The following is a 121896-nucleotide window of genomic DNA, read 5'->3' as shown; positions in this document are numbered from 1 at the left end:
CCGAAATTTAGAGGTTCACGTTCACAAACGAACCTTGGTAGGTTCTGCACTGTGAACCTTTTTCATATATTACAATTTTCACTTCATTATAACATCTTTAGTTGAAATTTATTGCATGTCAACTGCGAGCCACTCTATGCGTGGCGCTGGCAGCATAAAAACAAATCAACACTGAACGACCATGCACCTTGAATATCTCAAATATTCTACATGCTTAGTTACAAATGTCTGCTCGAAATATCCAGCTTTACGTTTGTGAATATTTAGTGACTCTCTGATGTGAGCTTGACCCGCAATCACACAAGATCAAGAGGGAAATACGCTACACGTAGGTACTCAACTTAGCCAGGGATATCCCTGACTTAGCGAATGATGCTTATTCCGCCAATCAATGACACTGATATCGTTGTCTGGTAATAAAAATCTAGCTGCCGTACGGGGTCAATCTTGATTTCATGTGTTTATTGTATCACAAAAAACAAATCCTCGCGATTGCATGGGGTGTTGGCTACTGCTATATAACTTTTTAATGGGGCAATATCGGTAGCAAGTATGGAAACCCGTTTTACGCTCTGCGCAATATCAACGTAGCAATACTCAGACGCCGAATGCATTGTCTGGTCTGGCCTGGACCGTTAAGTCGTAAGCTTATATTCCCTTGCAAGTCCTCGTCTAAATTGTTGGCAAAGCGACGGAAGATATTGATTTTATTGGATTATTATATGATTTTATTGCCCCAGTTGACACACTTGACGACGTTTGTCGACGTTCACATTGTTATAGGCTACCACATCACTGAAATGTAAGTTTGGAATTAACAACATGACGTCACGTGACGTCATGAGGTTCACGTTCGTGTTCACACAGAACCTTTCAAAAAGGTTCGCGTTCACGCGAACCTGAACCTTTCTGGGGTTCACACCATCCCTAGTATTGACTATACGGGTTTTAGAGCGATATGTCGAGGTAAATTGGACCGTGACTGACGACCGTATTTGAAGAGCTTTAAACCCATAAGCATAGCATCTGGTTACCACGCCGTTATACTCTCCTTAGAAGAACGCAAAATTGAACCAAGTACGTCGTCTGTGCTACCCAACATCACAGACTATTGACTATACGCGTCCTACATAATAACCGCGCGCTCGTTACAAGCGAGTCGATATTCTGACACCCCCGAGACTCGTGCAAAGTCAAACTGTGTATTGCCCACGACGAACACAGAAATGGCGCATGACCAATGAAGCAAAATGTTATCGATTGCAACGAAAGTCCGGTCGTACCAAACAAACAAACTCCAACAAACCCTTACAACAGAGAAAAGATACGTCCTACCTCGCCCAGACATTGCTTCATTGATCATTTGCTACCATCGTTCAATTTTTCTTCAATTTTATATTTTTAACTATCGTAACATTTTTTACAGCCAGACTGTTTAGAGTCGAGTGTACCTGTTTGATGCTGGTTTGATCAGATTAGATGACCTTCACGGTCTTATCGATCATTCCTATCTAATACCGAATACTGTGCAATGTGCATGAGTATTTTCTGTATCACCATCACTGCTGTTTGTTGGATGAAAATAAAGACTCCCTCTCTCTCTCTCACGTCGCGCTCTCCGCGCCATTTTCGAAGCATCGTTTTCATCGGCAGCGTCATTTTAGCAGACTATAACGCGTAATGCATTTCCGACTTCAATCAAGCCTGGCAGGTCTTCCATGTCGATAATGGCATTGCCAAGATTTCGTGGTGATACTGCATTATGTATGAAATCGGCACTATATCATCACACAAGATACATGGCTTTTCATAATGTTACCGCACGGAACTACACCCCGGGTCGCCATCGAGATAGCGTATATTTTCGGTGCAATCGTATCGTCTGTTTTGGTTCTCGCATCCGCGGAGTCCTAGCAATTGCGAAACAGTCATTGCGGAGATGAAATGTGATTTATTCAGACTTTCAATTGGAGTTGTACGTAAAAGCGAAATGGTAATGCAAGAACTGTGAAGTCATTGCAATCTATCCGGCTACGACGGGCAATTTGATATGCAGAGTCAGAAAAATACCAGCTAACATCGTAGTAAGGTTTCACATTTCGGTGGAATTAAATCCAAAATCCGGATCCAGTCCGGTTACGTTAAAAACTCTTGAAATCCTGCTCTGGCTCCTGTACAGGATCGTAATCGTCTCTGCTGTCAATACAGCTTATGACGTGTATACTGTATATACTGTATATCCAGCTGGCGTACGAAATCGACCAATTCCAACCCAACGTGTTGAGGGTTGTCGCGCAAGCCACAGTATTTCTCACGCGCAGAACACCGACGGTGATAAGCAACGCAAGACACCAAGACACTGCACCCTTCTGATTCCAGCATTGACGCACAGCACGCCAAATGTCATAACGGCGCCCCTAAGCAACGCAGCATTCCAGGCGCGGTTTACACGAAGCAAGTCTTCTTGGCCTCGCTTAAAATTCGCAGACGCGGACCGAGGGGTATACCGATGCTCTTCAGTCTCTCCTCGTCCATGTAAGCCAGTTCCACCATTCCTATGCTTTCGGCGGTGAAGTTTTTCACGTATTTCTGCAAAGGAATACAGAGCAAGATGAGAATGGCTGTATGGTAGTCGGTGGAGAGAAATCGCTACTATATAACTGGTATGTTCGAAAGTTGGCGAAATAGCCAATGATACAAGCCAAAACTAGGGATATTGTCAAAATTTCCGCCCGATTACGAGTAGAAAAACAAAACGGAAAAGCTGGAGGGAACAGTCCATCCTGAAATGGGTCTCCAGGCTAGCGGAGAGTGAGTGAGTGAGTCGCTTATAAGTGCAATTCACACATGTTCTGTTAGAACGATGCACAGTCTATATGTAGGAGCCATTATATCTTAGATATATACAGACACAGTAAATACATGGATGATAAACATTTGCAATTGTGCATTGACCAGATATCAATTGCGAGGTGTGTAAGTACATGGGTCGTATAGAGGTCTTTTTACCGTATATCCGTATGGTTAAGGTATGCCTTCTTGGTATCGAATTATGCTTTCTCAACTATTCCAATTGCCGAAAACGAGTCAATTACACCAATTCTTACGGAGACGTACAGTCCGTTAACATATGAGCATTGAGCATGTCACACTTGACCATATGGGGTAAAGTTAGGCTTAGTGTTGGGGTTAGGGTGTTTCAGGAGCAACATCGCATACTCAAGTGTCCCATGCTGAACCGTCGTTTTTCAATGTGTCGCATGCTCCAATGGCGGGTAAAGGGGTGTGTTGGGTTGTTCTATTTTCGTGTAGGCCTACCGCCCCGAAAATCGCAAAACGGTGGTACACTAAACGTAACCCACTACATCCGGGGAAAGCTCCAAATAACAGCTGTGAAACGGGACTGCGGTAATTTGATGTTTTCAACCGAATTTCAAGTCCACTCAACTACCGCAAACCATCCCCGCGCGCGGGCGGAATCCGATTAACTAATTGTGGTAGATTTTAGGAATAGAGCTTCATTCGAAAGACATATTACACCTCGCGAGGCAAAATCAATCAATCAATATTTTCACAGCGGGCAAGTATTGAACGAACTCAGATAAACCATTGCCGTATCTATTTCCCAACGGATAAGGCATTAGTGATGCTCCGATTGTTTGAAACAGGAATGAATACGCCCGAGAGTCGATTTCTCCAAAGACAGTAGCGCGTACCTGTCCTTGATCATCTTATGTTTTAGATAGGTATGGTCGATGTCGAAACCCGCCCACATGACATTTAATCACGCGTCTTTCAAGGTATACTAAAGGTCTACAACAAAATACCAGCAAAGAACAAGCAATGATGATTTTTCGATACTGTAAATAAATTATACGTGTAAAAATAGGTTTATTAAACAGATTTCCACGTTAGCGCGGGTGCGAATCATTCCACCGGTACAGTCGTTAGCAAATTTGCTTTTACACGCATTCGAATGGTTGAAAAGAGTAATATACACCAATCCATATCGAGATTCATTCCAGGGGTTTAGTGGGTCCTGTTAATGAGTGTTACACATTTCTTGAAACGAAAACAGTAGCAAATCCTCCCTTGGATATTTATCCATTTGTGTATTTTACTCATTTACACTCATGGGAATGGGCGTTGAAGTCACTTTTTGTGCAAGAAAATGCCGGTTACCAGATTGTCACCACACGCTATGACTAGGGTTGCCATAAATGCAATTCACACATGTTCTCTTACAGCGAAGCACGGCCTATAGAACATTGGTTCCCAATCTTTTCGACTCATCGCCCCCTTATCAAGCTCGACACAAATTTTCGCCCCCTGTATATTTACGGATCCAAAAAAGAAGGCACCCAAACGGGAAATTTTTACATCTAACTCTGATCGTCGGGGAATTGAATGAAAAAGGGTAATTTTTTCGAGTAGGTGCTGGGAAAACCGGTTTCCGCGTCTACTTTTCGTTGAGTTGTGCTTTTTACCGCGTCATATGCAGAACAAGCCGTCTTCACGTGCACTTGGCAGCGTTGTAACTTTATGTGCCAGAAAATGCCGGTTACCAGATTTGCACCACACGCTATGTCTACGGTTGCCATATTTTCAGATCCGAAGAAAGGGAACACTTTTTTAGTCGTTACGCACTTTCGTCCAAGGGACCGCGTAGTGAGTTGGTGCGTGCGCGCAGACTCGTGAAGAATTAGAGGGAAAATTGGAGAGTGGATATTTTTTCGTGAGCTCTTGCAGCAATGCTCCCCCACCCCAACATAAAAATAGTTTTCTACGGATAGTTTTGTGTCGGGTTGCTCTTTCATAGTCCTCACTGTCCAATTGCCTCAAACTCAAAGCAAAAAAGGATGGCATGCGAAAAAGAGGACATTTGGGCGTCCTCGGAGGACCATATACTTTTATTGAAAAAAGATGACATATGGTATACCTAGCTTTGGTGGAATACATGGTTTTCGTCTACAGTGTATTGGCCACTTTCGGATCAACGTTCATCTGATTCAATTATGAAAATAACCGATTCGACCCGAAATTCCTTTTTCGACTCGAATGGTATCAAAATTCTTTCGACTAAATTCCAAGACTATTCTTCGTACCGCCCTTGCGGCGTCAAATAGGTGTCATTCTTTGACCCCGCGTTACTGACTCCGCCGAGTAGTAGAAAGGGGGATATTTCCTGCACTATCGAACATACAGTGAAAACATACCTCGTAACCCATTCGCGCCAAGAAAAGGCTTAAGATCGGCGGCTTTTCCCCGAAAAACTTGGTGAGCTTCGACACTCTTTTCGGCTGAGATTTCAGTATCGCCGCTTTTTTCGAGTTTTCCGCTTTCGCGGTGCTGGAAGTCGACGATTTCCGGGCGGAAGAAGATTTCTGCCGGCGCAACTGAAACAACAAAACTCGAAAATTGGCACCTCACGCATCGCAATCCATTATTGATAGGCGGATAAAGGCGGCGATTAAAGGGCGCGGAATTTACAAAATGCGACAGCGACAGGACAAAGCGTTAACGAGATATCGATTGTAGCAGGTGCCACACAACCGATGGAATCCTCTCACAAATCACGTAACCCTAGTCTAGTTATCAGAAACGCTCTATTATTTATGGCAGAGAGGCGCAACCTTTTTGACAAGCCGGCGGGATATAAATAACGCGCTGAAACCGCATGGCGTGAGTTGGGTTTCCATAGTTGCAAAGAATTGGTAACGGTGACGGAGAGGTTAATCAAAAATTCGATAATACACGAACGTAACAATTAATAATGCGTGTGGGTAAAATAAGGCTATTGAATAAATTTAGTCGAACAAATTCATGAACAAAGCCATCACATGCATATTTTATTGACTTCAGCTATTAGTCCATTTGAGCGTAGCTTAAACGTCCCAGGCTGTGAGGTAGATGCGAAAATCATTTCACAGGCAGCACAAATTTTCTGAGGCTTGCTGATTTAGGGCAGGTCGATGCGGTCAACTCGACGTATGCAATGAATATCTTAATGCACGATCGTAGGTAGGTATATACTTGACTTGTGTTCGCGGTACCAGACCGCACATTGACAAGTACTGTATATAAATAAAGGACCAATAGTAAACCAAAACTTTTGAAAATATACCACCGGCTAACCTAAGCATCTGTAGCCACAAGAGAACATGTACCGCAAGACGATATATAGAAGTACTTGTAAGTGTGCAACTGTACAATGTACATGCATAGGATCATATAATGAAATAAGGGTATGCGGACAAGTATGCTTCCGTGAATGTAGTTTGGAACATAAGGTGCGATGGATTTTATTTCGTGATTATTTGTGCGCTGGGGGAATGTGGTAGAAATAATTTATCACGATCACATCTTTCGATTCTCGACCTGCAATTTATCAGGGGCTATAAGCGCTATCGATGTATATTTAGGGTTGAATTTAAAACAAATGATGTTTTAAAAAGATTATGATTTTAAAAAGAGCAATTTTTTTTCAAATCTTGTATAATTATGCCATAATTTCGAAAAAGCATGTAGTATTAGCTTACGGACTTTTTACATCCGACATAGTTGACGTATACGATGAATATGGTTGGATCCATCGAAATCGTCGTCGGTTCAACAGTTATAGCACATAAATATATATCATTGGTATGGAATTGATGTTCTGATAATGATGACCGCCGACCGTAAAATGCTGCATAAAGATGTATCTTGGTCAAATATATTTCTCGATGCGTTCAAGGCCAGGGCCGGAAGCTTTATTCGTCAAGGTGCCACATTTACCCTATATTTTGAATTTGTCAATTTCAACCAACTGCGAGGTGACAATTGTAGATTCGTGACTTCGTGACTAAAAAAAACACACAAAAACAAACAAACAAGGGACATGATTTAAACATGTTTGTTTTAAATTGATGTTTTGTTTTAAATGCAAGCCTATTTATATTGTACAAACACGGTATTCAAAAGACCGAGAATACCGTGACACAATCATTTCACATCGCAACAACGGGTCCTTAGTAGCAAGTTCTAAAACAAATAACTGAGGTAAAATATATCTCAAAAAATTCCGGAATTTAACATGTAACGTTGAAAACGCACACTGCGTCGCGGCTTGAAAGAATATTCAATCAGATGCCTAGGATATATGATTTCATCTTCGATATTGTCTCGCACACATCTTTAATAATACATCGAACACATGTTTCTGGCACAAGTATCGATCTACACGAATCTAACCCAGCCATTAGCGCGTAGGCGTATAATCTCAAGTTCATCCAGCACAAGAGACCACAATATATAATCCACGTAATATACGGGCGGATAGTTTTGTATATTGCCGCGTTTGCGCGGGCTGCACTTTTCGCATCGTGTCATTAATTCATCTCGAATTCCCAATGCATTGATGCCATGCGATGGTTGGCTTACCTCTTCGATCTCTGCTCTTAGATTTTCCAGCTCGTGCGACACGTTGATCTCTTGGTGCATGTCAGAAGATAGCTGCGCCACGGTCCGTGCCAACATCACGACGTGGGCCTCTAGTCTTGTAAAGCGTTTGTTGACCGCCCTGGAATGACACGAAAGCGTTAGGATTTCGTGGGTGCACGAAAATCGTATCATTCGCCAATTTCTGCCGTAGCGTAGAATGTAAATTAGAGAAACGTCACTCTCTGGTAAAAAATGTTGGTTTCACGTCCATTACAATGGGCGAAGACGAGTGAAAAATGCATATTATTATGTAGATGTGTCCAGGAATGGGTCCCAGATTACCGCCTTTTGCGTATTGTGGGAATGGTACAAGAGAATACAATTCAATACACCCTGGGATATATCTCCATCAGGTTTGGTGTATCGAATCGTTTTCACCTATTGGAATGGGCCGATCGGTACCAAAAAGCGACGATGGCATAATTTTCATCCTTGCACCATGGTGGAAACCTGATAAACACACTTCCCACGCATGGATTTCTAGAGTGGCATACTGAGATGTTGAGCAATGGCGGGGAAGCTCTAGTTTCCGAATTTTGTGTCAAAAACGATCGACTATTGCTAGCGACATTTTATTATATAAAAGTGCGGGTGCTTTCAGAAACCGCGACAGGTTCTCGGCGAGCTATAAGATCTGCCGGCCGATTCGTAGGCGCACACACAGCATTCGATATGTTTCGGAACGTGTGACCTTATACACATTACACTCCCCAGGGGCCGAGCCGTACCTTGAACATATACGCTTTTCGCGGGGATGCGATATGAAATATGCATGCCGCGGACTGGTACCGCGCGGGAAGGCCCCGTCAGCTCTGTCATCTGTGTTTTACACTATATACAGGAAAATGCGGTCCTCGTCACAAAACGGGAACGTTACGAAATATGGTGATGTACATGAGCATTTGAAACAATAGCATGCGACGCTTGAGCATGTGGATTAAAGTTGGGGTTATGAATAAATTTAGGGTTAGAGTAAGGATCAATTTTATGGTTGGGATTACTTTTGGAGATATGAAGATATACATGCTCCAGTGTTGCATGGTCTACTATCCCTTGCTCCACCTTAGTCTTTTCATTGTCGTATGATCAGATGTCGGGCAACCACGGAACATATCGCGGTAAATTAAGAAACAGCAAATATATATTTCGTTCATCCTTTTTACATGCGTAGGGACGAAAAGATTACTGGATTTGGCATCCCATAATTCTAATCCGGAATCGCGACATGGCGTATCCGACCCGAACCTTCAAAGCTAGTTTGTAAAGTCCGAATAATCTTGGCGCGATGGCAGGGCATACGTTCTCGCCCCTAACGGTTTCGTCACGACGTCGCATTAGCTATTTCACTACCAAAGTTTTATGCTGTATACTCTTAGCGAAAACTGTGACTATTGACACAAAAGGTGGCACACGTGAACATGACCTATAGCTACGAGTTCAGAAATTCTAAGTTTATCGATCAAATCTTTCACAGGACTTGTAAGCGACAGAACGGCAATCCCTTATTAGTTGTGTGTTTCAATTTAATTTGTGCACGGTTTAGGCCTATCAACATTATCAATCGCCGATTTTCGTTCTCTGTAGATATCCAGCCGTTAGCGTATAGTTCGGTTACTTTGCGGAAGACACGGTTCTGTCTGATTCGCAAAGCATTGTTCGAAATCCTATACTTGTATAGGTTCCTATTCGTATACTCCTTTGTGCTTATTCTAATTGGTCAAGCATCATTGGGGTTGACAGTTGGGTTTTATGTATACAGCGGTATAATTCTGAGGTATAGGCTATCTATATATATAGGTCATGTTTTCATGGGTTTGAGTTCACATATTTTCGTCAAAAGTTTGGACACTGTGGACTCCCAGGTACGATGTTTATCGCTGGTTTTCAGGCCGGGGTCAAGAGCACGGGCCGAAAAGCAGCGACCGGATCCCGTTGGCAAATTAACGCCCGCAAAATCCCTCCTGAGCTCGAATCAGAGCATTAACGTCGGTTCGAATTACGCGTTCGTGTTTGCGCAAACCTTCAACGGCCGGCTCCCGGCGCGGTCTATATTTAGTCGCCCAATAAAACGTCAAGTCATCGGCCAGCTCTTTCATGAATAATTGACTCCGTCACGTGCTCATAAATATTACAGCGCCCTCATCAGCGAGTTGTATAAACTCAAATTGTCGCTCGACGATTAGTAATCTATTCTGCGGCCGATCGGCACCGCGGTAGCGCGCATTAGCGGATACTGCGATGGGATGGTTTCGACATAAACATCCGAGAGGTTTGTCGATATCTGCCGGGCGGAGTTGAGGAAAATTAATCGCAACTGCGATATATATGGTTATTGGCGCTGTGCCGGTGGAATCTACACGTAGTGTTAGCTCTCGTGTGTAAGATGCGTTTTCGATTCGACAGCACAGTCCGAACACTCGAACTCGAATTTGCTGGCTGAAAATTTGGCTGATTTTGATCCCTCCCCAACATGAACTTGTTCAAGATGTGAATGCCGTATCGGCGCATCTGATTAGGTAGAGTCCGAATCCGAATATTCGAACGCTACTGTGATAACGGAAATTTCAGCTGGTTTCGAGCCCTTTACCCCATAAATAGTTGTTTTTGGATGCGAATTCCGCACATGTGCATTCGAGTTGGTAGTGCCCCAATCCGAATAATCGAATCTAAATCTGGTAGCTGAAACGTCAGCCGATATATCGCCCTTTCCCAGGACTTGTTTCAGACGAAATTAAATGATCGCGCTATTTCTGCTTGATTCTGTACGGGACAGTGGGCATTACGGAGTATTCTGGGACACGACGCAGCTCGTAATGCCCAAGTCCGATTGCGACCAAGTCACCAGCATAGTGAGGAAATCCTCTTGGTTGATACGCGACCCCGAACGCAAATATAATGACGACGTCACAGCGACAAATCTATGCATTCTCGTCAAACTGCTATATTGACAACGCATCCGAGATCGTGTCTGATATATGACAGGCCTAATCTGACAGTAATCGATAACGCGGTCTCGAGGTGAAGAAAAAAACGACATTATCCAACCGCTATCGCACTTTGCAACCGAAAATATATTAGACGCTTGTCAATGAATGTACGTATATCACACATGTCTGAACGTACCGACTGGTTTGATGGGCGCCGTGCATAGAGATAACCTTGGATTTTGATTTCAAAAGACGGATTTTGATTTGACATGAATCTCGATTTAGACTTAGACTTTGATTCGACGTTCAACTGAAGCTCATACAACATGTTTGTGTAAAGTATTTCACAGTTATGGCATAATTATACAACTTATAAAAACGCAATTTTTATTAAAAAGGCCTTTGTTCAAAACACTGTTTAAACATGTTTCAAACAAAGTGTTTCAAACAACTATTTGTTTTAAATGCAAACGTACCCCCAAACTATTTTCAATTTTTCAAAATTAAGACCGTAAAAGGTAAGTAAATTTTGGCTAAAACATTCTTTAGTAGAAGCGGAAGCCGTCGCAAAACAGTCGCTCGAGTGAGAGATGTGCGACCGGGCGAGACGTACCACGAAAAAGTAGCAGTACCTCGTCACTGACCACCTATGATCTCAACTCGGGAAATAGCAGTGATTGTCAGAAACTAAGTACTTCGACTCTACAGAAGTAGCCAAGTGGGTTCTCTTCTTTGCATTACTTAAAAAGTCATGATTGTAGACTACGGTACTTTTACTTCAGTTCACAATTTTCAATTTTAAGCAAACATAAGCCTAAAATACTTACTCTTCGATTTGTTTGGAAATTACCACTTCTGTTTGTACTGGAGTATAAATTTACTGTGCTACTTCTCGAGTACCACGGATGACTACTTTGACCATCTCAAGTTGGCATACGTAATGGGACTTGTTCATGAACGCTCGAAGGATAGCACATTATGTGGAATCTAGTCTGTCCAGCGCACTATGTCTGGATTTGACTTGATAGTAACCAACATGACTTGGATTTAAAATGTTAACCCTTATACCTGACTTCCTTCGCGTAAGCTTTGTCGATGGCCGCTATCTGTCGCTGACGTCGGCGGTGTCTCCTGCCGTGTTTTCGTATCCCACTGCTGGCGGCCGAGGCGCTGGTAAAGGACTTTACGCTGGACGTGTCGGCCATGTCTCCCACTTTAGCGCCGTCTTCCTCGGGCCTGTAAAATCCGAGGTGGTTAAATCCGTCAAGGTTGGTAGGCCGCTGTAAAAGTCAGGATACCAGGAATCCTACTTATGAGTATCAGCTTACTATAAAAAGATCAATCAACTCGAGAAGACCGTGGATATCATAACAATATCTACATTTAGTTTCGGTACACAAACATGAGTAACGCATCATTACTCAATTGCAAGCGTAGGTGGCCGTTACCGAGACAAGTCAAAAGTAGATTACCTAGAAATTGAAAATGAGGGCATTGCAAATACCCGGGAAATTAGTTTCAAGCTTAGGTGGTCGAAGTATGGTCCCCGTCGGTACTCAAGTAGAAATAGAAGTAGCAATTGACAAGTAAATAAGTTGTCAGTATTCTGGTCCAAGTTTAGAAGTTAATCAGAGTGTGCTACTTCGGAAACAAAAAAATCTATCTTATCCCCAACATTGACTGACCGATGAGACGATGACACTACAAATAGAATTTAAATTTTCCGAAATATGTAGTTACCTATTTTGCCTCATCTCTGGTGTTCGCTGACGTTCGAGTGTATTTTACTAGAATCTGGGTGATTCGCTAGATACGCGGGGACTTAGGCTTGACCAGACAACGGCAAATCGATTCGAACTGCAGGCTACGCGATTGACAGACGAAACGCACGGAAAATTAATGTCCAATTCGCAATGCAGCGAGACTGCAGCGTTGGATTGAAACGCCAATTAAATTAAGACCGTAGCGGTTAAGCCGGCTTGGTACGTAAATTACGCGGGGCCTTGTGCTTGACCAGGCCACCGAAAATCGATTCGAGCAGGAGGTTGCGTGATTGATAACGGAACAGGCGGAATCATTGGATTAGCATATGCTGCGTGCGACGCGTCGTTGCTGGGCTATTTTATGGCTATATGTACGCTAGGAGTCCTCATAAAGCGAGAGATGGATAGACATAGATACAGAGAGATGGAGAGATGGAGAGATGGAGAGATACAGCGATAGAGAGATAGAGAGAGAGACAGAGATATAGATATATATATACAGAGAAAGAGACAGAGACAGAGAGATTGAGAGACAGAGACAGAGAGAGTGAGTGAGAGAGAGAGGGGACAGAGAGAGAGAGAGAGAGAGAGAGAGGGGGGGACAGAGAGATGGATGCAAGGCAAAGGTGGTCAGGTACTTTCATACTTTGCATCTTGAAAATTCATACTTTACATCTGCTACTACTTGAGCAGCAACTCTTACTACTTTCTGACTACTTTCCCCACTTCTGGTGAAAAGCGAGTCTTTATCGCAGATATAGCAACGCCAATTTAGAATAAACAGAAAGTCATATATTGGTCGATCTGTTGGGTTCAACATGCATACATCGTGATGGCATGGTCATGCCGATTGAATACACGATCAGATTATATATTACCTTCAGTGCGACGCAAGTTGACATCTTACCTGTAAAACACTGGGTACCTTCCAAGCGTTTTGCTCGACTGTGTCGCGTCTTCGATGTCGTAAAAGGTGTATTCTTCAGCGCCTTTTTGACGCCTCTTGTGCGCGCCTTTTTGCTTGCCCGCCCGCTTGCCGACCCGGTGCCTGCCGTAGCCGACGGCCGCGCGGCGCTCGTCGCAAGATGAGGCCCGAGAGCTGGTCCGCGAGTTGCGCCGTTTCGTCACGTGACTCGAGGGAATCTGAGGAGACAAGATGCCGCAATCGGAGATGAACGCACGCTACGGGGATCGAGAGGTGGTTACCAACAGAACTTGGACAACTAGATAATTATTATTGTCTAATTTGACTAAGTAGAGCGAAATGCCGGTAATGTAATTATGATCTAACCTGTGATGTTTCTATGCTGTAATTTTAATTCTAGTTTGATCTCTAGTTTTCCTGAAAAAGCTACTGAAGAACTGCGTGGCGCGAAACGACCCAAGTTTGATGTACAGCATACATCTGTCTTGTTTTTGCTTATGGGAATAAGTTCACATTTCACATGAACTAACTTGATTATTGTTGCATTTCTTTGTGATTCAGAATTAGAAACGTAATGTAATGTATTAGAAAAAAAATGAGAAGCTATTATTGTATTTCTAACCTAAGCTTGAAAAACTGCTCCGTTCCCAGAGTGTGGATCGTAACCATCGACTATGAGGTTAATATACATTTTAGTAGTGAAACGAGATCGTGATTGTCAGGTGGGTCATTTTAATGAGGAAAATATTGCGGACTGAGCATTGGACACATGGGGGTTCCCACCATAGGTGATAAACAGCACCTGGGCTCGAATTGTATCGAAATAAAACGAATATCAATTGCAGGGATCTCTCAAATTTATGATCTCTATAGTTGGCAACACACACGAGTTTTCTGGGGTCTCTATGTGAGTTCTAGGAAATAGATTAAGATATCATACCTGTCTGAAGTTCCTTGTGCCGTTAGGCTCTTCTACCTGGTCACAGGACTCGGCTATCGCGCTTTCAGTGGGCGACAATTCTGGGATGTCGTGGCTGTCGTACTTTGTATATTTCGTGGTTTCGATTGCTGGAATATAAATTCAAGAATGCCTCAGTTTATTTACAACCAGATATTTCATGTCAGAAATAGTCTGAGCATAAGTATATTTGTATAATCTTGAGGACTCCGTACGTACTCTGATTCCATTTAACAGTGAGAGCATTTTCCCATTTAACTATCAAGAAAAGAGGGCATTAGCATTTTTCAATATTTATTCCACGCTAGTCAAACATATGCATCATGTAATTTTGGAGGTAGTCCAGCGTGACTACCTATTCGAACAGTCTTGGCATGCCTTGCAAATCACAACTCCTATTGTACTCGAGTGCTTCTGCGTGTACTCGGGAAGCATCAAAGATTCAAAGGCTACACTGTGCACTTTTGTTAACTACCATATCGAAAATTCGAAATTCGTGCGACACAGGTTCCGTACAGTGCGAGCATAGAAAACTGACTAGCTGATGCTAGTTCACAGATTTGGCCTATAGCGTGGAAAGAAGCAAGGAAACACAAGCGAAACTAAACCAACACGTTTAAGCGTATGTTCCGTCATCGCTATAATGAATAGTAGCTATTATCACACACTTATTAGGCCTAAGTGTGCGCACCGAAACGCTTACCGACCATTACGTCAGTCATCTTACCGTGCCGTTCCATTCTGGCCAAATCAGCCGCCTTTTTCCTCACCAAGCTATCGTAACTGGGAAGGCATGCGACAGGGTTCAAAGCCCCAGGCGATGCACGGGCCGCGTCTCTGTTAGAAGCGCTACGGTCGACAACAGGAGAGTTGATTCTTGGCGTTTCGGCCTCAGAGTCGTACGGAGATAACTGCGGTAAAATCGGAGTGCTGGACCGCGACCAAACGCGTTCTCTCATATCAGCGTTCTCGTTTTTGCTCGGCGTCTGTGATTGGCTGGGTTGTTGTGACGTTTCTATTTCGGAATCGCTCAGTACGGAAGAGTCAAAATCAAACACAGACGCTTCTGCGTCTAATATAGCACCGCTATCTCTATCTTCACTTTTACACGAATCAGGATCATCATCGTTATGCGAATTTTGATTTTGCGGTGAATTTACAACCTTGTCACGTTGCTGCTTGTCAGTGATAATCTTATCCCCGGTCCTTTTAGCGGGGACAGGCGGGGCTGATATCGTGGTTGAAGGACCTGGATTGGTCGCGGGGGGCTTCGTGACCTTTACCTCTTCTTGGGGGTATTTGCAAGACCTTGGTACAGTCGATATCATTCGAATTCCGGCTGGAGATGGCGGTTCTACGTATTGAATAGGTCTTGGACGTCGTTCGACTGGACAGCCCTGTCGCGATAATGGACTCTGCGACATGGAACTAGCCACGCGTAGCAAGTGTCCGTTAACGGGGGTTGCCGGTAAATTCGCGGGGCTGCCTGTACGAAAAACAAATTTCGAAGGCGCATTTTTATCCCTTCCCGAAGTGGGTAAGGTTGTCGGGGAGTATTCCAATGTTCGGCAGCTGCTGCTGCATTCGTTGGGGCGCGAGTTGGATTCAAAATGACCTCGCGTGGTCGACCATACGGGATTCGAGGCGGTTTGCCTGAGGCTGGGGGAGTTGTGTGGTAATGTCATTACTCGGCTGGGACTTGGCGGTGGCCTCTGGTCCCATATGGCGAGGTTATATGCCCCCGTCGGTGTTCTTCTTCCTAAGGCGGATGGCGTCAGTGGGGGTGTACCCGGACACGTGGCTGATTGCTCTAATCTTTCTCTCTGAAATCGAAAAATGCTACTTCGATGCCAAATCATTCTTGGCTTATTACGATTACTAGATACCACAGAAGGTAAAATTGTCATCTATGATACTCAGGTAGACGTAGAGGTAATGTCGGAAATTTTTACTGCGAATTACACAAGTCGAAGTAGTGATTTCTAAGTAAGTTAAAAAGTCAGTATTCTAGGCCTAGTTTTGCCAAAATATCTGAAAACTGGCCAGTGAAATTGGGACTAGTTCTGAATCATAGCATCTGGAATAAATAATACAAGTCGGTACAGCCAACTTGGGTACTACGAAAGAGTAGAAGTGCTTCGTTGCTAATCACCGCCTCTGCCAATTACTAAGAATTCGCTAGTTCGGTTCGTGTTCGGTTCGTGAACCACGATAAGTCAAAGGTTCGCTTTTGTGAACATACTTTGGTAGGTTATACGCTGCGAACGTTTTTGTGTATTAAAATCATTGTCCAGTAACAACTGTGATTATGACTGCGTCAATTTCAGCTTAATATTAATCGACGCATTTGGATTGTAGCAGGAAACGGCTTACAACAGAAAACAATGTTGACCCATCAATCGTCGAAATCAGATTGATTCTGGGCTTGTGATATTCCGATATCACAGACCACGGTTGCATGAATTGACTAGTTCAACCATTACAAAGGGCCTGGGCCCGAAACGGCGTGATAGGGGAAGATCAGCGTGAGAGATAGCTATACCCGGGAATGCTGAGATAACCGCGAGTAATATTTGAGTCCAGAGCCGAAAAATTGTTTCAGGATTCGAACGTATCTTTGAGAAACGCAACGGTACTGGATGTGAATTAGGGACTTCTACGGACCGAAATCCACCAACGATCTATTGGAATACATAGTGAACGTGTGAAGTCACGTGATCCTTAATACATAATGGTCAGCTTTATAGAACTGTCTCGCGAGATGTTGTGAGATTAGCGACCCAGTTAGCATACTAGCCCATCCTCAAGATGACCGGACCACGGCTGACCTATCGATCTCGCCTTCCATGACATGCCACCTCATTGCTTGTTTCTTGCTTTTTTCTATGCTATCTTCTTTACTTTTCATTCAGTGTGCATGCCTCCTCTTTACATCGCCTAGGCCAATGTGGGTGTCTGATTCCATAGCCTACTCCAAGTCGCTTCGACACCTTCCTATCGTTTCATTGTATCGCATTTTTGTGGTGTATTGAACTGATAAAAATTGGTAATAAACCAATGATGATGATCATGATCACCGATTGCTATCAATAACTTTCTGTAACGGAACCAAATAACAAAATATTTGAATCTGATCATTGTAAATATATTACACATCGATTGTGAAAACACCTATAGTATACACTTACGGTTGCTGTCGGAGACTCGGGTACCACGTTCCAATTTTCATCTCCAAACGAAGACGGAACCGCGCTGACACATCGTCTTAGTTGTGACTTGTCTGTGTTTGTCTGCGTCCCGCACACTGAAGAAGGCGGGGAGTATGTCCCGCTGGAAACACTCTGTAAAAGATGTCGGAAGCGTTTAGGGTCCAAGACAGTTAACAAAAATGTTTCTCACAGACACTATCAGAGGTGTTCAAGTCGTCGGCTTTGCTACTAAAGTACCAGTAATGCCTTAAATTCCTATTCAATTACAAGTAGAAGCGACAATATACATGGTATGCCAGAACTATTTCAAGTAGCAGTAGAAAAAAAGATATGGAATGTAATCAAGTTGGTGCTTCAAAATTTATATTGGTCCATAGGTTGCATAGTTTTATCAGTCAAACGGGGGTGGCCGCTCTCGAAATTGTAATAGGGTGCATCTTAGCGAATAAAGCAGTGGTTTCACATCTATATTTTCAACTTTCCCGTGCTGTCAAGCATTGAGTCGCTTTTATATCAATATAATTGAGTGAAAGTTTTAACATTTCACCCCACAATCGATATATTTCTTTTCCCGCGCCCTTCATTCTCAAAATCCTCTCCAGGGTGGGCGATATCGCCCCCTTTGAGAACCACTGGACGCGCGCAAAATAACCAACATCACCACAGAATGGTGCAATTTTCGAAAACATATCGGTTTTCATGATGCAGGGGCTCGGTCGTCCTGACAATTTCACCATAAAAGCGTAGTCCAAGAACTACTTCCTACATGACATAATCCAAATACCGGTAGTAACAAATGCGTGGTTGTGCATAACAAATCTAAGTAGAATTACTGTAGTCTATCAGAATAACCACTTCAGAATGAAGTACGAAAAACATCTTTGAGTACTGGGGAAAAAGTATATAAGTACTTGGATCAAGTTGACACGTATAAATAATTATGTGAAGAGGAACTATAGACACTTAGACACTATAGTTTTGTATGTAGAGCTCTCAGTAATTTGTCAAGGACAAATAGGCTTGGTAGCTATCCTATGAAATTTTGTTTGTACAAGAAATCACGAGCACACCCAAGTCTCAAAGGTTTCATAAACTTGTAAAGCTTTTGAAAACGAAACACACAACACATCGTAAACGAAAATGGTGTATTTCACCGACCATAGCGTAGGGTGAAAATCAGGAAAACGGCACTTTTTGTATTAAATCGTGTTCCTCATATATTGAAATGGGTTAAAACGAGTTACATACACCAATTATTGCGGAAATATATCACAGGGGTTGGTGGAGTTTTCGTGTTACAATCCAGGAGCCACAAAAATGCGGGGTACTCAAAAAACCTATACTATACATCTCCGAGATATATCCCTTATTATTGGTGTATATGCAATTCGTTTCCATCCATTGGTATAAGTGTGAAATCTCAAGTCGGTATCAGAACGGGCCATAGTCTGATCTGCATCATACGCTATATGATGAAAATCTGGTATAAAAACCTATTATCCAGTCATGTATTTATAGTACACTATGACCATAGCATTGGAAGTAAACAGAACCTTACTCGGGGAAGTAATTTCAGCCGCATCAACTCTCACCCAAGCAATTTCACACAAAACCATAAACTTTATTATTGCTTTCAGGACTTCATTCGTTGTAGTAGCCTGGTATATTAACTCGAAGACTTTTCGTGTGCCCCTTATCAAGAGTTAACGGCACAATAAGAAACATATAGAAAGAGATTCTATGAAAACCAAATTGGCAAAGCATGACGTAACAACGTAATAATAAAAGACAAACGAGAAAAAAATCCAACGATACGCGGGAGATATTGGGCAGACAAAAAATATCATTAATATAACAAATTATAATACAATGAATGTAGTCAGTCGAGAAAGCGATATCCAAGTGCTGTACCTTCAGCCACATATTCAAAACCATAAACCATGACTTGTAAGACGACACATCCCACATTAATCACAGAAAACCAGGTGAAGTTCAACTCAAGTTCACACCAGACTTACCACCCGAAGAGGCGCGTCTTTCAAAATATTTTCCGATGACAGCGATCTCGTACGCTGATAGAGGCGTTGCGGGCTGATGTCGACCGCGGGTTTCGGGTCGCCGCACGCAGGCCGGTTCAGTCTTTCGGCTCGCATCTTCGATTCCGCTAAACGAGGCGAGTACGATCCGTGACAGCCTTTGCTCGCTAACTCGAACGTGGGCGGTTTATCGAATGTTACTTTCTGGAAAGGATGCGGTATCGACTTGTTATATTGCGACATGTCCAGAATAAAAGAGCGAGGATTTACATTTGGATTTGAAAAACTCGGATGCAACATCTCGGCCAGATTAAGATTTACCGTTTCGTTGAAATCGGATGAACTGGCTTGGAATCTCTGGCAATTTACGAGTTTCATGCGAGTTTTGAAAAAAACCTGTCATGACCGGATTTGAACTTGGCCTGGGACACGATACCAAATGAATTCTGGATTAGGACCGGAATTTGAATCACAATTCGTCCCATCTCTGATATGAAGGCAGGAGAATATAATCAAATAAAGAAATCAAATGTGAATAAGCGCAGAGTTAAATGAGAGAAGAGACCTGAACTTACTTCGACTGCACAGTTACTGCTGCCACCTCAAAATAATGACCCATGAATTATCATGAGTGAGACTGAATGGTGTATAAATGACAATTCGGCATGTTGTGAACAACAATTCAAATACAAAGAAACTGGATTTCAACAAAATAGAGGGTAAGTCGAAATGTATCGATCAGGAAAGGTTCAGGAGCGCGAATTTAAATTCTCGCCTAAATATTACCGTGCCGGAAATGACGGTGATATGATCACATCTAATGAGCTGCGGTGTACTGACATTAACGCTAAACATATATGATCCGATGTAAGTTATGTGCATAAAATTCAGCATCGATTCCGAAAATTCGCATGGCTGTGCGTGCTATATGAAATCGCGGTTTGGGATCAGATTATACCTGTGATATCCTACTTTTATAACGTATGAACCATAATCACCCATTAGGCACGTTCGCTTGGTTACCAATTAGCCACCATCATCATTGGTTTATTAGCAATTTTATCAGTTCAATACACCACAAAAAATGCGATACAATGAATAGACAGGAAGATGTCGGTAGCATGGTAGCATGGTAGCAAACATCCCATCATGCATGTAGACCAATTGAAGTTCATGTGAGAGAATCGTGAGCCGCAATATTATTTATATAATTTGATGTTATAGGAATCCCGAAATTGCATCGTTCAAATATATGATTAAACCCCATTATCACGCATTTCCCCAAACAATCGACCAATTAAATATCTTTTATCGCGCCAGCCATGCCGATTTACACCCGTATAACACGGCGTGGAATCTCGACGTCTATTTCTCCTTACTTTACCGAAAGTGGATATACACCTCCTCGTTTGCACAATATTTATATGTTGAATATTTATATAAATATGTTGGGTAGTCACGGATTCATCTTCACAATATAGATAGCCGAATTTATTGGGCAGTTCACAGCGGTTATTATGAATGGCGTTTCACTTATAGAAATAGAACGCATATGACACTAATCCAATCAATTAATTCCTCATCGTCAGTATTGACATAGCATGACAAACTGATTGAACCTAACCACAACGTAACCTAGTAATTCCACGCTTTCTATAACTACAACGGACACATCATATTCAAGTCTATTCAGCAAGTTTACAAATCATACTATGCCATGCGATGGAATATGGTATAACTGTCTCTATGCTTGGAAATCTTAAATATAGGAGTACAAGTCCACAAACGTTATACGCACTGTTTAATCGCCGATATACACTATCTTGGATTCCAATCGACTAACTATTGTCAGTAAATAGCGATAAAACCTGAGTATTGAACCGATTTCGACCATCTCGCTAGTTTATCAGCTACATAGGGATTCGACACGCCGCCAAAGCTATCCTGCTTGTACAACGCAAGACCGCAACTGAAGCCGGAAAATCTTACACGAAGCAATTGTCGCGAAATCATACAATTACACACTAATTTGAAGAGCGGAATCGTTGAATCATCCAATCCGACACGGGACTTTTCACGGTCGCGAGTGGATAATTACCGCCGAGACGCGTTTGCATCGAATTGTGTCGCCGAACCCGCACAATGGAAGTTATTGAATGGCGTAGATCATAATTCGCGAGAGCATAAAGGGCTTTCGAGTCACGTCGATCACATAGGCGCGAGATTTCGTGTTATGCGATAGCCTTTCTGCCTTGAGATATTATTCGTTCTATCATAAGCGCGCCAATTATAGCAATTAGGTGATCGCCACCCAAGACAAGTAAAAAAACATATCCAATTATAACATTCTCATACACAGTGATATCATCGGGCTTGGACATTTTTTTATTAAAGATTAGCATGGCCTTGGAGTTTAAAAACACGTTTGACTATGTTGCCATGATGGATTGGTAATGGAATATGCAATATATTCCAATTTGCATTCGACTTTCGACTAACTGTTGAGAAATGTAATAGTGGGGCAGTGTGAATTATTTCAATGATGCGAATAGATATGTAGCAATACCAGGATTTCATTTGCACCCGATATTAACCCCGAGCTTACGTAGCAAATCGTCACGTCACGGATGAATTAATCTGTTTAATCCATCGGTTCCGGTTTTTGAACAAAAATATCCGACGAATCTTGCTTTGTCGCTATCGCGGTTTTATCGTAAGATGTCACGTCTTGACATTTGACATTTGACATTATTTGGACCATGTCCACGTGGGACGTCCTTGTCCAACCCACCGAATTTTAACCAGGACATTTTGATGTCATATTTCTTGTAGTATTGTTACCAAGTAACCTAATGGATCGCGAAATATTTTGATTCATCGTGACTGTGACCTTTTCATAACTCAAATATTAATGAACTAGTGCAGGGGTTTTCGTAAGGTGGGTCACAATGCACAGGTATCTCCAGGTACACCGCACAGCAATATGTGTTGCAGTGGATGAAACGGGCGATGTTAAAAAGATTAGTGTCAAATACACCTTAAACTGACAGCATTACAATTATAATGTGGACTGCTTGGGTGGGAGTTTCGCGTTTATACAGTTTTTCTTCTTCTTGTCAGCAGACACGTGTGTTTGGCATAATCATGGTGGAGCGGTGTTTTAGCTTTCATTCAACTGTGTTAGTAGACCATGGTGAGATCTGCATCGAAAAAGTAGTCGCACTTCTGCAAATAGTGAGGACCCCTGCCTATTGTAAAAGTCCGATATATCTATAAAACGGTGTTAGGATTTTTGTAATCCCTAACTTTTATACTCAGCCTACCATACGACGTAAATATATCGGTGGAAAATAGGTGTATTTATCAGATAATCACCATAGCGCAGAAAGCGAATCAGGCCATCGGCACTTTCTGGAACCAAATCTTGCTTTCAGACGCATTCCAATGGATGAAAAAAAGTCAATTACCGTAGTCCCTGTGGATATATATTCCAGGAATTTATCTGAATATGTTTACGCGTACCACCTTTTTGCATCTTCTTATGGGGTGATACACGAGAACGGAATTTACTCCCCCCTAGCATACATCTTGATATATTCAGCCAATACTCGACAGATATGGTATCGAGCTTAAGTCATGTTCCCAAAATTTGAGAGCTGATATTAGAACAGCTACACAGCCATAGCTATGAGTGGACATGAAGTAAACTATAGAAAGGCTGCAGTTGAACACCTGCTGACTGTATGAAATATATCAATATTCGAAATTATATCAGTCGCAGATTACAATTCTCTGACTTTCTGCTATTTTGTGAGAGCCCAGAAACTTTTCAACAGTTTTTGACGTCTAATGGTCGTTCATAGCTTGACATCGACTCAATACAATCGACGGACCGATAATTAAATCGGGCATAATCTATTCAAAGTGGTTGCCAGTGATTTCAGGGTTCAGCACTGAGAAAACTTGGCATTGGAAATGTAATAACTATATTTTTTATGAAATAAATGCTTAATACCATATTAATAAATTCGGAAATTAATATTTCACTAAACATGAGCGTGAATTGTGGTATACGGCACTTGATAAATTCGGTAGTTGGCACTTGATATGTATGTATGTTTTCGGGTTATGGTTTAGGGTTAGGTTAAGTTTAAAATTAGAGGTTATGGTAGAAATAAGGGTCACCAAGTCTCGTATTCACTGGAAACCGTCCAAATGCTAACAACGACGCATCGCGCATACCCACGCAATTTGACGGATATGTCCCGCTACATGAAAGAATGAAAATTGTGCATTCTCGATAAAGCAACATCACGTTGTCAAGCCGCTGGCAACCATCGCATCCCGTAATCACATAACGTTCCGAGTCTCCAAACTACAAGGCGGAAATCGCTGCTACGTCTCTGCAAATTAAAGCCGCGAAAGAGGCACAGTACAGGCACAAAAATCTGTCTTAATTGCCGGGTGCCGAAATGCCAGTTTCAACGCCGCGATTAGCCGCGAAATTACGAATGAAAATTACCGTGCCGTTACACTGAGTCTCGGCTTCGTCGGTGTCTCCGTTGAGCAAGCTTCGGAGCCTGTCTTCGACGGTCGGCGCGCTTTTCGCCTGGAAAGAGACAAACAGGAAATTGCATTGCACGGTATTTCCGGCGGTGTCAGGCGCTAAATGATCACGGAATGTAACGCGGGGATCGCGCCTGCAAACACTTTGTATGTGCTTGAGAAATTTCAGATCTCCATTGTTTCGGGACCGGTAATGAATGTCGCTATTTCATTGTGTGAACGTTGTCGACTTCTGCAATAAGTATAGCGCTGAGCACAATGATTCGAGTCCTCGAACCTGAATCGAGTATTAATTCTAATGTTCTGAGTAGGATAGTTATAGAGGATTTTTCAAGTACTGAAATTATACGCTTCCTTCAATCAAGAGTTAAATTAGCAACGAGAATTATAGTTTCAATACAATCTTCCACTGTGGAAGCCTTGAAACCTCAATCGTATCGCAGCGGATGAAACATATAGTACAAAGCTATTTGCGTGTAATTGGAAACATGACCGACTTAAACCGTTTTAAATTGGCCATGGAGGAAATGATATATCGGTGAATTGACCGACCCATAGCGTTGTAACAAAGTGCACTAAAATTTAGTTGTGGTCGAAAAAATACCACGTCATCTTTCATGTGATGTGGAACGGCATTATAATCGCGTGGAAGATACATATTTGAAATTTTCCACATCATTCATACTGTTATGATATCATTACGTGTGATACTAGAATCATTGAATAGTGGCCTAAAACTCGATTCAGAACCGAATCAATCAGGTCCTCGATATTGCCCAGCTCTAGCAGCAAGCGTTTAAGGTCGTGGATACTCAGATACTCCGATAACGGAAAATAAACTTTAAAATATGAGAGAAAGGATATGGTACAATATCAAAAATTCGCCGGGAGCAGAGGCTATTAGTCTAGTTCACCAGAACAAAATGAATAAATTAGAATTCAATAGAATGCCGGTACCACAATTAGCGACTTGTTGACCTTGAATTTTATTTCCTTGTTTTACTGTTAGAGTTACTAATTTTATTTCAGTATTTGCGCAATGGTTATTCCTACCAAAAGAAGGATACATGATGAAAGTCATCTTAAGCTGGGCTTTATACATATTCGCGACAAAGGAGTTGTGCAAGCTACAATGTGTTTCGTGTTCAACAGTGCGGAGTAATGAGTCAATGAAACCATCAATGAGAATACAGCCTAAGTTTTGCAAAACGTTGGGAAAATAGGGGTGGGGGTATTGGTTTTCAAAATTTTGATAAGGGGCCAAGGTGTAAAAAGGGATGGGAAGGCCTGGTATAGAACAGTGGTTCTCGACCAATTTGTGGCTTGGGACATGGGCTAAATTTTAAAACAAATTGAGGACAAAATATTTATTGGGAACTTCAATTTAACGAGAAATTCGCTATAGCCTTTTTGACATGACACGTGTAGTAAGTGGTTCTATCGTAGTTTCTGCATCACGAAGTTGCGTTAAAAACGGTGACTTGATTCCAACTTTTTCCGACTTTGCTGTTTGCTAGATACTGCCAAATGAGGTCAAATTGTACTGTCCAAATATAACAATTTTTTAAAAAGTATTATTCGCGTTCACATATAAACTGGTCTTGAACGATTGTTAGGAGACCCTCTTGAATAGTTTATCACAACACTTGCAGCATTGGTAACCGCTGGTATGGAGTATATAATTATGTATATCACTCAACAAAGCGAAAAAGTGGACTCAACTGACCAGTGACCAATGACCATATTATATGGGGGTATCGGACCACCAACGATTATTGTATAAATGTAATTAATTTTGCCAGGGCATTCACAAATTCGACGGAAATACAAAACTGTAAACTCCACAACCACTTGTTCCCCTATTGACAGTCACCCGCCATAACAAAGACCAGAGTATCAATTAGAATTTAGTTTGATGCCCTTCGAAGATGCAAACGAGGTGTAGCCACTTAACGATTTGTTTATCCAGGGAGACATTTCAATCATAGTCCCACTCAGGATCGAATTTCTCTCCTGGTAACATATCCATTTTTCACGCACTACCATATAGCGAATCGTGATCTAAGCACGTTTCGGCTCTCCGTATTGCGGAATACGAAAATATCCTTACGTTTCGTTTGTCGCTAAAAAAGGTGAATAAGCGTAGCTTTCGAGATTTGACATCTTTCGTCTTCATTATTCAAAATTAGGTTTTAGTAAATTAAAAAGATACATACAAACTAATTACTGTCTGCGATTGATGAAAAGCAAAAATTAAGGTTAGTTGAACTGCACCTCAAAACGCCTCGCGTGTATACGTATTTCCAATAGTCCAGGCCAATTGTCGAAAGTGATAAAGAACATACTATCTATCTATACGGCTTATAATAAAACAGGCGGTGGCGTTAGTAACACAACATCAATTAAATACGAGAAGTAATGAGATCAAATCTCTGAGATTAACGGTGACGTATTCTGAATTTGATATTACGCTTCGAATCAATACTTTCACGGCGTACATGACATTCAGCGAGTCCATATTCTGTGGATGTTGTAATGAAATAATCGCTATCCCGTTAATAAGCACTGTCCCACACCAAATTTGATGTTATTACAGTGTTTTCAAAGCTTTAACGTTCGGTCTTGAGGAACGATCTTAATTATATTTTCGGATAATATTATTTTTTCCGAGAACCTGTCTGCGTACGCGCTTACCTTACACCTACAGCCTCAAATTTCGCTCGCTTCTACAGATCAAAAACACTTTTACAGAGGAAAACAACTAGTCAAAAATTACGTTCTCTCCCCGGCAAGTAAAACACTGTCTTTCACTGAGCAGTGATTATTACATGCATTCCGTATCAAGTAGGCCTAACGAGACGTAACACAAGACGCACCACAATCTGACAATCTTCCAGCAGGCTGAAGTTACGGCTTCTGAGACTTAATCTCTTGATGTGGCTCAGACGGGTACAACCTGGGACGAGATACCCCTGTCCGGTTACGGGGTAAAATCCGACGTAACAGAACCGGCGGTTGCCGCGGTTCATAGGCAGTAAGTTATCTGCGGCTAATTGAGTTTACTTTCTCCCCAGCCGTGATGTTGGGGTCGGCCGGGAAATATTTGGCGAGAAGGCGAAAACGATACCACGACACATCAGTGTTATGGTATTTTTGCGATTGGAATTAAAAAACCAGGTGATGGCCAGTCACGTATTTGCGAACTCGTCAATACTCGGGGCGTAATCTCTTATCTTTCGAAACAGACTATATTTCGAATTTACATCGGGATGCAATTGCGCAGCCTACACGCAGTTGGCTCCTAAATCTTATTTTCGGCGACGCTATGAAGACTGTATCATAATATATGATTGTGATATACGGCATCACTATAGCCTTCCTCTTGGTTACCCCAGGGGTAAGGATAGTTACTGGCCTGCTCATAACCAACAAATATTTCAATATTCATAAATTTATACTCGTACATAATAAATTCACGTAGAGCGATGATGACATATTCGTACTGCATCTGAAATCCCCTGTGCTATTCCATACCCCGCATTCCACTACAAATCATCTTTAACATTGATATCCTGTATAATCATTGTGTCATTGAGTTTTATTTTAAATGCTGGAAACAGACACGGAACTAGCATAATCCCGTGAATATAATACGAGATCGTATATAATTTGAATATAGCACACCAATGACCATGTGTATCTTAAGGAATTATTAATATTAAATACCACATAAAACTATACCATACCATTACCACATACTGCTTCAGTTGATAACAGAATATTTGATTCGTTTTTTTACGCTTGACTGGGTCTGATTCGCTAGTAAATAATACACCACTGGATTATTTAGCGGAGGATGGTCAATAGTCGTCTCTACCAAGTATAAAAAAAGCTGCCTTCCATATGGAAACCCGCTGAGAAAATTGTCATCACTTAATATTAAAATTACCTAAATCCCTGTCTTCGCAACTGTCTAACCAAGGGTACTCGATCGCTAGAATAGGTTTATGAAATGTCGCGATCTCATGACAGAAAAACGTTTTCAAACAGCATCACTCGAGTGCTACTGTAGTGCAGCGGTTCTGGCGTATGGTATAAGAAAAGTGATCTGATTAAGCACACCTATAAGTCAATCTACGCTAATTATCACTTAACCTCTGAATAGCACTTGGCTGTAGGCTCAACATGCTCGCGTAACCGCCGCGGCCTTTCATGGGCGTGAAGCAGCGCAATGAATGGCGGTGCGACCATCCTAATTATCGCTCCTAAGTGAAAGCAATGTATCTTAACCACTTCACGTCAAATTAAGAACTCTCGATTGCCGGTTTTGCAGAGGAAAAAAATTTGAGAAGTCGCGCGCTTTAGTCTGCTCGACACGGCCGGTTTATGTTACATGACTGATGTCAAAGTACAATTGTACTGTGATAAATATTAGCATCCATGTATAGCACACATCTTGTGGAGTCGGAGAGCAAAATCAATATCCGCAAAATCAGTGTCCGGCGAGACGTAGCATCCGTGCAGGGATTATTTAAAATATGGTTTTCATACAGCAATTGCGTTGCGTTGGTTCATAATTTAATAATATTATTAAATTATGAACAAGGAACAAATTCATCAACTTCAAAAATACCTATTCTCTATACAAGATTGTTGGTTTATTATTTATTCGTATAATTTCAAAACACCAAAAAATTCTAATACAACGAAAAGTGAGCAACGAGTCGAAACGACTTCGAATATTCCTTCACTTAATTACGCACCTTGCCCTACAGATAAAAGAAGAAAGAAAATGACTTTGATTTGATTGCAGACATATAATGACTAATAGCCATGCACGTATAGGTAATTTTGTACAGCATTAAAACAATCATTGGTATCACGCATGTTTATTAACATCATGCCATCATTGCCAATGAATGCATCGTAGCCGTGTTATCGTATAGCGAAGAACAATATTTCTTCCTGACATTTGATGGTGAAGCCTTATCCCAGCAATTACTGATCTCGTCATTAATATCATGCTAGCGATTCCTACTTCCATAAAAGATGAAAAACGTCCCTGTCTGGTTAAAGATTGATGCCTCGAAACCGCCATATATTCACGACAGTTCCGCTACTATCTCTATCTCCTGAACTATTTACTGACTCCAATATATCATGAGCAGATCTGCGTATCGTTTGCTATTATCCAGTACAAGACCCGCGACGCGAGTTGTATCGAGTCACTCTCCCTTATGACGAATCTCGGCGATTACACCGTATGATAAATAGATTACCAAAATTGTTCGATGTCCATGTCAATGATTTGAAATGATCACCGCCGCCCGCTAATGCGCTAATAGCAGAAAATTAACCGCTCTCTCTATTATCCCACGAGTGCGATGCTTTACGAATTCAATAAAAGATTTGTCGTCATCAGACCGCCGCGGTTTTCAACACGATTTATCATCACAGCGACATCCAATCCATTACACGTCCGCCAACAAATTACGAAGGAATAATTCATTGATGATGAATTAAAGGGGTCGTATGCTACTTGGAAACGTGGGATTTTGTCGTAGCAACTTGGGATGATTTTAAAGGATCTGATATACAGTTACTGACGGTTCAGTTTGGTAAGACGAGACGGATTAGGTCGCATGTAGAGAACACGGATATTTGGGGTGCGACAAAATTAAATTAATCAGTAATGTCACGGATCCCATTGCCCGACATTTGAGCATGCGACTTTTAAACCCTAAACTAACCCTAGAGCTAATCCTAACCCTAACCCTAAGTTTAACCCACATGCTTAAGTGGTACATGGTACATCAGTAATGAAGCATTTCTACTTTTCAAGGTACTTTTGCCGACTTGTACTACTTCATCCAGTGGTTATGATTTTAGACCAACCACATCTACTTCTATACTTGACTTTTCAGTTTTTTAGACCAAACCAGGCATGAATACTTACTTTTTATCAACTACTTCTACTTTTACTTCAGTAGAAATTGACCGCACTACTTCTACTTCTGAGTACTGGAGATGACCCCTTTGACCACACCTGCCTATTGTCGCATGCTCATATGTCCATGGACCCGCCGACATATCATGACACAGCTGTCATAATGACGTGGCAATTAAGACGCCCAACTCCATTTGGGGGGCTTTTAGACGTAATGGGACATGATTGAACCAGCTATTCTGTCCACGAGGATAGAAATTTACGCTATGGGAATGGTGTCACGGATATATTGCAATATCGCCGTCACTATGGCGGCACAACGAGTATGAAATAAAAAGTTTGGGATCTCAATTTGTAACAACCATTCCCGACTGATCAGCGATAAGCAGGCCGTGTTATTTTTGGCATTTCAGGAGCCAGATGCCAAAACTGCCAAAAATAAAAATTTGAAAATGCCAAAAATAAGCAATTTTTGGCATATGCCAAAAATAACACGGCCTGCCAAATAGTGTATTTTGTTCGTGGTGTTGTGTTAACAGGACCGCGTTACAAGCGAGAAGAGCGTTTGTGAAAGGCAGGTTTCTTAATCTGGGTCCAGCCCACCCAATAGGGGTGAAAGCATGGTGTCCTAAATGGTGTGGGCACAGCGTGATTGAACGGCTGACTGCATTTGGTTTACGTCATACTTTCCATTTGTCCAAAGGCAATTTTACGATCATTTTTGACCGGCTTGTCGAGCACTAAATTTGATTAAACGGGTATCAATGAGAAGCTGCCGCAATACTGATTATTAAAATATAAATTATATTCTGCTGATGGAGCTGGAACCCACAAAATCAATTTTTGCATTGTGATCGAGTTGAACATTGTGACGCAACAAACTGTCTGGCTATTTCTGAGCCGTATAGTCTCGTTTTGCCAGACAGTCTTGTTGCGTCAATGTTCTTAAACAAGCTAACCTTCCCAGGACTCTTCCATGCGAGTTGGTAATATTAAAGCCACCTGAAGTGACAAAAGTCCTCCGAAAATATATCGGTAGACTGAAGGAGAAATGATAGTCGGGCTACTAAATAGAATATGTTGAGAGACAACACAGGAAACTCCTGGAAAAGGATCGGGAAGAAAATTCTTTCCGCGATGAGATCGATGGCACTGGCGAAGTGATCTCTTTTCATGATGCATGGAAGCCGGTTCGGCCCTCCCAAGATTTTGAAGCTCTGAAAACCTTTTGTGGATGACTGGCAACATTCTTTCCCTTAACGGCTACTGTTAAAGCCGATATTTCCCAGATTCGCTGGGCGAGAAATGAATTTAGGAGAAACTTAGCTGACCTGAGTTTGAAAGCACTGTTACAGTGCAAACGATTTAAGTCTATTCAACAGCTGTAACAATCAGCTGTTGAGCGTGTTTGTTAGGCTTTTATTTCTTTTTTTTGTTTTTGCTTTTTGGCACCGAGTCCGATGGCTACTGCACATTTTGTGGTTTCGTTTGATATTATTAACCTATGAAATCGTTAGGTTTTTTCTTCTTATTATTTGTTGGCACTGGTTATACGTGGATGTTGCATATTTTGTAGTGTCTTTTGACAAACTAGCCCAAATAAAGCGTTTTTGTGACTAATTCGAGGCTGAAACTATCTATTTAGAGGACGATGCCAAAACTGCCAAAAATAAAAATCGAAAAATGCCAAAAATAAGTTATTTTTGGCAGTTTTGGCATATGCCAAAAATAACACGGCCTGGCGATAAGGAATGGAACGAGAAATATTAGAGATGCCGATACCGCACTATGCGGCAGGACTATGAGTTATTGAATGGCCTGCTTTCGTTGTACAGAGATATCGGTAATGTAATCTCTATGAAGTCATTTCATGATACGGCAGTGGGTGACATCGCAAAATTTTCCTACAATCAAACTATATAGACAACTAGGGTTGCATTTAAAACAAAAATCAATTTAAAACAAACATGTTTAATATATGGCCCTTCTTTGAAACCTGTTCTAATTACTTTTTCAATTCATATAACGGTCTGGTAGTCCGGAACGTATGTGTTCCTCAGCGAAATATTTCCGAAACGAAAATGATTGAAAGTTTAATTCGCCATAGAGACAGACCATCACCGTTCATATTGTATACATTATTATATTTGATGTCTGCGGATAGGGCACATAATTACGCATAGAATGGATTTACATGTTATCAGGAAAAGCGATCGCGACCCCGTGAAACGATTACGGCATTCAACAGCAGAAGCGTCATCTTTTTATGCGTGATGTCATAAAGACAGATTTTCTTTATCGATAATTTAGTGACAAATAAGTCGATTATAGCGAAATTTGCCTCGAATGCGCGTTTTGTTTGTTTTGATAGTACAATTTCAAAAGGGATATTTTATGAATTATCCGCCATTAAAATATGAGGTTGAATTCGACCTTTTGCGGAAAGAGCAACCATTTTTCGGACATGCTTCGGCATCGAATTGCATTAATTCAAATTTACAGAGATATGACATGGCGATGATACGTTATAAATGCCGATTGCAGACGCATGTCCTTGTCCACTGTCGTTCCACTACGAATCCTGTTAAACGCGTTCGAAATTAAAATACGATATTACAGTGGCACGATGAACTGTCAGGTGTGTTTATACTATTGTATACGTAGTGTTGCATTTAAAAAAAGAGGCGTTTTGAAGCACTTTGTTTAAAACATGTTTTAAGCAGTGTTTAAAATGCCATTTGAAAAAAATTGTTTTTTCCAAAAATTTGTAATTATGTCATAATTGTGTAAATACTTTCGAAAAAACATGTAGTATGACCCTTCGGACATCTTGCACAAGTCATAGTCTACATAAACGATATGTAATGGTTGAAACCTTCGAAATCGTCGTCGATTCAACTGTTATTGCACGTAGTTATATATAACTGGAATGGAGTGGACGCACCGATGTCTGATGAGAACGACCGCGGTCCGCAAAAAGGCTGCGTGACTACATAGTCCTGGACATTGTGGACAAAGATATTTATTGGTTCGTCTAAGACGGTTCGGAAACCTTATTCGTCAATGGAGCCATATTGACCCTATATTTTCGAATGTAATTCGTCAGGAGCCATTTATCAATGTCAAACCACTGTGTGGTCACAATTGAAAATTTCGGGCGTAATGGCTGAAAAAAAAACAATGACAAAAACATGTTTTAAACAAAGGCATGTTTGTTTTAAATAGATTTTTGTTAGAACGGATTTCATTTTATTAACGGCTTTTGCCAGTACAACCCACGGGAATAAAGGGAAAACTTCGATAAAAAAAAGTTTTATACCTAAAAATCCATAACATCACCAATATCTCCTTAACGACTCTGGTCACAACTACGCTAACACGTGCGTTTGATGGAACTCAGGGAGTTATACAACGTGATACCAGAGACTATCATATAATCCATAGCAACATAGTGAAAAGAAAACATCGGTACAAAATGTCTTGTACCCGAAATACCATATATATCATGAAGATATCTTACATTGCAAGATTTATCTTCGCGACTCACGCAAAATGAGTAATGAGTAGGGCAAGTTTTTGTTGCACTAAAATCGCGGGAAAGGTGCACTTAATTTTGACAAAATTTGCAGTAAAAAGTTGCATTTAAAACTTTGTTGATATTAGTTGGGTATGAGATACTCGAAAGGCTCCGTTGTACAACCGAGTTCCTGCAGAGCGGTCAAATTTGTTACTTTGCTATTTCACGGGGATTCAGTCGAGACCGCCAAAAATTATATATTTTCCCGATACACATCAAGAACATTACGCAATGTGGGAATAATTTTTCCAAAAAAAGCCAAACAGCATAGCGATAACCCCCTCCCCCGAAAACAGGTCAAATAACACATCCCAAATAACCTAGGTCTGCAAACTGACACAGGGCGTTGAAGAAAATTTACTCTTGGCGACTTTAACAAAATCAATATCCTGAATAAGGTGACCCAGTGAAAATGTAATTTTCGGCGGTCTCGCCTAGCCGTTCGTGAAATGGGAAACTATCTCAAATTTAGACGACAGAATTAATAGAGCAATCTATTTCCATATTGTTCAGACACGGCAGTGCTTGTCAGGGGTAGCTGAACTTCTTGCTTGCAAGCCATTGTGTCACAGATAACACGGTGAGATGCAGCTAAGCCATCATATAGCTCTTTGTTATGCAAATCAAAGAGAATAGAACCATGCTGGAAACAGTTTATTGCTTGTTGTTAAATCACCGCTTTACATTTTGATGCAATATTTGATGAAAGTTGCATTAAAAATTGGTATGAAAAATAGAGAAAAGTTGCAAGAAGTTGCATTATAAAATCCCTTCAGACAGCCTAAAACATCATTGTACATAGATTCCGAGTATCTAGGAAGCTGCCGGAAGCTGTAAAAAAGTAGCAAAAGTTGCAAAAACTTGCCCTAGTAATGAGATATATTTACCGTAATACGGGGACTATTTCACGCGGTTTTCGTCACGATTTCGCTCATAAAGGTGCTGCAAACTCACCCCAAAACTAGTGTAGCCTATACTTTTCAAAAGCAAAATTGTTGGAAAGTTAGTAGTTTGGCCTGAAAACTGTCCACGTAGTCAAAAAACCACTTGAGCAAGTTGTAGAAGTATGCAAGACTACTTGAGTACTCCGAAAAAGTGGAAGTACTTCGTTACTTAACACCTCTTCCTGGCACCTCACATGTTGCGCTTGTGGGGACCTTGCAACATACATTCAATGTAACAAAGTTCGTCGACGGTTATGTATCTGATTAACGCACGTGTCGACATATATAGTACGGCCACTGGGGCAGTGTTGGATCGTTGGCCAGGCAGTATCCAGCCGTACGCAGTAAATCCAAGTTCATGTGATGTAAACCGAATGTTAGAATTTGAAATGTGACCTGTCACCAGACCTATATAGTATGACTGTCATATAACTTCACCATATATATACGTTACGTTGAACCGTAATCAATAATTCTGTCCCCAGAGACCGGTCTCAATCCAACCCAGATAACTAGGCACAAATAAAATGAACAATATCTCCAGTTATTGCCCCGTTAGCGCTGATATCGTCTGTCATTCGCAACCATGAATACCGCAAGTCTACACTAAACAACGCGTATTACTTACGGATTAGCAGAATCTATTTTAAGCTCGGCCGCTTCAAGAAATTGGGCTATAATTTGATAGCAGGAAAGCTAATAACGTTTGCTTTTAGGAATTAGAAAATAATAGTGTTAAAGCAAGCGACGAATAAGTGGAACGGGGGATATTTGCAACGTCCAAAAACTTTACAAACCGCACATTGATCTTTAAACACGGGATTACCTCGACGTTTTCGGGAGTGATGATGAGTTTTGGCAAGCATAGACGTCACCAACCTACGGCTCATTGGAAATACATACCAGGCGCATTTGCAATGCAAATCTGTTACAAACAGCAGCGGGTTGAAAATAATGCAGTGAATTTCAAACCATCAATTTTAACAAACAATTTGAACACACATCCCGCATTAAATTTATAATTCCGTCCTATCATAGTACAGAGAGAATCAGGACTGTCGTTCAGTGCCCCGGTGACACATTCTTATCTGGAGTATAGCAGCACACATATTCGTATCTGTGGGATATTAGGTATATTACGGTACCCTTGTGTGCATGTTATGTCAGGGTAACGATGCATTGCTGTGCCATTAACAATGTTAGGCGTGAACATGTCAATGCAGTGCGGTTATCTCATTCCGTTTAGGCACTTTTATCGAAGTCAAAGAGAGGTATCCACGAAGAAATATCAACGACAATTATCCGGAGAGGAGTAATAGTATAGAAATAGAAATGAGAATGGTCAAAATGTGCACTGGTTTCTAGTTACCGGTATCGAACAGAACCACCGGCTGCAAGGACGGACAATATCTCACTACATAACCATAGTAATTAGTAACAATGACTTTACGTTTACAATGGAAACGGGAATACCCAATTTGCCTGAAATCTATTTAAATTGCTCTTTCCAGACAGGCGTCTGGGAAACACGAAAGCTAAGAAACATTGCGTGCTACGACAGTACAAAAAATCGTTTTCAACCAAGTTTTTCGTCGTGATTCAAGAACTAATGAGCAACGATTTACAAATTTCTTCAATCGTCGAAAAATTTAGTACACTTTAGCAACTGCTACTATCTGGCGACTTCATAACAACTGTTCTTCTAGTAACCATACCAACCGGACCCAAGCTCGCAAATATTCAATTCATCATCGGCACGCGCAGACCGATTCGTAATTGAATATGATGTATTCCTATATACACCCAGAAAACCCGAAGTTACCCACATAGCAATGTGTTGTTACAGCACGCTGTGGATATACTAACATGTCGTTTTCATAGCAGATCAACAATGTTGAATTCATCTCCATTACAAACCAGAACAAATAAGGCTGATACTCAGCGGTAGTCTCCGTTAGGGGTAAGTTAATACATCACCGAAGTGGTGGCGGGCAAAATACTGCGTGTGGTCCTAATGCTGACACTTGCGTCGATAGCTTGATACCATGATGGTTATCGTATTCCAAATTGGCCTAATCCGTCACGTCCTAATAATTGTATACATTGGTTGTTATGTCACTGCTCGCTACCCGAAAGGAATAATATTTAATCGCTTACAACAGGGGTCGGCAACCTTTTGCTAGTCACGGGCCAAATTCCGACTGCACAACTTTTTGGCGGGCCGGAATTTTTCTTGATACTATATTTGCCGCTCACGTCGGTTTAGTACCCTACATTGCTGCAATCTCAATCACACGAATCACAAAAAGGGCAAAACACATGTATTTACACTTCAACGACGCAGAATAAATGTGACACTTGGCGCAGCATGCTTTGTGAAAGGTTTTCAACTTCTAATAACAAGTCAGATGAAGCAACAATCAAACCATATTCTAAATGTGCATTAGAATACGTGATCTTAGCTTGCTCTTCGTCAATTCCATTGTTGAAAGCTATTTTTCACATGCGTACGTGCTATCAAAAGTCGTTGCCACTTCTTTTGCATTGTTGGTCAAGCTGGGATAAAGACCCATTTCAAGAACGTACTCTTTGTCAAAGTCATGCAGCGATATGCTCTTCGTATGAAATTTGTCATTCATTTCAACTGCATCGCATTTCAAAAGGGCCCATTTGACATTTACAGGCAATGGTATTGGCGCTCACATTAAACGGAGTACTGAGTAGTCAGAATTTATTTTGTACAGAACGAATGTCGGAAAAGCGGGTGGAAATTCAGTAATTAAATATCGTATCACAGTTACAAATGCTGGTACAAGTGCTGGTACTAGGTGTACTCTCCTCCAGTATAGGAAAGTGAGCAGAATTTTCCTTTTACTGTTGACATTCCCAGAGTCGCAGTTTTGTTTCGAATGCGCCTCAACATCTCATGTATTCAGTTATTTCCTCCTGCAGTTGCAAATCCAATTTGTTTAGATGTGACCTTAAATGTACTACGAAAGCAAGATTAGATACCTATTTTCGATGACAAGATTATGAGTCGGCTATGTTTGTATTTTCAAGGAAAGTTGCTATTTCGTTTCTCAGTTCATACACTCGTGCAAGCATAGCTGCTCGACTTAATGCGCGAACATGGCAGATATACAGGACATCGCCGTATTGATTCTCTGCTTCTATAGTAATATATGGGGAAGGCTAACTGTCGGCGATTAAGTTTGTAAGACAAAATCAGCTTTCCCCACTGTGTCCAAAACACTATTCAGGTTTGTTGTCTTGGCGTACAATGTCTTCTGGTGAATTAAACTGCAGATGACTAACCTACGGAGGCTAGTTATCTAAAATGAAACGGAAAGTTTGAGATTTTGTCATTGCGTCTGAGATGTTCCAAGCGTTTTTAAGCAAAGGAACCGCACCTTTATTGTCGCACCCTATCAGAGTGGAAACCCCTTAAAAAGTATGGTATATTTTTGGTTGCGCGGTACACCCACTTGATAAGCTCTGGTCTAGTCTACTCTACATACATTCTCCATCTCCTACTTTTAGTAGTACGAGATAGGCTACTAATCAACAGCCTTCGCACCAGTTTTATGGCGTAACAATAGACTTATACGACGTAGGATACTTATATCGTAGCAATGCCACATTCTTTCCTAGCATTACGAAACGGCGGGCCGTATTCGTGTGATAACTAATTATTTCGTCGCGGGCCGGACGATTTCGCTAGGCGGGCCGGATCCGGCCCGCGGGCCGTAGGTTGCCGACCCTTGGCTTACAATATGGATTGCTAGATTTGTAAGTCAATGATGTTGATAAATTTAGATCGCCAAAAGCAAATTCAGCTTGAGCTATTTTATAAAATACAATGTCAAGTGCGTCACGCTAAATTACTTCTGCCAGTGATTACTTTGATAGCCTATATGGCAGGGGACTCAAACTCAAATGTGCTCGCGGGCCAGTTTTCCAGTTTTGACGACGCCGCGGGCCGCAGCATTTATAGGGGTATTCTATGTCGTTCCATGTAGGCCTTATTTGGCGGGAATGAATTGTCCTATTGAAAGTGAGCCGATCCAGCAGACTGACAGTAAACACACATCGTCAAAATGTGATTTACTCTTGTATCAATTTTGGCCTGGCACGAAAAGAATCATCACATTTATACCTATTTGAATAGAATTGTTGTTGTACTTGATATATATTAATTATAAGATATAGACACCATATGGGTGGACAAATGTATGATGCCATCATAAAAGCTATCGGGTTATAATTTTGCGGCTATTGAACTATGAATATTTTGAATTTAACAGATTGATAGCAGAGACTGATCTGCTATCTAAACATTTTTAGGTTGGGCATTGTAATTCCAATCCAGGATTCGGATATACTTCTGATAAGTAGGCTATTAATCTCATGGTCAAATATCTTCCAATATAGGAGCAGAAAAAATATCGATATAATATAAGTATATTAATGAATGTGTCCTAGTGATGGAAATGTCGGAACGCCGAACGGCCCATTGTTGTTACATCGTTGGAGCGTACCACTACGGTGCTCGGTACCTTCCAGTGGCCTTAATAACATGGTGTAGCGACCAAACATCTATAACTAACAGATTACCAATGGTTGCCATAACTACTTGCTTAGTTAGCGAAATACCAAGCTGCGACCTTCTGATCTATTACTGTTCCCCTGATACGCGATTAGTTTGTTGCCTCCATGGTTCTAACAAATTCACGGCATTCCGAGTCCACTCGAGTCATTTTCATTTTGCCATCGAGTTATCTCGAGTCTGAGTAATTCTAAAAAAGGTCGCGTCCAAGTCCAACTCACAAATTTCAGTCACGAATCGTCTTAGGGTCAGGTTTTGTCAACATGAATTGGAAATGTGACGAAATAGTGAATCTTCCACTGCATGGGAGCATTTGCATTTGATGTGATAGTGAAGTTTGATTAATAGTTTCAGGCTTTCGGGGCAATTTATGAGGGAATTTTCATTTTATAACCTGAAAAGATATAAGTGACACTTGGATATTGTCAAATTATTAAAAATCTAAAATGTCGTCGCGGGCCGCGCAAAATGCTCTGGCGGGCCGCATGCGGCCCGCGGGCCGCGTGTTTGAGACCTCTGCTATATGGGATGCATACTGACTCGCAAGTAACATTTTCACATCCGCCAACTACGCATGATCGCCAACAACGCCTACGCTTGCACCGTTAAGAATTTCTAAAACGTATTCATAGCTGCATCACACGCTATCTAGGAGGACAGGCGTGATCCGTACAAGACAATAGCAACATTGAAGTCTGTAAATTGCGCTAATTCTCTTATCTATGGCATAAGTGTCAGAATAGACTCAATCCAGTGGATATTTTTACAAACTACATTCCCTTCTACTTATATTTTTTGAAGGGAAACTACTTTTGCACTTTGAATTTTGTGAAGTTCTGTGCCTCCGAGAAGCTTTTAAAATATCCTACTAAATTCAAATCTCACCCTGTGTATTGCAGACTCTCTTCTTTGCGGCCGCGCGCGCTGTCTGCTGCCGTAATGTATTTCGCTGGTCGGTGACGTAGATTGATGTGCATGTCTGCGTATGGCTTGAGATAAACCAAGGAGCTGTCTGCGTCCGTCTGCGTCGAATTGCGACATGTTGGTCTGTCGATTCTCGCGGATCTGCAACGTTGGATGACACAGTTACGATGATATCGGCCATAAACACGCGTTACGGATTCACGCCGAACATATTCCAGAGTGTATTGAATGCGATGGTGTGACTACACGAGCACGAATATGCACATTGAAGCATAAGGGTTCACGCTGAAAAGTTTATAAATTCGATACGCGATGTCGCCGTGAGAAGTGGCAAGTAACGTTGCATTTCTATTACCTTAGAATTGACAAATGTACTCCATATACTTAGATTTATGTTACCATCTCAAATGACCCAATCGTGTTTAAATTCAAGGCATGCAGCAGTCCATCTTTATTAGTCAAGGCGGTATATTTATAAAAATGGGTTTCAGCTCAAAACTGACAATGATATTCCAGTATGACGCTCGATTACTGCCTCAGTACTTTCCAATGCCGACCTTTCCAGCTTAAACTGTAGTAAACATGATTTATTCTATTCACAATCATCGCTACTTTTTGGGTTTTAGAGTAATATCGCCGACTTTGACATACTCTACGCCATTCTTTCACGATCGAACTATGACGACGGTAAGGACTGATGGCTTCAGATGTCAAAAACACACAGCGAAACCACACATAATACCACATGAAGGAAATTGGTTTGGAATACCACGGTGTAAACATTGGTCACTAAAATATATGCCAACGTCATATTTTCATTGCTGTAGACTTTTATTGGTTCCGATTGCGTGACCATGAAATAAATCGTTCTAAATATACACGACTGAGTAGGAAGAAATGAAGTTTCAACTGACCACATTTCGCTATGAACAGAATCATTAAATCCACATTGCACAAAATGCACAAATTGCACCTGCAAACTGCACACAGCGATGTCAAATAAGTCGATTCTTCAAGTAAATACAGCTGTGCACCAGGATCGGTAGCGACCCCTTGCGATTAAACAATCGTTACGTCCAACGATACTAGGTGAAGTGTCTGTTATGGTTAAAATAGCCTATTACTGCGTTTCCATGCACGGCCGATGGGCCCATTTTCGAGAGATTCGGCCAACGAACGAGAGAATTTTGTTGCGCATGCACAGATTGCACACCCACGTCGGCCGACTCGTCGGCCATCGAGTGAATCCTTCGGCTTAGCCTTTCGGCCATGCTTGCGCTGTGTCTTGGATTAGCGAATTGGTGTTAGCTACTTACAATACACTTTCCGTAACAAATTAACGATGGCTGCACTCCGGACGGATCTTGGACGCCTTGAAAAACCCGGAATTTAATTATGATTGCAATGAATTTAGTAGTACCGGTACTGCTACGAATTACCCGTAGGCTACCGAAATCTTCGCGATCTGATCATATACGCTGCTGCCACAATTCGAGGGTTTGTGTTCTGGTGCATGGGTACAATACAAACTATACCGCTTGACCACAAACTAGTTGAAATTATTCACATTCCCCTTGTAAGCAAATCATCAACAGGACACTTGAAGTTCATGTCTGAATCATGACGACGAAACAGTAGTACCGGTAGACTACTGGGCAAGTTACTACTCTGCGTTCGAAATTATTGGACCACGATATCCCATATCTATATCCCCCACATACTAAGATATGCCACCAATTTTCATCTTTTTTCCATTTCATTTTATCTTCTGTTAGTTTTAAGCAATTGGTTCATCATGACCATTTTACATGTTGGATGGATTTAGGCCTACGTGTTCAAGGTCAAAGCGTGTTGTTAGACTGAATGACCGCTACAAGTCATCTCGGCTCATTCCTACCGAGTCATTTAACGCAATCTTGTGATTAATATGAAATTATTACATAAAGTAAGCCAAAAACGTCATTGCGATCGCTTCGCCCACCTAGTTCGGCCAAGTCACGGTCTGATTACACCTGGTCATGGAAACACGGCCGACATGTACAACGCATGCGTCATGGCCTTTCGGCCGACCGTCGGCCTAGCATGGAAACGAGGTAATTGATGGTACTAAAGAGGCGGTATAGAGGTTACACTATCAGATTCTACTTAAGAACCAGTAGTAGAACCAGTATTTTAGGGGAAACATTCGAGAATAAGTAGAAAGTGCCATAAAAGTAGAATGACTACGTCTTCGACGATAGAGGTAAACTACATCGCTAGAATCAGACGCAACGACATAAGATTTTGAATTGGGGATCATCATATATGGTTAATACCATCAACAATATCTAGGCTATAAACACTAGTGACGTAATAGAATTTTATCTCGTATAATGACAATTGAGAAAATAGCCTATTTGATGAGATCCTTGGAGGTAGAAAACTTTATCATACAATCGAATAATATATTCATATGGAAACAAACCATGATAATTTCGCCTGACACTGGTATGCAGTAATCTACAAAAGCATATGGATACAATGTTCTTCCTAATTCTCTAGCTCCACTAGTTGCTGACGATTACCCCTGACGAGTGTCACTCGATAAAATTCGGGTTTACTTCAATATGAATATATCATTCAACATACATCATATATCATTCAATTGTTTATTGAAGTTCTGTATCCCAAGGAGCTCTTCAAAAGCATAATTGCTAAGTTCTTTTCAAATCTCTACTAGGTTCTGACGATTACCCCTGACGAGTGTCAGCCGAAAAGTTCATTTCAATACGAATATATTATTGAATTGTAAACTGAGAAAGTATGGAAATATATCAAATAAGGTATCGAAACTTGTAAGTATCACATGGAATGAGTAGGTCTCAAGTCAAGTGAAGAATATGGAAATTAACATTTCCATACCCTACCATACTATGCCCTGACAAAAAGGATATAGCTTCTCACATTCTATTCCTATGTACACGACTCGACTACACGGCGACTGAATATGTGATTATTCAAGACATCTCCATCCAAAGACAAGTTTTAGTCATATAATATAGCTTTATATCTATCATACCTTGTTCCTCTTTCTAAAGTTTATCACTTCCTCAACTCCTGAATAAGATCTTCACCACTATTCAATAAGATTTGAGCCCGATTGGAGAATTAAGCGTGAAATTACCGACACCCGCAAATGGATATGGAAATTTCACGGTTTGGAATCGTTTGGGTGTATACGATGAAAGACACACGCAATTCTTGAACGCCAAATCCAGGAAAACTTTATACAGCCTTACCTCATTCATAACTTGATCGAGCAACGTCGGGTAAATTTTGATTGACGCTATAGTAGCGTCGCAAACATATGTAAGACGCCAAATTTAAATTTGTTGTTTGCACAGTTGCGCGAGATTACAGGGCCACGGAAGGTCGAATTTCGAGAAATGTAGAGATAGCATCTCCGTTGCTCTTTTGTGCGAAGCGGATCGAGAATTACAGGAGAATGGGGTGCTTCAATACATCATTAAAAATTTTGGCGCAATTGTCAAAATATTTCTAATCCTCACTATATGTATACAGTTCGAGAAGTTCATATCGAACACTGAATATTACCCTCTCGGAGTGTGTCACCTGGTACAAATTGTGTTGGATCGTAAATTTATTGGATTAGATTATGACATCGATATAGTCATACTTACTTCATGATATAATTACTTACTACACTCCTACTCCTTACCAAGCACTATCCACGCGCTGTCCTAGCCCCTAATCTCATGATACAACCTTTTCAAAATTATAAACTAACCAAACCACACCCTTACCCAGCCTAAACCAACCTTACCTATCCCGTGACAATGGTACATCAAAACATCGCACACGTATATCATTACATCGACAGCATCGTCAAAGTAAATGCTGACATCGCTAAATTATATTCAGTCGGCATAGGGATCATTCGGTTGGGGTATTTAAACGTTCAATGAATCGCTGCCCCCGATACGCATCCAAGCTATTCATCCAGCATTTTATTCATTCTTTATTTATTAAATCAATGCAGACTAATTGGTAAAAGACGCAAATGTCTTACCGCGGCGTCGTTTCTGCGAGGGGTTGGAATCGGAGTGGCAGACACCATGCTATCCATTCAAGATTCTCACAGCAAGAAGATAAATCCCTTGGTATTGTCTCCGCAGATATGTTATTCTATAGCAATTTATTGTAATCGTTTATTTGTACTTCCATTAAACTGAAATTATGTTGGGAATATTGAAATCGCAGTAATAGGTTCAATGTCCGTTAGAAAGACACAAATATTAGAAGCTAAACAACTGCCATAGCGATAATTTCTAAGCAAATTACAAACATTACCATAGATGGTCGTAATTACGTAGATTCAAAGATATTAATAACGCCAAATATCTCAGAGCATTATACTTTGGATTCGCCAGGATCCATCAATCCATTTGTTGTCACTCTGCTGGTACTGATTTGCAATACGATACATGTCACTGTGCCAATATGAAATATACACAATCTATAGATGATACGATGGTTGATATACAATGTTCTTTCTAATTCTCTACTAGTTGCTTACGACCCCCTGACCAGTGTCAACCGAAATTATATACGAATATACTATTCAAATCTATAAGTAATGTTTCATTAATGAGATATAATTTTCCGATTTTCATTACTGGTGTTCGCCTCTACTGTTTATCTACGTACTCGAACAGCGAATATCACAGTGAAATGTCCTGTGTTGCTTTTACGTTGGATGGCTAATGGCGCCACGCAGCGTATTCGCACATTTAAGAAATATTGTCCGACCATGAAGCAACATAAATAAAGTTTCCATTTCCACTGTATTCAGAAAGGTGTGCACTGTGCATACCAAAGTGAAATTTTAGACTCGTAATTAATACAAGTGTCTTGTCATCCACCGATCCCTTACTTACCATAACTTCAACAATTCCAGGTGATGCAAACGTACGCTATGGCGTGAAAGGCATACATCATACAAATCATAAGCTTAGGACCACCTTACTGCATTGCAAAGCTGAAAATTCCACATTCATCCAACTTATTCTATCTACCCGCCCATTTATCACCCTTTTTCGCACACTGAGTATATTACCCATTCACTTAGTTAGTTCATAATATGCCGATATACGTACAATTTCTACAAGATAAAATCCTCTTGATTGACCACTAAAGTCTAATTAGCAAGCGTCATTAACAGAGGCTTTAATATAATGCCACAACTAAGAGAGCTGTCACTATATCCCAAGTAGTCAGGTCATTTTATCACATTCAGCATCGCCGTATTCACGCTACAAAATATTTCACATTACATATTCGTTAGGCCACACGCGAATAAACAAACCTACAGTTTTTTACTTTGATGGTAATTGCGTCACCCCTTTCCTTCCACACGTCATGCGCGCGCAAGCCAATATTGAACAATTATGACTAATCTTTCCAAGACGTACAATAATATAGTTTTACAATCTTTTGCTCAAACTTAGGCTATCATGAGTCACGAATCGTTAGTTCAAACCATACTGTTGTATTTATTTGACGGATATGTCGAGTTATATTTCATTGAACATTAGAGTTAAATAACCCCACATAGCGAGTCATACGCGGTAACAAGGACGCTTATGTCGATACTAGCCCGGACTAGACGTAGGTTTTATATGGAACAAATAAGGCGACCCGCTGTCATCTCAAGCGGTGAGGCAAACACACGGAAAAGTTTGTTTTGATTGGTTTCTTACTAGAAGTAATTTGAACTCGTGTGAGATATTTGCTTTCTTAAAACAGGATAAATATACATCTGGTTTCGGCGGCGAATATGGGGCCGCATACTTAATGTATCGATAGTCACTTTTATAACGATTCAATCATGTTACCGTGTATCGTAGTAGGATTTCAGGCATTGCGTTGTTTTGTTAACAGGATCAGCAATAATTTTAGGTATAATTTCATTAATTGACAAGATCACATACAGTTCACTAAATTCAGCAGACGGTATTTGATACAGAGTGCTCGGTATTTAAAGATGTGATAGTGTAGCCGCGAAGGTACAATAAACAATGAATATATAGAGCTAGGCGCCGCCAGAAAGAAAATTTGTGAGGGGCTGATAAAATTGAAGGGATGGGGCGAGCATTTTCTTTTAAAAATGTTATGATAAATAAAGTCTCCGCGTATTGTGACTTAGGAATCTGCAATAACCTCAAAGTGCATCAGAATGATGGGAACGTAGGTGACTCTCGCACCTAGCTATGCCAAGCCCATATACACAATTTATCCAACGTCGAATTTGAGGAATTACTTCAATTAAGGATTTTTCATCGGGCTCCAAGAGCACGAATATACTGCTCTGTTACATGTCATTTAACACACTGCATCAGCAACGTTTATATCTATAGAAAATAAGTCAGCATTAGAACTTTGATCGCCTGGTGCCTGCAACCTGATCCTCGGCAAAGTAACCCAATGTGCAGGAAATGCCGCATATTGCGTATTTCTAAAGGAACACTTCCCCGATTTGCACAAATCACACGATTTAAAAATCCGCAACTAACTAACTAAATCACAACTGACTGATAACTGATAACACGAATTCTTGTAACGCAAGTGAGGTAAGAAATATTGGAGATGGAATCGGCATTTCAAAAGGACGGGGTTTCGAGTTTGAAATGGGAGGCGTCTCGACTCCCAAAACCCACCCGTTGCTACGCCGCTGAGAGTATAGTACAGACTTTGTGCTATAACAATGCCCGAGCGAACGTCACACAACAGATCACTAGCGTGTCGATGAACGCGAAACGAGGAAACATGTCTTTTTTGATGCACTGCACAGCCATTACTGAACATATAGAATTGCTCATTTTTCCAAGTCCGCAATTAGAAATATAACTAGAGCAACTAATGAAAACAGTATTTAGTAGACGGGAACTAACTAGATGTGAAGCCAATACAAGTCTGACTCCCAAAATAGTTATATTCACCGCGATAGAAATTTAGTAGAATATACCTCGTGTGCCAGTGTATACGCAGATACGACACAAAGGTTGAGAAAGGCTGTCGTGGCCGTGACCTTCACTGATCTGCGATTGCCAGGTGGAATGACCAACTTCTGGAATAACTTACTGTATCTATGAAGTACACACGGTTGCACGCAGCGCGACTTGTCAACAAACACCAATACTATCGCGTCCACTGGATTTTCATTACAAGTAACAATGCCGAAGCAATCTCGATTAGCTGACGCGCTAAAGTCCTTGACTCGGCTGAACTATCTCCGAACGTACGCCATTGTTTCATTCATCAAGGACCAGAAACGTAGCTAGTACTCTTTACTCAAACATTTCGTCGAAATAGATCTTTAGCCTTGATCGTTGAACGTTTTGTATCCTCGTCTTGTCGGCCTATAAAGCTTTATGTAAACTAATCTCTGTAGCCGCGCGCGACAATGGGCCTCAACAATTGAAGAGTGGGCAAACGAAAGTGATTTGCAGCGTATCAGTAAACAGAATCCTACTCGAAAAGTGACCGATCGATATCGAAATAAGTTAGCAGCGACGAACAAAATGAAGGTGCGCTATTAATATTAAGCCACGCGCCGTTACAGTCACATCAAAGCACCACGGCTTTTGTTGGGCAAAGCTAGCAATAATTCCTGACATTGTAGCAAAACAGAGTCGAATTTCGAGGTACAAATATGAAGCTTATCTCAAAGTGCCAAAGGTTGATTCATCACATATCGAGGCTACGTTTTGAGAACAAATCTACCGGTAATTGTTAGAGCACTAAACACCGGATAATATCTGGTATCGATTGACATCGATATCTAGCTCTGTCCGAAGCAGTCTGACATATGCCAGCTTGGATGGGACTAATATGCAACTGCGATATGCGATGAGCGATATGTATCCGGAATAATGTGAATCAACAGGACCACCTTTCATTGATATATATATCAAGTAATTGTGGCTAAGAGCCTGGGCGCTCAGTATTATTAATGAATTTCTATCCCGAATGTTTTAATATCGACTCCGTGCAGCCTATAACCTTTCCAACGTCGCAAAAATATCACTCTGGAATATAAAGCACGTAAATTACAGCGTGAAAAAGACTTCAGTTTCGAGTTTGTTAGTCTATGGCAGGGGTGGGCAAACTACGGCCCGCGGGCCGCATGCGGCCCGCGACACCGTTCTGTGCGGCCCGCGAGAGTTTAAAGAAACTTATTAAAAATATTGATAAAATGCTCACCAAAAATCGAATTAGTGCAACTTTTTCTTAGTATATTGCAACATGATAATTCTAAGGCAGGGATTCTCAAACTGAGGGGCTCGCCCCCTTGGGGCCGTGAAAGCATCTGAAAGGGACCGCGAAGCTGAGCTCAAATGAAAATTTTTTTCGCGTTCCGCGCGATTTAATTCAATGCCCAGTTATGGCTCTGTGTTTAGTATGAATTTCATATTCAAAAATCTCTCATCCGCAGTCGTCATATTTCATGCCATCAAACTATCCGATTCGTTTTCTGTATGCGTAGGATTAGGGTATTTATATTTTATCAACACATATAGTAGAAGCGTGTTTGATGCTAACATGGTTATGATGCTGTCAGCATTGTGTGTCCTGGCACTAAACCAAAGTGGAATTAGTAAATCTATGAGCAGTTAGCTGCTCACAGATTCAAATTTCAATCCTGTTCTAAGAATAGGGACAATCGACTCTCATCTCTACAGTTTTGACACACTGGTTATTGAGTTCGACCAGCCTATGATATCTCGCCACTGTTTCTGACGCGTGTACGATATCATCAAAGCAATGTTTGTTTTTTTAAATAAGCCCATATATTATCTCCATGTCCTCGCTATGTGATCAAATACCAATATTGCGTTTTGGTGCGGCCCGCGAATGGATTCAGATGTTGAATGCGGCCCGCGGGCTCAAAAGTTTGCCCACCCCTGGTCTATGGTAATAGCATCCATCGATATCATAAGTGTAGGATACAAAGGGAAATATTGTCCGGATTCACTCAAATTAGTCTCGGAAAGACGTCTTCGCTGCCCAGGTGGACCGAACAATACTACGTTGGCCACACCAGATTGAAGACCAGCGTTGAATCATTTCGGTTAACGAAACCGGCTGTATTATCAAGCACGAACTTTTATTGATTTCTAAAAATACATAGTCGCTTAACATTTATCAAATATGAACCCTATGCGATTCCAATAACATTATTCTGCAAATCAGGAATAATCGCCGTTGACGAATCCACGTCTCTTGGCGAGGCTCACGTGCTATTGTAGCGGTAGAAAATGAGACACGCATCCATAATTTAGATCAGAAAATGCGGATACAATTCAAATTCTGTAATTTCTCTAAAAAATCTCCGCTAAAAAATAGATTCGCTTAGTAACGCATAAATCCTATCACATCTATATACGCCGATATATCATAGCGGATGCTGCTGATAATACAGTAACACCTGTCCCATCACCACATCACGTTCATATCTCATACTACGATATCGGAACTATATATACCAACCCGAATCCTGTGTTAGGTCATATATCCCACAATGTCGCAGTGGGGAACCGGGAAACCCGCAATTAAAGTAACATAGTACCACAAAAGTGGGTAATTACAATCAAGGTGAGATCTCCCGCGGCATTGACCGCTTAGCATAAAATTTATTACTGCTACAGGATATCAGCACTTTCATCCGTCAATATTCGTGATGCATGCGAACTTGCATAAAGGCGACGCCGCGTCGGAAACAAAGGACGCAGGAAACGAAATTAGTGTAACGGGCGAGCAGTATTCATGGGCATGCTCCCGACGATGACATTTATTGTGACCTAAACGAGATTTGTTGTGTATGCACCACAGCTGATTGAAAAGGTTTTTCACGCGCGCATGCCTGCTGTGCACACATGATTGGTGATAATAATTACTGGTAATTATGTAAAATCGGATGTCTAACCGATCAACGGAAGTGTTTATCTGCATACCCGAGTACGTAGAAGCCTAGAACGGAATCGGACCGTGCTGCAAGGGGCTGCTTATGAAAATACATAATAATAATATGGGCCTGATGTAAATGACCGCAAACTTTTTTTCGAAAATTCCGATAAGTGTGGGGTCGAAAATGCAGGATTTATCATACAATTTAGCAGTGGTGTTCAACCTGAAGGCTGTGAGCTTTTTTCTGGGGGAGGGAGGGGGGTAGCGAACGCGCTAATTTGTTTATTTTTAAAAGTAATTAGATTCCCAAATAGGTAGTGGTTGAGTCCGGGCGAGAATGCTGTCCTGTTTTAGTGATATGTCTACCACATGTGGCGACGCGCGGATCGCAGAACATATTCAAATGAGAAATTGGGTCGCGACAATAAAAGGATTGTGACTCACTGGTCTAAATAAATATTGCATTGGGATAGTATATTGAATTTCGGAAATACGCACAATTGCTTGGAAGTACAATTGTGACTTCATGTGACGTACCAGGATCGTGTTCACAGAGAATACGCAAACCAAAACCTTTCAGGGTCCGAACCACCCGCAGTAAACGTATAGACCTATAATCCCGATTAAAATCGAGCATGTATAAATAAATTCTTCACCCAAGATCTTCTCAGTCACACTGATCGGTTACTCGTGAGTTCTATCATGGCCAACTAAAACATGGTATCATGGACAATTGATCATGGTAATATACGACTAAATGATCACAAGTTTCCGGTTGGGATCTACCTACTATACTCGGCAATATTATGATACGCCTATCGGTCTCTTACTACTGTAGATATGAGCTCCTCCTCTTCAACCTTCGAAAATTCTTTTAACAAACTGTTGCCATTTAGATAGTAAGTAACCTGGCTTCTGCAGGCGACAATCAATGCCCCAAGCGATCGTATAATCGACAAAGTCCACCACTGTATAATTGCTTGGGCGGCGAGCCGGACTCAATCATCATGTCATCGAGAAGCGATATTCGTGAATGAATGAATTTGAATGGATCGCAACGATAATGAGCCATTGACTGCGGCCAATGTTCGGAAATTCGCACCGTGCGAAAATGATTTATATTGGCGGCGTCGTATTTTAATCCATATAGCCTCTCTGAAACAACTTGAATTTCTGCAGCGCAGCTTTGAAGAGAAATTTCCTTTCTTTCACCGCTACAAGAAAGCCCTTCCCATCATTTAGGTTAACATTTTATCTTTTCAATATGCACCCAGCCGATTCATCTCTATACAGGCACTTTTTTATCACAAGTATCATACAACAATACCACAATTGTGTAATGACGAGAATTTCAGCTAGGAAGCTGCTTCTCAAGCTCATTAAAACATTAAACGAAAACCATGCCATTGTGTCCTCAATTTTGAGGGTGGGTACACCCAATGTTCCCTCTAATATTTGAAGACCCTTAGAAAACAGTGCGTAACGACTAAAAAAGATCATCACTTCCGAATTTTGGAGCGCATTGCGCATAGACCGTGTCAGCACTGCGCATTTGCGCACGTGCGCCGCTTTGAGGGAACGCTGGGTACATCCACTGTCCTAGATTTCGGCTCAGCAACCTTCAAGCTGGGTTTCAAGTAGACCCAGTACCACAGTCTCTAATTGGATATAGGCCTAGCCCAACAAACAACATGCCGGCCAATCACTTTTCGGAGCGAAGATATGATCAGTGTTTGCTATATTCCTAACAATTTTAGAGCCTGAACACTTTGAAATAAGTGTAAGCATAATTGTCGAGTTCGTCGTACATCGCCACTGGGTAACTGGGAGCAGCGCATTGCGGATTATGATGATGGGATAAGAACATACGCAAGTGTTTAAGATTGTTACCTTGAAGAGTTCAATTGTAATATGATAGAAAATGAACTAAAACATTAAAAGCGCAAGTAGTCTATATTGAATAAGGGAATAGTATCTCAATACAGTGTATATTACTTGGAAATAGGAATATATACCTTTGAACTTCTGTTGGCTATAGAATCCCGGAAACTCATTTCTGCCGTATAATACCCATGCTTTTCTGGTTTATATGAAAAAAGCTTTCAACCACTCCTCATCGTCGAATCGTGAATGTGCGTCCGAAGAGCTGGCGGGGTTCTATCTAAAAGACGGGATATTGATATCAGACTAGAAGGATTTCCAGAAGAAATGCGCTTTGCCGCATGCTATATATTCATTCGCATTCAAAATACTTCCTAATAATACACCAGAATAGTTAATATTAGGTTTACTGTTCGGTGAATGTATTATTGGTAGTTTGCCTAACCATGGCGACGCACTGCTTCTGTATGAATATTCAATAGCTGTACTTCGTCACAGCTCATTGCACTCGCGCTTGGCCACAAGAAATGCGGCATTCACGGAAGGCAATGGCAGTTTAAGACAATGGTGTTTCATGGAACACTATAGGGGTGCCCTGAGCCAGTCTTATAGGTGTTACATATATAGACGTCAAGACACGCACTCAACTCATACATCTGATTTGTAATCTCACGCCTGTCTTGGCCGTCATTGGTTGCAGGTAATTAGAACCGATGAGTAGTCGAATTACGACTGCTGTGTTTGTATGTATAAGGGGTTATATGGTGCTCGACTACTGGGGTCTTGTGCACCAGGCCGGGGGAGCTAATAGTTAAATCATATACGTCTACACAATACAACAAATTCTATGATCGGATTAACCATACGCGGATCAGTCAACAGACAGTCCAAATTACAGTTCACACTGCAGCTACATTTTTTAGATATTGTCTCTGGTGATAGTATCGAGGACACGTCAGTAGGAAATGTTCGACAGTTTCTGGTACGCTGCTGTGTTCTAATTGTTGTTATTTGCAGTGCAGTACGCGGGGGAGGTTGCTCTTTGAAATGGAAACCATGTCATCCTGAAATGCTAATTCCATCACCAATATTTATAAACTCATTTTCAATTAATCAATTGGTGTCACACTGTTGCGTTTCAACCGAACAATACGATGACCCTTTTCAAGGTGGGGCCTCGCATTTCTGTACTGGTATTCGGAAGGGACGCAGGAGAAGCAACCTTGATTTGCACTAAATATTACTTGAACTGTTTTCGTTTTAAGTGAGACTTATAATTTAATGGTTCTGTTCTTTTAACGCTCTGTCGACACCAGAGGTGGCCAAAGTAGTCAAGAAAGATACTCAAGTAGAAGTATAAGTATCAGCGAAAAGAATCAACTCAATTACGAGTAGAAGTACTTCTTCGATAAGACACCTAAAACTACTTGAAGTAGAAGTAGAATTGACTGACTTTAAATCTACTCAAAAAAGTAAGTAGTTTTGAAAGCAGTCTTAATTCGTTCACATGACTGTCAAAAGCTGCAAATTGAGGTATGCGGAAGGTGCAGAGAGCTTGATTCTATTGATGCATCCCAGGAGGTATCAATTTTCGACCGAATAAGCATTCTTACGCATCGTGGGATGCAAATTATAGTATTGATATGAAAATGCGATATTAACCATTTGTTTACTAGAAGAACGCGTTTTAGAGGTGCCGAGATAGCGCAGTGGTATAATCCGCGGCTGCAACACCAGTTGGGTTGGGTTGGTGGTTCGAGTCCGACCGAGGTCGACTTCAGAATTCCTATACCTAAGTATTGGAGGTTTATCTAGGCTCCTCCTCGCCACTTCATCTGCATAAACGGTGTCTTACAAAAAGCCTAGAAGTGGGCCATGCTACAAGTCGGCATGATATGGAATGAAAATATTGGCCGGGTGTAAATGACCATAGTAGCCGACAATCATCATGATTATCACAAATAACAACAACAACAACCGCGTTTTAGAGAATATCGTGGTACGGTTCCCCACCCCATATTATAAGGCTCCTAGTTCAGGCGATGAGCAATACGGAGAAGTTGTATCGGATACGGTTTCAACACTTTGCGAGATTAGTATACGTTAATAACGAATATTGTGGATCGAAAAAGTATATTTAGTGTATCTTTATTTAAAAAAAATAGAAACACTTGCTTTTATACTTTAAGATTGCTGATCTGCGGACAAAAGAGCTGAGAGTAATTAAACTCAAAGTATGATATTCGGAATTGAAAGTGAAATACGAATACCACTTCTAAAAAGCGGAAAATATATTTCATGTCTTTCTTCGATAAAGCTTCAAAGGTGATTTGCTAAAACAAGTGTAATATTCAAAAAAGCCGGATTTTCCAGATTAACAGGACACGTCATGGGATACTAGATTACCATAGGATACGTTATTGCTAGATTGCGAAACGGTAGTTTCAAACGTTATGGTGGGTCATATTTACTGCGATGTAATATTTGATATGGGCGACAATGCGGTGTGAGCGGAACCAAGCAATCCGGTACATAAATTATATTCACTGATACTTTCGTGAAATATATTTGTCGCTCCATAGCTACTGTGCGCGAAGCGCAACAAATTATTTTGGATTTACTTGACGTTTATGAATATGTAATGTTTGTACTCCGTGAAAACAGCCCCGAAATTCCTCAGGCTATCTTTCGTATTGGGAGATTAAACTAGTTCTACTTGTCAAACTGAAAATAGCGAAAAGTAATTAAGTAGATCACAAATTATTACGAAGTAGAAGTAGCGAAAATCAGATATACGTGAGTATGTAACAGAAGTAGAGGAAAACTACTTGAGTACTTCCAAAAAGCAGAATTACTAAGTTATTGACCACCTCTGGTTGACACACAGTTCATCTTGTACACAAGTAATATGTACTAATGTATGAGATAAGTTAGAGTTAGATTCGTATTGTGGTAGACTTTTGTTTCTATGTCGGTGAAAATGTAGGCTCCACGAAGGTTGCTCTACGGTTACAACAAGAAGAGATCCGGATATCACCTGATGTTTATAGTAACGATATATTTGCAGGAGCGTATACTCAAACAACGCAATGATGTCATAATCGACATAATGCACCGTTATTTTCAATAATATTGAAGCGGAAAAGAGCATTTTGGATTCACGGGTGTTGATTGCAATGCAGTATGCGGATATTCACTAGCTCAATTACAGCGCGGGGTGAATTTTCTATACCATAATACGCAGATAAGATCTTGTGCAAACTGAGCCGCACTGCTGTAATTCCAAAATAATGAGCCAAATCCATGAGGTATATTTCATCCCGGATTCGCTAGGTAGGTATTAAAATCTCTTGATCGATTACGAATTGTGGTGCAATGTAAACAGACGGAGTCTACATACCGCAAATATCCTGGTCTTTGCTCGGACCTCTTACCATTAATTAGAATACATCGTTTTATTGATGTTTGCTGTTCAGATTTTGCCTTGTTCACTCCTCGGGTGGATTTATGATCGGGGAAACGTTTCTCTTCAAAAATAAAAAGAACTTAATCATTCTTAAAGTTCTTTACGGTATTACCAAAAGCCATCATTTCCGGAATTCTTTTCTGTATAGTTAAGTATAGGGTTACCATATTTTGTACTCGGGAAAGGAGGACAGTTTTTCAAAATTTTCAGCCTTCGAATTCTGGAGTAAATCCCGAAAATATGGTACAGTAACCACGAAATTGTGGTCGGTTTACTAAAGAAAAGGTCTTCACTTAAGTTCGATCCACGAATTTCCTGTTTAGCGTAATTTATGCCCATTTTCACTCGAATCTATCCATCATATTAGCTCTAATACCTGCTGTAATGGAGGACGAATTATCAAAAAGGAGGACATGTAGGCGTCTTCGGAGGACATATTCAAGAACCTGAAAAAGGAGGACGTATGGTAGCAATAATTAAGATTGCGGCAATATTTTCCAACAATGAAATGACGTCATGCTTGATGCTTGGTGGCGTGGTAAAAAAATGATGTCACAAGGGTCTTTCGCCTCTTGGCATCACTAGACATGCAACTGGTAAGGTCGTCGCAACCTTTTTACGCAAATACATTTTTATCTTGCAATAAATCAATCCCACATGAATTCAAAATACTTACCCCTGAGAATACATACAAACCCCTCTTGAACCCCCGGCCCATTGGTGTTGCAGCGTTTGAACGTACCATCACAAGGGTTGCATTTAAAACCAAAATCTATTTAAATCATACCTAACATGATCCTTGTTTAAAACCCTTTTTTAGTAATGGCGTCACTGAAATTCAATTGTGATGTCACGGTGGATGAATATTTCTTATAACTCTCTAGGAATTACAATTACAAATCAAAGGCCAATATCGCTCCTTTGTCGAAAAAGGTTTCTGGTCCCTGTCTTAAACGGACCAAACTATATCTCTGACCACCGGGACTACATCGTCATGAAGCATTTTCGTTCCACTTATAGATAACTTCGTGATAAAACTGCTGTCTAATCGCCGACAATGTCAAAGTGTGAAATCATTCCATATCGTAAACGTCAACTATAGCTAGTGCAAGTATTCCAAAAGTTCATACTACTCGTGTTCGAAATTTTGTATATAATTATGACAAAACCATACCACTTGTGTAAACAAAATTTTACTTTTTGAAATGGTATTCGTTTAAAACACTGTTTAAAACAGTGTTTTGAAACATTCCTTGTTTTATATGCAACCCGAACCACGACGCTATACTCGCCCCCTAAGAAGAATTGGCTCGATGAATACTTCAATAAAATCTACTCCCTATCGCCACCTTTCAGTTTACCTGAAACGAATATGACAGGCATATTCGACGTCAGAAATCCCCTGATGCCGTCATACCAGTGATTCAGATTATCCACGGAGTTCTGGCATCCCGGTATAGTATACAAAGTCATATGTATTACATGACCGACAGCAGTAGACCGTGGCCTACTATAGATAGCTGTTGCCATGTCCAGAGTGTGAGATGCGTCATGTTCACGAAACCATGATTACTCACAGAAAATTCGGAACAATCAAACCAATCCTAACCGCATGATATTTTAATAGGTTCGCGCATAAAAATTGCAGACATTGCGAATGCGTCAGCATTCAGCAATGATATGCGTCGCTGACAGGTTTTTCACAACCTCACAGGTCGATTACAATCGACGCGTGTATTCTCTTTTTCTTCAGGTGCAGCATTTTGCAAAGTCTCATTATATGTCTATTACAGTGACTCAAAACCGATGTTCCATGGAACACTACGGGTGTAGTTGATACAAAAGTTTGGATGAAAAAGCTTCTGTTAATGTGTTCCTCCAGTAGTCAATACCATCGACACGGGTTTCGCTGAATTTAGAGGCGCTCAGCTGATGCTTTTATGGCTGTTTAGTGGCACGCGGACGTTTACCGTAAAGGGCTACAAATCGGCCATGAATAGTAAATAAATCGAACATTCGTGGCCTACGCGCGATGTAATGCATTTGAAAGTAGTTTGAAGCCCGTAAAATTAATTGCCTTCAATGATTACTTAGCTGTTAGGGTGCATCGAGAGAGGATTTTAGTGTTACAACATCGCAACCACCACCGAACAATAAAAGTGCTTAAAGGGGCACTGCACTCTAAACATGATGTGGTCTCAAATTGAAGGGCAAAACGAGAAATTTCTTTTGGCCGCAGCCTTTCTTCAGAACGCTACCGTAATGGAGATGCAATTTATTTAAATTTCCACAAGAACTTCACGCTCTAGCAGTCACGCAGAGATCGAACTTTATATAGTTGTCAGCCGATGTTATGAGGGAAATATGTCGTACACGAAATAAAGAGAATACGCTAGGCCCGATTTTGACATAAATCTCCTGACTAAACATTTCCGTTGAACGCGGTGTCTAAACCACCTTGTCGTGTACGAGATATTTCCTTCATAACATCGGCTGCAACTATATAAACTTCGATCTCTCGAAACGATGCCTAGAATCAGCATTTCACCTGCATCGAGTGAATGCAAAATTCCTGTCGCGCAGGAGACAATTGGTTTTCAGTTCCCAAAGGAATGAAAGGTTGTCTCTCGTCTGGAGATAACGCATATGTAGGCCTACCTCAATATGTTTCCTGTGTTGCAGCGAAAGTGCCTATGGTACTTCGCTACCGCAATCCATTCAGGTTAAAAGGGGCACTGCGCTCTAAAAATGATGTGGTCTCAAATTGAAGTACAAAACGAAAAAAAAATTGGCCGCAGCCATTTTCTTCAGAACGTCATCGTAATGGAGCTGCAATTTATTGAAATTATCACAATAAATTCACGCTCCAGCAGTCACGCAGAGATCGAAGTTTATATAGTTGTCAGCCGATGTTATGAGGTAAATATGTCGTACACGAAAGAAAGAGAATACACTAGGCTCGATTTTGACTTAAATCTCCTGACTAAACATCTTCCGTTCAACGCGGTATCTAAACCCCCTCGGCGAGTACGAGATATTTCCTTCATAACATCGGCTGACAACTATATAAACTTCGATCTCTGCGTGACTGCTGGAGCGTGAATTTCTTGTGATAATTTCAATAAATTGCAGCTCCATTACGGTGGCGTTCTGAGAAAAATGGCTGCAGCCAAATTTTTTTTTCGTTTTGTTTTTCAATTTGAGACCACATCATTTTTAGAGTGCAGTGCCCCTTTAAACCTGAATGGATTGCGGTCACGAAGTACCGTTGGCACTTTCGCTGCAACACAAGAAATATATTGAGGTACATATGCATTATCTCTAGACGAGAGACAACCTTTCATTCCTTTGGGAACTGAAAACCAATTGTCTCCTGCGCGACAGGAATTTTGCAATCAGTCGATGCAGGTGAAATGCTGATTCTAGGCATCGTTTCGATCCGTCGATAAGTTGGTGCAATACAGGGTAGGAAACATTTCCGCAGATCGCAGAATTTCAAAAGGCGTAACTCGCAATGATTCGCGCTTGGATATGATGAGGAAAGATCGAAATTAATTCGCGAGGCGCGTCTTGCCCATGGCTATTGCCTGCATCCCTTATCGAAAATCTTGCTCAGTGACAGAATAGGGAAGCATGAAGAAATATATGTTAGATCTCATGTTAATGACATCTCAACTCTGGCTCTAAGGTAGACGCGAAAAAAACTCGTTGTGACGTCAGGATGAGAGATGTGGAAGTTCGAGTGTGAAACTTTTATACGACGAAAAATAATACAATGCTATTAGATCTACTTCACGTAAACGAAACAATAATATTTTTTCTATCATGTCTATTTAATTGACACTTTTGTGACAATCAAGACCGCAAATGTCGTACCCGAAGCACCCAATGGGGGATGGGGAGCGGACGAATTATTTCGAAAATCAACATAAATTATGGAGTATTTTGTAGAAGGTTTCGTACGACTTTCAAATTTTACCTGGTGACAATGCTATTATATTGATCGTTGCCTGCAGAAAATATCATTTCGACTACCGTGACTAGCTTTGTACTATCTTTCGTATGCTTCGATGCGACTAACCAAGGTCTCAAGGCTTACACAGTGAAAATAGCAGCAAAACTGTAGTTGATAAATTAACTCTTAATGGCAAGTAGTGGATAATTTCAGTGTTCGAATAAATCATTAAAATTAATACCCGATTCAGATTCGGTACTAAAATCGCTGTACCCAGCCATGATAAAGGGTTTGTCCAATCGTTCATTTCAGAGATAGAAGTGAACCGTGAACAATGGGCCTAGACCAAACTAGAACCGTAGAGTTCCGAACCCGAACCTAGACGCTCCTCAATGTTGATATTGCAGCTTAATTTGAGCACGATATCAGCTCAAAAAGTAGTAGGCTACAAATATACATAGTTCGTTGGTAGGTGGTGATACGGCCCGACTTAAGCCGAAATATCGAGCGCGAGTCAGGCCCGACCCGAATCGAACCCGTAAAGCCCGACCACCTCGCGTCAATGAAACCACAAATTAGAACCTATAAATCGCTGTTAAAACTTCAATGAGGCCTATTCCTGGATGCAGCGATAATAAACGCTCAAGCGCACTAATAAATATTGCGACGTTTAGCCTATGCGTAGAGTTCATAAATGCGTGCCCACAGCCATAAAAAAAATGACGATCTGTACTGGTACGCGATCAGAAAATCAGAAAATGCCAATTGAGTATATTATTCACAACATTAGAGATTCATCACGAGGTTGATTAATATCAGAGGCGGTCAAAGTGGGCTCTATTCGTATTTCCTTGGGCAAGTCAGTCTGGGATAAGTACAATAGGTAGTTACAGGCATTCAGCATTTGACATCCAGTGGACTCCATGGGACGCTCAGGGTGATCATCTGCTGCTATCCACGAAGCAAAAAAAGTAACAAGTCGCCATCGAAATCTCAGTAGTATTTTTCAACCTCGACGACCAGCATTTCAACAGGATATTATTGTATTCCTGAAGTCAATATGTTGATTCAAGAGGTTATCGCTGGATATATTCCCAATGATCATTGTCAGTCAATTCATATAGGTATAGACATAGGTGTAGTCCTAAGTCACGCGGACATTCGACATTTAAAAAATGAATGCATTCAGTTCGGCGCGAAATTTATATTGGGTGTGGAAAAAGTTTAACTTTAGTTTCTATTGTTTAGAAATCTAAGTTGATCAGATACTTTGATAGCGTACAATGTCGGCCTGGAAGACTTGGACTATACTTATTGCAGTCTGCATATCATTTGTGTCCTCCAAAACTGTGGCGAAATGCGATGTCGGTGTCAACGGTCACATCACATTTACGGAGAGCGATGTAAGCTTGATACGGTTATTCAAGTCATATATATATATGTACCGAGAAAGCAAATTCAATGTCTTTGAATATTTAATGTCATCTTCGTTAATTGCTGTACATGAAGGTAACATCTAAAATTCTAATACACTAGTTTGCCGATGTCGTGGGTTCCAATCATTCATAATGTCCTCCGAAGATTCATATTACATGCTTTGTTGAATGTCATAATGATAAAACTTTTGAATAACACTGTCTAAAATGTGTATTAGGAAAAGTATATCAAAGCACCTCTTGTGTTAAATGCAACCCTGACCGCAACCGTAAAATCAGATTACCATGAAAGCAAATGCACGAGGTGGATATAGCTTTTTTCACTACATTCACCATATGTAGATATACGAACAGGATCTGAATTTCAGATTGAAATCGGAAATGTCCCGTCAACTTCTTTTAAAACAGAGGAGGTTAACCACTATTTTCCCACGGTGCCAGGATGTCCTTTGGTATTTATTTGCAGAGCCTGATAATATTTCAATTTTAGTCACCTACTCCCACAGAAGTATTGTCTAAGTCGAAAAGCCTCCCGATATGGTTCGTATAGTCTACACCAGTGGTTCCCAACCTTTTTCGACTCATCGCCTCCTTATCAATCTCGACACAAATTTTAGCCCCTCATATTTATGGATCCGAAAAAAGAGGACACGTGAACGGAAGATCTATTCACTTAACTCTGATCGATAATGAATTTACTAAAAAAGACCATATTCCCTAGGTGGTAGGTCAATGGTTCCCAAATTTTATGTTTGTGGCACATAAGAAAAATTATTAAACGCTCGTGGCACACTTACAAAAAAATATGTTTTTTGAGAAAAAATTTACGTGGTAATGCGATAGCTATGCTCATTTAGACGAACATAGTCGCGAATGAAACGAAGTTAAATTGGATTGTTGACGACATACCCGTATTTAGTCGTCAATTTCAAGCAGTCTCTCTCGAGCACAGCTTTTAATATCATTCAAAACAAAGAAGCTATGTTCACATAGTCATGGAGACACAAATGGAACTGCAACTCGGGTCGCTTTTGTGTCTATCATGATATAGGTCAGGATTTGAAATGAGACAACCATTTTTGTGGAAACAACGTTTTAAAAAACGTGATGTTTCGTATATATCAATAAGCTGTTCTTCAATGAGATTACTTGTTTCATTGCTTCCAAATGGACTGACTACCCATCTAAATTTGTGGACAACAAATCGTGAGACGAAATATTGTCAGAGGTGATCAAAGTAGTCACCGTCGCTACTCAAGTAGAAGTACAAGTAACGCCGGAATTTCTACTCAAGTAGAAGTATGAGTGGTGGTTCAAAAGTAAGTAAGTAGGTATTCTACGCAAATTTTTTCCTACAAAACTGAAAACTGTCAAGTAGAAGTAGAAGTAGTCTAAAATCATAACTACTTAAAAAGTAGTGCGAGTAGGAAAAATCTACTTCAAATACTTCAAAAAGTAGAAGTACTTCGTTACTGGCCACATCGGAATATTGCAATGCGAATTGAAATCCAGGCAATGTGCTCAGGTTTTGCGGACTAATTTTATGTTGAAGAGATGCTTCACAAGGAGCATGAAACGATTCTTCGGCACGTAGCAGCCCAATTATAGAACGTGACAATTAATCTACTCATCGGCAATGTCATGATTGGTTCCATTGTAATGTTCACATGTGCCTATTTATCACATATAGCAGTGGTTAGTGTGCCTTTTCCGCGTGTGCTTGCCTGCGTGTCTTGATTTAAATAAATTAGAAAAATATTCGCGGCACACCTATTAATATGTGGCGGCACACAGTTAGGGAATCACTGTGGTAGGTGCTCGGAAAACCGGTTTCCGCGTCTACTTTCCGTCAAGTTGACCTCTTTTTCGGATTATATGCAGAGTAAGCCGTCTTCAAGCGCATTTTTTTTACCATTTCAATTAAATACATCCCATTGGATGTTCTAACATTTTCGCCCCCTATCGCCCCCCAGTCACCACCTTATGGCATTTTCGCTCCCTTGTTTCTCAAAATCGTCCCCTGAGGGGCGATCTCACCCACGTTGGGAACAACTGGTCTACACTCTGCGTAGTGAAAATACAGGGAAGGTAATGGAAAATCATTATGGCCGAAATCTTCGCAGAGTGGAAAGCTTGCCGTGAATCTTCATCTTCACAAGTTTTCGACGCAGTCCGGCACTTACGAGATACACGTCCACGAGAATGCTACCAGCTCTTCGTTATCGTGTAAAGGAGCATCGGTGATTCATTTTAATCCTGATGACGGCGTTGACGGGAAGTAAGTAAGTTAGCCTGCACTTCTTGAAATGGCAAGGTCAGGAGTTCAAAATTTCGGGCATGCGAAGGCATGAAGAATAGGAGAGAAAGCCTCTTTTGCCGCATTATTGATACGCTGGTGCCATCTGATCATGCTCATGTCTCACCCACAGCCCCACGATTTAGGCAGCCAATAGCACTTTAATGACAACGCTGCGTACCATAACGTCAGCGGAGTATGAGTCTTATTAGATATACATTCAAGTTTATTGACATATGTTTTCCCATTGTAGTAGCGGCCAATGGAAATATATTGACTCACAGTAACTGTCGTCTTTCACATCTCAGTAACCTTGGAGATTTGGGATTACATTCGACAGACGACAGAGGAATGCTGCACAAGGTCATTCCGGACATTTCCCCATTGACACTTGAATCAGGACCATTCGATATCAGGAATCGTGGGGTCGGGGTATGGAATTATTTTCTCAATATTGAACGCATGCTATCTACCTATGAAAATAGCTACTTGCATGTCGTTGTAATGGGAGGAAGAGTCTAATTCCGAAATCATGCCGTTTCGGAATTACTAATTCACCTCCAAATTAGAATCCAATATTTCATAAGAGAATACTTGTATCCGCAAGGTAATGTACATGCATCTAGGGCTGTATTTAAAACAAAAATCAATTTAAAACAAACATGTTTGAAACAAGGCCCTTCCTTAAAACATTTTTTTGATTTTTTTTCTAAGCCATGACGTCACACACATTCAACTGTGGCGTCATAGTGGATTGATATTCACAATTGAAAATATATGGTAAATATACCTTCTTTGACGAAATAGGCTTCCAACCCCTGTGATATGCGGACTAAAAATATCTTAAACCAGTACTACATCTTCATGCATCATTTTGACGTTGGTGATCATCATCATCAGAACATTAACTCCATAGCAATGTTCTACATCTACGTAATATAGCCAGTGTTGGGATCAAGTCACTACCTTCGAGTCACGAGTCATTTCGAGTCATTGCAGATTTTGACTCGAGTCAAGTCGAGTCAATCGATTTTCGAAGGTGACTCGAGTCAAGTCAAGTCACTCAATTTTTCGAGGTGACTCGAGTCAAGTCGAGTCAAGTCAAGTCAAGTCACGAGTCAAGTCACAATTCAAGTCAAGTTGCCATTTCTAAGTATGAGGCATTCTTACGTCATTGCATTTTGCTAGCTGTCTGAAATACAGACTGAGTGGTTTTTGATTCTGGACCTATGAACGAATATAGAGTTAAATATAAACTCAAGAAGACGGTTTATCGCTCACATATATACGTAGAAATGCTAAACTACGTAAGTAACTGCATAGCCTCGGATTATAGTTACCAGCCAAAATGGAGAATAGAGAACCGAATTGATAAGATGCGATACATTACCCATTTACAAACTGATATGATACAATTCTAGCCTGCGCCAATGGTTTGAGGACTATATAAACTATATTGGAATTCAATTTCAATAAAACAGGATGTTTTTTTCAAGTTAAGAATAGAGAACAAAAATACACATTTTGCTATAAGATTACTGTACCTCACTAGTTTGCGACAGCGTAGGCTGTAAGCTTCGATCACTTCATTTGCAGTCAATTTATTTGTGAGAGAACAATGGAGGCTCAGTAAAAACGCACGATCATTGAATGATTTGTCGCTCTCATGGGTTACACCAGCGTTTCGCGTACAATCCGAACATATGCAAGACACAATGATTTTTATCGACATCGATTTCTTGATGACTCGAAATTGACTCGTGAATTTTGCTCCGAGTCACGAGTCAATCCACATTTTTGATACGCCGAGTCAAGTCAAGTCAAGTCTTTTTAGCAAAGTGACTCGAGTCAAGTCAAGTCATACGAAAAAGGTGACTCGAGTCTGACTCGAGTCAAGTCATGACTCGAGTCATCCCAACACTGAATATAGCTGTTGAACCGACTATTTCGAGGGTTCCAGACATCCCTCATCGTATATGTCGGCTATATCGGGTAGCAATCGTCGTCCGTATAGGCTCATACAACATGCATTTGGAAAATATTTACGCAACTATGGCATAATTATACAACTTGAAAAAAACACAGTTTTTTTAAAAGCCTTTGTTTAAAATACTGTTTCAAATATGTTTTCAGCAAAGTGCTTTAAACAACCATTTGTTTTAAATGCAACCCTACCTGCGTCACTACCCCGATCTGAGGGTACGTTGTATATCGCATACCACCTTACCGACGAGACAACGAATAGTGGCATAGCACTTGGATGACGAGGAGTGGAAAATCGATGTTGCTGACTAGGGCTGGACTAAAATCGAGTGCCTGAGTGATTCGATTCTGAATCGAGTAAAAGGCTTCCAGTAATGTAGAGAAATAGATTATCACTCATTTTAACGTCATATCCACATCAATTATGCGGGAAGTTCAAATATGTACCTATTCATGCTACCACGAAAAATATCTACATCACATTAAAATTTATTCGGTCTATATTTGCGAACAAAACAATTTCATTGCTCACTTGTGCATTTGTGATATTCCTGTGGGTTGATCAAGACTTTACAGAAATGCCATTTCAACTAACGCGCGTATCTTTGTACTACATGTTTCGTATGTTAGGATACGGCCAATCGTTGGCCTCAAGGATTTCACGGTGTAAAATAGTATCTACTAAAGGCTCTCTAATTCTAGTTGATAAATTAACTCTTAGTGGCTAGGAGCGTATACCTGAAGTAATCAAAAAAATCGTCTTCGCTACTCGACTCAAATCATCAGAATAAATACTCAATTCAGTTACCAGTATACTCGTATCAATGTGACCAGCCTAGGTGCTGACACGATAACCTTGCAGCTCCTTCGCATTCCTGTCGTTGCAGCAACCATGCGTCACGGCTCTTCGCTTGCAGCCTCACAGTTTACTATAATTGATATTTGACTCTTTGTAAAATCTGATAGGACCAATATGACTGTTTCACGTACTCTGGTATAGTACATGGAAAAGATAATTAGCTTGTTGACCTCTGCGTGTAAAGTTATGTTTAAAGGATAAACGGATAAAAAAATGGACAGGCCGCTGCCGATACATACGCGCAGGACAGAAACGGCAAACGCCAGCCACCCCAAAACGTCCGTCCTGGGTCCGCTATAGGGTGATCAACCAAACGTTATTTTTTAAAAGGTTCAAATATTAAAATGAAGGTAGGTAACGAGATTAAATCGCGCTAGAGGCGCCAAGAATATTTTGAAGAGTATCAATTCTACCAAGAAAATGCTCCATTATTTATGTTAAGTTACGAAATACTTTTGGGCCCTCTTCGCGCTGGGGCCTCACCCAATTGAGAGCTGGGGCAGGTGGGGGTGTGGCAGCACTGCATAAGTACCTTCGCCCATTGTTTCATAACAGATATCATGGAATCCAAACTTTATGTTGTTAACAATACCTTGCTTGAAGCATGAAATTCAAGACCACATGAATCGCCGAAGATCGTGATATAGATGAAGTGATCATGATCACGTCAGGCCGACAACATATCGACAGGAGTAGGCCGATACTAATATTTCTACAGACACAGATATCGGTCGGGCTTTAATCTAAACTGACACCCAATGAATGTTGTAACGTATTTTTAGATTCACGATGCGTCTCGCGACTGGGAAATGATCGCTTGCTGTCAGATCTTGGAACAAGATCAGTGGAATGGATTCAGCTGAGAAGATCGCCATAAAATATAGTGCAATCTTCATCTCATACAGGATTGTCATTAATAAATAGTTTTCAACGTATTTGTTGTCAGTGAACAACCTTTGAAGATGAGATCGGGAGAATTATGTGTTAAGTCTTGTTGCAGCAAGATTTCAAATCAGACATTCGATAACTGCTCAGCAATAATGCAATTATAGAAAAGCGTCCCTTAGAAATAGCCTACAATTACGGCAGTCCTTTCTAAATATAATATATAATATAGATCAGCGGTTCTCAACCTTATTCACCTCGCGGACCGGCAAAATATCAAAAAATTTTTGACGGACATTTAAAAATTTAAATCAACCCAAAATTTAAAGTATAGAAATATTTTTGCAAGTATGATACTACGGAGTGACATTTAGAGCAGTTGTTCTCAACATTGTGTCTTCGCGGACCCCCTTAAACCACCACGGGCCCCCGCAAATTCTCAACTTTTTATTTCAAATTTAGCTCTAGGCGTAATATTGCGCAACCATCATCTGTCATGTGCAAATATCAACTTTAGGCTAGTGATTAACAGCAACAAAATGACCCTTCCTGAAAATAAAATTGTAATATTTATGCATAAATTGAAAAGACTTTAAATTTCAATGCAAATTATTTAGCTGCATTTCCTGAAATACGCGGCTGTGTCTTGCGAATTCGCGCCGTCAATTTGATATGAACGAGAACCGAATATCCATTTACGCAAAGATAGGTGGCGGCGAATGTAACAATAACGCGTAACGCGTCCGACGACACCTTTGGGTATGATCGTAACATATATGGCACCAATGTAACTTTCAGCCCATAATCATTTCTATCTAGCAGCTCATCTTGAAGTTATTGTGGAATAGCGGTTATATGTATATCACAGGAGAAAATGCATTTTCGGAGGCAATTGTTTCCCAAAACTACTACAAAACACTTTTAAGCCAGTCAGAGGTCAATAAGTTGAACTGATACAAAGGTTTGGATGAAAAAGCTTCCGTTAATGTGGAACTTCCAAAGTCAATACCATCGACACAGGGTTCACTAATTTTAGTGGCACCCATCTAATGCTTTTATGGCCGTCTAGTGGTAGGCGGTAGGGATGGTGTGAACCTCTGAAAGGTCAGGTTCGTGTGAACGCGAACCTTTTTGAAAGGTTCTGTGTGAACGCGAAAGTGAACCTCATGACGTCACATGACGTCATATTGCTAATTTCAAACCTATCTTTCAATGAAGTGATAGCCTAGCAATGACTCGAGCCACATAATGCCACAATGCTGAAGTAGGCCTACATATCGGCGTTTTAAACGTCGCTAGATGTATCAACAGAGGCAATCAGATGATAAAATACTTCCATAAAATCAATATCATCCGTCGCGTTGCCAACAATTTCTACGAGGACTAGCCAGGGAATATAAGCTTACGCCTTAACGATCTTGGCCAGACCGGACAATGTATTCGGCGTCTGAGTATTGCCATATTGATATCGAGCAGAGTGTAAAACAGGTTTCTATACTTGCTACCGATATTAGGCTACCCCACAAGTTATACAGCTGTAGCCAACACCTCAATCGTAAGGATTTGGTTTTAATGATGCGGTAAACATATGAATCCAAGATTGACCCCGTACACCTGCTAGATTTGTTACATCAAAAAACTATATCAATCTCATTGATTGGTTGAATAAACATCATTCGCTGACTACATGTAGTGTATTTCGCTCGTGCTGTTGTGTGATTGCGGGTCAAGCTCACAGCAGAGCGTCACTAAATATTCACAAACGGGAAGCTGGATATTTCGAGCAAAATTTTGTAACAAAACAAGTAAAACTTTTGAGATTGTCAAGGTGCATGTTCGTTTTGCGTTGATTTTTTATGCTGCCAGCGCCATGCATAGAGTGGCCCGCAGTTGAAATGCAATAAATTCGAACCTAAGATGCCATAATGAAGTGAAAATTGTAATACATGAAAAAGGTTCACAGTGCAGAGCCTACCAAGGTTCTGTTGTGAACGCGAACCTCTAAATTTCCGAGGTTCACACACAGAACGCGAACGTGAACCTCACGTTCACACCATCTCTAGTAGGCGGCCATTTCCCGTACAAGTGGTACACATCGGCCGTGTGTAGAAAATAATAAGTCGAACATTCGTGGCATTTGAAATTGGTTTCAAGCCCGCAAAATGAATGGCCTTCAATGAATACTTAGCTTTTAGGATCCATCGAGAGAGGATATCAGTGTTCCAACATCGCAACCACCCCTGAACAATACAAGTGCTTAAACCTGAATGGATTGCAGTAGCGAAGTACCGTAGACACTTTGGCTGCAATACAGGAAAGATATTGAGTTACATATGCATTATCGCTAGACGAGAGACAACCTCACACTGAAAACCAATTGTTTCCTGCGCGACAGGAATTTTGCATTCGCTCGAGGTGAAAGGGTTATTGTGGACAAACGGAAAAAGTTTCGATGCGTCGATAAGTTGCTTCAATAATGGTAGGAATCATTTCCGCAGATCGCAGAGTCTTAAAAGGCGCAACTCGCAATGATTCACGCGTAGATATGATGAGGAAAGATTGGAACTCATTCGCGAGGCGCGTCTTGCTCATGGCTATTGCTGGCATTCCTTACAGAAAGTCTTGCTCCGTGATAGAATAGGGAAGCATGGAGAAATACATGTTGGATCTCATGTTAATGACACGACTATCTTTGAGGTAGACGCAAAAAGAAACTACAACTTATGGTAGTAAGGAAAAGGCGTAGAGTGATTCAATTCGGAATGGAGTGTTACACTTCGAGTCGAGATCAGTAGCCTAGGCTACTCGTTGTGACGTCAGGATGAGAGATGTGGAAGCTCGAGTGCGTACCTTTTATGCGATCAAAAAGAAAATACTGCTATTAGCCCTACTTCACATAAACGAAACATTAATGTTTTTTCGATCATGTCTATTTCATTGACACTTTGTGATAATGCTGTTATCTTGATCATTACCTTCTTGAAATATAATTTCGACTACCGCACCTAGCTTTGTTACATGTTTCGTATGCTGCGATGCGACCAAGCTAGGTTTCAAGGCTTAAATAGTGAAAATAGCAGCAAAACTGTAATTCTATAGAAATGAAGTTGATAAATTAACTCTTAATGGTAGGTAGGGTATAATTTCAGTGTTCGAATAAATCATTAGAATTAACACCGGATTTAGATTCGGAAGCTAAAATCGTTAATCCCAGCCCTAATAAGGGGTTCGCCCGAACACTCATTTCAGAGGTGGGCCTATGGCCAATGCGCCTATTCCCGAACAGAATAGGAGAGTTCCGAACCCGAACCCAGACGCTCCTGAATGTTTATATGGCAGCGTACTTTGAGCACGATTTCAGCTCAGAATGTAGTACAAATTTACATATAGTTGATTTGATAGGTGGTCATTCGGCTTGATCTAGGCCGAAATATTTTCAGAAGTCGAGCGCGAGCCAGTCCCTACCCGAACCGAACGCGGTAAGCCCGACCTCCTCCCGTCAATTTGACCAGAAATAAGAAGGTATAAATCGATGTAAAAACTTCGAAATTCAATATTGCTACATGTATGCGTAGAGTGCATAAAAGCGTGCCTAGGGTTGTCCATAATTTGGAAAATCTCAAAATGTATGCGTATCCATGTCTCATTCTATAGATTATAGTTAAAAAACGGCAATGAACCTGCAATAAGCTTACAGGAAAGTCGTTAACATTTGTCTAAATGCGTTTGAAAGTAGCTGCCGTAGAGTGGGCGTGTCAGCGTCCATAGAACAGCAAGCAAACTAGTAATCACGAAATCACGGCGTTTGATTGGCTAATCTGCTATGCTTCAATGATCACGACGTTGGCGGCTTGTTGATCAGCTGGTCAAGGAGTCGGCTGACGGCGGTGATTCAGTAAGTGCACTGTAGGCTGGTCCGCAACTAATGATTTAGGATTAATTCAGAACATTTTAAGTTACGAAATACATGATGAACTGAGAACAGCTGCTTCACAATATCTTTAAATACATGACTGGATGGCTTATTTTGAAGGTAACCGTTGTAGCCTGTATGCCTTGATTTCATTGATGGAAAGCACAAAAACACGCGGACAAATAGTGCAAAGGCGCTTATGCAAGTGGCATACGAATTTCTAGTTTCAGAGGGGATGTACCATCATTGAATACAAATATAAAGCTTGACATTGACACTACTTTGTCTGATCTTATTAGGCTGTTGTCGTGGTACATAATTGAAGTCTTGAATGCTGTTAAGGGCTGGATGAATCAGACATTTATGCTTGGTACTTGTCACATTCTGTCAGCTTAATGAATCTTACCCGCAAGTGCTGTCAAAGTCCCCAATGATGCCGGGCAAAGAGCTCTAAAGATAAGCACAGACTATGCTGGTAGGACCAGCAAAAAGACAGTTTGCTTTCATTGCTTAGCATGTCCTTAATGAATGTTAGATCATTACCGGCTGCATAACGACTAATGCTTGAATCAGACCAGGCATTGACATAAAAAGGGTGGATTGAAGCGGTGTGGTAGTTACACTCTTCTCCAGAAATCCAATGTAAGCTACCTGGTCGGCCCACATATCTTCTGAGCATTCAGGATTGTGTCCAGCATCCATCTCACATGTTATGCTGCACCAGTTTGGTGATGTCTAATATGCGTTACCTGCACCCAGAAAAGCACGATCACTTGGTGTAATCTCAAGCATATAACATAGGTATTTCTTGGATCTATAATTAGTTCTATAAGTTCACAATCATTCGCTGTTGCACCTCTGTCATGTCTGTAAGAGGCTATTGTTGCTCTGAACCTATCGTTACCTAGTTTTAACACTAAACCAGTGGTTCTTAACCTTGCCCCCAGCGCCCCCCAGGGGGCGCTGGCGATTTTGAAGGGGGGCGGAAACGCTCAGGGGGCGATATGGGGGGCGCTGGGCTCAGGGGGGCGGTATGGGGGGCGCTGGAGAAAAATGGCTTCGCAGTAGATGATGGACATATCCTTAATGAGTATTCAGAGCAATTTAACACCGAAAACTTCGTTACATATAGCCTTCAAAATACATATAGGTTTAATTGTCCATGGGCGCCTAAATGACTGACACCGAATGTTCCTGTCTTGGCAATCTGAACCCCAGAAGACGAATTCCATCTGTCAGGGAAAATTATATGTCAGTGAAGAAATACCAATCTGAAATCGTGTGCGTCTTTTAGTTTAGTACGATTGGGCGACAGGGATATTCATGTTGGGCGATATCCCCGTTGAGCGATTCTATATTTTTTGATATTGCAGACAGGGGGTCACGAAATAACATCATGCAACGAAGTCATACCAACGGGTTCGCCCGCCCGAATATGTTTAATTATTAGTAAAGGGCCCTACAGTTTCCAAGAAACCTCACAATGTTCGCTTTAAGTTTTGATGAGTCTGCGCACACTCAACAACTCACTGCGCTGACCCTTGGACAACAGTGCGTAACGACTAAAAAAAGGTAATAACTTCGGATTTGTTGTGCGCAACGTAGATTTTCTGTACGCACAGACCGTGTCAGCACTGCGCACGTGCGCAGCTTAGAGGGAACATTGCACCTCACTCAGCTCTACCGATAAATGTGTTTTCGTGAGCAGAGAGAGCATAAAAATTAATCTCAATTTACATGCAATTCCCGATGATATTGACCAATTCAATCAATAATTAGTGAAATTTTTCGCGCTTCGCGCGACTATGCGAGAATAGCTGCCTCAGAAAATGGACACCCAATGTAGATACCTTACAGGCTTTCAGCAAATCGAGGACAGCCTAATGGGGGTCTGGGAGTGAAGTCCCCCGGAAGCTTGGTTTATCACCCGATGGGGGCCCAGGACCAACGTTTTTTGTTTGGGGGGGGGGGGCTGACGAAGTGCTGTTACGGCCCTGGTAACGAATAATTGTACCTGCGGGCACGCCCGAATATGTTTAATTATTTATTACGTGCCCTTTATCTTCCTATACAACAGCTCACTCAGTTTATCGCGACTTATATATGTAATTACCACCTATTCATTCATGCATTATAGAAAATTTTGGTACCTAGGGCGACCAGGCCACACAAACTTTGCTGACCATCGAAATCACGATAGGGGGTTCGTGGGGGCGAAGCCCTTAGAAGTTCGGTTTATCACGCTATGGGTGCGCAAGGCAATCGTTTTTAGGGGGTTGACGAAGTGCTGTTACGGCCCTCCCTCTTACTCATTGTCTTTATTACATTCCTTACATTATGAAGTTGGGGGAGGGGGGGGGGCGCTGGAGCACGATAATTTTTGAAAGGGGGCGCTAGAGGAAAAAAGGTTAAGAACCACTGCACTAAACCATTCAATGACCAGATGTCGCATTTTATTATTAAATCACCAATGTACAATGCGCTTACAGAATCATTGCCGTTAGCGGTCTCCTTGGACTAATAAAAGCACATAATCAGCAAGCCGCTGTGGTCGTGATCATTCAAGCATAGCTGAATAACCAATCAAGAGACGTGATTTCGTGATTACTAGTCTTCTGGCCGTTCTATGGTCGCTAACACGCCCACTCTATGGCAGCTACTTTCAAACGCATTTAGACAAATGTTAACGACCTTCCTATGAGCTTATTGCAGGTTCATTGACGCTTTTTATCAATAATCTACAGAATGAGACATGGATACGCATCTTTTTTGAGATTTTCCAAATTATGGACAACCCTAGTGCCCACACCCATCGAAAAAACCACGATCTGTACTGATACGCTATCAAAAAGGCAACAAAATGCCAATTGAGTGTATTATTCGCAAAATTAGAGAAGCAACACGGGGCGATCAAAGTAGGGCAAACAGCTACCCGAGTATAACTAGAAGTAGCGACCTATTTCACTGAAGTAGAAGTAGTGGTTTTCTAAGCAGACCAGAGGAAGTTTAATTGAGAATAGAAGCTGCGGCCTCTTTCAAATAAGTGTTTATGAAAAACAGTCATAAATACGCTCTCACCGATCAAAAGCGGCGGAGTATCACGTTTTCCACATTCGGACACTCCATTTTCTTTTATGGACTACGATACTTATATGACTAAACGTTTTTTTTTAGAAAACCATGTTTATTGTGGAAAAAACTGTCATCTGAGCGACATATTGTTGAAATTGAGCGCACGAGCAACGTAAACCGGTGGATATATCATATAAACTGCGACATTCATATTTGGTCAATCAATATATATATATTGTGCTAACCACGAAGAATGGTAGATGAATTTTATTAAATAATTCATGTGGGCTCACACATATAGAATGAACTGTCCGAAAAAAAAACGATGAAAGTGCATCATTGACGACGAGGGTTTCTAAGTTAGCCAAATTCCAGGCATGAACGCATAAAAGCGATTATGTTACCGAGACGAAACTTCCACGCGAGAACAAGTTCTCCGTGAAAACAGACCCCGAATTCCTACGTCTTGGTCTTTCGCCCTACCATTGAAAGAAAAAAACATAATAATTTATGCCTGGCAAACTGTAACAGTGAAAAACAAGCAAGCCACAAAATATCGCGATTTAGAAATCGCAGTAATAAAATTAGATTTACTCGGTGAAGTGCCGTAAGTAGAGAAAACACTTGAGTATAGAAATAGGCCACTTTGAAACAGACCACATCTGTTGATTATGCAATGTATTGTCACATTAAAGATTTCCTGTATAATTAAGGTGACCATATTTTGAAATCGGCAAAGGAGGACACTTTTTCAGAATTTTCAGACTTACAATAGGACATATGCATAACCCTACGTGTAATGGATATAATCACTGAGTATTGAATGGTAGGCCTACTTGATTATTGATGAAATTATAGACTTTGCAATAAACCTTCTATCGGCTTCTGTACCGAATATCACGTTATCGGATTCTCATTCGTCTCAAAAACCGCACTGCACATAGTATGGGCATACGCTATTATAATATCTCCAGGCAATCATAGTTCCCGTACTATTTTATTGTAATAATATGCTATTGCGTTAACGCTTGCGATGCATGGAACCCTGTCGCTATGATATAATGAGTCTGTGCCTGCCTCTCTTATCTAAAGTGCTAAGCCGATAATCAAGCTGTATGTGATATAGAAGGGTTACCATTTGTCCTTCTTTAGGAGGATTTGTCCTTCTTTTTCAAGAAATGACAGGGTCAACCGGATATCAGCTTAAATGTCGCGAGATACGTAATGCGGACACTAGGGCGGGACATTCGCGAGTTCAGTCAGAGTGACGACCTTTTGCAGTCAACACTGCAAGATTTCCAGTACCAGTAAATATTTAAAATTACACTGTTTTCAATTTCGGTGAACTATCTTTTATGATTGGACACAAGTGTCTTCCTTTCTCGATTTCAAAATATGGTAACCCTAGATACGGAGAATTCCATCTGAGCAATAATGTACATCATAAAGCCGAACTTGCTAAATAACGTAGGCCCACTCCCTGTTAGATAGAATTTCCTCTTCGTCGACAAACTGTTCCAAGTTTTAGTGTGTTTAGGTGTTTAGTGTTAAAGAAGAACACAGAAATGGAGCAGATGCATTATATTAATCTTGGGAAGGAGGTTTAGCCATTACAATACAAATCCATTTGGGCGCAGTGAGAGGACAGGAATATGGAGAAGGATATTGAATGATTGGAAAGTTCGCGTACGAAAGCTAAAATCGGGTGCGACATGCTAATCGAATTTGCCAGGGGAAAGTTAAACGCATAGAACAGGCCCTTTTCAAGCATTTAGCTGCTCATTTAGACACTCGGCAGCTAATTGGGTGAGAGGTAGTCGTATCGCTCTATTCATATTTCCTTAGGCAAGTCAGTCTAGCATATAACTAAGCTAAAATAGGTCGTTACAGGTATGCCGCTATCTACGAAACGAAGAAAAGTAACAAGGAAGTCGCCATTGAGACCTCGACGACCAGCATTACAGCAGTATAATCATTTATTCGTGAAGTAACTCTGCTAATTGAAGAGGTTATCGCTGCATATATATTCCCAATGATCATTGTCAGTCTATTCATAGGTAGACATGACTATAATAGGCGTAGTCCTAAGTCACGCAGACATTCCACTTCAAAAAAATGAATGCATTCACCTCGGCCCAATATGCATATTGGGTGTTGAAAAACCTTAACTTTGTCTCTATTGTTTAGAAATCTAAGTTGATCAGATACTTTGATATCGTACAATGTCTGCTTGGAAGACCTGGACTATACTTTTTGCAGTCTGCATATCCTTTGTTTCCTGCGAAAAAGTGGCGAAATGCGATCTTGGGGTCAACGGTCACATCACATTCACGGAGAGCGACGTGAGCTTGATACGCTTGTTTAAGTCGTAGATATATATGTACCGAAAGAGAAAATTCGATGTCTCTGAATATTTATTGTAATCTTCGTTGATTGCTGTACCCGAACGTAACATCTCAAATTCTAATGCGGTGATTTGCCGATGACGTGGGTTCCAATCATTCCATATCGTTTACGTGCATGTGGTCCGAAGGTTCATATCACCTGCTTTGTCGAATGCCATGATGATAAATCTTTGAAAAAACACTGTTTAAAACGTGTATTAAGAAAAGTGTTTCAAAATACCCACTACAATCGTGACCGCAACCGTAAAATTAGATTTCCATGAAATGAAAGCAAGGGCACCCCGATGAAAATACTCGATTGCAAACATATAGACGAACAGGTTCAGGATTTCAGATTGTAATCGGAAATGTTTCGCCATTATCTTTTAAAACATAGGGGGTGAACCACTTTTTCGCACGGTGCCAGTATGTCCTTTGATATTTATTTACAGAGCCTAATGATATTGTAATTTCAGTTATCGACTCCAACAGACGTATCGTCTAATTTGGAAAGCCACCCGATTCCTCCTATATAATATGATTTGTATTGTCTACGTCAGAGGTCTCAAACTTAAGTGTGCTCGCGGGCCAATTTTCTAGTTTTTGATGACGCCGCGGGATGCAGCATCAATAATAGGGATATTCAATGTATAATTTCAAAGTAGGCTTACTTGACGGGAGCTTGCTGACAGGCATTCCACAAACATCGTGAAAATGCAATTTACTATTCTACTATTCACGCCTGACACGGAAAAAATCACATTTCCAAATTTTTGAATAAAATTGTTTGTGTGCCGGGCATAATAATGAGTTATAGACATCATGCGAGAGGATGCATCATGACAATGTCAAACTGTCGGGTTATAATATTACAGCTTGTGGACATTTGACGTGTAGAATAGTTTAAAATCTACTGAAGGTTGATCTGATATCAGAGCATTTGAGCGGTGTAACCTAATCCGGGTTTTTATATAGTCGTGATAAGTAGGCTATTGTTACTGTCATTGCCAAATTCAAATTAAATCAGGGTTATATGTTGCCTTCGAATATTATTGGAACATATCAATAACAACTTACATATATTAATTATTGAGCCATAGTAATACCATTGTTTCTCAATCTTAGCGATCGTACCTCTCGTGCTTCCAATAAGATTTCTCGTAGCCCCTGTTCATTTTCAACACAATTTCTGATGATATTAAAATCAGAAAGCACATTCACATTAAAGACCATTTTCAAGTGGACTAAATTGGCCATGAAAATATTCCACAGCATATAGTCCTAATTCCGCAATGCATCTCGTATCCCCTGATGTGGTGCTTCGTACCCGAAGGGGTCTATGGACCCTGGTTAAGAACCCCTGGAATAGAAATGTCAAATCGCCGATGAATTCATTGGTGTTACAACTGTGGAGCGTACTACTATCTTACTCGCCACCGATAATAACATCGATAAAGAGCACAAAACAACACCCAACATGTAACCAACTATACGTCAAGGGGGTCTCATAATGTTGATGGTGGCCACTGACCACTCTGACCTGATTAGATAGTTATATACGCAACGCAAACCAACAGCTTTTCATGTATTACTATTCCCTACACAAGTTTCATAGATTGTTGCGTCCGTAGGATTACCAAGTCACCATCCCGAGTCGCAAGTTCTTTTCTGATTTTAACATTTGACCCGACTCAACTACATTCCTTTTTATTTATTCACCCAGTCAACCCGAAATCGAGTAATTTAACGAAAGGTCGCACCAAACCATATCACAATTTTCAGCCACGAATCATCAACGGGTCATGTTTTATCATCATGAAGTAGAAATGTGATGTAATAGCTGATCTTCTACCGAATGGTAGCTTTTAAAAGTGATGTGATAGTTTAGCTTGTTGAGATTTCAGTGATTTTTATAGTAAATTTAGGGTGAACTTTAAAGTTCTTATATCTGGAAAAGATATGTGGCACTTGAATATATTGTTAGATACTTGAAATCTCAAAATGCCGTCGCAGGCCGCACAAAATGTTCTCGCGGGCCGTACGAAATATCTCGCGAGCCGCGTCTTTGAGTCCTATGCTCTCTGTAGTGAAAATACAGAAAAGGCAATGGAACATCAGTATGGTCGAAATTTTCACAGAGTGGAAGGCTTGACGTAAATCTTCATCTTCACAAGTTTTCGACGCAGTCCGGCACTTACAAGATACACGTCCACGAGAATGCTCCAAGCTCTTCGTTATCTTGTAAAAAGGCGTTACGACATCATTTTAATCCTGATGACGGCGTTAACGGAAAGTATGTAGAGTAGCCTATACTGCTGGGAAAGATAAAGTAAGGTTTTGTAAATTTCGAGCTCGCGAGTGCAGGTGACGGCATGAAGTATAGGAGGGGGAAAGTATCTTTAGCCCCCCTCATGGGTACGCTGGGGCCATCTCATCATGCTCATGTCTCATCCACAGCCCCACTATTTACTCTTCCAATAGCACATCAACGATAACGCAGATTATTATACCGTCAGCTGAATATGAATCTTATTAGATATACTTTCAAGTGCATTGACATTTGTTTTCCCCATTTTAGTAGCGCGGCCAATATAGATATAGTAACTCACGTTAACTGTCGTTTTTCACATCTTCAGTGACATTGGAGATTTGGGAGTACATTCGACAAACGCCATGGGAATGCTGCACAAGGACATTCCGGATATATCCCCATTGACACTGGAATCAGGACCATTCGATATCAGGAATCGTGGAGTCGGGGTATGAAATTATTTCAACAATATCGAAAGCATGCTGTATTAACCTGTGAAAATAGCTACTTGCATACGTCGTTGTACTGGTTGGAAGAGTCTAATTCCGGAATTATGCCGTTTCAGAATTACCAATTGAATTCCAAACCAGAATGCAATATTTCATAAGCGAATAGTTATATCCATAACATGGCGTACCAGTGTCACTACTCCTATCTGAGGGTATGGTGTATATCGCGTACCAACTTACCGACGAGACGACTTGTGGGGGCATACCACTGGGGTAGCGCGGAGAGGAAAACCGTTGGTGCTGACTAGGGCTGGGAAATTCGAATACCTGAGTGATTCGATTGTGAATCGAAAATCAGGCTTCGATTCGAATCGAGTGGGCCTATTCGAATATCACTCATTATGGCGTCATATCAGCATGAATTATTACTGTATATGCTCTATACTTGTAGAACTCGAAACAATCGTCTTCACTATTCGATTCGAATCAATAGAATTTATAAGCCATTCAGTCTCCAGCCCTCGAATCAATGTGCCCAGAAGGGCTTACTTGTCAAATCGTCAGGTTACTTAAAAAAACATTGCAAACCAAATTTGCCTTAATTCCAACTGGTAGAAGCCGAGGTCGGTCAAATTAAAATTTCGGCCATTTTTGAAATAATAGTATTTACGGTGACCAATTTCGTCCTATCGACTTGTACAAAAATGGTGTTCCAGGTATGCCTGAAGAGGCAGGGATGTCTCTTTTCCATTTGTTTTGATCTTGACCAAGTCCTATGGTGGCGTTGGGATGAAGACATCGCCAGTAAACGAAAAAAAGATATGACGTGGATTAGCTGGAAATTAGTCCACTTCATTGAAACAGACACGTTAAAACGATGGTGAGATAATTTTAAAATAGAGTACTCACACACTGAAATTAACGACCATGAAAAGGAAATGAACTAATAATAAGCACGTAAAATACGGGTAAATATATTTCTCAAGTGATAGTCAATTTGTATATTCTTTGTCGGTCCAATGTAAATTTCTTCACGATACTACTTCATAGTTTATGATATTGTGTCATCTGCTCTGCAGCACTGCCATAGTACTCTCGCAGGCGAATTATAAGAATAATGGGCATCGTGACAGATCTTAATCCTATAAAAAGATATCGTCTACTCTTCATGTCATCGTCCACATTCGGTGAATACCATCTAATTGTATCCATATATCGTGGTAAAACACCAATGCTTTTTATTACTCTATGACAAGAAGGGGGTTCAGGTGATATTGAAAGACCAGAAAATGATAGGCTTACCATACGTCCTCTTTTAAGAGGATTTGTCCTCTTTTTTGACTTTTTTGAAAGTGTCCTCGGAGGACGCCCTTTTGTCCTCTTTTTTGAGATTTTGTCCTCTTTTTTGAAAATTTAGGTCAGATTTAGAGGAAATTGCGAGTGATATGCCGCAAATTATCGCAGAAGTGAAGCTCCGGCGGGTATTTCGGAGGGAAAAACGGTGATTTTAGCTCTGAGCGAAAAGAAGACCTTTTTTTTTTAGTCAACCGATCACGAAGTGGGAAAAATTTACCGGTTTTTGAGAATTCTTCTCCAGTTTTGCATGTCTGAAATTTCTGAAAAAGTGTCCTCTTTTTACATTTCCAAAATATGGTAAGCCTAAGAAAATGACTAATGTGCTTTATAAGCTCGGTGGGTCACGATTTAGTTTCCCTAATTTCGCAAAGTTCAGACCACATAAAAAGCTCTAGTATCAACGCTTATTTGGAGTACCAGAAATGCTTTTTCAACTCATTAATACTATTTACTGGCATAGCCCATTCTCAATTGCAATCAATACCCTTTTTAACGCCCTGGATCAGTCAATGTCAAGTAGCAGAGAAATATTCTAACACTGAGCTGCTGTCGAATGCAACTATGATGTCTCTGTAGCTGAGACTTTGGTAATGGCGACTTTGCAATCAGTAAAAACTTCGAATCAAGGCAGAGAGTCATCGGTATGCCCTGCATGACTGGGATAGATTTCGTGAAATCTAAATTGGTCCAACAAAAATACTTCTAGATATGACTATCACTTGAGGAATATAATTATCCGTATTTTATCTGCTTGTCAGTTCATTTCCTTTTCGTGGTCCTTAATTTCAGTGCGTAAAGTACTATATTTAAAAATTATCTCACCATACTTTTAACGTAGCTATTTCAATGAAGTGGACTAATTTCCAGCTATAATCCGCGTCATGTATTTTTTTTCGTTTACTGGCGATGTCTTCATTAAAACTCCACCATAGACCTATGTCAAGATCAAAACAAATGGAAAAGACATTGCTGTATCTTCAGGCATACCCGGAACACGATTTTTGGTCATGACCGTGTGACGAAATTAGTCACTATAAATACTATTATTTTAAAAATGACCGAAATTTCACTTTGTCTTGCCTCGACCTTTACTGGTTGGAATTAAGTCAAATTTGCTGTGCAACGTTTCTTTAGGTAACTTGACGATTTGACAAATACTTTGATAAAATTTGAAAAAAAAGCTGTTTTGAACACCCCTAGTGCCCAGTCTTAGTGCTGACAAGATCGCCTTGCAGCTCATTTCATCCCTGTCGTTGAAGTAACCCTACATCACGGCCCTCCGATTGTAACCTCACAGTTTACTTTAATTGCGATATGGTTCTTTGTAAAATACGATATGACCATCCGACCTCCATGGTATAGTGAATGGAATGGATAACACTGATTAAAACAGATTTTTAGGCAGATAAGATAAGAGCGGTCTTCGGGGTTCTGATGGACACTGATTCCGAATATGACCTTGATTTTGTTCAAATTTGCTCTGGTTTTGGAGATAATCCATGGCATATTTTGACTACAATCTCGTGTTTTCGCTGGATACAAAAACGGGTCAGTCGTATTATTAGGTTCAGAAATTAATTCTACTGGTTATTTTAACACAATGAAGACTGTTGGAAATCAAAATACTCCCACATCATTATATTTAAGGGGTTTAGATTTATCGTAGTTGGAGACTTCCACGGATATTATGTACATAAATTAACTCCAATCATATATATAAGTATCAACCTAATACTTAAGTAACGATGCAATAATTCAATCAGTTTTACGTCAACCACATATTGTAAATTCAAAATGATTGGTTGAAAAAAATAGTAATAATTTATCTTAAAATAAAATTGATTTTGCACGATTTGCGCTTTTAAGCATTTTAGTGCAGTCTCTCGAGAGGATCCAGCAATAGTCTGCCATAATATGTTTATTTCATCTACTCAGATATCTTTATTTTGTTTTTTTGATGTCTTGGTGTAACCTCTTCCCTTGCTCTTCACTCTAATCACCAACATTATCAGGAAATATATTAAGACGGGTGAACAGGAATTGAACTTTAATGCTTATGTTGTGTCAAGTTTCTCATATGTAGATACCAATTTTCGGATCAGCTTTTAGCAATTAGGTGTTTTGGGATCGCCAAAAATCAAAATTGTCCATATTTCTCACTTTTTCTGACGTTGAATAATTTAAATCAACTTGATAGTGCGTAACGTTTGTCGTGTGGACGCAAAACTATAATCTTGTTTGTGGCTGTGTTTTTCTAGTTCACAAGTGAGGAACGCTTCCGATGCGTTTATATTGCAAAGTTTGAAAGAATTTTTCCGCGCGAGAGGTTTGCGACTAGGGCTGGGCAAAATCGAGTACCTTAGTGATTCGATTCTGAATCACGTAATATGCTTCGAGTCGAGTCGAGTAATCGAGTATCACTCATTTTGACGTCATAACAGAATGTAGTATATCAAAGTTCAAATATGTACCTTTTACGCTTCCACAAAGAATGTACTATGCCTGTTATCCATCACATTGAAGAGACTATGGTATTTTTTCGACCATGTTGATTTCATGCACTTGGTGACAATGTTGTGGATGGTCATGGCTTCGGAAAAGTGCCATTTCCAGTAACGCTCGTAGCTTTGTACTACATGTTTCGAATGCAACGATACGGGCCAATCAAGGTTTCAAGACTTCAACAGTAAAAATTAGTTTCGAAACTATAGTTATTGTTGAAAAATTAACTTTCAGTGGCGAGAAGCGTATAATTTCAGTACTCGAAAAAATTGTATTTTACTACACGACTCGAATCATTAAAATTAATACTCGAATCATTGTGCCCAGCCCTATTTGCGACAATGACTATATAAAAAAAAAGTAGTGGCATCTGTATTAGTTGCTCGAAAACATCCGCCGTGAACGGACTTTGTAGCTAATAGTAGCCGATGACAGTGTCGACGTTTGGCTTATTTGAATGCAAATTATTGTAATTTTGGCACATATTCATGTTTGTTTGCATAAGAATTTTGCGTTTATCACGTTGGCACTTTCGACTATCTTCAACTCTAACAATTAACACATTAGATCTGTAACAAGTATTCTTTACTCGTGCACCCATCTACCTAGCCGAGTATCAGAGGCTGTTAAAAATAAAATTAGTGTAAGCATATTAGTGTCTTATGTCCGATGAATCTTTCTCTTGAATTACATCGAATTATTAGGTCACTGGACAGTTTATCTACTGACCTTGCAATAGCCTGTTGGTAACGCGAACTTCACCATTTAGGCTTAGACACCCTTTTCCGTTCTTGAACTGATGATCTGAGGCCGAGTCTAGATTGTTAAGGCATAATAGGTCTGTATGTAATTAATTGGTGATGCCACCAAGTTAGCTGATCCTTAGGAAGAATTCGCCGCAGTCGTACCTCTTTTTTGTGTACTACAAACTTTGTAATATTGCTAACTCTAACGAGTGAACTTGAGAACCCTCCGCAGAGCAAAATCAAATCCAACAAGAATCTTGTTACAAGATGTATGTCTTTCGATATTCAGTCTGCAGCCTGATTTAAGCTTAATTAGACTGTTGAAACTTATTCCTATTTATCTTTAAGGTTATTGGAGATATGAAAGCTAATTTAGCATTATTTCATTAATGTTGTGAGTTTTGGCTTTGACAACAAGGATATCGCACGTTGTTTTTGAAAGATATGTTGATTTGTGTATTGCGTAGATAAGGAGTAAATTAAAGCTAAGCTTATTCATAAATAACCGTCATCAATTACTCGGATTTTGTGACTTTGTATAGCAATGTATTCCTGTTTTTAACGCCCACCAACATCGAGACATTAACGGGAGTGCGATATCTGTGATATTTCTACTGTAGTGATTTTAGTACTTGATTAATTAATAATACAATACTCTGAATGTAAAAGAATGAAAATCTTCGAATATAAAAGTGATATATGATGAGCTTCTTCATTTTCTCTTTGTGTAATAAATTCCTGCTCGCTGGTGCGACTGAATTTTATTTTTTTTCAAAGTGCGAATGGAGCTCAAGAAGGTTGAAAAGTACTGGTACAGATGAATAGATATTTAGAGAATTACTCATGCGTGTAGTGGTCTGGCAGTACCTTCGCCCATCGGTTCATAACAAAGGGGTGACGGAATCCAAACTTTGTGGCGTTAACAATTTACCATGCTTATAGCAAGGAATATATTACCCCAGTAATCGCGAAAGAGCGTGATATGGATGAAGTGATCACGTTTTTGAACAGGTGGACGACATATCGACCGGAGTAGGCCGATACCGATCATATATCTGATGACACATATATCCGTCTCTAATCTAAACTGATACCCAATGAAAATTGAAACGTATTTTTAGATCCACGATGCGTCTCACCACGGGGCAATGATCGCTTGCTGCCAGATCTTGGAACAAGTTCAGTGAAAGGGATTCAGCTGAGAAGATCGCCATATAATGTAGTGCAATCTTCATTTAATACATGAATGTCAATATTAAATAGCTTTCAACGTATTACTTGTCAGTGAACATTGAACAATCATTGAAGAAAGGGTCGGGAGTATTACGTGTTATAATTCCTTTTTGTAGCAAGATTTCAAATTAGACATTTGATTCGGCATTAAGAATATTATAGAGAAGAGACCCTGGGAAGCAGGGCTTTGAAGCAGTCGTAAATGGAGAATAGCTCCAGCTCCGGCTCCGGAGCTTTCGTCTATCATACATTAGCTCCGGATACAACTCCTGAGCCGCATTAATACCACTGCTCTGGCTCCAGCTCTGGCTCCAGCTCCAGCTCCAGCTCTAAAAACTATGGAATGGGTCCGTTTATATCCGGAGTGGTCAACCCGCGGCACGCGGGCCATATGTGACCTGTAAGAAGGTTTTCAGTGGCCTGCGAGGTAATTTCCTATTATATTTCGAAATCCTGTTAAAATATCGAAAATGAATTGCTCTGATTGTGAATCTAAGGCCAACCAAAAACATGATTAGTCTGCCCGCGACACTTAAGATGTTGATGACTAAAATATCAGTACCGACGAATTGGCAGATCCAGGGTCCAGTCACATTCTCAGTAAAACGTCGTACATTATAATAAACTAAAATAGTAGTCAAATTTTTCTTTACGCTTCGTGTGTTTAATTTTCACACGATTTCTTGCTTGGTAGCCTACCCCCTCCCGTGAGTTTGACCCGCAATCACGCTACATCAAGAGCGATGTACACTGCATGTGCCAATTGTAGCATGTACAGGTAATTTGTCAAGGATGTTTATTCAACCAATCAACGAAATTGATGTCGCTGTCTAATGTAAAAAAAATAACAGAAACCCGTTTAACACTACGCTCAATATCAAGCAGTAGCAATACTCAGACGCCGAATACATTGTACGGTCTAGCCTAGACCGTTGAAGCGTATATTTCCTTGCGAGTCCTCGTCGAAATTGTTGGCAAAGCGACAAAAGATATTGATTTTATGGGAATATTATACCATTTGATTGCCCCAGTTGACACATTTGGCGTCGTTTAAAACGTCAATATATACTTCAGCATTGTGGCATTATGTGGTCATTAGTATAAGCTATCACTTCACTGAAATGTAGGGCTGGAATCAGCAATATGACGTCACGTGACGTCATGAGGTTCACGTTCGCGTTCGCGTTCACACAGAACCTACCAAAAAGGTTCACATTCACACGAGCCTGAACCTTTCCGAGGTTCACACCATCCCTAATATCTAGCATACTGAGGTTCGGCGTTCTTGTAGGAAAATTGAACATTGAACATATGATTGCTCTGCTGTTAAATCCAGTCGGAAAGGGTAGCGCCAGACAAATATTCTTAATTTCACGAAGGGCTGCTGTTGAATTATGTCAGGTCAGCAGGTATTGTTGTTGCATATATAATAGTATCTTATGAAATACGTCGGAGCCGGAGCTACTACTCAAATAACTGGCTTCAGCTGAATTTTATGTAGAGCTCCAGATCCGACTCCAGCTCCGGGGCTCCGGCTTCTTGCTCCGGCTCTTTGCTCCGGCTCTTTGCTCCGGCTCCAAATCCCTTGTTTTGAGATAATAAAATTCTTAGTAAAACTGATTATGATACTGATACAGTATCGTACGGCGTGCCGAAGTTCCGTAAATCTACACGTTTATATACACGTTCGTCCAAGTTTACCTCGCGCATCCATTTGTACGGCATACGACATATGACTCGAAATTATTTTCATTACTACGTTAGCCGAAGGTTGTGATCATACGTAGCCGGGGAACAACAGACGCCGTTACATTATATTCTCGACTTGTACATTGTGATTCCATACATGTAACCACGTCTCACGCGAGCTTGATGTAGCCTACATATAATTCGATAATATGAGTACATGGTTTGAGCGAATAACATAACACATAAACAAAACTTTCACCAAATCCACAATTTTCCAAATGGCTATGGTCTACCCCTGGCCTAACCTATATAACAGGGACAGTGCCTCACATGTCGTCAGGGATGAGCGAGGGAAAATTGTAAAACCGTCAATGATTACACTGGCCCAAAAAATGGAACAAAATTTTGTAGGCAGACCATCTGAGAGCCGTTTCTGATGTTTTTGAGGTTGCTGATTACGAATATTATATTAGTTGTGTCAGATTGGCTCTTTTTCACATTTCACATTAGCAAGGAGTTCACTGCATGTAGCCTAATTTATCCTAGGATGTAGTAAATAAAACTTTTCAGATGACCACAAAGCACCCAACTACAAACAGTTGGTCCGAAAATTCGTATCTGCATATCGAAAACTTGAGCACAAACATGAACAAAAAAGCTCACTTCCTGTTCAGTCATCTCGATATATTTCCTGATTTCATTGTTGATTAGCAAGGGTAGAGGTTCTACCAAGACATCAGAGCAACAAAAGAAGTATATCAGGGCAGATGAGATGAACAATTGAACATATTATGTCAGACAATTGCCGGAATCTTTCGAGAAACTGCACTGAATAGCTTACAGGCGAAAATCGTACAAAACAATTGTGATTTAAAATATATAAATAACATTATATTCCAACTGATTATTTCAAAATTAGAATAGGTGGTTGACGTAAAACTGATTGAAATAAGGCCACGTTATTTTATTATCTAGGTAAATACTTAAGTACATGACTGGGGTTTATTTTTGTATACATGATATCCGTGAAAATCTGTAACTATGATAAATCTACTACCCCTAAATATAGTGCTAATGCTGTATTTTGATTTAAAAGAGTCTTCAGTGTGTAAAAATAACAAGTAGATTGAATTTCTAAACTTTATAGCACGACTGAGCCGATTTTATATATAGTCATTACTGCGAAAATGGGGGGATTTTATTCAAAATAGCCCAATGGGTTATCTCCACAACAGGAGCCCATTTAAAAAAAAACGAAGGTCAAATTCGGAATCAGTGCCCTTCAGAACCCCCAAAACCACTCTTACTTTGTCTGCCTAAATATATGTGTTGATCAGTATTATTACTGGAATTGTTATCGATGTTGATGAATGACTAGATATGAAACATTTATAGTCCCCAAATCACGGAATTTTCACATATTGTTCGAAAATAAGGCGCGAAAGGAGAGATGAGGCACAGATGAGGCACAGAGAGGGCAAGCCTCAACTGTGATAGCGCAGCTCATCGTAAATACCTTAGAATCTATCATCACTGATATTATTCAAATGAAATTGTCGCGCTGATTCCGAAAATCTAAAGATTGATCGACTTCTAAAGTATTCGGCGTAACATAACGCTACAAACCTACATTTTACGGCGGTTATAGAAAGCTACTTACGTACCAACAAAGAACTTCGATAGCTATGGCGTTGTTTTTAATTTTAATTTGTAATTGGTAATATCATTTCCAAGGAAGTTTGTTTATAGTCGTAGATCAGGAAGACAATGTGTATTTGAAAACTGCATTGTCCTACTATTGTCGCTATGTCACGGTATCGAGCAATTCAAGATTTCGAGGCGCGCGATGGCGGGCAGATCGAATTCGCCAGTGGTGTTAGTCACCGGCGCGACAGAACTTAAATTTGACGATTTTAAAAAGGAGGATACGAACCCCTAACCCTGCGGTTACACCACTGTCTTGACCTCTAAAGGCATGTCTATGCTGCCACGAGAACATTATATTCAGGCAGTCACGAAAATTTACTAACAAGTTGCTGCAATATTGATGATTTAGTACAAAATTAAAAATTTGTCAAAGAACCATATCTTACACCCAATAGAGCAGGGGCGGGCAACATCTCCAGTCGGCGGGCCGGATATAAGAAAATTAATTACTTCACAGGTCGGATTGCTGAATCGATACATTATTTTCCCATTTATTCACATATACATTATACATGGTATAAATCGTATTTAATGATAGTATTTTAAGGAACAGTGTTACTTAAAAGCAATTTCTCGTCGATCATGACGAAGAAAATGTGTATTTGAGAAAAGCATTGTCATGTGGTCCTCCAATTTTTTTGAACACGTCTCCCCCCCCCCTTGATGGTGAAAAATTCCGCGCCCACTTATCGTGATATCACAAATATTAACGAGATGAATCAGAATGCTAACCACCCCAACGCATAGTTGGATGGTATTAAAGGTTATGGCTATTGATGAGAGAATTCTCAAATATGAAATTCGGACAATAGATAGCGTAAAGACCATGAGCCTGAGATAAATTGCGCGGAGCGCGAAAAAATTCTCAGTTAACTGTGGCTTTGTGCCCCCTTCAAATGCTTTCACGCCCCCCCAGCTTGAGAACGACTGTCATACATGCACCACCATGTCTGATTCTCTCTGATCAATCAACACAAGGTGCAATCCTTAATTAAGATTTTAATTTGTTCGATAAGCCCGGTACCCCACATGTACCAAGATATCAATTCATTAGGGTGTTGAGTATAGGTTGCGAGATAGTGTAGTGGTATAATCCACAGCTACAAGCCCAATGTGTTGTGTGTTCGAGTCCGAATCAATAATTGCTACCTAACTGTTGGAGGTTTCTCTAGGCTCCTCCTCGCCATCTCATCGGCATACCAATTTAGCGGTGTCTCACAAAAGCCTTGACGTGTGCCGTGCTACCAGTTGGCGGTATGGGAATCAAAAATAAGCAATATCGGCCTGGTGTAAATGGCAATTGCAGTGGATAAACACCATGATTACTATACAAACAACATTGGGTTAGGTACATAGTCAATGCTGACAATGCAAGTCTTCTCGCTTCGACGAAGTTACCCGTAAGCTTCACTCTCGCACGCTGCGCAGCGCGCACGCACGAATATATTACTATACAGTCACTAAAATTTGACGTAGTAATCAGGTAGTGGGGAATCTCGGCAGACTGATCGTCCGCGGGTCACATTATCATGTAAGACGGGAAGCTGCCCGCGGGCCGGATCCGGCCCGCGGGCCGTATGTTGCCCGGCCCTGCAATAGAGCCATATATGGCTCGCGAGCCATAGGTTCCCGACCGCTGATCTATATCTACGTGCAAAAACTGTTGATACGACGACGATTTGGAGAGCTCCAGCCACCCTACATCGTTCACGTCGACTATTTTAGGTGCAAATTGTCTGTACGCTCATACTACATGGTTTTTCGGACGTATTTACACAATTTTGGCATAATTAGACAACGTTTGAAAAAAACTATATTTTTTCATAAAGGCATTTGTTTAAAAGACTGTTTAAAACATCGTTATCATGTTTGAAATGCAACCCTAGCTATAGCGGGCATGTCAAGCTCAATTTGGGTCACAGGCACAGGTCGGGATAAGACATGTGAAACCATGCCAAAATGTCATCTGAAAATCGATATCTTTGTTTTGCATGGAGGACTTCGGATGAAAGAAGATTAAAAAGTTTTTAACATACTAAATCTGTCGATTTGTATCTATTTCTTCCTGTAGTGATAACACTATCGAATGTAAACATTATTAACTTTCAATAATAACACGAACAAAACTAAACTGCGCACCAAGTTGATCTTTTTCCTATTCCGTTGCCCACCGATTAACGACCACCAATCGCTCGGTCTAGAAATTTTTAATTTATTACGAACGCTATTCGACCTAGCGCGATCACTTGAAGATGATAGCGGCGAATTTAGGCGTGCTATTTCGAATCACAACTAGGGTTGCATTTAAAACAAACGGTGTTTTAAAACACTCTGTTTAAAACATGAATTAAACAAGGTTTTAAACAAATGCCATTTAAAAAAAATGTGTTTTTTGAAATTGTAAAATCTTGCCATAATTGTGTCAATACTTTCCAAAAAACAAACATGTTTTATGAGCTTACAGACAATCACATCCCGATACAGCCGACGTTTACGACACGGAATGGTTTGAAACGTCGATATAGTCGGTTCAACAGCTAAAGTACATATCTATTTCGTCAAAGGAGCTGCATTTACCCTATATTTTCAATTGTCAAAGTCAATTCATTATGTCGTCACAGTTGATATTCGTGGCGGCATGACTTAAAAAACAAACAACAACAAAAAACAATAAAAAACATCTTTTAAACAAGGGCCTTGTTTTAAACAGGTATGTTTTTAATTGATACTTGTTTTAAATGCAACCCTAATCGCAAGCCTGACATCAGATACACGGATATTACGAGCAGTGGCTGAATTTGTTATCCTCGCCTGCAGACAGATGATGAATTTCTAGACTCTTTAGACCTGGTGTAAAAGGCCGTAGTAGCCGATCACCATATTCCAATACCAGCAACAACCAACAATAAGCAATAAGTTACATTGTACGGATACGTTGTATAATAGCTATGTATATGACGTGATGATAATATAATACATGATATACGTGGTGTATGCGATATACGACAATTCTCATTCTTCCCCACCGTGTTCCACTTAAAATCAAACCCGCATTGGCATCGGATCTGCGCAAGCGGTATGTTACAAAAACCTGTACAACAAAAGTATATGCCGCGCTATAAGTCGGCAAGTTCTGCAAACATAAGAGATCATATCAGCCTGGTGTCAAATGAGCATTCATGTCGAAACACTAAGAATACCAAAGAAATCACTCGTAACTAGGCTACATCAATCAACGCGGTCACCACTAATATCACAACCGCAGCCAATCTCCGCATGTTTATTATGCAGTTTTTCGAATCTTCATCTCGGTGAAGCGCAACATCGTCATAGAATTAGCCATCCTGGTGTCATTGTACCTTGAATTCAAGTAGAACCAGCTGCAGCAGCCATACCACCAACCGCCGTTGACTGTAGCACCGTTCGTAGAACGAGTTGCGCAATTTCCACCACATGAATCATGATCGGCATCTCGCGTTGTAAATTGTCGATTGTGACTGTACGCGAAATTATCCCCCGATGTCGTGTTTCCAGAAAATCCGCTGACATACAGTCTGTAGTTGTCGGCGCTCGGACCAATCATGAAGGAGCTGCGTATAAAAACAGGAGTGATACAAATCCGTGATCAACGAGTCGTCAAAGGGTGACATCCTCTATGTAACTTTATAGTGTTCAGACTCTTCTTCTGGTGGGTTCCGCATCACATATCTACAATCCGATACGCACTCGTCCGTGTGCATTTTAAGGACTTATTCCTTTAAAGTGTTTTCGGATAAATTCTGTGTTTCAGTTTGTTGGGAGATCAGATCGAACCAAATGTCGCTATACATCGACGGCTAATATTATGATGGAATTATTGAACTAATAAATGATTAAAGCACGGAAGTGACACCGTTGCGATGGATCAATATTTACAGCATCATGATATTGTTGTGAAATCATTTTATAGCATCCATTTAGTTTACCCCCTCGTCTTGTTCTCCTCTGGGGCGACACCCTCGTCCCAGAAACGCTGGATGAATAAGGGATACAGACAATATGCACTGACTGCAGCATCTTCAATTATAATAACAATTCACCTGTATTTTGCAGTGTAATAGGTTTGATCCCTTGCAATCATATCGATTTTCAATTCGCAACTTCCTGATTTGGTTAATTGATGCAATATTTCGAGACCTGCAATGGAGATAAATAACACAAATAATCTTGACATTCAAAACATCCATGCCATCCATACTAAAAGTATAGTTCTAAAAATGTGAATTGGGATTTTTATCTCCTAATTTCAATATAAAAACATGACGTGCGTCAAACTTCGATCTTCTAAATTAGGAGTAGCTAACCTGCGACCGCGGAAGGAAATCATGCCCCTACAAATAAACCAAGTAAACAAGCGTTTTTGAGCAGTCAACATGCAATTTTATTGTACGAATTGGCTCCCCAAATTTTGAGATATCCTGTTGTTGTTGTTGTTGTTGTTGATGTTGTTGGTTGCCAGTAAACTCGGCCCAAGGTAAATTCGGCCCGTCGAATTCGGCCCTGGGTCACTTCGGCCGTCGGTGAATTCGGCCCTCGGTGAATTCGGCCCTCGGTAAATTCGGCCAGGGCCAGAGTAACAACAACAGTTACAATACCATTATCTAACCTGAACCCTAATCCTAACCCTAACCCTAACCTAACCCTAATCCTAATCCTAACCTAACCCTAATCCTAACCTAACCCTAATCCTAACCTAACCCTAATCCTAACCTAATCCTAACCCTAATCCTAACCTAACCTAACCCTAATCCTAATCCTAATCCTAATCCTAACCCTAACGCTAATCCTAACCCTAAACCTAACCCTTAACCTCCAAATCACTTGATAATATTATAATTATGTAATATAATACACATTATTAGTTCGTAATACAATTTCACACAATGTTCTCCGAGGGCCGAATATACCGATTGAATTCGGCTATCGGTAAATTCGGCCCCGTAAACATCGGCATATATATATACATATATATTTATACGCATACCCTGTTCTCCAAATCACTTGATAATATTATAATTATGAAATTAATTCACATTAATAGTTGGTATACATTTTTATAAAAAATTCTCCGAGGGCAGAATTGACCGAGTAACCAGTGAATTGACCGGTGAATTCGGCCGTCGGTAAAATCGGTCCCCGTGAATATCCGCGCTACCCTGACATCCAAATCACTTAATAATAGTATAATTATGTAATTAATTCATGTTAACGGTTGGTAATACATTTTAATACAATATTCTCGGTGGGCCGAATTTACTGATGTAATGGCCGAATTTGCCTGGGCCGAATTTACTTTGGGGCGAGTTTACTGGCAACCGATGTTGTTGTTGTTGTTGATGTTGTTGTTGTTTCTGTCGTTTTTTGTGGTATTCATGGTGTTTGCAGACTCAAAGGCTCTTAAACTTAGTAGGCCGCGACTCAAGTCTGAGTTTCGAGGCATCCGGCGACCCAAGCCTCACTCGTTAAAAAAATACGAATTTTAAATATTAGTATGCTACGTTATACGGGCATGTATGAAGTACACTGTAAAAAATCTGGTAGATTTACTGGGAAATCTCTGTAAATTTTACCACGAATTACCGGTCGCAGCCAATTACTGTGCGTAGCTTGTCATTTTATATTTTGATATGTAATATCACCTTAATATAGCTGTAAAGTAAGTTACCAGAATTTATTCGCAAAATTACTGACAGTTACTCGTTACTGCAGTTTACCGGGCTATTGGCAAAATTGATTAGCTTCAAAATCGCTGCAGCCAATGTATACGTAGAACTCAGGGATATCTGGTAGAACTGAATGTTACTGATATATCATTCTAGAGGTGACTTGACCTGATTGAACCTCGTTTGCGAGACTGGGGTCTGTTATACCGAAATTGTTGGCCCTAGTATCAATTTAAGCTTAGTAGGGTACAAGAAATAACTGACAATCGTAGCTAATGTGGAACACCGTAGCCATATTATATTATAAGGCAATGGCTGTACGCCGGGTACGGCCAGTCTCGCTGGTTACATTCGTTGTCACGGATAAGGCTGATAAGTTAGAAAATTAGTTCAGGATGTATAATATTGCTCGGGGAAACTAGAAATATCAGCACCACATGCTCAGCTGACCATTTGTTAATGGCGGACAAGGCGACCTGTAATAGGTTACATTAGGTGACTGCTTTTTCTGAGATTCGTAGTAAACAACCAACGCACAACTGTGACATCACAAGCAGCGTCTGGTTAGGTAAGTACAGTAAGTAGTGAACAACACATGGAATATATATCAATTTATACGAAATTAGATGAAAAAAGGGACTATATGCAATGATAAATGTTTCTGTATGGAAAAAACGACCCAGATCAAACATTATAACGTGGCCAGTAAATATTATTGGTGTCATGTGTCAGCGGATGAATACCATTTATTTCGAAATCGTTCGAGTGTCGTCTGGCCAGTGGCCATTAGTGAGATTTATTTGAGCAAAGGGTGGAGCGAAGCTTGTGCTTGAAGAAAGTGGACACGATCGTTGAAGATTCCTAGGAATGCTGAATGTAATACGCATCTTAAAAGGTAATACAGTACTACATAGTATTTGTTACCGTGAATATCTGACTCTGCACACCAGCCCTCGCTGACTTAAATTTCATGATTGATATATTTCATTCGCCGCATTCTCTGTTCTATTTTGGGATATTTGTCGACTTATTCAGTGACCACATACTCCGCTGCGGAGGAGTTGAAACTGTTGACTTGGTAATGTCATTTTCGGGCCATAGCATAGATATGTTTTCATCCACTGCTGGATTTGTTTGCCACACATGCCACCTTAAATTAGGAACCTTTTGCTTCAATACAGAGATAAAGTCATGAATCTCTGCTATGTCATGTAAAAGGCGGAGCCGTCATCACACAATGTGCCAATACCGGTACTTCAAAACATGTTATATTTTTGTTAGCCTATTTGTCTTAGTCTTTACAATGTCATGTCCACTGTCCAGGTTAGGAACTTTGCTTTATATAGCGACTTACGCATGAATTCTTTTTAGTGGAACTGCAAGATACTACTTACACAAAAGGAATGAGAACGAGAAAAAGAAACAATTGGAAGTTTGGCCGGTGGTGGAATTAATTCACGTTTTCTTGAGACCACTCGTGTTACTGCATGTCTCCTAAAGAAGAATTAGACCTCCAGCAGCAATATTTTTTCATCGATAACCACTTCATCGTGATATCATGAATGAATATACAGTTTGTTCCAATGTCGTTTTGGGGATGTGAAGAAAATGTTGCGATATTTTTGCATCGGGTTGCTTTGCGATAGGTATGGATGTACGTGAATTTACAAGCTGGTATGTAATCCTGATTTACAGGGACAGCATGTAGGTAGGTAGGCGGTAAAATGACAGTCTCGATCGCAAATGTACTGGAGAACATGTAGATTAGATATACCGGAGGTAACTGTAACATTACAGTCTGGCGTGTAAAGTGAGATTACCGGACGAGTGTAAGTTAAATTGACATTGACTAACGGTAATGTTAGATTACCACCAAATGTCTGGCTACCGTGCTTCCAAACATTTCGCGGTAAATCGAGGTTTTTATTTTTTACTGTAGCGAACATGCAAACTAAAATTGTAAGCCTTCCATCGTAATCTTTTTTTTCTCACTATGTGATGCATTATCTTCCTCTGCGGATCGCTTCTTTACTACTGTCTACTGTTTTTGCAAGGACGGAACTGTGCCCGTGCCGACCATTTAGCCTACCGTACATATCAATATAAAAGGTTTTGGCCAACCAGTAACGGTCATTTTGAACCAAGGGTTTATCGCCAGATCGCAAGATCTTGGTAGCGCCGCACTTTTCCATGCGTATGTTGGCTAAAACGTTATGTGTTCATGTGCTCCGGGGCTGGTATCGAAATACCTGTGTCTCATAGTCCTGCACATGCTTGTTGCACCCCCCTACACTAAAGCATCTCCACGATTTCCGGTGGTGTGTTCCAAAGAAACCAAAGTCGGTAAACCTTATGGATTCAAACCAATAAGTTTAATGCAAAGGTCGACACATTTCCAAAATCAAGCCACATTGTGTATCTCGCATTTTGGCATAAGCAACCAATACAGTGACATCGGATATGTCCAAATCAGAGTTGGATCAATTACATTATTTCAGTTCAATTACAATTACAATTATAATTACTTTCATACATGTTTCAATTACATTCAATTACAATTACTCCATGCTAAAAATATCAAATTATAATTACTCATTGTATGCTTCAATTACATTACAATTACAATTACAATTGCTGCTGTTGAGCATGTAATTGAATAATCATAAATTCAACCGTGCTCCCTGACAACCGTAGCGTCGTATTTAAGAACAATTCAAGTCTAGTTCAGATTGTGTAGTAATAAATGCGTTTATGTGCGTACATAGTATGCTATGTAAGATGTCATTGTGACGTAATATAAGTGTGTTTTGTATGCTCGGTAATTATGGCTCACGTAATTGGAAATGTAAAATGTTATTTACCTGATTTCCTATGGGTTAGGATTAAGGATAGGGTGCAGTATGTCGTTGAAAAAAGTATTATAATATATGAACGTGTTGGATTTGCGTATATAGCATATAATTAAAGAAATAATATTATTTTTATCGAGGGACGTAGGAATTAGGATGAGCAGTAAAAACACAACCGTGCTTTGTCAGATAAGACGTTATATAATATCCAGTGGTCTGGTTCGTTAGCCAGACGAAGTAACGATGCAGCATCGTGATCTGAAATCGTATTGTAGATTGCCAACCCACGGATAGATGCGCAAGATGTGAGTCACGGATGAATGCACCTACAAACGTACTGCAGAGCCGGCTAAAAGCAGCAAACTTTGTTGTCCTAGAGCTGGCGATCGAAGCGTCCAAATTTGATGCATCTGGTCTTTATCGTAACCTATTGATGTACTAATTCCGAAAATACAAAATAAAATCTCGTCAGGGCAATGTAACTGCCCCAAAATAGCCGTTTAAGGCCGACTGTTCTGAAAAGTGAGAGCGCCGCAGCAGCATGACCACAACAATGACCAATTACGCCCAGCGATTGTTCAGAACAATGCCGATTCCCAGACTTTCACGACTATTTTGGGATGGTACCATTGCCTGGAAATATACTTTTATTGCGGAATCAGTGCGACACTAGCTTTCGATTAGGACCATACATGTCAAATTTCGACGCTTGGATCGCCAGCTATGGGACTATTAATTCTGCTGCTTTTAGCCGGCTCAGCAGTTCGCTTCTCGGCGTATTCAATCGTGAGTCACGTGTTGCGAATCCATCCGTTGGTTAATAATCTAAAAATTGTATACAATAGCATAGCGGTAAAAATAAAAAAAACTTCGCCCGCAAGGGAGCAGTCTAGGGCTTCCACGAATGGATCCACCAAATTCCTTGTCGACATTTAAAGAGAATGCATTAAAGTCAATTATTTTATGTTGTGCTTGTCAGGTCTCAATAGCAATTTAATGTAATTGAAATTGTAGGGGAGATGTGGTACCGATGGATCAAAAATTACAAAATGATCTCTGGCCATCAAATCTTCAGCCTAGAATAGCAGATCTTTTGCTGTCTCAACACTTCGATACAAGCTCTACCTATCGCGGACATTTACATGAATATCCGCCTTTTCAAAAAATATTTATAAACGTTTAAAATTTGTTGCTGGAACGTGTCATCGGTCCCCACCCGGTGGGTCCAAAGGCACACGACCATGGGACCTATGCGACATACGCGCAAAAACTCAAATTTGTTGACTTGTTTTGTTGTGTACTGTAAGCTAAGCTACAGCAAGCCAATGAAGAATGTTTCGCCGCGACTTTTAAGAATCAAATATATTACATCAACTCAAATGTTGGCAAAAATTCATGTTATGATTTACGCCTAAACTTGCAAAATTAATGCCACATTCATATTACCCGCAAATCGACATTTTGACTTTCAAATACCTCGTAATAGCGATAAAACACCGCATGTAACTATGATTTACAGCCTATATATAAGTAGGCGAGTTTCTGTTGTTGAGTGATTAGTTAATCCATCTATTTTGCTGGATTTGGCTATGGTACCATAGGTCCCCCACCCCATAAATATTGTAATTGACTTGAAAATGGTCCACTCGAGGATGGTATTGATTCAAAAAATATGTGCCATTATATACTATGATACAAGCCCTATACTTCACATCAAAAATTATGGCGGGTTTGTTAGCCTGAAAGGTGATATAGAAAAATGCAAATGTCGATCCAAATTTACTTTACACCCCCTAAAACGTAAATCATTCGTCACAGACCCGATAACCCATGCAGGTCGAATTTTTTTGCATGTGAGGAAAGATTCTGTCAGCAAGTACTTGTAGACAAATTCACGGAGTGTAATCATGGAATTATCATGGAGAATTTTCAAAGTATTTTCGGTCCCAGTGATCCATCGGTACCACATCTCCCCTAATTGAGCAAAATTTTTGTCAAATTACAATTACAATTACACAAAATAAAAATGCTTCAATTACAATTACATTACAATTACATTGAAAAATGTAATTAATTACATTCAGCTCAATTACAAATTACAATTGATCCAACTCTGGTCCAAATCATCCACAGCAAATCGCGCAAGGCGCGAACAAAATTTCATTCATATTAAAAAATCGTTCTGGTACCGTTGCGACCCAAAATCATCCCTTTCGCGACCCATGTTTGTGTCGCGCCTCATACTTTAAGAACCCCTGTCCTAAGATATTGAGAAGTATTGGTGTAAAATTCAATCACTATATATAGGCGCCGAGTTACGGGGTGGCGGGGTGGCGGCCACCCCATACAATAAGATTAACAGCCCGCCGTTTGCAATTTCAAATCATCAGCGCTGTCAATTATTAGCGAGTCCATCCATGATAGCGCGTAAATGTCAATTACCATAAAGAGATACGCGCGCGAATAATTGATTGTGCAGCTTCGCCGGCGACGACGAACTAGTGCTTAAAACGCCCCAACAGATTGTAATCCGTGATTTAATCAGACAATTGAAGCAACCTCGTTCACGACGTCGATTCCGACACGCTTTCGCTGAGAAACACCAGCTTCTCTCTCGACCAGACGACAGAATTCACCTTCTCCTCATTAAATTGTATTCACGTCCTTATTCGTTTACAAACTAATTCTTGAGTTGGTTCCGTGATAGCCTCTTTAATTGGAGGCTTGGAGCGCGAAATAGGACAGTGTGTTTGTGTATGCCTGCGAATTGAAAGTCATTCCTGGGCAAAGTGCGCATATTCATTACTCTAACAAAGCTTTGCCAACTATTATCGGAAAATACAACAATCCCGCTCAAACGTCGTTATAATGAGCAAACAATTGCCGCGATGTCGGACTTGGAACCCCATTGTGCTGTACGCAAGTTCAGGAATTACTGACTAGATGCGCGCTTCCTCGCTTGCTATCATCTGTAGGTGACCAACTCTTGTTTGTGTATACGCACTCGTATTCCCTCGGTGTCACTTGTCGCTTGTCAATATTGCGCATGGTGCAGTGTACGGCGTATAATTACGTTGTCAAAAATTGATGCAACATGAGATTCTCGGTGGCGCAAATTCTGAATTTATTCGGTTAGTTTGAACGGGAAACTTCTATGTTCCAATAAATTTCATTGCTGGATGGACTCTATCGAGCGCAACCATATCGCGGATCGAATTTCAAACCTTCGGGATATGTATTTATATTGATAAGGTCTCGACATGCGCCCATATTACTCTTACTGCAATAACACGTGGATAATTAAAAGCGCACCATTTTACGATCAAATTCGACTTGGCTGATCGGGGCCTTTGTATGCCCCGGGCTGCCAGCGCGTTGTCGGCATGAAAAAATCAGGTGAGTATAGCCAGGGAGTTTCTCATTTATAACTAGAAATCCCGTCCATTTTAAATGCCAATTCACTAATTTGTATTATCGATGCTGCGTACTGCAAATTAGCGAGAATCATTTGTATGCGAAATGGGTCATCGATATCTCATGTGTACTATCGTCGGTGGTTGGATTAGCGATTCCGCAATCCGCATGCAGGCCTGCTGCCGCCCGCAGAAGCATTTCCGCCAAACAGTAACAGTCTCTGAGTGTAATATTGTTTGTGTTTATGTATCTTTTTGATTAAAACTTATGCCCGCGTCTGAACAAATTGTGCTCGTTGACATTGTCGAATATGGGTATTTGAGTATGGCTAGCGCACCCTGTAATTATAATTATTGCAGGTTTGCGGCATGTCTGCAATTTCGTTATCAGGACAACTCTGCCGTCCGACTGTACAGTCCGATAAAATTGAGCACTACCATGTATTTCGCACAGCGTACCGATGCTGATTTCAGCAAACAAGCGATTTTTATTAGATGTACAAATTCGACCTCATCGTTAGAAACGTAGATTTCATCGCGCGCTCTAAAAAACACCATATCCAATCGCGATTTGGCGACCAAATATACGTTCACCTTCTGCAAGTTAAAGTGCATTATTTGCATCCATGAGGGCCGCGAGCCGCGTTTAAAATATTTTGTGATCTATTTTTGTGATATTCTCAGAGCGCTAAGTTAAACAGTGTTTTATTGTGTGTGCCTGCCAGTTGGAATTTATTCCAGTGCCCATAATATGAATTTAATTATGCATTGCGAAGGTAAATCGAGAAATGCAGCAATGCAGTCAAAATCGATGTTTTGATCAGCAACCAATTGTCGCGATGCGAGCTACTCAATACTAAGTAAATACCCATTGTGTTGGCGCTAAGGATAATTAATGACTGGCCGCGCGCGTTTGTAATCATAATTCTTGTCTGTCTTTCATGTTCCAGAATTGTCGCGCCGTGATACAGCTCAGTCCAGCGACGAATGCCGAGCGCGCGGCAATCAAATGACCTAATTTCGCAATCAACTCAGCGGCAGATCGCGTCGCGTTTCGCTGTGCACAGACGAATCTAGGTAATTGGTGGCGACCCCGCGTAACATTGATCATACGACTTGTTGAATTGCAACTGAAGATTAGAATCGGACTGGTCATTTCAAAAGGACGGGGTTTTGCGTTTCCAAAGGAGGGAGTTTCGACACCCCCGGCTACGCGCCTGCCGCCACCCCATGCAAAATAAAAGTCGGCGCCTGTCTATATATACAAACAGAGGCGAGATGCGTGTTATTATGATAAAGCATTCATTTCATATCACAATAACTATGCAATGTCCGTTCATGGCAATTTAGGCTACTAAACAATTGAACCAATTACCACATTATAAAAGAGGTAGGAGCTATATGTACCTTGTCATGATGAAACAGATATGTTATATTCGTAGTCCCGCATCATAAAATCAGGCGTTAGCCGATGGATAGAGTGACATCAAATCATATGAGTCCTTATTAAAAAGACTATCACGTGATATGCATTGCAGATAATTCTCATGAGAAACGCATATACACGTGGATTGCTAGTGTAGACCTGCTGCACAACGACGAGCTTATAGTTGAACAAATTCACTTCTGGAGCAGTTTTCAGAATAATCTTTCACCCAGCCATAAGTTTCCTTCCCCGCTTCCGAAACCGTTCTTGTAATCTTCCCAAGTCCGATTAAAATCGACGCTTCCATCAACTCTCCTTTGGAACACCTACCAAACGATTTACAGATATGCTGGCGCTAATAGCAAATATTGATTGCTCCTAACTTCTCATCGTCTGTCACCATTTATCTGGTGCATTGATTCGAAACTGGGGGGCTGAAAACATATGAGGGGAGGCATGAATCCGCCGGAGATGAATGATAATTATTGAACTAGGAATGATTTTAAATTGTGCTGCAACTTCTAAATTTCAACAATTGCAATAATCCTAATGATATTACGATTTTAAATGTCATTATTGCGTCGTACCATCATCCACACACTGATACTAGATTTTGACTGATTACGAACATTCCACTAATCAGAAGATATCCCTGAATGAAGTGTAACTGGTAAACGTGCGTGGATGTGCTATTTGTTTTTGATTTAGCTTATGGTCAGGTACCTTTGAGCTTAGCTCAAGTGGGGTAATAGAAGAGATTAGCATCAAAATCGGTAAAATATGCATGTGCTACTATTGCACATTGTTTTGTTTAACAAAATATTCAACAGGATTGGCACCAAGCATATTTAATCGATTTGTGCGTGAACTTGAATGTAGAATTCGCCACATAACCTTGTCGTAGGAACAGAACTTCTGTCACCTCCCGTTGAGTTCTTCCTCTCCAGCAATATGATTATTTAAGCCATTTATAGGCAAATGATTTGTGACTTATGATACGAATTTTTTGCCGTGGCGCACCAGACCGACAAGGCGATAAGCGCCAAAATGTCTCATTTTCACATTTAATAATAATAATAGCCGGGAAAACGTTTGATTCGACATGATCTAGAAGACCACGTTATTCGGTATTGTGCATATTATTCGGGAAGCTTTATTATTATTTTATTCTTTATTCACAATAAAACTGGTAGATACACACATAATCCGGGGAGCAACCTGCCCCCAAAGGAAAATGGCGAGATTGGAGTAAATTTTTAAAATTTCAGTAATACATTCAAATTGTTATTCCTATGCAATACACGGAGAAGTCAGATTACAGAATTGCAGCATATGAAGAATGGGCAAGGGTTACAGAGCAGAGGTAGAGATGATTGAATATGAAGAATCGAAATTACAGAAATTATGCTTTGTTAGTTTCCACGCCCTATTTAACGTCCACTCGTAGATTTATATAACTTTATTATAGTTACACGAGCTTTCGGAGCGCTGCTTTTTCATCAGGTGTTAAAGCGAAAGTAAGAAATTAAAGAAATTATGCTGTGATTCACAAGTGTAATTTTAGTCCAGTGGTGCATTCCAGGCCTTCCGAAGAATGTGCACAGTGCCCAATAATGTGATCTTCTGGATCATGTCGAATCGAACGTTACCCGGAATTTGTTGGATATGTCTCATGAGTTTTCTGCTCACGACCCCTGTAGCACCAATGACTATCGGTACAATGTTTATTTTGCATCGCCACATTTTCTCACATTCCATTTTGAGGTCTGCGTATTTGGAGTGTTTTTCTGATTCTTTTTGCATTAGGTTGTGATCAGCTGGGACAGCCAGTTCAATGAATAAGCATTCTCTTTTCTTTTTTAGTTTGACGACTATTATTATTATTATTAATATTGCACAGAACAGCGGTGCTTATACCCTGTTTAAGGCTTTGTGCTCTACGACATGGCAGTTTTCAACGTATCAATGCATTTCTTCTTGGCTTTAACATTCTTTCCACTCTCTCAGGCTCTCGCTCGCGATTCATCGGTCCTTTGCTGCCGACTTGTAGCTCGGCTCACTGTGATATCTGGGCTTTTTATGTCACTCCAACTGCAGCGATGAGGAGCCCATATACCCTGCGACACATAGAAGTTAGTCCGAACCGGGATTCGAACCACTGCCATTGGTGTCGTGACGCTGGTGCTCAACCAAATGCACCACTCGCTTCCTAGTTCGGAAGGCTTTGAATGCACCACTGGACTAAAATTACACTTGTGCGCGTGAATCACAGCGTAATTTCTGTCATTTAGATTCTTTATTTTCAATCATCTTTACCTCTTCTCTGCATCCCTTGCCAATTCTACTACAATTTGGTAAGTTGACAGCTTCATGTATAGCATAATAATATGAATTCGACTGTATTATTGAAATTTAAAAAATTTACTCAAATCCCGCCATTTTCATTAGGGGCAGGTTGCTCCCCGGATTATTGTGTATATACCAGTTATACTATGAATAAAAATAGATATTAATTATAAGTAGGGAAAGTTTTTGCAACTTTTGCAATATTTTTTACAGCTTCCGACAGCTTCCTAGATACTCAGAATCTATGTAGTATGATGTTTTGAGCTGCTTGGAGGGAATTTATAGTGCAATTTTTTGCGACTTTTCTTTAATTTTCATACCAAATTTTACTGCAACTTTGATCAAATAGAGCTTAAAAATGTAGAGGAGTGATTTAAAACATGCTATAAACTATTCCTAGTATGTTTCCATTCTAATTTATTTGCATAACAAAGGGCTATATGATGGGTTAGCTGCATCTCACTGTCTTTTATGACATAATGGCTTGCAAGCAAGAAGTTCAACGATCCCTGCGAAGCACAGCCGCGTCCGAACAATAAGTAAGTAGATCGCTTTATTAATTTGAGATAGTTTCCCATTACACAAACGACCAGGCGAGACCGCCGAAATTAACATTTTCACTGGGTCACTTTACTCAGGCTATTGATTTTGTTAAAGTCGTCAAGAGTGAGTGTTTCTGCAATGCCTTGGGTAAAGTTTGCGGACCCAGGGGGTTTTGATTGTATTATTTGACTTGTTTTAGGGGGGAGGGGTTATCGCTATGCTGTTTGGCTTTTTGGGGAAAAATTTATTCCCGCATAGCGTAATTTCCTTGCTGTGTAACAGCAAAAATGTAATTTTGAATGTCCGTGAAATGGAAAAGTACCAAATTGGACAGCTCTGCAGGAACTAGGTTATACAACGAAACCTTTCCAGTATCTCATACCCTACTAATTCAACAAAAATTTTAAATGCAACTTTTTACTGCATTTTTTCTCAAAATTAACTGCAACTTTCTCGCGATTTTAGTACAACAAAAAACTTGCTCTAAGTATAAGACACCGCTTGCACGGATGATATGGTGCGTAAGCGATGTCTTATAAAAGCCTATAAAGTGGGCCGTGCCGGCCTGGCTGGCCTGGTGTTGACCATAGTAGTCGACAAACACCATGAATACCACAAACAACAACAACAACAACAACAACAACAACAGCAACAACAACTACTACTACAACTACGAAAAAGAGTTAATGATACGGCAGCGACGAAAAATTTGGTACTGTGGGTTACGTGGATAAACTTTATAGTTTCATAGCTATGGGGATTTTGTCACCCGTCTTAACCGAGCGATAGTTCGTGACGTTGCAAACGATCGATCTTTGAAATATTCCAAAATCGACTCACTGTCCATTCCTTGTCTGCAATTCTTTCCTTTCCCTCTTCCGCTCTGAGATGAAGTTCCGTTTTACTTTCCGACATCCTTGCCGACCCCTTCATGAAACGTACACAGAATAGAACATGCGGGTGTCGCCAAACTATATTTGTATACCAACCCCACAATCACCCATGGAGATCCATTCTCCGTTGACGTATCGCCTCGAGCAGAATTGCGCTGAAAAATGATATAAGTTCAGCTGATTAAAATTCAAACGTAAATTCTTTATACCTGATGAACGCAGAGAGAGCACGTACGCGAACACCAAAACAATCCATATCTTTAGCGACATTTGCAGAATAAATTTGTTATTCAATATACCGTTGTAATTAATAACATAGATGTGGTAGGTAGATGGATATATAGGTAGAAAATTAACACGACCAGCTTAAAAGTAGTCGTTCACACAGCAACTGCCTTTCTTAGTCCCGTGTGCATCAATTTATTACGAATTGCATTTTTTCTGTACGCTGTCAACACTTTCATCAATTTCAATACGTTTGCAATGACACGTTGCTGTGCTACTAATTTGACTATAATTTCGAGGAAGTGCTGTCATTGATTTCTATTATGAGATGTATTGAAACACATTCTATAGGAAGCGATGCGTATTTCATTCACAACCAGGAAGTCAGTAAGAAGCTCACTCAATGAAGCAGCCATCATTACCACTAAATGCAGGAATAGGTATGTATAAAAAGTAGTTTCAAGCTATTTTAATGACGCACACTGTGTATTGCCACGGGACTTACCTGAGTAAGAACATGAAGCCTGAGCCTACAACGCTATTCAAATCCTACCGTTGCCATAGTTTCAAGTGTAGTGATCGATTGATCCATTATATTTTAGGGGACGTGTCAAGAACTTGAGAAGGGTTGTTTATAAGTAACGACGAATGTACATTTCTTGAAGTTTTAGGCATCGCCTATTTTGAAATCGATCCCTGTTTTCAGATCTTCACCTTGGTGGCATGGCGTAGGCGAGTGAAGGAACCATCCTGCCACGAGAAATGCCTGTCCCCTGATTTGTTGTAATTTCAATTCAGTTACACACTAGCTGTCTTACCATCACCATCCTCTTTATCAGTGGTCGGGAGCCTATGGCTCGCGAGCCATATATGCCTCTTTTGGGTATAAGATTTGCCAAAGTCGCATTTCGCTAGGTGTCTGAATAACAGATTGATTGGTCATTCATTCTGAACCGATGAACGAATATAGTGTTTAATTACATGCAATAAGGGGCTGCATCGCTCACATATATATGTAGAACTGTTAAACTACGTAAGTAATAGCATAGCCTCATTTTATAATTACCAGCCGAGTTAGAGAATCGAGAAACGATTTGATAAGATGCAATACAGTAGGCCTACCCATTTATACATATTAATATGATACAATTCGAGTTCACGCCAATATTTGAGGAGTGCATAAACTATATTCGATTTCAATTTCAATAAAACAAGAGGTTCGATTAAGGTAAGAACACAGAACAGAAATAGATGTTTTGCTATTAAATTACTTTACTACTAGCTTACGACAACGTAAGCTGTAGCTTCGATCACTTCGTTTGTGATCAATATATTTGTGAGAGAATATTTGAGGCTCAGTAAAACGCACGATAATTGAATAATCGGTCGCTCTCATGGGTTACACAAGTGTTTGGCGAACAAACCGAACATATGCTAAATAAGGTGATTTTTACTTGATGACTTGAAATTGACTCGTTAATTTTGCTCCGAGTCACGAGTCAATCCACATTTCCGATACGCCGAGTCAAGTCAAGTCAAGTAAAGTCAAACGAAAAAGGTGGCTCGAGTCTGACTCGAGTCAAGTCATGACTCGAGTCATCCAAACACTGGAATGTTGATAACCTGTTTTAGTCGTCCGATAGGAGCGAACCGAATTAGGTAACGTTGCAAACAAGACTTATATTACTACGCTTTAAAATTGATAACAATTATGTAATGCAACTGTGCAGTGTGCAGCCATGCCGTGGACGCGCCAAGCGCGAAATTTTTTCAAAGGTAATGAATGAATTCTATCAATAAATGCGTTACTTACATATATTAGGGGTCGCGTCTGTATACCACTGGGCCCATTTGACAAGGACAGGACTATTGAGCGTTTAGACTTAGCAATATCGACGGTTTCGGTGAACATGCCTCTATCATTTTGTGCAAATGTTTCGTCGCCAACGATCTCGCTGTGAGCGCACAAGCGAAGTCGCATGTTGGACGACACGTTATATCCTAATTGCGAATATAGTTATACCCAATTCTATAAGTAACGACTATTTAATATTTCAGGAGGGGGCTCTAATACTAAATGCAAGCAATCTATAAAGATAATAAATCATGCAAAGTGCTAAGAAAAATTTCAAGTCAAATAAATCTGCTACGAAATATGCTACTTTATGGTCATATACGAAGATTTGAGATAAATGTGACTGGCCCCTGGTTACGCCATCATCATAAAATCAGTCATCATAAAATTTCGCGGTCAGGCTAATCAAATTTTGGTTGGCTTGCAAAGATGTCATGGTATACTGGTACAATTCTAACTCTACCTGCTTACCGGAGAGCAGGATGTCGTTGATTACGGATGTTGCGTAGATAATCGAAGTCGGAGTAAAATGCCCACTATCCGCTCACCGCGAATGCACTAATTGATTCATAAGGAAAACAAAAGATAGCTCTAGATGGCTTAGTTAATTTGAATCACAATTCATTGAGCCATTGCACATTTTGAGTCGAGTCACGTCAAGTCACCTGATTTTTGAAGGTGACTCGAGTCAAATCACGAGTAATGTCGAGTCAAGTCATCGTATTCTGCAGATGATTGAACTACAGATTGAGTCACTGTTAATTCTTAATCGAGTAACTTATATAGAGTTATTTATGCCTTCAACAGAGCGCTGCATAGCTCACATGTACGTATAACTCGTAAACTACATCGGTTAATGTCAGCCAAATAGATAATAATATATGAAACCACAGAAAGTTGAAACAAATTTATATGATGCAATACAAAATCCACCAACACATCCATACGATGCAATTTAAGCCCGCACAAATTTGTGACGGGTAATATAAAAGTATGAACTATATCAGTCCGACATAAATTATACACGAGGTTCGTTAAGGTGAGCACTGAGCGCTTTATAGAAAATAATTACACTGCTATAGATAGATTACTAGTACTCTGCGACAACGTGAGGTATAATCGCGTCGTTTGAGATTAATTAAATTGCGACATACATACGGAGGCTGTCGGAAAGATGTAAGTACAGGTACGGCAACTGAGTTGCGCAGATACTATTATGTATTGCATTCAGACATGGGGTGATTACTTCATGAATGTGATCGATTGCGATTACGATTACTTCTGAATCACGCGATTACGATTACGATTACGATTACAGCAAAATCAGGAAGTAGTCGATTACGATTACGATTACATTGGAAAAGTAATCACGATTACTCACGATTACATTTATTTTGCATCTTAGTAGTTATATTGGAAGACAATACCTGGATTGCGCTGAAAAAGCCAAATGAGAAAACAACTTTATTTCAAAAAGATGCGACATTTGCTTGTTACGTCATAATGTACCCATTGTCCATTCCAAACCAACGATTTGCATTCTTGTTAGGTCCATAACTCCCGCACCCCAAATTCCTTAATAGGGGTGGGGGGGGGTAGCGTGCTCGGAGGGGACTCAAAAGTATTTTGTAAACCAACATAAATTATAGAGTATTTTCGAGAGATTTCAATAACTTGAAAATTCTCTTTGAGTTTTGTGATTTAAATGTCTCCCGATAGCTTGATTTCGAAATTCTTATGTGTCCCCCTCAAGAAATGAAGCATGCATAATTCATAGTCATATGCATTTTTTGTGCCAGTCAATACCGCGCCCCCAAGCCCCAAAAGACATATGCAGTTTCGGCCAGCATGCGACTCCACGAAGTGTACTACATTGGCCGAAACTTAGGGTATGTGTCCATTGTCAATAGCCTCGCTGGGTGGGCGTGACTAACAGTCCGGTCCTTCCAATCTGTACCGACGATGCAAATGCCACTCGGACAACCCTCAGAGCATTAGACATGACAATTTGTATCTGCGTCTCACGCAAGTTTTCCTTCACCTGCGCTACGTTTGGGCCACTACAATATCTTTTGATTATACAACAGACCGCAGGTCACGAATTAACAACATATAATAAAGTAATTATTGCAAGATACCAGACGTTATAATTATGAATTACGCGCCTCCTGCTCTTCAGGTAAATCTGACCATCGGTGGTTGCGATAGGATTTAAAATGCCATATAATGCAATTACCAATATTATTGACGAAATTAAATCTTCAACTTGAAAATTGACTACCCAATGGGGGCCCAAGACCAACGTTTGGAGTGGGGTACGATTTTGCTGTTTTGATCATAATTCTATAGCTACAACCCACGCTAACATGGTAGCCTATATAAGCCGATGGCTATGACGGCAGGTCCAAATGTTCAGTAAAGAATTGTGAAATAGCGATTGGCGCCCGTTTTGAGTAGAATGATATGAGAATAAGAAAAGGTGAACATAAAATTCTGCCTTCAACCTAATACGGATAATGCAATGCAGGCTGCCATTACGAGAAACGGCAAAAACAAACGACTCGGTTATGATATATATATCAGCAGTTGTTGATTTTTGATGCTTTGTTGTGGAAACAGTAATGTTTTATTTGACGAGTTGGCCTACAAAATTTTGTATCTTTATCTTGTGTACGTTTGTACCACATATGCCTACTGCTCGCCAAGCAGCAACGGTCAAACTGCGTTTAACAAAGCATAATCAAACACCAATACAAAAGCTGCTATTTTAAACTAGGGGGAGAGGTGATTTTAATCATCCTGCTGCAAGGTAGTGGCGTCAGAAATGTATATTGATAACCCGATATACAGCACGGTGGTTGTTCTTACAATCACACAAATGTACTGTACATCGAAGATCTATAATTACTATGTGTTGGTTGATGTTGGAACTGCTTACGCAAAGACGAGGAGAGCTAATAGGCTACTTCTGACGTAATAATGAACAGTGACATTTGAAAATCAAACGTTTGTGCTCTCAATAACGGGTATATTACCTCTTCCTTGTTCACGAATGTTCAGTTTATGACACAGTCCTTGTACAAATAAAAAGTAATCGTTCTTTCACAGACAAATCGATTAAATATGGGAAGTAGTGGATTACGATTACAATTACTTCGGAATTTTTTCGAATGTAATCGATTGCGATTACGACTACTTGAAAATGCTGTAATCGTCGTAATCGATTACGATTACTAATCGCGACTACCCCATGTCTGATTGCATTATTACATCTCCATTATACGAAGTTTGAAGTCCCATAAGTACCTTGGACGCATCTTCTCAAACAATGTTAGATCAAACGGACACCGGTCCTGCGGAAGGAACATGAGTCGCACAGAACTGCGTGCAAGGATCACGAGAAAACAATCAAAACTTTATAATTTTCACCGGCCCTCAATGTGTCAGCTTCCCGACCCTTATCTGGTATTTCTCACCATTGCCGAACAACCAGCAGTGAAATCAGTCACCGTCAGGTGAAGTCTACTGTTGTTTGTAGTATTCAGGATTTTGTCGACTAATATGGACATTTACACAGACCAATTTTCATCATTTCTATTCCGTAGCTGTCGACTTGTAGCCCGGCCCACTTCTAGGCTTTTATAAGACACCTCTTACACGGATGAGATGGCGTGGAGCAGAGATAAACCTCCAACACTTAGGTATGAATTATTGAGTCGACCTCGGTCAGACTCGAACTCGCAACCCATTGGTGAAGCAGTTGTGGATTGTACCAATACGCTATCTCGCCAACACGTGTGAAGTCTACTGTATAGCGAAAGAACGTCAAACGGACATCTACATAAAGCACCATGTTATCACTATACACTGGTCATTACTGCCAGAATAATGACTCATCCCTTTCCATATACCAGTGGTTCTCAAACTGGTGGGGGGGGGGGGCGTGAAATCATCTGAAGGGGTGCGCGAAGCCGCAGCTGAGAGAAAAAATGTCGCACTCCGCGCGATTTACCTCCTTTTCATGGTCCGTATTTTATCCGAATTTGATATTTGAGAATACTCCTAACAATAGTCATAACCTTTAATGCCATCAAACTATCCGTTAGGATAGCTAGCATTCCGATGTCTCCCTTTATTATTTTGTGATATCACGATGAGGGGTGCGCGAAATTTTTCACTATAAAAAAGGGGGGCCTGTCTGAAAGAGTTTGAGAACCAAATCCCTGTGCGGATGTTAGGGATATACAGTATCTGCAATATTTGGTTGGTTTCACGAATACAACATTTAGTGTAGGCTAGTGTTACCATATTTTTGAAATCCGAAAAGAGGACACTTTTTCAATGTTTGCACGTATTTAATCACCCAGGTTGGGTATTATAAGCGTCATTTATTCATGAATCAATAAAATCTGATTTTATTTTGAGCCCTGCGTTCCGGTGACTAGTCAACCAGCCACTTTGAGACTGAACACACTTTTAAGGTAAAAACTTATAATTTGAACACTTCGCAACACTTCTAGGCGTTCAATTTTTGGATCACGTTTGATGTTCAATTTTCCGGGTTGAGCAACACTTCAAAACTTAATTTTGTTTACTTATTTGGCATTGTCCTTGGCGTCAAGCTACAATAATGGAACCCCCCGCCATTTCAAGAAGAACATGAATGGCATTCCGTCACTTCGCCTCTACAGGCAGTACGCCATATCCTACGTCTTCGATATCTTGTGATTCTATTACATGTTGGCATATTACAATTTGCAATTTATGATCTTTGGTAGCATCAATATAAGTGTTTACATAAATATGTATTATCATTTGTAAGTGACATGTTGGTGTGGTTTAAACTAGGCTTACCATGCGTCCTATTTTAAGAGAATTTGTCCTATTTTTTGAAAGTGTCCTCGGAGGACGGCCTTTTGTCCTCTTTTTTGAAAATTTAGGTCATAATTAGAGCAAATTGCGAGTGATATGCCGCAAATTAGCACAGAAGTGACGCTCCGGCGGGTATTTCGGAGTGAAAAACGGTGATTTTAGCTCTGAGCGGAAAGATGAAAGATCAACCGATCACAAAGTGGGAAAAATTCACCGTTTTTTGAGAATTCTACTCCGGTTTTGCAAGTTGCAAATTTCTGAAAAAGTGTCCAAAATATGGTAAGCCTAATTTAAACAAGCTAAATCAATCAATCTATATATGCAAAAGCTCACTGGTAATAATCTGACGAATATTGGTAAATGCTGTTATACGATCTATTTTTAGAACAGGCTCGCATGCTACTAATCTGGTCCTCGCGGGCTACCAGGGGCTCGCGGGCACAGCGTTGGTGTCCCCTGCTCTAGTGGCTGCGTACTTTGCTCTTCCAGAACATGTCCAAAATCAGTAGGCGCAATATTGCGTACTGTATACCAGATTTAACGATAAAATAGGTTGTACAGCAATGTCAGCGGTGAGTTTGTTATGCCAGTTTACGAGTAATTGCGATTTTTGGCAATGACACCAAAGGTATTTTCTTCCGCCCACGCGTGCACTCCGGGCAGTTATTCGCTTGCTTTGGCTTTCGATCTTGCAGTAGAAGTTGAGAAGGTAAGTGCCGCCTGCAAATAATGTAGAACGAAATTAAGTCTAATCAAAGATATCATTGGCAGTTGAAACGAAAAGGACCGGGTCGGAAACGAACTGTCACCGAATGTGACCAGAATCGGTGTCGACAATGCGTCGTAGATATAGACATCATTTCGTTACGCTCAAATAGGTAACTTTTCATGAGTGTTAATTTAGGGCCTCAGAAAGGCGCTGTGGATACGCAGCTCACGCAATTCACGCAGTTCACGCGCATTTATTATCTGTCTGAAACGAGTTTTAGCTTACTCTTTGAAAGTAGCTCGCCACGAAGGTTGCCAATTATATTGATGAACAGCAAATAAATTATATAGTAGCCAATTATTCCAATACATCAATAATGATATTAATTAAAGAAATAACACCTCAATGTCGTCATAGTCAATTCATGGTCTACTTTGGACGTACGTCACAAAGATGCGAATTTTCGGACAGATAATATGGAGTTTGCGCAGCTGTTCTCCGATTAGTTGATATCATTATTGATGTATTGGAATAATTGGCTACTATATAATTTATTTGCTGTTCATCAATATAATTGGCAACCTTCGCTGTGAGTTACTTTCAAAGAGTAAGCTAAAACTCGTTTCAGACTGATAATAAATGCGTGTGAACTGCGTGAATTGCGTGAACTGCGTATATCCACAGGGCCCCTCAGTAACAACAGTGAGCAAGAATCGAAGAATAATATGACAATTTCCGGAGTAAAAGGCGTCTTTGATGCCTAGAAAGATGCTGCAATCTACAGTTCATTTCCAAGATTTCCGCCACAGTTATCAACACATATGAGGTGTGGTATTTTTCACCAAGATGTATTAATGGGGTAAGATGATAAAAAGCGTGGATATAAACAGCGAGATGCTGGAATGAAGAAGTTTTTACCAACAAATCTTCGTACTCGAGAGGACTGTATTTGACCAGCTTTGTATGCAGGGAACATTAGGCCTATATCTGTTTTCAAATAGCTCAGGTAAATGCTCTGCGAATTGCATAATGTTATCTTTTCGTAGGTTAGGCCTATTGATTACTTGATAAGCTCACAGACTCACATAAAACATAGGTTGGGAACTACTGCAGGCTACTAGACGTTTATTGGTCAGTGGTCAGTGTAGAACAGGGGCGAAAACGTATTGACCGCCAGTCACATATGGCTCTTTTGATGGTGTCGTTGATGGCTCTCAGAGGAGGATTTGTACTTCGTATTCAGGTTTTACAAATGCCCTCCGAGGACGCCCAAATAACCTTTTTTTGAGATTTTGTCCTCTTTCTTGGAGAATTTTGGTCGAATCTACTGTGGATATTGGAATAAGTAAGTAAATAAGTAGGTAAAGCTCCGGCGGGCAATTTGGGACCCGAGCCGAAAAAATGACTTTTTTACTCAACGGACCACGAAGTGAGAAAGATTTACCATTTTCTCTAGATTTTTCTCCGGAATTCTGGGTTTAAAAATTTTAAAAAAGTGTCCTCCTTTCCCGAGTCCAAAATATGTTAATCCTACTCTCAGAGAAACAGAAGTTGGCAATTATCCCGTAGAACGATTACCAATAGCACAGCCTATTGTTATTATATGTTTGATTTTATCAAGGAGAATCATGAAGGCCAAAATTCGTGGCGGTGTTTGACGGGATTTTGGGCGGCCCGCGGACAAATTACGGTCTCACATGATAATATGGCCCGCCGTCATAGTCTGCCGCAATCCGCCCTACTTGCTTACTACATCAAATTATAGCGACTATAGGTGTAAGTTATTCTTTAGTTCTTTATTTTCAGATTTTAGCCACGTGACAATCATGTTATGTTCCGTCACAAAGGGCCTTTCTATTTTTTCCTTCAGTCTCATGTCTTGCCCCAAGCCGAAAAAATAGGAAAAAGATCCAAAGTGAGATTTGCGCTGACATTCCTGACCATGAGCATTACCAAGGAAAGCTGAGTTCCAATTTAATTGATATTCACGTGCAGTCTTTATTGCGGGTTTCTATCTTCAACATGCATCCAGAGTTCAAATAACTTTTTGAGAACTTTGGTCGATCACATAGATATGTCTCGTTGATTTCAACAGCTATTGAAGAAAATTATTTTCATGAATTCATTCAGTACAGTTTTTAGCTTAATATGCTTGAAACTTGAGGTTGACATTAAATACAATTTATTTCTCGGAAAGGTGGATAAATACACGATTAAGCTATCAATTCGGGAATCCATCCTGCCAAGTAGGCTACTTCATTACCCCCATTTCAGGCCCGCCGACTAGAGAAGTCGGCCGCAACGCAGCCCTAGGGTGTGCGATATGTTGGAGAGCACTGGTCTAGGTTAGGATATAGGCAGGCCATGTTATGTTTGGCATTTCGGGAACCAAATGCCAAAACTGCCCTAAATAAAATTTATGAAAATGCCCAAAACAAGACTTTTTGAAAATATAGATTTTTATGAAAGTTTTTGATTAAAATGTCAACAAGAATTGACAGGAGTTTGTATGAAACAAAACAAAACAAAACAAGTGTGTAAAGCAGAATTCTTAAATTGGGGTCCGTAATCCTTCGGGAGTTCGTAGACTACTATCCAAGGGGTCCATGAAAGGTGAATGAAAAGGTCAAAAAGTCCAGTGAATAAATCTGGATTTACGGACAATAAGGAAATATATTATATTTAGCGATTAGCAAGTAGATGATCTCTGTACGCAAAAGCACTAATCAGCATATTTCGGATTCTGTGATAGAATCCCCTAATTTTTAAATTTAACGCAATTACTGAGATTTTCCTGTTGTCAATGCTCATTGCTCATGTATTTTGTCACGCGATGTAGCTGCCACGCGCGACCCACGTTGTATTTCGCTCAATGCGCATAGCCTACCGAATTCCATTCCATTTTGACCTGCGATTGAAAACTCTCTGCATGATCATTGTTCGTTTTGACGGATTGATTGTGTCACGTTTTCCAATATGGACATGCTTTCATCAATGAACTATATTATAATGATAATTAAAGTCACGCATGATTTTTTACCATTGGTTGGGTGGTGAAGGTTGCGGTCCAAACGTGTTAGAAATCCTTTTGAATTTTTATCATAAGTTAGCTTTACCACATTTTGGAATCGGGAATGGAGGACACATTTTCATAATTTTCAAACTTTGAATACCGGAAACAAATCTTGAAAAAATTGTAAATTTTTCCCACTTCGTAGTCGATTGACTAAAAAAAGTCAACTCTCCGGCTCAGCTCCCTAAGGAGCCACGGAAGTGTTACTTGAGTGCTGATTTACTGTATCTCAGTCGAATTTTGCCCAAAAATTCTCAAAGTAGAGGACAAAATCTCAAAAAGATGGACATTTAGGCATCCTCGGAGGACATTTCCAAACACCTGTAAAAGGAGGACAAATCCTTCTAAAGGAGGACGTATGGCAACCCTATCACAAATATTGTGACCTGTGTGAATGCCGGTAATTTTGCACGCATAGTGAATCTACGATTCAGAATAGGTACTGCAGAAGTACTCGGTTTTGTATCGGGTGAGTTTGGTCTCCAACATCGTTTTCATTTCTGATTCAAATCTTGCAGTTTGATGGCCCAGCGTGGATACTGTATGTTTTGTTACGTCCATTTCATAAGAAAGGCCAAGCTGAAGCGTTTCATATGGTTAATTCGAGTCTATAAATATGAATTCATGGTGATGCCAAAATTGTCTAACATGAAATCCGAAAAATGCCAAAAATAATACGGCCTGGATTTAGGGTTAGTTCAAGTCAAGTTTGGGTTAGGTTATGAGCTATGTTACGTTGGTTAGCAGTGGTTCTCAACCACCGGTCCGCGGACCGTCACCGGTCCGCGACGACATTCCTACAGGTCCACCAGGTATATTACAAATTTATACCCTAATTTCAAGATGCAATGTTGAAGGCTTGTCCATTGATAAAATAAATAAAACATCAAATTTTAAAATGATTCAGAACTTCGTGAGGTAACATTAGTGTAGGGTTACCATACTTCCTCTTTTTTGACTTTTTTGAAAGTGTCCTCGGAGGACGCCTAAATGTCCTCTTTTTGGACAATTCCGGTTTAATATAGGGTAAAATTCAACTGAGATACCGTAAATCAGCACTGAAGTAACGCTCCGTCGGCTATTTTGGGAGCTTAGCCGGAAAGTTGACCTTTTTTTGGGCAACGAACGGAGAATTCAACAAAAGTGTCGACTTCCAGAGCCGAGTCGGATAAATGACCTTTTTAAATATTTTTTAGTCAACTAACCACGAAGTCGGGAAAAATTTACCATTTTCCGGATTTTACTCCAGTAATCCAGTAAAAGTGTCCTATTTTCAGATTTCCAAAATATGGTAACCCTACATTAGGGCTGGAAACATGTTCGATTTAACTTGAAGTTGAAGACGTGTCATTTGACGACAGGCGAGCGACAAGTACAGAACAGATAAGAGCTGACTCATCGGTAAACAGCGCAGTTTGTGCGATCATTCGTTTTCGATTCATTCGTTTCGTGCAGGACCGTATCTGGGGCACCCCAAACCGCCTAATTGGAGAGGGACCGAGCTTGAAAGGGGCCCAAAATTAGTTTGCAAATGATCATAACTCATTGCGTATTTTTTTGCAAGTTTTTCAAACATTTTTCAATTTTTTTCGCGCTCTGCGCGATTTAGTGTCACTAAATGTCTTGCTTATTAGGTGCCCATCTCCAGGAAATACGCATGATTTATAAAAATAGGCATTTCGCCGACAACATTACCGCGCCACGACGTACCAACACATAGTGAAGTTTAGGCTAACATGGGACTCAAAAACGCGTGCCATAAATTTCACAGCGAGAAAATCCATTCAGTCACGAACGAGCGAAAATGTTCGCTATTGGCGCGATTAAGCTACATAAACTCTCTGCTTACACTAAGTAGAATGAATGTGCTCACAAGTACATGTGAAAACATCCACCCAGCTGTGGATTCTGGGGGCGAAGCCCCCGGAAGTTTGGCTTATCGCCATGTGGGCGCCCAAGACCAACGCTTTTGGGGTGGGCTGATGAAGTGCTTTTTCGGCTCGGATTTCCGGATGCCCAGTATAGCTGCTGTAAGGTGTTTTCGTGCGGCGCATTGTATTCGTAGTTGCCCGAGCAGCCTGCGTCTGATGGTAGTGGGAAATGAGCAAGGTAGCGCGACAAGGTGCTTGGCTCGACTCAGAAACGCTACTTCTCTCGATATTGTCAAAGAGAAGAATACTATTCGAGTTGGCGTGGTCGGTTAAACCATCGGCCTTCGGCGCGAAACACTGTAAACGACTCTCGGCGGTAGCACGTTTATCTGGACAAGGTTTTGTTTGTTTGTTTGGGGTATTCATGGTGTTTATCGACTACTGTGGTCATTTACACCAGGCCGATATTCTTCTTATTTTCCGTAGCTGCCGACTTATAGCACGGCCCACCTCTAGGCTTTTGTAAGACACCGCTGACGCGGATGAGGTGACGAGGAGGAGCCTAGGTAAGCCTCCAACAAGGTAATTTTACCTCGACACAGTTGACTCACTACCATAAAATCACGGGGATGCCATCGCGAAGATAATTAAGCACGATAAAAACCCTATAAATGTTATTCTCCAATACCATATAAATTGCATAAAACGTTTGCATACTTTACATTTTGGCTTACTTTCAATTTTTGAAAGTCCACCGGTCTGACAAACATTTTTTGAAATTTTACCGGTCCGCTAGGTGAAAAATGTTGAGAACCACTGGGTTAGAGGTTACCGCTTTGCATTGACACTTCGTTTCTGAGCGGCACGCGGAATGATCGTGTGGCGACCAGGCGCAGAAGCACGTGTAATCTTAAAGGCCGGTTTGCAGTGAGTGGATGCTGAGCAAAGCTAATCTAAGCGAAGCGCAGCTGAAGTTCACACTGCCGGCGTAAACCGTATGCGGCCACGCATGACCTGCGAGATCGCTCCGTCGTGAACAGACATTCCCGGTCCCGGCTCCCGGTCATCACTCACTAGCGTAGGATGGTACACATGGAAACTTCGTTGAAGACTATGCCGAGCGATTGGTCAAATCTATAAAGTAATGCCCAGCACTGTATGCAAAGTCGCACAGTCTTCTATCAACAGATGAATGGTTCGAAAAAGATACATCCGACTTAAAACTGATGATATTTTGGGTAGACTCAGCAAGATGACTACGTTTCATTCTGATCAAATCTGTACGCCTGTATACTATACCGTACCACCAGTGTATTACCCCTAGACGTTGTGTAACGACTGTATATAACAAATCCAATTGAATTCAATATTCAGAACATCACGACATCAGGAGTAATATAAATCAGTCTACATAATAACCGAAGAGCCATGTATGCATTCATTTTCATTCTGAATCTTCATATTGAAATTTGTCTCAAATGGTGATAGCGAACATTTTTTTTGTGCTATAAAACATTTCAGTAAAATTGGAGAATGAATAATTATCGCATTGACCACAAAATCTATCAATGTCAACGATTCCTGTATGAAGAATCAGCGACTACTGAGCATACTAAATTACTTTTTCTAGTTTAGGAACAATGAGCCAAAATTGAGTGTTGCTTACAACATATCCATGCATTTCCATTGTAGATCCACGGCAATTAGGAAAATGTTATACCATGTTGAACTCATCATCTATCTTTTACCATTTACGTTTTATCACATAATCAATTTGTAAAACAACAAATTTCCTGACTCAATATGAACATAAGATGTTGGATACAGTTGGAACTGGGAAATACTGAACTAATACATCGACCGACAATTGCATCACATCAGCTACCGTACTCCGAATAGCACATTACCAATACACTATTTATAATTGTAGAATAGTGAGCCAGAGATGGCTGATCTGGTGGGTGCTTGCAAGTTGCAACATAACATGCTTTCTATCTATGGATCCAAGGCAATTCTGAAATGCCATATCCTGTTGAATTCATCAGCGATATTTTCCTATTGATTTTGTGATAAACCAAGATTGGAGTAGCCTACATCCCAGACTGAGCAATTTTTGCAAAATTGGATTTGCTGATTCGATACGAAAATCCAATTGTTTGACAGAAGTCACCAGTTTCAATATCTGCAAAACAGCGATATAAAACAGTGTTCAAGACAAGGATTTTTTGGCACATACCACAATCTCACTCATTCAAAGTAAAGCAATCTTATCCAAAGCCGTACTTCCTGTTTTATATGGTCCAAACACTAAATATTAAGTAGTTTTGTCCATTGTCCATTTTGACATTTGACGTGAGTAGTGGTATTGCCCTCTCGTGATTCGCAAATATAAAAGATAAACAAAGATTTTGTGATTCGTAAAATATAATAAACAATTAAACACTTCCGGAGTCGAAAATGTTGCATTTTGGAGTCACAAACACTGCATTTTGACACGCTAAAAGCGGCCGATATCGTTTCGCAAAATATAATAAGTAAGCAGACATAGGAAATTCACTAAAGCGCGCTTCGTGCAGGCTGATTTTGAAAAACAGATGTTTGCGGTTGCGTTTTGACATGTCTGACCCACTAAATACGTCCGTTTCGGAAATTCGGAAACGTGGCCTATTGTGCAAGAGGATTTCGAGCGCGCGCGAGCTATATTTCGAATGACTATGGCATCCTGCGCGCTGAATTGTTTCCGTGCAGCTGGATGTTTTGTCCAGTCAGTGAGAAATAGTTTGCTAAATCTAGGAATCAGTCGCATGGTGTTACTTTAGTAATTAGTTTACCACAGAGCCGGCGTAGATGGTGTTTCGAAAACCAACAATAACCGCGCTCGTAAATTAACACTTCGAAAAAGTGTAAAATATATTGCAAATCGCGCCATCGCTGACAAGATAATATCTCGGGCATAACCAGTTTTAGTGACTTGGTGTTACAGACATACCGATCGCTCACGCGGTGAAATTTTAATAATCAGTTTGTCACAGAACTTGATTTCGCAGGTAAGATTCAATAAGTAACGAATAACAGAACCGCCAGTGTGGGTAACTTGAATAGCAACAAATTGTCACTTATTTCCGTCCCTAATCCTTTGTGTGGTTACCGTATACTCAAATAGGTGTGAAATAATTGTAAAATCATACGATCGCTCACAAGGGTAACGAATAACAGAACCACAACGGCGGCGACTTGAATACCAACAAATTGTCAATTGTTGGGATAATTCTACTCCTTTTAGGAGTTTAATCTTTTTGAAACTTGATATTACTTGACTTGACAAACTTTCAGCTCCGTTTTCGATTTCCACACAGTCGCTATAAGTTTTCACGCTTCTAGAATAGGATTGACTTTAGTTGCGTCATAAGAATCATGATAATATTCAATCAATGTGTTAATTTACCAACTCGAAATCTCACTCGCGCTACAAGTGAAGGTGAATTGTATCCGAATATGCTAATTTACCGCCTTGACATCAGGATAATAATATTCAAAGTCTGTATACATGGTAATGTCTTATATCAATAATATTAGGAATGTTGGTGGCGTGTTTGTCGGATTATTCACACAATAATTTTAAACAGAACGTTGAAGCTTACAACTTTATCATTGGTCTATAATTATTTTTTGTTGCAACTGAGTTTATGGAAATGAAAACGCCAGTACATCCCGACGTTTCAATATCCGACCACACTCAAAGGACTCATTCGCAAACAACATTCACAAGTCATAAATCCGATTTTGGCTTGATTATGTCACTACAACTTGCAAACTTGAATAATCCATCCTAACGGTACGCATATGACCGATCCTTCTATTCAACTGTAAAGCTCGTTACTTTTCTGTAAGACAAGGTATTTACTAATCGGTGCATATACGACTTGGCATAAACATATTATATTTTGAGTATACGAGATTTGAATACGCGTCCGATCAGGGACTGGGAATTAAATTACCACAAGTGAATCCGTATATTACACCGTAAAAGATAGTTGAATGTCAGCAACTCTTTATGACATAGTTATTACCACATTCACTAAATTATCAGCTAACCCGTCATGTTCATTCTGGAAATCAACGCTAACATGATAACTGACTTGAGTTAACCACAAAACTGCATCAAG

The 121896-nt window shown here is 40.4% G+C and overlaps 4 protein-coding genes and 1 long non-coding RNA gene across 8 annotated transcripts; 3 read left to right on the top strand and 2 right to left on the bottom strand.

Annotated features, from left to right (window-relative positions):
* Positions 1-1931: 1931 nt before the first annotated feature.
* On the bottom strand, positions 1932-55238 carry LOC145440724 (uncharacterized). Of its 4 annotated transcripts, XM_080318460.1 has the most exons (13): positions 55146-55238; positions 51846-51991; positions 39826-40005; positions 23823-23909; positions 19283-19504; positions 17244-17396; positions 14783-15878; positions 14038-14165; positions 13080-13315; positions 11478-11645; positions 7423-7561; positions 5217-5396; positions 1932-2589 (listed from the first exon to the last, which is right to left on the bottom strand). In XM_080318460.1, exons 2-13 carry the CDS (start codon positions 51882-51884, stop codon positions 2446-2448), a joined length of 2772 nt encoding a protein of 923 aa, XP_080174586.1. In that variant the 5' UTR covers positions 51885-51991; positions 55146-55238; the 3' UTR covers positions 1932-2445. The 4 variants fall into 4 exon arrangements, with proteins under 4 accessions (XP_080174586.1, XP_080174585.1, XP_080174588.1 ...); XM_080318459.1 differs by lacking the exons at positions 51846-51991; positions 55146-55238 and adding an exon at positions 43934-44119; XM_080318462.1 differs by lacking the exons at positions 39826-40005; positions 51846-51991; positions 55146-55238 and adding an exon at positions 29012-29580.
* A 5060-nt stretch (positions 55239-60298) lies between these two features.
* LOC145440745 (uncharacterized) lies at positions 60299-66641 on the top strand. Its single transcript, XM_080318486.1, has 4 exons — positions 60299-60535; positions 62692-62846; positions 63173-63296; positions 66489-66641. Exons 1-4 carry the CDS (start codon positions 60416-60418, stop codon positions 66567-66569), a joined length of 480 nt encoding a protein of 159 aa, XP_080174612.1. The 5' UTR covers positions 60299-60415; the 3' UTR covers positions 66570-66641.
* Positions 66642-75734: 9093 nt separating this feature from the next.
* Positions 75735-84598, top strand: LOC145440746 (uncharacterized). Its single transcript, XM_080318487.1, has 4 exons — positions 75735-75918; positions 78099-78253; positions 78597-78720; positions 84446-84598. The coding sequence occupies exons 1-4, from the start codon at positions 75799-75801 to the stop codon at positions 84509-84511; spliced, it is 465 nt and encodes a 154-aa protein (XP_080174613.1). The 5' UTR covers positions 75735-75798; the 3' UTR covers positions 84512-84598.
* Positions 84599-88715: 4117 nt separating this feature from the next.
* Positions 88716-106519, bottom strand: LOC145440740 (ficolin-2-like). The gene is made up of 6 exons (XM_080318482.1): positions 105335-106519; positions 105222-105280; positions 105073-105159; positions 101573-101669; positions 92033-92129; positions 88716-91543 (listed from the first exon to the last, which is right to left on the bottom strand). Exons 1-6 carry the CDS (start codon positions 105393-105395, stop codon positions 91237-91239), a joined length of 708 nt encoding a protein of 235 aa, XP_080174608.1. The 5' UTR covers positions 105396-106519; the 3' UTR covers positions 88716-91236.
* Positions 94425-95429, top strand: LOC145440747 (uncharacterized). The gene is made up of 2 exons (XR_013915605.1): positions 94425-94550; positions 95027-95429. It is a non-coding gene; the product is annotated as an uncharacterized LOC145440747 (long non-coding RNA).
* Positions 106520-121896: the final 15377 nt, after the last annotated feature.

Source organism: Botryllus schlosseri, chromosome 6, assembly GCF_051294905.1.
Source record: "Botryllus schlosseri isolate E-star chromosome 6, Bs_hap1, whole genome shotgun sequence".
Taxonomy (NCBI): Eukaryota; Metazoa; Chordata; class Ascidiacea; order Stolidobranchia; family Styelidae; genus Botryllus; species Botryllus schlosseri.
The sequence above is the reverse complement of the archived record's forward strand: the minus strand, read 5'-3'. Positions and strand labels throughout refer to the sequence as shown.

Bases quoted from the DNA above. Each gene is read 5' to 3' on its own strand.
- LOC145440724 (XM_080318459.1), bottom strand. From the start codon at position 43,990: ATGGATAGCATGGTGTCTGCCACTCCGATTCCAACCCCTCGCAGAAAC. The intron at 23,910-39,825 runs GTGAGATTTGAA...GTCTCTTTCCAG, and splicing joins GAGAGTCTGCAATACACAGG to GCGAAAAGCGCGCCGACCGT. The intron at 2,590-5,216 runs GTATGTTTTCAC...ATTCCTTTGCAG, and splicing joins TGGCGCGAATGGGTTACGAG to AAATACGTGAAAAACTTCAC.
- LOC145440745 (XM_080318486.1), top strand. From the start codon at position 60,416: ATGTCGGCCTGGAAGACTTGGACTATACTTATTGCAGTCTGCATATCA. The intron at 60,536-62,691 runs GTAAGCTTGATA...AAATCTTCGCAG, and splicing joins TCACATTTACGGAGAGCGAT to AGTGGAAAGCTTGCCGTGAA. The intron at 62,847-63,172 runs GTAAGTAAGTTA...TTCACATCTCAG, and splicing joins GATGACGGCGTTGACGGGAA to TAACCTTGGAGATTTGGGAT.
- LOC145440746 (XM_080318487.1), top strand. From the start codon at position 75,799: ATGTCTGCTTGGAAGACCTGGACTATACTTTTTGCAGTCTGCATATCC. The intron at 78,254-78,596 runs GTATGTAGAGTA...TCACATCTTCAG, and splicing joins GATGACGGCGTTAACGGAAA to TGACATTGGAGATTTGGGAG. The intron at 78,721-84,445 runs GTATGAAATTAT...ACGTATTTTTAG, and splicing joins TCAGGAATCGTGGAGTCGGG to ATCCACGATGCGTCTCACCA.
- LOC145440740 (XM_080318482.1), bottom strand. From the start codon at position 105,395: ATGTCGCTAAAGATATGGATTGTTTTGGTGTTCGCGTACGTGCTCTCT. The intron at 105,160-105,221 runs GTTGGTATACAA...CGTTTCATGAAG, and splicing joins TCTCCATGGGTGATTGTGGG to GGGTCGGCAAGGATGTCGGA. The intron at 91,544-92,032 runs GTGAATTGTTAT...TTTTATACGCAG, and splicing joins TATTACACTGCAAAATACAG to CTCCTTCATGATTGGTCCGA.